This window comes from Mercenaria mercenaria, chromosome 13 (assembly GCF_021730395.1).
Source record: "Mercenaria mercenaria strain notata chromosome 13, MADL_Memer_1, whole genome shotgun sequence".
NCBI classification, from domain to species: Eukaryota; Metazoa; Mollusca; class Bivalvia; order Venerida; family Veneridae; genus Mercenaria; species Mercenaria mercenaria.
In genome coordinates, this window is record NC_069373.1 from 16,854,188 (window position 1) to 16,960,000 (window position 105,813).

Sequence of the window (105,813 nt, forward strand, 5' to 3'; positions counted from 1 at the left end):
GGTGTATTCAAATTTATTGAACAATAGCAATCCATTGTACTTCGTGTAATTAAATGTTTTAACTTTCTATTCAAGTTAATCTAAATAATAAAATCTATAAAAAGGTCCTTTGGAAGCATAAAATCCAACCAAGCAAAATAATAGCAGACTCGGTTTGATTGAGTCCTGTTCATGAGAGGTAATGAAATGTGCAACACCTCTCACATTCCCTAGCACCGGCTTAAGCGGAATTCTATTACATAGATATTGAATGGACTCCATGATTCCAAAGGACCAGAAAATATAACAACACTGAATCCAAGTACGGTTTAAACACATGACCAGCTTAAGTTATTTATATTGAAAGAAGATGGAAAATATCCATTTTAATTTCGGTTATACTCTTATCCATAGAAGTTAGACTGGCTTCAGTCGTTAGAGTCCTTAAATCAGAATCAGAAATAGCGCTTTCTAAAAATTATCAGTGTTATTACGAAGAAAGAAAAAAACTTTATTACAGATTACTTGATCTAAACAGACTTTGTAAGTCTACGTAGAAGTCAATGCAGTTGATAAAGATATTAATGTTCGCATAAGCTTTCTAACATAAGCTTAAATGTATATGTCGCAATGCCCGTGTCTCCCACCTATATACCCAATAAAATCAACCAACATTATCTATTTTCGTACATTCCTCCTTATATTTCAATATTAGTACATAAAAGCCACAAAATAGTAATGATCATTATTCAAAGAGGAAAACTCACCAAAAATATTTCGGCACATGATTACTGTTCAAAATTAGTTAAAATAAATAAAAAAAAAAACATGCTAAAAAACTCTTATGTTCATGATAAAGTCTATTGAGGTAGTTCTGCACGTTTCATAAACCGGGAGTAATGGCGTAACGTCATTTTTTCGGATAACGTAGATTAAAGCCTGGACTCTGTATACCGACATAAAACCGTTTTATGAAGTAATTGCAATCTGTAAGTAAATGGTTTAAAACGGCGATTTTACTATTTTTCTAACGACAAAATATGATATTTATACTTCATACTTTATACATGTACGAACACATTTTTATTTTGTCTTTCAGGACACATGCAGACGTGTTTTTTGTCCAAAACAGTTCTACCCCCTAAATGGATCGTGTATCCCGGAGTTCACGTACATGAACAATATCTGCTTCACAGTAATGTTAGAGGTCAGACGGAATCAGAAATTAGACCAAGCCGGCGAAACTGAATTCTATTGGGCGCTTTCTAAAAGTGTTGACCAAATTGCCGATGAAATATTCAAACAATTTACATACGGTCTGTGGAAAATGGCGAGTGACTACGACATTCTTGTAGTATCGTTTACAACTTGGCCAGATCAAAGTACGTACGTGGATATGCTAACATTATTGTCAGATTTTCTGAAGCAAACTGCAACTCTTCAAGTACAAACAAAGTTTCAGACAGTCGAAACAATAATCATGATAGCTAGAGGTACGACTCCTCGTTTCTTACACGGACAATTACGCAAACAAGGACAGAGCAGAGAGCCCGTGCCACCAGTTCGTACATATCTTGGTCTCGAAAAGTCATTGAAAGAGATGTACATTTCTAGCGCTCATTTCTGTTATCGGGTTGAAACAGGTCCACCTGAGGTAAAGAGAGACGCACGAGGAATCAGCTACATCAACAGTAAATCTGGAATTATGATAAATCATATTGATATAACCACAACATCAGACGGAAGAATTATTGTTTGTATAGATAATATTTACCAAAATCTGACAGATTTAAGTGCAAGTTACATGTTTGCAGGTGCAGGGACTAGTGCACGTGGTAACAAGCAATTTGTCAATATCAGACAAGAATTCATTTCCCCAATAATCTTGCCCGGAGAGGTCATAAGAAAATCCAACTCTGATGATATGACTATTGTAAATGATACAACAAAGAATGATTCGTCTTGTGCTCCAAAGATACTGTTTGCGGAAGCGATATACCTTTGTACATTGGTTGCGGCAATCGTGTGCATATAATTTCATGAAAGTTTGCGAGTAAACGAAATAACTACCCGCGTCATCTATGAAGCACAAGAAATAAAAGATTAAAGGCACATTTGAAATGCCAACATTATGACAATTTTAAAACTCATTTGATTTTAATTAAAACTCATTTAATTTTAATTAATGGTCTAGTAGATAAGTTCAAATAGTATCAGATAGGAACAAGATCGACTGCATACTTTTTAACCCGGTATAGTGGCGTACACAGCAAATTCTTCTAACTTAATTCTTATAGCGAGAGCTAATTGGAAATGTACTTGAAATGCTATTCTAGGATACATTATTGTTACACTATTTTTTTTGGATATATTTTTATATCATTTAGGCCTTTATCTTGTTCGAGCAACGTTTGGTTGATCTTAGTTAGTATCTACAGCATATGTATCAATTAATACAGTATACATGTACCTAAGTCAAATAAAACTAGGTTTCTAATCAGTTTGGTTTTAGTTTTCTTAACAGCCCCTGGACTGCGTCCCAGGGTCAAAAGTTTTAACTGGCTTGTATAGGGAAAGCCTGTAAAAATTCTCTGAAATCATAAGGCCTAGAGCTTAGATATTTGGTATGAGACATGCTCTGTTGGTTCTCTACCAAGATTGTTCAAATCATGACCCTGGGGTCAATATAGGCCACGCCCGGTAGGTCCCTTGTTTTACATCGACTTATTTGTGTTTAAATCATTGGCAACGAAATTTTGATCGACCACAAATGTAATGTTTGATACAGATTTCAATACTCATTTGAAAAGTCTTAATCGTGACCTACTGACCTACTTTTGTGTTTTGAAGTCACAATATAAAAATTTGGACCAAATGTATATTTTGATACAGATTTCAATATTCCTCCTGAATAGTCTTAATAACGACCTACTGACCTATTTCTTCTTTTTGAAGGTACAGCATAGAAATTTGGACGACGTTTATAGCTTTTGATACAGACTTCAATACTCATTTTAAATCATTTTACCCTGGCCAACTAACCTACTGTCTTGTTTTTGAAGTTTGGACAACCTGCATAATTATTTTGAACAGATTTCAGTATATCTTGAATTATCTATACCATGACTTACTCACCTAGTTTTCCGTTTTGAAGCTTTAGCAAAGAAATTTGTTCAAGCAAGCAACTAAACTCATGTGAGCGATATAGGGTCATCGTGGTCCTCTTGTTTTTTTTTGTGTTTTTTTTATTCAATTTTGTATTGTTTCCAGTTAATTTTACTTAGATTTTCTGTAAATTTGCTAAATCACTTGAGAGTCAAAATTTCTTTTATATGTTAGTCAGCTTTTTTAGTTTTTAAGAATATAATTAATGATATGTCTGTGTGCAGATCATAAAAAGTGTAACACATATGATATAACTAACGTCCATTCACAAAATGAATTATTTGAGACACATTAGATTTTACTAAAACTAACCACAGTAAAAATAGACTAACACATAATTTGTTTTTACAAGCATTCAAAGTTTTACAGACGTCAAACTTCTGAAATATAACTGTAAAGTAACAAGGTTAGTAACTACCCATTTCCCTGCTAAATTTCTATAATGAACTTGTCCATCTTTCAATTTGGGCAGTACCATTAACTGTTATAAGGGGTGCTTACCGAAAAGCTACTGACTGAATAACAAGCAGTGCACATTATGATCAGCCTGCACATCCGTGCAGTCTGACCATGACCTGCACTGGTCGATAAGGCAGAATCACTTGCCGCTAGCAGACTTAGGGTTAAGATATTTATCACTGAGAACAAAAATGCCATATCTGTAACCAAACTACGATTAAACAATACTATTTGATATATTATTAACTGAAGCTGGTTTGTTTCAGCAGTAAAGAGCTATTTCGTGATTGAACAGTGCCAACATGCACTCATTAAAATTCATATTGATATCCCTAGCTTTATCAAACTAAACAATACTAAGAGGTTGGTAAGTTAACGCATGAATTTCTGTTTCGACAGTAAGTTTACAAATTTAGAAATTTACAAACTGGAAAAATTCTGTCGTGAACAAAAAGATTTTAATATTTTTGCCATCTTAAGAAGGATGGAAGCTTGACAACATCTTAAGCTAGTGCTGCGAGTGAGCATCTAGAAAATGAACCTTATCTTAAGTTAGTTCAATCATATTTTTATTAAAAAAATCATGAAATATTTACAATATAACATTTCAAGAATGGGACAGAAAGCTATATTATATCTTAAGCTATAGTGCTACTTACATGACCGTTTCAGTAACATTACGCTGTTTAATTATCTTAAACCACAACTCAACTTTATCGTATCTTAGAGATTTTCATTCGTGCTGTGTTGTGTAATCAATAGCATATTTGATGACATATTTCACGAATGACTAGAAAATAATATTCTATAGAACGAAATGAACATACCATTTTCTTTTTCACGTAGAATCACACGTACATATCAAAATCAAATTGATATCAATATCTATATGACGACGCATGAGCTCCTTTATATCTTCATTTTTTATTATAGGCCTACAACACATGAGCAATATGAACAAGAATTAGGTGTTCTGGTCAATAGTCAATATATAAAAGTTGCATTAAACGTGTAACTATTTCAATGTGTACAAAACAGACAGAAGTTATATCGCTTGACACTGATGTCTCAGCATTCACATGACAAAATATTTACACCCGATGTATAATTTAGGCGCAGAGATTTCTTAGGATTTGTTTAACATGCAGTAAATGTTTCGGAACTCCCATCATTTGGCTTATGAAATTCATTGGTGATGGACTTATTTAATACTTAAGAAATGATTTATAGCAAAAGAGCGTTTAACACTATCTATGTACGATGGGCGGTTATATGTCGGGCGTAATAAATTATTTGTATGAGGTACCGCCCGAGTGTATAGTGTTAAAACACGGTTTTGCTATGAATTATTTCGATTCTAATATGTCCTGGATCTAAAACAGTAGATAAATATAGTAGCGCTCTTCCTTGGTCGCAACAAAAACTTTGACGTCACCGCATTAACATTTCATTCTTAGACTAGCGTAAGGGTGTTTCAACTGAGACAAGCATATTAGAATTTTCGTTTAATAACTATTTCATTGATATTAATATTGTAAGCATGATGTTTCTAACGTATGAAGACACACTTAAAAACTATTCTACTTTTTTTCAACGAGGAAACAAAACAGTTAATGACCACATATTTGGTTGTAAAATTCTGATTTGCTCTTTTATCTTTTGTAAAGTCTTTTCGTGGGTGTATTTTATTTTTGTTTAGCATGACGAAAAGTACTCGATATGCGTATGTGCATATATGATTTGAATCAAGTCTTGCACATATAAACAGCGCATAAGGTAAAAGACCCTTAATGACAATCAACATACTTAATTATTCTCCTTATGCGATTTCGCTACATTGTTAAAGCTGATCAAGATCTGCACTGTTCGCCATTCGGTCAGTATCTTTTTTGGTAAGCAATCCTTTTAACAGTCAATGCCACTGTCCAAATTGAAAGACAGACAAGTTTATTATATTTTAGCAGGGCATGGGTTAAAGTTATCACAGGATCCCACTTTGTGTGACTGACACATTCACGGACAGGCGGCTGACAAACCGTACGTCCTCCCGGTTTCACCGCTGTGGGACTGAATTTATATTGATTATTGCCATAATTTCACTTGCATATTTCGAGATGAAAATAATACCATAGAGAAATGAAAATCTTTCATCATTAAGTTATGTTTTTCCCTTATTTACAAAGTCAAAAGAAGAGGGTTTTTGAAACGGTCAGCCAAAGGTATATGTATCCTCAAAATTCATGTTTAAAGATGAATTGACGTCTACATTTACCGCCAATTATTTGGCGCTATGTGATTTTGTTTTTGTGTTTTTATTCAAGGGTTATAATACAGAATTTAGAATGTAGCAATGTTTAACTAGCGTTTATTATTAAGGACAAGTTTGAAACTAATCAATGGCAATATAGATTTTCTGAGTCTGGTTTAAGACATTGAAGCCACATTTGTGAAATTGAACCTCGGCTAATGAAAGCTAATATTTCATGAACATAAATATACAACAGCAGGTGTTGATTTCATTATAATGCGTCTGGTTATATCAATTTAATATGATTTAATGTTTAATAAATACAAAGTCCTTTACAAACAACTTTTGATATACTGCTTTTCAAAATGTCTTACCAGTAAAAAACACAAACGATTGTTTTTGTTGTTTTGTTGGGTTTTTTTTTTTTTTTTTTTTTTTTGAAAATTGAACACATTCCTGTTTAGATTATGTTTAATTGGTTTGCTACTGATTTGATATAGACAGTTTATACCCACATCTAAAAGGTTAGTTTGTTCAAATATATGTAAAAGAATTGCATTCTGAAGTGCCATGTAAACAAGGTTTTATCCTATGATTGTAGTGTGTTGTTGCTACATTAAAGAACATGTATGGTTCGGTTATGTTGACATCCTAAGAAAGTGAATTATTTATAAACACTCCGGCTAAAAAGGCAAATTGATATTATTGTTCTGTTTATTACTTTCCTCATGTACTATCACGATAAGCCCCATTATTAACACTCAAGAGATTTTCTCTGACTGCTTAATCAGCGGTTAACGAATACCATTCTGAATACAACCATAAAACTGAGTAAACACACGTTGTAAATATAGTACGAGTTGACTTCACATTGTAGCTTAAGAAAATAAAGTAGGATTTGCCTTACATTGTAGCGTTAGAAAATGAAATAAGATTTAGCTTCACATTGTAGCGTTAGAAAATGCAGAAGGATTTAGCTTCACATTGTAGCGTAAGAAAATAAAGTAGGATTTGCCTTCACATTGTAGCGTTAGAAAATGAAATAGGACTTAGCTTTACATTGTAGCTTTAGAAAATGCAGAAGGGTTTAGCTTCACATTGTAGCGTTTGAAAAAGCAGAAGGGTTTAGCTAAACATTGTAACGTTAAAAAATAAAGTAGGATTTGGCTTCACATTGTAATGTTAGAAAATGCAGAAGGATTTAGCTTCACATTGTAGTGTTAGAAAATAAAGTAGGATTTATTATTATTTTTATTATTATTATTATACCAGATTTATATAGCGCCCTTTTCATGATAAACACGTTCAAAGGCGCTTTATATATAGCAAACGCAGCCACACAGGGCGTGAAATTCATCCTCTACTAGTACAGACGCAGAGCGATCTGACCAGAGGGACAGAGTGAGATAAAGCCCCCAGAACAGACAAAGAGAACAGAGAGAGATACAAACCTGTCCGAATAACTTAGGCTAGCTCTTTGCGAATAGACAGTCTGGTTCTTTAACACCGGTACACGCGAAGCCGTCTTTCCTGGAAAGAACCAGTTCAGGCCTCTTAGTCAGGTGGGAGACACTCCAGAGCATCTCAGAAATTTCCAGTTCCTGGACCGGGATTTGAGCCCCGGACCTCTGGACTGGCAGTCAAGCGTGTTACCACTAGACCACCGGCCCACCTTCACATTGTATGGTTAGAAAATAAAGCAAGATTTAGCTTCACATTGTAGCGTAGAAAGTAAAGTAGGATTTAGCTTCACATTGTAGCGTTAGAAAATAAAGTAGGATGTAGCTTCACATTGTATGGTTAGAAAATAAAATAAGATTTAGCTTCACATTGTATGGTTAGAAAATAAAGCAGGATTTAGCTTCACATTGTAGCATAATAAAAAAAAGTAGGATTTAGCTTCACTTTGTAGCGTTTGAAAATAAAGTAGGATTTAGCTTCACATTGTGGCTTTAGAAAATAAAATAGGATTTAGCTTCACATTGTATGGTTAGAAAATAAAGCAGGATTTAGCTTCACATTGTAGCGTTAGAAAATAAACTAGGATTTAACTTCACATTGTAGCGTTAGAAAATAAACTAGGATTTAACTTCACATTGTAATGTTAGAAAAAAGTAGGATTTAGCTTCACGTTGTGCCGTTAGAAAATAAACTAGGATTCAGCTTCACATTGTAATGTTAGAAAATAAAGTAGGACTGGCTTCACATTGTATGGTTAGAAAATAAAGTTGGATTTAGCTTCACTTTGTAGAGTAAGAAAATAAAGTAGGACTGGCTTCACATTGTATGGTTAGAAAAAAAAGTTGGATTTAGCTTCACTTTGTAGCGTTAGAAAATAAATTAGGATTTGGCTTCACATTGTAACGTAATAAAATAAAGTAGGGTTTAGCTTCATATTGTAGCGTTAGAAAATGTAGAAAGATTTAGCTTCACATTGTAGCGTTAGAAAAAAAGTAGGATTTAGCTTCACATTGTAATGTTAGAAAATGCAGAAGGGTTTAGCTTCACATAGTAGCGTTAGAAAATGTAGAAAGATTTAGCTTCACATTGTAGCGTTAGAAAATAAAGTGGGATTTAACTTCACATTGCAGTGTTAGAAAATAAAGTAGGATTGTAGTGTTAGAAAATAAAGTAGGATTTAACTTCACATTGCAGTGTTAGAAAATAAAGTAGGATATAGCTTCACATTGCAGTGTTAGAAAATAAAGTAGGATATAGCTTCACATTGCAGTGTTAGAAAATAAAGCAGGAATACGCTTCACATTGCAGTGTTAGAAAATAAAGTAGGATATAACTTCACATTGCAGTGTTAGAAAATAAAGTAGGATATAGCTTCACATTGTAGTGTTAGAAAATAAAGTAGGATTTAACTTCACATTGCAGTGTTAGAAAATAAAGTAGGATTTAACTTTACATTGTATCGTTGAAAAATAAATAGGCTTTGGCTTCACATTGTTGCGTAGAAAATAAAGTAGGATTTAGCTTCACATTGTATCGTTTTGTTATTAATCGAAATTGTATTCATCTATAGATTTTCAATTCAGATAATAACACTTAAGCTGTAACCATTGAATTTGTTGAAATCGTCTTTTACACATTATTAACACATTAAAGGCTACATACAATGATGTATAGGACCTCTGAATCTCTAACACATTCCATATTTGGCAAGATAGCAATCATGATATCCGAGTTATGCCCTTTAATTAGACACATTTTGAATATTATAAAGAAACCTGAAGTAATCTTACATATAAAATATGTAGCCATATGAAATTACACGTCGAAATTTCTATTCTTTTGTATTTCCATGATGGTAATTATAAATCATTTGCATGAAGAAAATGAGAAATAATAAATATCTAGTTACAAATTGACAGTGACATATATTAGGCCAAGACAATGTATTTAATGTCTAAATATATTATCAAATTAATGTAGTAGAACTTGATGTCTTAAGGTGAGTTTAGGTCACACTTTGTTTCTACAGAATAAAATAGTTATTATTTTATGTTTTTAAAACTATTCTGAAAAGAGAATGACTGAATAAGATGGCAGATGAAGTTGTGAAAACACATTAATTCAGGGAAGGCCTAAGTAGTCCACCTTGTAGGTACGAAAGTTGCTGCAAGGTGCAGCAAAAGGAAACTCTGCGCCAAACAAAGCAGTGTACGTAGTACTAGTAGAACAGGAGATGATATAACGATACTGAAGGAGATGATATAACGATACTGATAGGCAAACAGACAGTCTGATTGGGTTTCATGAATGTTGGAGAAAAAACATTGCCTTTGTAGTGTGAGCAGGATTTTTATTGTTGTATTTAGTGACCTAATTATTGACTGATCATGACTCATATACGAAATTGACCTCGGTTTCGGTATATGGAATGCAATGTATTGCATACACAAGGTTGTGCATAAATAATTCAGACTTACGTAGTTGTTTATCCAAAATTACTGAGTTTCAAACTTAGCTCAGATGTTACAATGTATCAAGACCATTATTCTGATTAATGTCTAATCAAAAATGTGGGCTCTATATGGAACTTTAAATGATGAGGAAGGACTATACAATGAATGAAACACAACAAACATCATTTTATTCCACCTGGGGGCCTGAAACTCACAATTTAAAAGAAACAAGAAAGTTATAACCCAAGTGTTATATGTTGACGATTACGTTGGTGTATTTACTTAGAGGGTATTGTTGCTGTTTTCTTCCCCCCCCCCCCCCCCCCCCAACCCTAGGGGAACAGCTTATGAATACTCAGCAATAAATATTGACTAAACAGTACACTATTATGAACACCTTTACCACTATATACAGTCATATACTGATCAACTGGTATTTGGGAATGACGAACAGTCAATGCGATCAGCCACCTCTCAAGAAATACCATTGTTCTGATATTGCTAAAGGTCAGCCTGTAAGAAACCTACATTGAGATAATACAAATATAAGTACTTAACTTAAAAAATAAAACAATCAAAGTATAAAACTAAAAATATAAGACACTGTATATGGTTGTTTGTTCCATACGTACGTACTGTGTAATAAATCTGGTGTTGATTACTGAAAGAGGAATGGGCATACCCATGCCTACATTAAGATGACGGAGCCTTGTACCTTTAAGGAGTTGCAGAGTGAGTTACAAACTTAATACATAAAGACAACGACATATTAACAACACGATACACAACATACAACAATCCTTAACAAATGCTTATACAGAAGTATTAGTATAAAACTTACTTGTATACATACTAATAAAAGTAACACATTACAGTGGGTTTAAAAATCATCATAAATTAACTTTACATGCATGTACAAAGCAGTATCCGGAATTTCTGTTGGAACAAAAGGTCTATATCCCCTATTATATAACAATGCCTACAATATAATGAATAAATATTTAAAATAAAAGAAATATTACGCACGATAAAGGTAACCTTCTTTCTGGCGCATTCGTCTGAAAACGAAAGGAATTTTCCACGTGATATCCGACACAAATTGCTTTCCTTTCTGCCCTTTAATTTCTTTCCTGCTTCTTTTCTTCTAGTGAAACTTATTTTTTTCTCGTTTGTGTTGTTAAATCCGATGCCATTATTATGGGCTAGATAAGACATTAAAAATAAAAATTTGAAATTTTGCAGATCGAAAGGGAAAAAAGCCGTCATTTACGACATACACTGCACTCACAAAAAGCAGTCATAAATACTGCGCTTTACGTTCTGTTGACAAATTAAACATTTTCATTTTGGTGGGTGTTTGTCCTGATTAACGTACCGCCTCATTGCTTGTCTGCGTATGTTTTCAGATCAAATATAGTGGACGCAACTTGACCCCGATGGTTAACCTTTGCATTATAATACATAATGAGACACAACCTATTATTGAAAAGATGTGTACGTAAAATACGATCTGCACAAGAAAAAGGAAATATAGATTTGTGTAAATATAAATAAGTGTATTCGAAAATTTTAACTGATCAAATGAAAGTATATATACTTTGATACTGCACTGTTTACAAATTAATACCATATAAATATACAGGGATACCCTAAGCACCCTTGATTTCTACAATGAAATAGTCGATATGAATAATCAGCCTAAGGTCAACCATCGCGGTCAAGTTGCGACTACTATACTAGTTTGACAAGTTTTAATCCCACGGGTTTTTCATCGGCAAATTTAGTGTAGTGACACATGCATTCTTTATCTAAAATTCGCAGAGGACAGATCGATAACAAAAAAATTCCTCCCACCTTACTCTGGTTAACATTATTGTAACTATGTTTTTAACCGTCAAGTTTTATATATATTTCAGCGTCGAAATGTTGCACAATACCGCTGGACACTGGTACTGCACCAAACATGTCACGCCACTTAAAAAATCTACGGTATACAAAATTGATGATGTGAGAAACTTGTTAGAACTGTTCAGGAAAAAATTAATTCTTGATGAACTAAATTGTTTAATTCATAATATTAACTGACGTTAAACTACATATGCTTGAAACAGAATATTGAATATACGTAGTAGAGACTTACCCTAAGCCTTCTTTACACAAGGGAAGCAATCTGTTAATATAGTGAAATTTTTGAGTGAACACCGTTTCTTAATCCTAATCCTGCCCATGTTATATCAGTGCAAAGGAAAAGTAACCTATCTATGATAAATGCCATGTATGATTACACAGTTATGCATCTAACAGTCTCGAAATTGATTTCTTCGATTTTCTCATATTTCTAGATATTTTCCCCATACTTTGATTCATGCGTATGGGTAGTTGAGATTGTTCTCTTTCCAGCAGTAGCCTTTTCAACATATTTCACCTTGTGAAATTCTGTGGGTTTAGACTGTTTGTTGACAAATGTCACCACAAAAAATGTCCGACTTTCCCCAGGGCAATCAATTATTTGATCTTTACATAGTTTTGTATTCAGGTTGCTAATCCGTGTGGCAAGTATGCATGCTTTTTTCATGATTAGAGGTAAAAAGTGGGTAGTTTGCATGAGGTTCTAGGTCAATAGTCACCTAAGCCTATCATAAAGTCTTTGCGGAGTTGTCTCCATTTTTTCCAAATATTTCATCCGGGATCATTTTTTTCAGCTCAAATAACTCTTTTTCAGGAAATGATATTTTAATAACTTTTTCATTCCTTGTATTTTGATGCAGTTAACTTCACATACATCTAATTTAGATAGCTCATACTTGAAGTTTGTATTTTCAGTTACAATGCCAATACGTAGGCCATTTGTGAGCCAAATTAGTGATGTGTTTTCAACATTGTGAAAATCGTCTTAGTGAAAATTAAGTAAATGTATTAATAATCTACTGAACAGCTTTGTAGTCGTGACTTATTTTATGATAATTAACTTATAGGTAGAACGAAAGTCTTATTCTGTCTTGTTGGTTTTGTATATACATTGTCAGTATTATGTTAGCTAAACTTTTATAATGATCCACAGTCTATTTGATATGTCTTTGAAGGACTAGATGATACTACAGCAGTAGCTAAAAATACACACTTTTCTAGGATGGCCTTCTTATACCAGTATCCTCGTGCTCAGGTTGTCATCCTTATTATTGGTGTTATTAGGCGGTTATAGGGAGTCTTAACCAAGTGGTCGGCCGTTCAACAAGTCCAAGAATTGACAGTGTCTTATATAAACAGGACTGTTTTCAATTTATCGGCCATACGATTATTAATAATCAGTCGAATTTTGCATTTTATTATATGTACGTGTAAGTCCGTACATATTGTGGATCACTTTGTTTTAAGCCCTTCCCAAGCACCAGTGTCCGTTCTCGTGTTGTAATGCATATGCATGTACACGTATTATACATAAATGATAAAAAATGAAATCTTCATATACAAATCAACAAGAACTTGAGGGTCTTTCTTGGCTTGCTTCGAACTTAACTTTGTATTTGTCGTTTAGCAGGAATTCGTGCTATATTCACTTTACCGCGTCTATACAATCATATAAATGGTTATTATTTCATTTCCTAGGGATCTCTGAGAGCATCTTCGTCTCGTTTTTTGATAGTGAGAATAACTAGAACCTTCAGTTTCCTAATAGGTCTAGTATATTTTGCGATTATTATCATATTTTTCTGCATTTTCACGTTACTATGTTGCTTCCATGCATCTAAGTTAATATTTTTTCATCATCTGCTATATACTATGTTATATATTTACAATATGCCATAATTTTCATTTAAAAAATTATGACGGCTTCATCCCACATAATCTTCTTTGGTTATTTGTTATATTATTTTGAAGTTTAGTGCGTCATCAGAAGTGATAAAACTCCCTTATCCAGTTCCCAGTGCTAAAACATGTGTCAGACATCTGATATCAATAGAGCGTATGTGGCTCGTTCTCATTAACAATTACAGTCAAACTTGTGCTTTAGACAACCTCCCAATAAAGATCATAAAGCCTGCTTACAAAAGTCACTATTATCTCTTCATCTTTAACAAAAAAAATTTACTTTACATGTTGTCTTGAAAACCACCTGTTCACGAAGACCAACATTTTTATTTCCCATGGTAGGTCTTTGCAGACGCGTTTGACTGTATATATCAATTTCCCAGCACCCATAAATAAATTAAACACTAAAACGGCAAATAAATATTACTGTTTTCTTTATTACTAGATCACGCGAACTTACTGAATGTAAATAATACCTCTCAAGAGATATTCTCTCATGGCTGATTCATCGTTTTTTTTTGTTTCTCCCGTAAGGATACGGCTCCAAATAAAACCCTAACATTGTGTGAATATTCGTTTCATAGTCATTATAGTTTTCCATATTAGTACTCTTGGCAGCCTAAGAATATGTATTGACTCAGAGTGCATGATTTTTATAATAACCTTTTGAAATGTGATCTTTTTCATTCAATCAATGTAACTTTCGCCATGTTTTTTCTATTGGTATTCCAATATAATTGATTGTGTTTTGAGTTTTGTTTTATCTTCCGATGTAGTCTGCATTTCACACAATTTTCCTATCAATTTCTTTCTCTATGAACTTTTATCAACTTCTTTATATTTGTAATAAGTTACCCCTCCGCCACCTCCCATCCCAAAACACACACACACACACACACACACACACACACAACCACCCCCTTGTAGCTCTTTAAGTATACACACCGTTACAAGACGATCCCTCTGGTATGTTATTTCATTTGCATGGGTTGTTATGTATAGTAGAAATACATGCGTTTAGTGTTTGGCTAGTAACGGTTGTTCTGTGTTGTTCTGTGTCGATTTGCCTGTTCGGGTTCTGGATTAGGACATTTTATCTATCTGGATACTGCAAACCGCTCATGCGAGTGTTATAGGCAGGAAATAAGCCCAAGTCGGATTGTTAGTAAATAGGTGAGAGAGAATGAGAGCATGTCAGGATAAGTTAAACTGGAAAAGTGTTCTAGTCATGGTGAAAATGTTAATAAAGATAAAAAGTAAAAAACACCGGGAGTCAGACTAATACTGCATCTTTACAACCGACCGCTAGAAACGATCAAGGTCGGGCAGGGTGGCAATGTGACTTGGGAGTTTGTTCCAAAGTACAATGCTGTGAGGAAAGAAGGAGTACTTGTGGTAATCAGAGGAAACCTGTACTTGTCGTAGAGATAGAGGGTGCATGTGTCTTGTTAACATATGAGGGACTTGGATATAAGTCTTGAAATTAACTGCAACTAGATTATGGTATATTTTGTAAAACATGACGAGTCGGCAGCCTAGTCTGCGATGTTCAAGGGAACACCAGCCCAGGTCTTCCTGCATGGCTGTTACTCTCGAGAGAGGGGAGAAGTCCCTCTTTACCCACCATATTACACGTCTCTGATCCATTTCTACCTTGTGAATATTGAATTTAGTGTAGGGACTCCAAAGAGTTGACGCATATTCAACCTGTGGTCGGACTAGGGACGTGCGTGCTAGTTCTCTGACTTTTTTTATTTTTCTTTGTTACATTCTTTTTAATGAAACAATGAGATCTGTTTGCGTTGGAAGTTACTCTAGTTGTATGTGTTAAACTTAAGGTCAGCGGATAGATCCAGTCCGAGATATTTAGCATTAGATACTGATTCTAGAATTTGGCCATGGATCAGATATTGGTGTTTAATCACGGTTTTGTTTCTAGCGCTTTGAAGGATTGAACTACATGTCCCACTGCTTCTCCCATAGTACCATGTGGTTTAGATCATGTTGGAGTGGTGGAGGGTCTGAGGAAGAGGAGTTGATGGTAAGGTACACATCAGTGTCATCACCAAATAATCAAACTTGAGATTTTAACACAGAAGAAGGCAGCTGGTAAATGTAGAGAAGGAAACAAACGGGGCCTAGGACTGACCCCTGGGGCACCCCAGAGGTAACAGTCACTTTTAAAGAACAGTCACAATCCACAACTACTGTCTATCTACGGCCAATCAGAAAAGGCCGAATCCGGTCTAAGATTTGAGGACAAACACCATGTACTTGAAGAGTGTATAAGAGTTTCAGATGGTTTACTTTATTAAAAGCTTTATAAAATCTAGGAGTATAAGATCTGTTTGTTTACCAGAAGAGAGGCTGTTCACAAGGTAATCAGTTAAATCAATAAGCTGGGTCTCGCATGATCGTCTTTCTCTGAAGCGATGTTGAAGATCAAAGAGTATGTTTTGGGAGGTAAAGTGAAAAGACAGTTGAAAGGCAACTATGTGTACAAGGGTTTTACAGAGAATGCATGTAAGGGAAATTGGGCGATAGGTGGCCGGATTACTGGTATCTCCTTTTTTGTAAACAGAGCAGATATTTGTACTGGTCCAGTCATAAGGACTATTGTAGGTGGTCAGGGATTTTTGAAAGAGACCAGTGATGATATCAGCAAACTCCTTACTCAGCTCCTTCAGGACAATTGGTCTTACATTGCCAGGGCCGGTGTAATGAAGTATTTCGACCCCCATAGAAAAACGACCCCCCCCCCCCCCCCGGTCACTATTCTATAGAAAATGTGACTCCTTTCCTGTAAAATATTGACTCCCCTTATAAAAAACTGACTCCTTTTGAAAACTCTATAGAATAACGACCCCCCGGTCATTATTCTATAGAAAAACTGACCGCTCCAAGTAAAATACCGACTCCCTAAAGATGACTCCCTTCGAATCTCATAGAATAACGACCCCGGTTATTATTCTATAGAAAAAGTGACTCCTTCCATGTAAAATACTCACTGCCGAAATTACTACATTCGAACTCTCATACAATATCGATTCCCGGGCATTATTCTATTTAAAGAAGTTACTCTTTCCATGTAAAACACCGGCTCCTAAAAAGACTTTCGACGATAATATCTATTAAAAAGTGATCCCCACCAAACCTAACGGACAATTTTACTAGATCTACAACTCTAATACCCTCCATTGCCAATAGTTAACATTTTGATTGTACTACTACTACTGGTGACGCTACTTCTATTGCTGTTACTACATGTACTTCTTCTTCTTCTACTACTACTTCTACTACTACTACTACTACAACTGCTACTACTGATACTACTATACCTGCTTCCACTAATACGTTTTGTACATCTACCTCTTCTTCTCCTGCTGCTGATGTTGCTGTCACTTATTCCTCTGCTGCTGCTGCTGCTGCTGCTACTGCAACTGCCACTACCACTGCCACTACTACTACTACTACTACTACTACTACTACTACTACTGCTACTACTACTTTCTATTGTTGCCGCTACAGTACTTTACTGCCACTGCTAAGTTTTGCAACTTCTATTAATATTAAGTTCTATGCTAGCAGTTTCTTGTGCAGTTTTCTTCTGAAGAATTACTTCATACCGAAGTTTGCAGGGATTATTGACACTGGTGTGTTTTGTGAACGTATTGTGAATTGTTATTTTCCTGAAAAAAATGTATACACCAAGATACAGCGTCTAGAAATAGAATCCCTTTTCCCATTGCGGAATGCTCTGATTTCTGTGTCAAGTGATGGTATCTGGGGCTCATGGTCAAACGGAAGGACGGACGGACAAGGGCAAATCTATATGCCCCCTCCCCCGAGTGGGGGCATAAAATGAATGCAGCAATTAGGCCTTAGATACATGAGTTATCACTAAATTTGACCAAATAACCGGGGGTCGTTTTTTTTATGGGAGTCAATATTCTTCGTGAGGTTCAGTTTACTTCACGTGGGGGAGTCATAGTACTATGATCTGGAGGTCATAATACTATGACCGGGAGGTCACTTTTTCTATAGAATAATGACCGGGGGGTCATTATTCTATGGGGGTTAAAATACTTCATTACACCGGCAGCTTTGTTGGCACTGGGGTTGGCAAGGAGATTTACAGATTTTATTAACTATCACAGCAGCAATCTTTAAGTGCCATGTGGCGGCTGTAAAATGTCTCTCCGTACTTGGATTCAGTGTTGTCATATGTTCTGGTCCTTTGGGATCATGGAGTCCATCCAATATATGTGTAATATAGTTCCGTTTAAGCCGGTGCTAGAGGGCGTGGGAGGTGTTGCAAATTTTATTACCTCTCATGAATAGACTCAATCAAACCGAGTCTGCTATTATTCTTCTTGATTGCATTCTTTGCTTCCAAAGTATCTTATTACAGATTTTATTAATACATCGACTTTATTGATGATGATGTCACTCATTTGGGGGTATTTACAGTAATTTTAGGGGTACAGGAGCCTCAGTTGTTGTATGCATGTCTGTTTAAGTGAGAGTGGTGAAACTGGGGAAAAACGGACAGAAATTGTTCGTTAAGAATAATTGCTTTTTCAATGTTGTTACTTTTAACAGAGCCTGAGGTTTGATATTTTAGTGTGGATACCTTTTGTGAATCTTGTTTCGAGTTTTAATTAGGGTTTGGAGGCATATAGTTTTGTTTTTGAACCGTCTGTCAGTCTGTCGGTCTGTCTGTCCGCAATTTTCGTGTCCGGTCCATATCTTTGTCATCGATGGATGGATTTTCAAATAACTTGGCATGAATGTGTACCACAGTAAGACGACGTGTCGCGCGCAAGACCCAGGTCCGTAGCTCAAAGGTCAAGGTCACACTAAGACGTTAAAGGATAGTGCATTGATGGGCGTGTCCGGTCCATATCTTTGTCATCGATGGATATATTTTCAAATCACTTGGTACGAATGTGTACCACAGTAAGACGACGTGTCGCGCGCAAGACCCAGGTCCGTAGCTCAAAGGTCAAGGTCACACTTAGACGTTAAAGGATAGTGCATTGATTGGCGTGTCCGGTCCATATCTTTGTCATCCATGGATGGATTTTCAAATAAATTGGCATGAATGTGTACCACAGTAAGACGACGTGTCGCGCGCAAGACCCAGGTCCGTAGTACAAAGGTCAAGGTCACACTTAGACGTTAAAGGATAGTGCATTGATGGGCGAGTCCGGTCCATATCTTTGTAATCCATGGATGGATTTTCAAATAACTTGGCATGAATGTGTAGCACAGTAAGACGACGTGTCGCGCGCAAGACCCAGGTCCGTAGCTCAAAGGTCAAGGTCACACTTAGACGTTAAAGGTCATTTTTCATAATAGTGCATTGATAGGCGTGTCCGGTCCATATCTTTGTCATTCATGCATGGATTTTAAAATAACTACGCATGAATGTGTGGCACAGTAAGACGACGTGTCGCGCGCAAGACCCAGCTCCGTAGGTCAAAGGTCCTAAACTCTAACATCGGCCATAACTATTCATTCAAAGTGCCATCGGGGGCATGTGTCATCCTATGGAGACAGCTCTTGTTGGTACAGACTTGGCTTTATGTGTAAGTTCAATCATCACCTGCACGATTCAGAATGTTTTCTAAATAAGAATCATATGATTTTTTCATTTTAGCTTTTATTTGAAATTTAAGTTTGTTAAATTTTGCCCATTGTTCATGATCCGACTCGTTTTTTATCAGTGTTTTTTTACATATGCTGGACGCTTTTGTGGATTAGTTTTTAATGGATTTTATTATCCAAGACAGAGATTGTTTTGCTTTAATTCTTTTCGTAGGTATATGTTTTGATATACTATCCTTAAGTGTATGTTTGAACTGGGCCCAAAGGTCTTCAACATGGAGAGATATACGGCTTTTAGTAGTATTTCTGATGTAGAGATTTTAATGATTTTTTTTACTCAGTCCAGCTGGACTTTTTATACAATTGCCAAATACGGGGCTTTTGTTTATTTGAGTATAGTAGGCATGGAGCATATTTCTGTTGAGATGATGTCATGGTCTGATATGTTAGGTATGATCTTGACATTATTAACCATGGTGTGGTTTTAAATGAGAATTAAATCAAGAATATTGTCATTTCGTGTATTTTCGTTGACCATTTGGACAAGGTTATGTTCATAAATGATGTCTAGGAATTTGTCATAGACAGGACCTGTGCTTGGGAAGGTTAAATATATTTTATGTTTTGTTTCTTTTGAAACCTTTTTTCTTTCTATTCAATATAATATGGTTGGTACAGATGCTTCTTTGGCACCATTTGTTTTGAATTGCTAGAGTAACTTTTGAGAATCTGACACTGACGATTATGTTTTCTATAAAAAAGACTGGTGTGAACAACACTAATGATTTAATGACATTTAAATTTATTTCACACGTTCTTTAGCATACATACAAAGTACAAATTTACAATTGATCCAAGAGTATTAACAGTTTTTCTTGCATGTATGACTTTATATCACAAATTAAATGACAAAATAAATAGTGCACTAAATTGTACATAACATCAAGCAGACTAGCCTAATTGTTTTGAAAATTTAGTAAACCTTTTGCCTGCTGGCGGCAAGTGATTCTGCCTTTGCTGCCAGTACAGACCGAGATCAGCCTAAACTAACATGGTATGCACTGTTCGTTATTCAGTCAGTAAATGTTCATTGGACAACCCTTCGAATAATAAACGGTAATACCCAAACTAATTAATAGATCAGTCCATTTAAGAAATTTAGCAGTGTAAAGGATAAAAATAATCGTGTAAAGGATAAAAATAATCATTAGCTTCAGAAGATTAGGACAGAGGTGTCACCTTTGCTGATAGCAGTTACAGTGAGAAAGGAAGTGTCAGTAATACTATATTAAAGAAGCGAAAAATACTTGTACATGCTTCAGAAATGTGTTACCGTTTAGGTCGATTTACCTCTTTGACAGAAGGCCAACATTTGTTTGAGCCCAAATACATATTTGTGCTTACTGGGACTGTTCATTATATAATGCAATTGTACCTCTATGGCTTTTTTCTTGATCATCTAGCATGCATATAACGGTACAATACATCGTTTATTGGTATCAAACGTCTACAATTCCATTTCTTCAAACAGCTACATATTTACACTGCGTTTGAAGATGGAAGAGAAAAGAAATGGAATCAGTTTTCAAAAACGAGTTATATTAAAAAGCGGTTTGTGCAAGCACAAGATTTAAAGAGGTGTGAGATATCAACATGTATTCCAATTTGTGGTGTACCAAAGTCAAACGTTGGATAAAATGTTTCAAGTGATAAACAATCCCGCCAACTCGGAAGATCTGTGCAAGTGCTGTGAGGCCCAGAAAAAGTGAAAGATGAACCGTCAAGGATAGAAAGACCGGTCCTGGTCGTGTAGGTATTTCTGTTATGGCATCTTGTAAAATTTGCTTGATAATGTAACCCATATCATGACGACAACCTGAAACGTCTACATGTTTTGACATTCCGTCTATATCTAAGATAATGCATGCATTTTTGAAAAACAAAGTCTGAAATACTATCTTCTTGCATTTGGCAGCTGTGTGTCTTTTTACACGACAACACCCCTGTCCAGAAGTGAAACCAAGATGCCAGGTTATGTCAGGGGTACCTAAAGAATACTACGCCGAGGTAATAAAAAATTGATAAACGTTTGAAAATGTGCATTTGTTTTATATAGAAATGGTATGGGAATGTAAACTCCATTTAACAAATATCACCATCCGATCAGCAATTTCAGTAAATATTGCATTATATCATGAACAGTCCTCTTATATAAAACGGAATTGTTACACAGTATCAGTCGTTTAAAATCGAAATACCTGTATTACAAAAAAACGCGTTTCATGTAGACCAGGGCAGCGTCTCAAACTCATAAATTTGAGCCGCGCCATGAGAAAACCAACATAGTGGGTGTGCGACCAGCATGGATCCAGACCAGCCTGCGCATCCGCGCAGTCTGGTCAGGCTCCATGCTGTTCGCTTTTAAAGCCTACTGCAATTAGAGAAACCATTAGCGAACAGCATGGATCCTGACCAGACTGCGCGGATGCGCAGGCTGGTCTGGATCCATGCTGGTCGCAAAGCCACTATGTTGATTTTCTCATGGCACGGCTCATTTCTTGAAAAACAAGAACAGGAAAAGCGTTAGCTGAAAACCTATTGCATTTACGTATTAGTTATAAATTGAAATAAATTTCAGATACGGGATTTGTTGGTGGGGAAATGTTCGGGGGACGAAAGTTTACGTCCTAAAATCTAACGCTTTTCATGCTGGACACGATTAATTATGCCTTTGCGACCAGTGTAGATCATGATCAGTCTGCACATCCGTGCAGTATGATCAAGATCTGTACTATTCGCCATTCAGTCAGTATCTTTTTGTAAGCACCTCTTTGAACAGTTAATGGTACTATCAAAATTGAAAGATGGACAAGTTCATTATAGGAATTTAGCTGGGTAAGGGTTAAGAGTGATTGAGAAAGGACAGAATATCCTAAGAAGTCATCCTAGCACCATGACGATTCCTTTGTCGATAAATTGTATGGAAGTTATATAACTATGACACTTATCCGACCGTAGAATGTGTAGAAAAAATATTGTAAAAAGGTCATTTCAACATCTTACTTCAGGAGAAAGCATTAAAGTTTTCGATGGAAAATGAAATATCATGATACGATGTCCTTGGGTACTGTTTTTTGGTAAAATTAAATGTTTAATTTTTAAAGTATTTTAATTGCATCATTAAAAAAAGTATGGGTTTTTTTAAACTATTTTCTACATCTGTAGCAATCATCTACGCTTCCTCGGAATATTAATGAAGTATTGCACATAACTGCTCTACATACAAATCTAACAGATAATAACTGTTTATAGATGTTTTGCTTATAAAAATTCTAATGTTCTTCATAGGCTATTTAGTTTTCCGCGATATGATAACATGCCAATAATTTCTTAACATAACCGATTCCTATTAACAAAATGACGTCATCTAGAGCTGTAAAATGCAATTCACAAAAATTCTTTGACATCTGTTTAACAGAAATATTTATTAGAAATTAAGAGCCTATTACTACAATGTAAAGCATCTGCTAAAATGATATACCACACTCAATAGTATATCTCATTTCTTACAATCCACAGGAGAAAAAATGTCTTTATGCTGAAAGAGTTATTAGCATACAAAGATAATTGTTTCAAAATACCCCAACAAGTCGCAAATTTGCGATATGAGTAAATAATTAAAGATAATAGCCTATGGTTTGATTCATCCTTTACGCAAGAAGATTTTAGTCTTTGATTTCGCATTATATATAAGACAGTACCATTCATATAATGCAGCCCTGAAACCAACCTGCATGTAACAGGAACTTTTCAAATTTCAAAATACCCCACATACGGAATTCATCGTTAACTAGAGCTGTCGGAGGACAGAAATGCTGGACTATTCAACAGCTTTGTAAACTGAATGAATATAAATGTCCAAAAGGGGCACAATTTTTGTAAAAATGCAGAACAAGAGTTATGGAATCTGTAGAATGCATGTCAGCTCATCGCAGCGGACAAGTGTGTGAATTTTAGTCCATTCCTATTAGTGGGTACTTAGATACTAGCTTACATACAAAAAAAAAATAATAGAAAATTGCTAGGTCGAAAATGGGGCATACTTTTGTAAAAAAAGTAAAACATTTTTTTTTGTGTGCAATGTAAGTCAGTTCCTCACAGTGGGTAGGTCTGTTCGTTTCAATCCATTCCTACAAGTGATCTCTTAGATACCAGCGTACATATAAAAACACTTGACACTTCCAGAATACCTTAGTTATCAAATAAAACAAGTAGGTACTTTAAAAAATAAAAGATAATCGAAATGGTCACTGCCTCACTATTTTCACATTGGTTTACCTATGACATTTACAGTTTTGCCCATGAAAAAAAAAACGGTTCAATTTATCTTGATTACTCAAACACATTGTACTTTCATCCCTCTAGCCTTTTAAAGTAGATTTCTAAATATAAACTTTCATAAAGATCATCCAAAATAAAGCGCAGAAAATTGAAAAAGAAACAATGTTTTATACCAGGGCAGAAGTGATCATATTTGTAAAGTTTTCTCGCCAATTTCATGCAATTTTATACAAAAAAAAAATACTACTATGTGCAAGTCGGGCTATTTCGGAGGGCATTTAAACCATTTTAATGGCTAATTTTTGTCATTTATGTATATTTTAGGATTTAATTTAAGATCATGTAAAAACGTTTGTTTTAATCTGTTTTGAATTTCAACAAGATTCATTTGGTGCGGACCATTTTGGGCACAGTCACACATACACCCTTTTCATCAATTGAGATGGATTGTTTTTTTTCTAATAGAGAAATCTAGATATTAAAGAATCTTAAGATTTCTCCAAAAGCAGAGACAGAGGGGAAAAAGACAATTCAATGTCTGTACTTGCAATATGTGTAGTGATAAGTGTTTGATATCGTGGGAGTGATAAGTAAGTATTTAAAGACTGTACAGAGATATATAGGGTAAGAACAGTATAACTTATCCAAATATGCTTTCGATACATTTTGCACCATTTCAGCATTTGCTTTGAATATTTTGTACATTTTAATTAGAAACAGCACAGAAATGGTACTTAAAAAATGAAGCGCTGTTGACAAATTAATTAATGACTCTTGACATCAAAGATCTGAAAACCCATACAGGTTTACATTTCAGGAATAAAAGATAATACTTAATTCTACAAATGTGTAATATACAGTGGAAAAATGCAAGCTATAGACTTCTGAAATATAAAATAAAGATCCAGGTTTTGAATGTTTTATGTATAATTCCAAATGCATTATAGCAAATGGAACTAAAAATCCGTCCGTTGTTCTGCATCGTTCAGACGCACTATTGATGCATGTATTAATACAGTCATATATATACAATTTTTAAATAAAATTACCCGCGTTTCCATTTAAAATTAAACACCCTGTTATCCCGTAAAGTCACATCAATTTATCTTGTTCTTATGAGTACATTTTTTCGCAAATGCTTTCTGTTTCTTCTGACATCTTTTCCTGCGTTTTCGTCGTTTTTTCTTCTGTTTAACGCATCTAGCCGCTAATTTTTCTTGCCTCTTTTTACATTTTCTATACCGACTCACATTCTTCGATTTACATTTGCTTGACGTTCGTTCTTGTTTAGTTTTACATCGTTTGCTTTTAACACATATCTTTTTTATTTCTTGTGGAAGTCTATCACATGTTTCCTTTCTCCGTTTCTCCTTTATTAATTCTGCAAGTCTCTTAGGTCTTTTATCTTCTGCAAAGAAAGAAAACATTACAAATAGAGTCCCAGTCATTCAAATATAAATATAAACCCCTATCAAACATTTGAGCCGCACCATGAGAAAACCAACATAGTGGCTTAGCGACCAGCATGGATCCAGACCAGTCTGCGCATCCGCGCAGTCTGGTCAGGATCAGTGCTGTCCGCTTTCAAAGCCTATTGCAATCAGAGAAACTGCTAGCGAACAGCACGGATCCTGACCAGACTGCGCGGATGCGCAGGCTGGTTTAGATCCATGCTGGTCGCAAAGCCACTATGTTGGTTTTCTCATGGTGCGGCTCATTTTTCTGATCCTTCGTGACCGAGTGGTTAACGTCGCTTCTTTCTAATCACTTGTCCCTCACCAATGTGGGTTTGAGCCCCACTCAGGGCGTTGAATTCTTAATGTATGGAAGCAATCCAGCTGGCTTACGGAAATTCGGCTGAAAAAATGTTAGTAAGAGACATGAGAATGTTGACTTTGTCCATTATTCCAAAAGCGTTGCAACGGTTTACTCTCTTCTGTACAATATTTTGGTTATCTATTACGATACATTGCACAATGATTATGTCAGTAAGTTTGTTCCACTTGCCACTTTCACAGTACCCATATTTCACAGATATTAGCAAGAATTATTTTGTGAAAAAATAAATAAACGCGTCGCTTTAAAAGCGCCATATTATGATAACGCGTTTCAATATCACTGGTTCGATAACGACTCAGAAACTAATCCATGCTTGTGAAGCAAAATCTGAAAAGTCCATGAATGCCTGAATATTTCACAAATTACACGAGTTACTGAAAATTTCAGAGACGCTACCTGTCTGTATTTCAAATAACAAAAATAATACATCTAACGGCAGTTATTTAAACATTAATTTCGATCAGTTGTAAGCTTTACTTAGAAATACATTACTAAAATTGAAACATCTTGCAACATGTTACACGACTCGTTTAAAACACATTTGCGCTTGAACCCCACCCACAAAAACTAACGCTTCAGAGAGTTCCTAAATGAAATATGAGGATTAGATATTGCAATTACATAGGAACTATTTTCTGTCTATGTAAGAAGATAGTTCTAAGTTGTAATTATTTCTCTGAAACATATAGAGGATGTTATTAATTATGTAATTTATACGTCAAAATATGTAAAATGATCGATATGATTTTTTCGATGGAAGATCAAACTTTTTCATCAAGTAACATTTAAAAATATGACACATTGTGATTACAATAAAAACATAAAGTATTGGTCTTTCACAAGAAACGCATTTTCTTTTTTATATGCATTTAAATTGTGGTTAGTTCAAAATGAATGAATACGAAAAATAATGAAAGACTTCAAGCGGAAACTTAATTGTATGACGTAACATCAAGCATATTTGTTTGAAACTAAGCATATAAAGAAATTGCTGTAAACACTGAACTGAAAATCAAGAGATAATAATTCGGTAATGTTCAACAAAGAACTGCTAAAACAAAAACTGAATATTCATCAGTTTTGGAAAAGATCCGTTGAGTACATTATATTATGAAGCATTAGGAGTAATCTGTCTTAGCACTGCAGGCATTGTATACTTAACAAGAACTATCTTTAAAAATGATGGTCGGCGAATTGTAAGAAGTTTATGAGGTTTTCATATCATTTGTGTTATTCTATCATCTATCTAACATTTTGCAAATAGCAAAACTATACACGAAACTTTAACAATTTAAAGGGTTGTCTTTTGATTTTTCACAAAGGTTTCGTAGGGGTGCAATTTTGTTTCGTTTTTGCTACGACTGCGGTAGTCATTTCTCTACCGAGAAGTTTTAATCGATCGGCTAATCACACCCTCATTCATATGATACACAGACCGTATTCAGCTCTCTCTCTCTGTAAATTGAGATCTGTTGGTATTTGAACAGGTTTTTATTATATTTATCAAACTTACTTATCATTTTTAGATATATCAATATTCCTGCTAAATTACTGTTTAAAGGTGTAAAACGTCATTAAGGATAAACGTTTTGCCTGACATTTCACTCAGCGTTACACAATCAGCAGAGTTAAAAAAATAGACACTCTCGTCCAATCCAAGTGTTGCATAAATCTTTCGTTTTGATAAATTATCTATGATGCATTATCAAGTAATCTGATTTACAAACTTAGGTCACGTGGCATGCGTTAGTCCAGGTCACGAAGGCGTTCGCCGAAAAATATTTTCCTGCTTGAGTTACCGAAATTAAACCAATTAACAAGAACTATACTAATATGTATATGACCAATGATTCAATACCAAAAGCCAGTTTTGCAATATATCTTGTGACAATATATTTAGACTGCGACTTAAAACAGACCTGGAGCGCCTGTGATAAATTACAGACACAGGTATATACTGGATTCAAGCGCTTTGAATGAAAATTATCTTTAATGCATATATTTTGTAACCGTGGTAATCCTAACCCTAACCTTTAGTCAGTATATCAATCATATTATACACTAAATGCGTGCGGACATGCAATAATTTGCGTATTTTTGCCGTGCGCTCCTATTTACAATCACAGAAGACCGCTCCAGGTCTGTAATGATCAACTTCGATATATTTATGGTTTAGAAATAGCTTTTTCATCAACTTGCCGAGAAGATAATTATATGACAATTTTAACTTGAATGGAACATGAAACGTTTGATCAAAGTTAAGAAGAAGAAGTATAACAATTTTAACTGGCATGGAATATGAAACGTTTGATAAAAGTTAAGAAGAAATATAACAATTTTATCTGGCATGGAACATGAAACGTTTGATAAAAGTTAAAAAGAAATATAGCAATTTTAACTGGCATGGAACATGAAACGTTTGATAAAAGTTAAGAAGAAATATAACAACTTTAACTGGCATGGAACATGAAACGTTTGATCAGTTAAGAAGAAATATAACAACTTTAACTGGCATGGAACATGAAACGTTTTATCACAGATGAGAATAAATGTAATAATTTAAATTTCAACGAACATGAAACGTTTGATCAAAGTGAGACTATTTGTAATATACTTTTCCTATTCTCTTTACATCACTTGATAATGACGTTCATTTGTTATAAGAATATCTCTACCTTGTGCAACAACATCAATCTTTGTTTCTGTATCGGAATGTACTATATATATTGTTTAAAATTGAATTAAGTGAAGTCATTGTTAACAATTTAAAAATACCTACTGTTTTCACAATGCTTTCCACTGAAGCCGGATTTACAGTTACATTTATTTGTACCAATACACAATCCACCATGTTGGCATGGTTCCACACAATAGCCTAAAATAAACATCAACTTTCTTAACATGTTATTGGACCAAAACCTTATCCGTCACGCTAAAACTCTACATCACATTTTTACAGCAAACCACAAGCCAACATGTCGACGTAACACCTCACACAATGCTAAAATAAACATTGGAATTAGTGTCATATCTTTTTAACGATGCATTATCCGCCATACCAACAAGGTTCCACATAAATATTAGAATAAACCTCATGTCTTTGCACCAAAGCATTCTGCGAACGAGGCTGAAATGAACGTTAAAATCAGTCACATGTCTTTGAAACAATGTATAAAGCGCTATGCTGACGCTGTTCTGCAAAATCTGAAAACAAACAGTACAATTATGAAATAAGTCTTGTATTTAAAAACACACCGCATTATAGCGGGATTTTAGGCATCATCTTTGTTATTTGTGTTATAAAGCATTATGCTTAGATGTTTTAATTCAAGTTTGTACAAATATTCTTTCAACTAACCCCATTTGGATCCGGAGAAAGGTCTTAATAGTAGACATTACAAAATGGTACATCTTTTAACCCTTAGCCTGCTGCAGGCAAATTTAACAGCCTTTGCAAACAGCTTGGATCCAGACAACGCCGATTAAATCGGCGTCTGATCAGGTTCCAAGCTGTTTGCTACTCTGAAAATTCTTTCGCAATTTTGGAGCAAACTTTGGAATGAATCTACAGTTTTAGCGACGACATTTCCAGCAGACGAACAATTTACCAGCTGCTAAGGTTAAATGATAAAGAAACCAAACGTCTGATACGGTGTGATAAACAACGTTAAAATAAATAATTCAGATGATTCCCTATAGCTTCATCTTTTTCAAATAAAACAGAAATGCACCAATGAGCAGATATACGCTGTTAGAAAATGCTATAAATTGTCTATGCCATTATGTTAGTGGCGTTTTCCGTCTCACAATCGAAATGGTTATTTGCCTTTTCCTCATTGTGTCATTTCTAATATGAGGAGATGGTCATGCTATCGGACAATCGGGAGCGACTATTTATTTTAGATTCACGAAATCAGTCTGCTAGACAGAACTGAAATTTACACAAGTTATTGTTAATCACAGCAAAATTGATGTACTGCTGTAAGTTGACAACCTGACTATATAAACCTTAATAAATTTACAACAACACAACAAATATGATTTTATAACGGCAGCTACAGAATACAGAATTTCAAAAAAAAGGTTCACCAATAGCTGTATGAAGTAAACTGTATGGTGTTGTTACGTTAAAAGTATGGGTCTCTGCTTTCTTTGAAAATTTCAGTATTTTACGGATATTATACATACAGGATATGCTAGACACAGGTAGTTAGGGTTATCCAAAACTCACACGGTAGGTTATATCTGGGACAAAAACACGCATCCACACATAAACAGATTACATATAAATCACATCTCTTTTGGCACGGCGAATTTCAAAGAAAGACACTCGACAGTTGAGGGAAATTTTTGGAAACTGTTAGGATAGTATGAAAATGGTATGATACTTCTGTTTATAATACTAGTTTACTTTCAGTTAATAAAGGCGATATAATATCAAGATAATATATCTAGAGCCATTAACTACTCACTGAATTCAAAAGTTTTGCCATAGAAACAATTAAAACACCAACATGGACCATCAATATTAATACAAGATTTAATGAGAGTCGTTTATTACTCACTAAATTCACAAGCTTCGCCATAGAAACCGTTGGTACACCAACAGACACCAGACTTTTGGGCTTCCGAGGGCACGCAGCGGCCTCCATTCTGGCATGGCTTATTACACAATGCTGAAAAATCACATTTCTTGGCATTTACAGAGCGTTACATGATGATAAATAGAATATCATATACGTTCCTTCATATTTTGTAAGGAGAATATAGATAAAAATAGAATTAATGTAACAGATCATAAGCTCCAATTGACCAATTAAATTTTCTTTATAATTAATTATAATTTCAGAAGTGAATATGGACGTTACCAAGACGGCTGGGAATAAAACTCTTAATCAATCTAGAACAATTTCTGATTCCGTATTTCACATAAGTCTCTTAATCAATCTAGAACAATTTCTGATTCCGTATTTCACATAAGCCTCTTAATCAATCTAGAACAATTTCTGATTCCGTATTTCACATAATTCTGTTTCGTTGAGCTTTAAGTCAATTCGATACTAATATACTAGTAATTTTGGCCATAGGGCGACTTTTTCAATAAGACCCTACGTGCCCCTTAACACATTGTTTCAGGCAGGTACAGGCGGCTTGACCGAGCCACTGATCTACCGTAGACTATATATCAGTTAAAACATATCTGGGTGTCGAGCCAACAGAAGAAATTGGTTAGTTAATCTAACCAACAGGCCATGGAAGACCTATCTCCACAATGGTATATTTTATAGTGCCGTTATAAATTTCTAAGAGCCATCATATTACACATCTGACGTTACACAGAGAGTTTATTAACTTGCAGACCTGCTACATGCATATGTTTCGAAACAGTTCATCGAAAAATTAAAATGGATTTTATTTGACGAACCACCGACTTCCATAGTGTTCCATCTCTAATAATAAATTAAAAACTTCGAATTGCATTGTGGAGAAAACCTCAATAATATACACTTCTATAGCACAGCGCAACAGACAGTGTTGGATTACAAAGGCTACATGGAGAAAGGCATGGATTAGGAATTTCTCTTTCGGATTTTCAGTTTTCTATCGTCCATACTTTTTATTATTTATGTTTTACAAGATATATGTACATAATGAATGACGCACGTTAGGAAACAGGATTATCAAAAAGCCCAATTTCACGGAAATACTTAAGTTTGTTGATTGCCTTAAGTATGTTAATTTTCTGGAGAAAAATGAAAACTACTTAAGTCATTCAGTATTTTCGTGAAACTGGGACTAGGGCTTACAGGAATAGCATGACTTTTTCTATGTTACAGCACAATAATAGAAGCATTTTGTTAAATAAATCACAGAAAAGCCGATTTACCTTCTTCTTACATCATAAAGCAGTAAGGAAGGTTAAAAAGTATGTATAATGAATGTTCTGCAACGCCCAGAGCATCGTTGTACAACAAAAATGCTTTGTAATTGAAATAACATACATTTTTTGAAAAGATTAATTAACTCGATTGCAATACAGTAGCATGTACCAGATAAAATCAAAGTTAAATTATTGCCTAGTTGAAATGTTTGGAATTCAAAGAATAGTTTAGTTTACATGGGTTTAAAGATTTGAAAGCAACGTGTTTCTTAAGACATAAAACCGTATAGGCCTTTATCAACTAAAAAGTTATTCCTGGAAAAGGCTGTATGTTTTAGTGCTCAGATAAACATATTTAAAACATGCAGAAAAAAAAGATATACATGCAAGGTATTACTGATCCATAATTTTAACATAGAAAGTAACGTTGTAATTAACTTTTCAGAAATCTGCTAATTCTTTCCAATTACTTAATAACAAATCGGCTTTATGAAAATATACTGTTGAAACTTGGTATCTCAAATTTCAAAGGATCGAGCGTATTTGTTCAAGATAACCGAAGGTCGACTTAAAACTGGAGCTGCTTTTGAGAAAAGCGCATGTCTTCCACAACTGCCTAATCATCTAAATAGTTAGTCAGTCTTTATATACTGTTTAATCACTACAAATATACCTTTTCAGAGTAAAAAGGCTGATTTTGGGTAATTCAAGGGCCATAATTCTGAAGTGCCTCGGGCGATTTGGCTAGTTAATGAACTTGGCCGAGGAGTAATGGTCAAAAACATTTGGTTCAAATTTTGTGAAGATCGGATGAAACTGTTCGACTGCGAACGCGGACAAGAGTAAAAAAGCCGATTTTCGGTCATTCAAGGAACACAATTCTGAAGTGCCTAGGATGATTTGGATAGTTATCAAACTTGGCCGAGGACTTATGGTTAAACACATTTTGTTCAAGTTAGGTGAAGACTGGACTTAGAGTGCTGACAAGTGATTATTAGTAGAATAGGGGTCCTTTTGGGGTGATTTATGTGCCTAAGACCTGAGCGTTTTTCGGTAATTCAAGGGCGATAATTCCAAAAGTTCCTGGGCCGATTTGGCTAGTTATCGAACTTGGCCGAGGACTTATTGGCAAACACATTTTGTTCAAGTTTGGTGAAGATCGGATGAGAAATGTTCGACTTAGAGTGCGGACAAGCTTTGTGACAGACAGACAGACAGACAGACAGACTCACAGAATGTCTCCCACACCATTGTGTGGCGGGGGACATAATGATATTTTGTAAAATGTGTTTTCAGGACAGAACTTTAGAGATATTTTAGATGAGCAAGCTGGAGATATCGAGTTTCAACTGTGTTTGCAATATGATTAATATTTGAATGTTTCAGCCACTTATGATTTTGTCTTTTTCAAAATAATTCTTCCATCTTTAACAATGGGTTCATAATAAAATGCCGATTTTCATCAACCAAGATAAGTATAATTTCCATGTTAAAACATGAATATGTAAAACGCATCTGTGTTAACTAATTACAGATGTTTAATATATTCTGATCGTCATAATTGTGCAGTATACATATAATCTGATGATGATTTCTAAAGAGACAAATCTATATATCAAACTATGTCTGCAGATAAGAAATTTCGGCCTCTTACAATGGCTGCTCAAGTTAAAATTCACTTGTTGTAATTTCTTATTAACTTTTTGCCTGCTGGCGGGAAGTGTCTGCCTTTGCGACCAATGAAGACCAAGATCAGCCTACAGGCTGATCGTGGTCTGCTCTGTTCGCTATTCAGTCTTTACATTTTCAGTGAACACCCCTTCGAATGATAAATGATATTGCCCAAACTGAATGATGGACCAGTCCATTTTAGAAATTTAGGAGGGTAAAGGTTAAAAGCAGAAACTGCAGTATTGTAATAGTATCACATATGTTTATATTTGAAATAAAAGTGTGTGACTAAAGAAACTGTTGAAGTCAACACAATATCTTCATATAAATTATTTCATAAAGTAATTTATCAGTTTGTGGCAAGCATAGAAAAATCGTTGTCATAATTGAAGGGTCATGGTTAACATTGTGAATAAATTGTACCAAATCATGAGCATTGAGGATTTCAATGCATGAATACAAATGGTGCTGTTTAGGCCAAGCCGCCAACACGAAATTTGTCGTATTTTAGACACTCACTGAACATGTCTTGCTGTTGGCGACACGGCAGTATGACAATGCAAAGGCAGGAAATGACAGACAACAGCCATTATACGTAAGAAAACATATTCAATTTTCTTATGTCGTTAGCAATAAAATATTAACTGAATACAAAAAAATTCAATATGGCGTTTTCCTTTTTTTTAAGTAACTTAAGTAATCCAATCCACAAATACGTAAAATTTCGATGTCTGGTGACCCCATGTTTTTTTTTTGCATCATCTCAAAGAGTTGTTTCTGCTAAGAAAATAAGTGAGCCGCGCCATGAGAAAACCAACATAATGGCTTTGTGACCAGCATGGATCCAGACCAGCCTGCACTTCCGCGCAGTCTGGTCAGGATTCATGCTGTTCGCTTTCAAAGCCTGTTGCAATTAGAGAAACCGTTAGCGAACAGCATGGATCCTGACCAGACTGCGCGGATGCGCAGGCTGGTCTCGATCCATGCTGGTCGCAAAGCCACTATGTTGGTTTTCTCATTGCACGGCTCAAGTAAATAAGATGATCATAAATAACAAATAAGGATCGTTACAGTTAAATGTTTTTGACAGCAAAATGATAAGTCTTACACTGTGAATACTGGATTTTTGTTGAAGTATCATTGAAGACTTTAAAGTAAAAATATAAAAATTCTATAACATATTTTTGTCATGTAATTTATATTTTCTTTTTCCTTTAGACAATACACTTTCAAAAAATACCAAAATTATATGCGCTTACCAGGCATCAATATTTGATATATTTTAATCGCACTGTTATATAGAACTTGCTTATTTTTTGATCGGATATCTTAATTATTATAGATGATTTTATGCTAAACGTCATATTTCTTGTATTTATGCGACACTAAAAATGATTACAGAAACTTTCCATTTAAACACAAAAAAAAACTAAAACTCAGTTTCCTTGTTGACTTTTCTTCAATAATGATTAGCCTAGCTAGGAATATCTACATAAAACAACACAAACATTATTTTTATAGCAAACCTGTGTCAGGCATATGCTGTACATGCATGCATTTGTGTAATCTGTTACCTTTCTCGCAACGCTTGCCGTAAAACCCATCCAAACAAAGACACATATCAGGTGATATACAAGTGCCGTTGTTTTCACATTTTGGATTGCACATATCTGTAAAACATGTGAGTTGATACGTTGAAGATATTTTTGGTAGTTAGATTTCTAAAATTTAAACGATTTATTCAATATAAAATGAAAAAATTGCAATACTATCATAATGTTTAGCTCTCTCGCTTAGTTCGACAGGGAAAACGCAGATCTACGGACTGAAGTTTCGTAAGTTCGATCCCCGGGCGAGGCGTATGTTCTTCGTGACGACTTGATAAAAGACATTGTGTCCTGCACCTCCGATTCATGTGGAGAAGTTGGAAGTTACTTTCGAAGAACAGTGTGGTACTGGTACAGAATTCAGGAACACTGGTAAGGTTAACTGCCCGCAGTTACGTAACTAAAATACTGTTGGCGGAAAATCTAACGCTGACATTATAACAAACATTATGTATATTTGACTGTGAGTACGATTAGACCACGAGAAGCCCATTTTAATCAAATATCGAATAATCACAACATTATACCAATATTTCTACATATACATTCGTCTGGTCGACCTTCTTCTTAAGAGTTATTCTGCGTGTTGACACTGTGGATTAGCGCAAAGTAGCTCCAGACGAAACATAAAGAGCGGAATGCATTTACTGTTTGTTTGTCATTTACAAGTGAGTTCAAGCGGAATACAGGCATTCCGGAGAGGATCAAGAATGAGAAAATCGACAAATTACCGCTTTATGACCATAAGAGACCGTTGAAATTGTACGACAAACAGACTGTTCCAGTAAAAATAGTACAAGTAACACTACTGTATGCACGAATATTTCATGACGTTACATTATTCATCACGACGTTCGATTTAAAATAATATAATGTATAAAAAATAATGCCAATGATTCTGGTATGCAAATTTAAAATAATCAGCATATCTATTACTGATTAAACTAACCAATGACCACATATTATTGTGACACACTTCGTATGCAAATTGGTAACATGAAATATCACTCAAAAATCTTCCAGTTAGTAAATAAAATCTGTAAAAAGATCCTTCCGAAGCATAGAATACAAGCAAGCATAATAGCAAACTCGGTTTGACTGTGTCTGTTCATGAGAGGTTATGGAAAATTGAAACACTCTCAACTGCGGAACTCTATTACACAGGTACTGAATTGACTCCATTATCCCGAAGGAACAAAAATATTCAAGTACGGAGAGTAGATTTGACCTAAGTGGAAAACGCACGACAATTCTGAGTTCGGAAGCCGAGTAAACACCATCCCTGGATACATGTTCTTGTCGCCTGGAACAAAGATATTACCTATTTCACAGTACTGTCCATGATAGCCCTGTGGGCACTCGCACTCGCCAATCTGATTACAACGTCCATTATTCTGGCATGGCATTTTACACAAGTTTGTAGTCTCTGAAAATGTGACGCAACGTTGTTTATAGATGTAAGTAGATATATTTCAGCATCACAAAGGTTGATATACAAGAAAGAGACACGTTGCAATGTTTTGCCGCCTTCAAGATTTTATCATTTTCATTAATTATAAGGTGATACCTTATATTTCTGGGGCAGGTCAAAATATTTTCATTTTGTTTTTAGCAAAAACAAGTGGTCGATAACACAAATCAATTATTGGATTTATAAGTAACCCTTTACAGTAATACGTGGATCAGTATAATAAATGTGGAGACTCGGCTAACACCTTGCCCCCTCGCCCCCATTGATCATACTGATCCCATGTATTTACGTAGCGGGTCACTAACCAACCTAGTGATTGATAGTATAATATAGAGATTTCGAAAATATCTTGTGTAATGGCGCGCATTGACCTTTATCATACTCTTTCATGATTTTCGTCAAAGTAACAGAAATTTAAACACTACCAGAAAGGAACATTTGGTCAAAGACTCAAATAAAGTCAAAACAAATTTTGCTTTAAGCTTAATCATAGAAAAGTTCATTAAAACTGGTTCCAGACCACCTCCAACCTTATCTTTAATTACAAACAGAAGAAAAAACAAAACACACAACTGAGTTGACAATTTTTGTACGGGAATGATACATAAGAGACTTACCAAATTCATGACATCGCTTCCTTAATCTAAGTTTTATTGGAGATCCGTTGATTGGCCTATTATTCTGGTCCATTATTCTCAAGCCCAGCACAAGATGTGCCACACCTTCCTCTTTTCCCGTACAAGGAATAGACATCTGGAATACTGTAAATATAGTTAAATACCGTCATCTTTTTGTTATCACCACTGTCGTCAACAACATTATCATCATAATCATCATTATTACATTCGTCGGCATTACAACCATCAGCAACAGCAACAACAGTAGCAGCCGCAGCATGATCACAACCACCACTACAACATCCACAACCACCACCATAATCATCGTTATTTTCTAACGATCATCACAATTATAAACACCACCATAAGAGTCGTGTTCATCACCACCTTCATCAGCTGAGCAGCAGCATAATCACCATCATCATCGTAATAAATATTTTTCTACTGCTGCTGAGGCTGCTCCTACTAATGCTGCAACTGCTGCTTCTTCTAATGCTGCTGTTATTGCTACTGCTGCTGTTACTTATGCTACTGCTAGTACTGCTACAACTTCTGCTACTACTACTACTGCTACTCTGCTGCTACTGCTACTGCTAATTCTGCTGTTGCTACTACTACTACTGCAGATACTGCTACTGCTACTACTGCTGCTACTACTTCTACTACTGCTGCTGTTACTGCAACTACTGCTTCTTCTGCTACTTCTACTGCTGCTACTACTACTGCTGTTACAGTTCCTTCTTACAGTTCCTTCTTCTGCTATTACTGCCGCTACTGCTCCTGCTACTGCTACTGCTACTACTGCTCCTACTATTGTTGCTCCTACAACTCCTACTTTTGCTACTACTTGCTGCTAGCACTACTATTACGACAACGACGACGACGATGATGATGATGATGATCACAAATATGTTCAAAACTGATCATGTAAGCTATATACGTTAAGACGACAGACCTATCTGATATCCAACGTATAATCTCCGAGGCTCATTTGCTACCCAAATTACGTTCCCTGAGATTCCCCCGAGCCGGTAACACACTAGTATGTATGATCTAACTTGTACATACAGCTGACATAAGCTGTATTCGTTGTCAACCACCGAATATAACTTATGCGCGGGCTATATACGGTGCAAGCTCTACACGGCGTAACAGTTGGGTGTACTTTCGTTTTTTCTATTGTTATATGTTATAATTGCTTATGAAATCACAGTATGAAACACAACAAAACTATGTGAGCCGTGCCATGGGAAAACCAACGTAGTGGCTTTGCGACCAGCATGGATCCAGACCAGCATGCGCATCCGCGCAGTCTGGTCAGGATCCATGCTGTTCGCTAACGGTTTATCTAATTGCAGTAGGCTTTAAAAACGAACAGCATGGATCCTGATCAGACTGCGTGGATGCGCAGGCACGTCTGGATCCATGCTGGTCGCAAACCCACTATGTTGGTTTTCTCATGGTGCGGCTCATGTAATGTTTGTTCTTTTTTTTCCACAACAGAGTCCAGTTTTGAAGGTGGAAATATAACAAGAAGGGTGATAAGTCCTTACGTTGATATTTCATAAACTTGAAATACAGTCAAATCTGTATAAAGCAGCCAGCAAAAGGAGCGATACAAAAGTGCTGCTTAAGACAGGTAACTGTTTGAGACATGCTGAAATCTAAATAAAAGTCTCAATTTGGGAAATTAGCTAGGTGGCTGCTTAAGGTAAATGGCAGTTCAATACAGGTGGTCACTATATAAGGCAGGTTTAACATGAAAATACAGAGTTTCTTCTTTTTTTTTCCACACAGTTCGTGGCGTTTCTGCGTATGTAACAGATTTATAAGTGTTTTTATTTACTTGTTACCTAATTCTTTTCGACTGACTTTTCTAAAATTACAAACAAAAACAAATGTACCAGCTAGATTTTGAAAAGTCTGGAGGGGTACTCTTTTGACGAAGTTTGTTTATTGTCTTCAGACTTGAATTGCATTTTTATGTCAATAAATTGCGCAAGTATTATACTTATAACTTTATTATGACTTATTCATTATCCTGATATAATATATAACTTGATTTATTCTTAACACATTTAGAGGGCTTTCGATTTACATCATATAAATATACCACTTAGAATTTAAATTAAGATTTATTGAGCTAACATTTTCTCGGTAATGCTTCATACCGCTCAAAAGTTATAACACTTATGTTTCATTGCCTGAATACCTGGTGTATTGGTTTATATCTGCGACTTCATAATGTAATAGTATTCAGATATTTCAAAACAGGTGTACGGATACACTATAAGTATATCCATTTGTGAAAATGTGCAATTATGTTCAATTGAATATTATTTGTTTCAAATTAGTTTTATATTTACATATACATCAACTACATTATAGAGAAAACAAACTCCTTTCCAAGGTCAGCTTAATACATTTTTATATATATTTTGACTTCATTATCGTAAATAATTAATTAGTGCATCATAGGTTTGTTAAAGTCGTTGAAAGTTATATGTAAGTTTATACTGATACGGTACGGTAGTGGACCCACGATGTCAATCGGTAATTTCCGCACCATAACGTACACTCGTAGGCTGAACACCACTAAAACTGCCAGCTCTATTTCCACTCACTTCTTAACGTTTTTTACCGATACTTTCTAGCATATAAGATTTTCAGAGTCTTATTCTACTATAAAGAACTGTAGAACAAGAAAAAGAGGTGTTAACTTTTGTATAAGAAAACTACAGTGCATTAAATACAACCCGATCAATGTACTCCTTCTCGTTTCATTCAATGTCTCTTTTCAAAGAATAAAATTCTAACGTCGCCATTTTACCTACATGTAGCATGCGATAGTTCGATAGAATGCTACATACATACTGAAACGGGATAGTGTAAAAGAAAACACTATGTTATAGAAAAAGGCCACGAGAAAAGGAAGAAAGATTAGCACTATTCAACTTTGTACAATGATTTGTATGACGAGTACCAGTGGCCTCGAAGCTCAAAATATATGGAGAACGTTGTGACATTAGGGTGTCTAACTTCATATGAATATGGTTGTGGCCAGAGCAAGACATATATTGTGTTAAGCATTAGTTAATATAGTTCAAGGTTACAGGACCACGATCACTGCAAACTTTGGGCTTAAACCGGTTTCCGATCAGAAAACTTAGACCAATGGCAGTAAAACTTATCGCGGTGATTCTTTTTCGTCAACAGATGAATTTCATCATTTCGGGGTCAGAGAATCAAAGGTTAAGGTTATTGAGAGCTTGCATGAGTTTTCCGGCATTCGTTGACATTTAAATTACCGTATTATATTTATCATTTGATCATTTCTCCAAATTATTTCTGTCTTGACTTACTCTTGACGAAATGTTGGCAAGATCATCAGACTATGATAGATTTACACTTGAACAGTTTCAAGTATTTGCCAATACACATCTCTTGATTATTTCTTAGCTCGTCTAGACCTGTTGTTTACAATTAACTCGTGCTTATAATCACTATTTCTGGCGACTGGAGGCAGAAGGTCGAATGTATATCTTAATTTATTGCGTTCTTACATCAATCTGGCTTCCGTCAAGAGTTTTGTTGTTATCGAGAGATTCAAAGCAGACAGTTGTAAGTCTATTATAATTTATCAACATTTACATTTTTTCTGTCGTCTGCAACTAGTAATTTTCTTGTTCTGTCTGGGTATTAGTTCGTTTGTTGTTTTGTTTTATAGTCTGTGCAAATGATAAGATAAACTTATAACAGATACTTTTGTTCAAAGGCTAAATGAAAAAGCCATTGTTTTGTTACAGGCATTCGACCTGTTCATCTTGTTTCATCGACTCGTTTTAACCCTTACCTTGATAATTTTCTATAATGAACGTGTCTGTCTTTCAATTTGGACAGTGCCATTAACTGCTAAAAGGGGTGCTTACCAAAAATGATACTGACTGAATGGCGGACAGTGCAGATCTTTAGACTGGACGGATCTGCAGGTTGAACATGATATACACTGGTCGCAAAGGCAGAATCAATCGTGTCCAGCATCATAAGGGTTAAGGAACTTGTTACACAATGAAAACTGAATCGTTTTAGGTAATCTTGAAACTGTATTAAAGAGTATACAAACTCTTAAGTCTTTTTATATCTTTTCAATAGGTTTTCTAAGACAAATAATGGACTTGACTTTCTGAACTGGCAGTAATTTTGTATTAACTGCACTGACATTAAAAGATAACGAAAGACCATGCACTACATACAGAACAAAAATACCCCCTCATTTTTTAAAACTCTAACATTACCGAATATCAAAAACCTATACATTAATTAATCGAACTTTAAAGTGTATGTTCTTTACATGTGATACAACTTGAGGCATTTTAAAAATTAAAACCACCCATTTTAAATATGCACCAATCAAGGGTTATTGAGTGCAACTTAAAAGTAGAGAATTTACAAGACGATTAAAATCTCGTTCACGTTCTAAGACATTCGATTTATAAAGGGTTCCGTTTTAAGATGTAAATAAGCCGAACTTAGTCAAATAATTTAATTTAGTCCAAATAATTTCGTTCTTTGTTCAAGAGTAGATTTACAAATATTTTAATACCATCTGGATTGCATTTATCATGAAATGTTGCTTTGCGACATTTATTCACCTTTTTTCTCATGATATTTTATTGTAAGGGAGGATTATATGGATAAGTACGCCTTTCAATTCGCCGCCCCTTTGATGTTAGAAAATAAAGCCGGCGATTAGATTGATCATCATGGTTTATTGCATTTTTATTAAACATTAATTTCTCTAAAAAATCTTCATGGTAATGAAAGTGATATTCAACAGTAAATTACGATATAATTGATAAGTAAATAAATCAACATCGTTTTCACATAAATAGATTCAAAACAGAGTACCGCTGCAAAGATGCCAAAATGTATAAAAAATATCTGATCACTTTTCCCAATGCTTCAATTGTCACTTATGCTTTAAGAGATGCATTGATTATTTTTTCAAAGAAAGATATCGTCTTAAACCCACGAGACATACGTGCAGGTTCTTACATAGCACTCCCAAATATATTTCACGTGATGACGAAAGAATCAATATACCATTATTGAATAGCTTGTTGGTTAATAGTCAAAACTGTTGTTCGAGGTCAAGTGAATTATATAAGGTGTCATGTGATATCATACGTTTGCGCAACTAAAGTGTAATCTTGAAACAAATCTATGAAATAATCTGATGTCATGTAATAAAACATTTATTGAATGATTTGGTAGTCAATAAGCTCATTCTATATTTCAAAATATCGCAAAGGCTTAAGGAGCATTGTATTTAATGTATTGTGTTGCTATAAATATGTGTAACATGTTTAATGCAATAAATATATTGAATTATAAAGTTGGGTTTATATTTTTTGTTGTGTTATATTACAAATTACACAGTTCTATCACTTTTGCAACTATATTTTTTTCTTCGGTGGGTCTTGATCTCTTATACATTCGTGACTGCATGTAAACAGTACTGCTTTTACTTTTCTTTCATATATTTAACTATGCTTTCCATAGTTCCATGTTTTGTAATAATTATCTCCCTTGACAGAACCGGCAGCCACTTTCCGGTAGAACAAGTATTGATAGGTTAGAAATTCAGCAAAAAAGGATTATTTTTATTATAATAAAACGTGAAAGATACCTGTCATATTTAAACATAAATGTGAATATTATATTATGTTATATTTTCACTTATCTATAACAGAATGACTTCAGAATGGCGACCAGGGGAGACAATCAGTTAGATATGAAAATAAGTCCAGAAACAGGCGTCCGCATTGGTTTAATGTAAAAAGTTTAGTTTAAACAACGAATGACATAAGGAATATTCTGTCGGAGACTTCGGAAACACGCATATTAAAATCGTCTTGTTAATACGATACGAACGCAGAAATGTAGACTGCTTTTGTTCTTATACTGCTTGCACAATGCATATCAAAAGTCACAGATTAGCAGTTTATGACACCAGAGGAATGTTGATTTAACTTCAAAATGGTGGGTGGGGATCAAAGCACACGTGTCATTCGTAGAAAAAATACTGATTATCTCCTAAACCTTTGTTTGACACTTACATACCTGTTGCGTTGCAGGAATAGCTTTCCGTTTTACTGTGAGAATTTTACTGCTACGTGTAAGGTCTAGCTTTCAAAACTGATAATCTTTAAACTTTGTTTTTACCCCATTCCCTTTCAGCATGTATCGTTTTGAGAAAATAGTTTAGTCTATGCCCTTATTATCTCGGTTATCTTGTTTCTTTACGCTTTCAGAAACTGAGAAACAGTTGAAAAGAAAATACCGTAAAATTATGACAGGTATTCATAAAATGTACCACTATAGAGCGTAAAAAAATCTTTTTACAAAATAGATGTTCCAAGAAATTTCCCGTGGTAACATTTTCCCAAGGAAACGATTTATTTGACATGATATTTTCAAGAGTAGACACTACATGTTAAATCAAGTGTTTGAGATTGTAGAATGAATTGATAATACATGATTGTATAGATCTGGCAGTAAGTGTTGGAAAAAAACGAACCATAGAAAGATAAACCTTCTTTAGAATAACTTCCCCTGAAAAGTATGATCATGTCGTCTGCGGTAATAGCTATTTTCAGACTGTAAGTTTTTGAGACGTTTGATCTGATAACAATTGTAGAGACGCTGATCTCCTGTACGAAAAAGGGCATGTGTCCCCTCTCCCCTGAAAGTAAAACCCTATCTAGTCTGCTAACAGTCCCTACTGTAAATGTTGAAGCCACTCTAGTATAATTCTATGTAACATTTCGAAAGTGATCTCACTAGCAGGGTGGTAATATTTGTGAATTTTACTAGATGATTTTTTTTGTGCTTTTTATAAAGAACAAAAAGTTTCGTCCTTATAAAAATGGTCTTATGGCGGTGTGGTCTTAATTACAAGGTGGTTGTAAGGGCGGTTTTCACTGAACTGATCTGAAAAACGATGGTGATAGAGTTGTTTTTTTTCCCAGGAATTAGTTAGTATCTTTAATTAAGGTCTGAAACCGAATTACTCAGAAGTATGAAAACTCGCGACAGAAATTAAAATAATAGCACAGCAGACATTACGAAACCCAACTAAAATAAATGAAGACAATTATAAATATTTTTTTTTATGATTTGCATAGTTGAAAGAAAGTTCCGTCGAATTAATTTGTGTTTTTGCACAAACTTTGAACTTTAACATTCGTTCAAAAGTAAACACTTATTGAACGGCTTGCAGGATAATAGTTAAAACTATTACACACGGTCCTCATGGCCGTTGACCGGCAAGCCATTCAATAAATGTTTTATTACATGACATCAGAAATGATTTTTCGTATTTTTTTCTTCAAGTTTTGACCTTAGCTCAGCAAGATTTAGTCTTTAACTAGAGACCGGGTAATAGCACAAACTATGGACAGGTACTTTATATGAGGAGTCATGTAGTAACAGTTGGTATTTATGTTTAAATGTTTAAAGTTGAAAATGATAGCCAAACGAAAAGGAAATAAAGGAGTCCACATCATGTTTAATTTGAAAATTCCTTCAGTTGAATCAGAGAGTTGTTATGTACAGTAATATAAGAATCTTACAAGCAGTGGCCATAGGTTTGTTTGTTGGCGGTGTTGGTTACGAATCCCAGGTTCGGTTTTAACTGAATGATTTTTTTTTCTAAATTTCAGATGTCGACATTACGCAGATTAGATATTAACAATATCAAATTAGACGTCCTTTTCAAATGATCATTAAGGTGCACGTTTGAATCGAAATTTTTTCTACAATGTAGAATTTGATTAACTTAAACTCTGATTTTTCAAAACTTCAGACTATACCTAGAAAATTGAGCAAATAAAAAAGATAGGGTCGTATGCTTGATTTCTTGTTAGACCGATTTGAAAAGTTTGGACCTAACGCAATATTTCATAATGGGAGTCTATGGGAAAATCATTACTTTCATAACATCTTCGCGGATAGAAATTTTTCTACAATGTAGCTTTTGATGAAACGTCTCGCAGTTGTAAATAAACACATGGCCTATAATTTGGTGAAATAAAATGTATAGGTCCATGTGCTTATTTTTGAGATATCTGACCATGATTAATGTGAACCGGACATTTCATGCTAATTTTGAGACATTATTTTGATTATTTGAACGTGTCATATGTTTCCATATCATATTTTGACATTAGAAATAAAGCAACAGTGCCATTGTAATAAATTTACTCAAAGGTTTCAATTAATTTATCTCAAGGTTATACACAGTGACCAAGACCAGCGGAGTTGAAAGCTTCTTGCATTATTCAGAATGCATAGATGTTCATTTGTTTTCAAATAAATACAGCAAAAGACTTTCTATAACAAACTATTTTCTATTTACAACGCTTTTACATGTCAGTGCTACAGCAATTTAAAGACGCAGGTGCAAATCAAAAGTAAAAGAAAACCGGGACTGATTTATGGATTACTCGGCAGTATTAATTTCAAGAAATATTCCTGTAGTATGTACTAAATCATTATCAACGTTAAAATAAGGAAGTAATACTTGATTAAAAATAGAAATAATACAGCTGGACTTTGTATGCCATTCAATTTTCATGTATATGTAAAACAACTCTTTCTTTCTATGATTTGGTGTTGTTTGATTTTCTATTCAAAATATGGACTCTAACCGTTTTGCGTTCTTTACATTAAATAATTCTTTTTGCTCTGACATTGTAAATTAAGTACTTATTGTGATGAAACTTTGCAAGAATGTACATTACGCTACATACATCTCAGAATAATATCGTCAGTATAAATTTTCAATAACAAAAAAATATATTTGCTGGTCTTAAGTTGAAGACGGACCTACGAGGCGTGCTGGTTTAACCCTTATCGTGCTGGACACGACTGATTCTGCCTTTGCGACCAGTGTAGATCTTGATCAGCCTGCACATCCGTGCAGTGTGATCAAGATCTGCACTGTTCACCATTCGGTCAGTATCGTTTTTTTATAAGCACCCCTTTTAACAGTCAATGGTACTGTCGAAACTGAAAGATAGACAAGTTCATTGTAGAAAATTAGCAGGGTAAGAGTAAAGGCAGGATCGAACTTACCTTTTGGTCCTTTTGGTATGATGCCTGATGCCGGAATGCTAAGTAGTGGGTTATATAGTATTGTCTTGTTTTTCGACTTGAGATTATCAAACCAATAGGTATACTGAAATAAAAATAAACTTTTCATAAACTATACACGTCTGCATTTCCAATATTTCAAATTTAAAAAATACAAGTGAAATGAAAGACAAATTCAATCTAAAATTATTTTCATATTCCACGTACGAAATCACTCCCTAAAACTTTATAGATCTACCAATTTTTCTTTTTGTATCGCATACAATGTATTGACTTTCTTAAAGGGTAAGGAAAGCCTGAAAATAAGTTAATTTCATATGAAAGATATCATCAAGCCTTTCATTACGCTGAAAGGATTTTTAAAATCGGACAACTATTGTAAAAGATATGGCAGTTTGAAATTTAAGAAAATGGCTGATAATGGAGGCAGCCATTTTAGTGCGTTTATGACGTCATTTACACACTGCTGAATAATTTATTTATCAAATAAACTTTTAAAAAACTAATTGTCATATGTTTCTTAAGTGTAAGGTGTAAAACATGATAATTTCTTTCATTATAGCTGGAAAACGTAGAGAATTTATTTTAGAGTAATAAGTAAATACAGTTCAAATGTGTATCTTAGAATTTAATAAATCCGCCATTTTGTTTTTTGTTGCCATGGAAACAAAATGGCCGCCAATTTGACCAACTATTTAAATGCTCATAACTTTCATTTTTACTCCGATTTTGAAAATTCTTTCACTTCTTTAAATGATTTAAGAAATCCCAGCTGACAAAATTAACATTAGATAGAGATAGTACCTAAGTTTTTCAAATCATAGGTTTGAAGTTAAAAAGCTTTGAAATGAAGAGAAATGTCCATATATTTCTCAAAAACAGAAATATAGACAATATTTTAACCAGAAGTGCGAAGTTATGAGCATTTAATATTTTCATGATAACGAAAATTTTGTGATCAAGGAAATGTAACTCTTCTTGAACATGGAGAGCATAAACATCAAAGGGACTTAATATAGTCAATATTTTCTAATTGGGTGCATTTGATTTAACATTCAACTTTGATCTGGATTGCTAAATACTGATCCATGATACTGTGTGCTAAAAATTTAGAACATCTGGAACAGTCTATTAACAGTAAAACTATGCTTTAGCAGAATCTAAATAGAGTTAAGCTCTAACTGGGACTCGAACCCAGGACCTCTCACCCTAAGGCAGACACTCTACCACTTCCCTATAACAGCAGTAGCTAATAGCTATGCAGTTTAATTGCTGGATTACATTGCGTGAACTGGAACAATAATCGGTGAACTCCGGATTATCGGCGTATTCGCTTTGTTACCTAACGGCAATTTTTGTGTAAAGAAAAAATATAATCTAATGCTGCCAACGTCATAATTGGTCAAATGTGCCCAAATTTCTCTGACGTGTTGTTCAGAGTATGAACTTACTAACTGGCAGTACCAGTGAAATATTACTTACACTGAATCTTTTATATTTGCCCTTTTTGCAGCTGCCGAACGGCAAAGACGATGAGATTTGTCCAAATATAAGTAATTATTTTACCAGTTTTGAGAGGATTTCAATTGATGGGAAATTACAGTTACAAACTAAATACCTTTCTGCAACACATGGAGTCATTAGCATTCACTGTCAATCAGTATTATGACTGAGATCGACTGTCATTCATTCATTTCAAAGTTTCATAGACAGAGTCCGTTGTTTACATTTTTATCGTAACCGGTGCACTTGTAAAACTCACTTTAGTTTGAAAAATCGAAGTATGCGAAGAGCTATGGTACGGTCTCTACATTAGAACAACGTTGCCTTTCCCTTTAATGTCTGCTGACAAAAACGATTGAAAAAAAAAATGTTTTGTTTCATTATCAAAACCCGACATTAGATCTACCACTTAAATATTTTAGAATACTGTTCAGTATTAAGAAAGTATGGATATTTTAAAAAAGCGTGTTGCATAATTTGTAAGAGAATTACAAAAACTGTAACATTTTAAATTGGCTTAACACAGATATATACGGATATATATAGAAAAAAAAACCTTGATAAATAATAAAGTTCAATGCAAATGATTTTGTATCTGTTATGAGATGATATGAAAATACAGCTTTTAAAAACTGGAACAATTTCTTGTGGGAAAATATTAGAAATATTTCGAGCAAAACCACCAACATTGAAGAATTAATCATAAAATCCCAATATCTACATTTCAGATGAACATATTTTTTTATATCTAAGAAAAGAAAGAATGAAGCTGTAATCTATGAACTAACCGGACTATAGATGGAAGTAGAATGGCAACTGCTTTAGTTCTTGAAACGCCTTGTAATGGAAAGGCATTAGGTATGCGGACTCTTTTCTGCTGGACCTTTGACCGCCAGTTCCCTCCCTTTTTCAAGGCAAAACTAAATTAAGTAGGCCAATTTCGTTCGATATTTAAAATATTCTGTTTTTAGAATAAATTTTAGCCTGTCTAATTTCTCAAATGGACTGGTCCACCATTCAATTTGGGCAATATCATATATTATTCAAAAAGAGTGTTCACTGAAAATTCACTGGCTGAATAGCGAGCAGCGCAAACCATGATCAGCCTCTTGGTCTGCACTGGTCGCAGAGGTAGAATCACTTGCCGCCAGCAAGCTAAAAGTTATCTGTATAAATGTACTAATGCGACAACGCCATCATTGCTGAAACCAATGGACTTAATCTTTTTTTTAAAAAAAAACGGGGATGGGTTGGAGGAAAAAGTCTTTATTCCATCCTGACATTGACTGTGGCAAACGAATAGTTCTGTATTTGTCTAGTTCATTTATTCGTTTTTGTTTTTTTTTTTTCATTTTTATAGCATACCCTGCTACTACTGCTGATGATGATGATGTTGATGATAATGATGACGATAACTGACGATGATGACAATAAGATCGATAATTATAATAATAATAATTATTATTATAATAATAATAATGACGATGATAATAAGAACTGATGATAATGATGGTGATGACTAATTGTAAAGGGTGTAATGAAGTAAGGTAATATTTTCAAAGCTTATTTCCAAACATTTTATCCCTGCTACCAGTTACACTCATTTTAGAAAATATGTAGATAATTTGTAGGATTGATTGATTTCTCAACCTATATGTTATAAAGACAATAAAAATAAATTAACTGCATCAGTTACTAACAATTCGCAGCCGTTTCATTACAATAATAAATAACAGTTTAAATATTAAATGTAGTATTACACAGTCTATGAATGATGGATCGGGCTCGTTGCCTTTTCATCATGAAAAGAGCGCCTTTAATAATTACGCTAATAAATAAAACAATAAAACCAAGGACTAGCAATTTACAGGTTGTTTAAAGTCACGAAGAAATTGTAGAAAAATTAGCCTCTGACTTCACTTTTTACTAGAAGTAAGTGTAGATTTTTTTTTTTTTGCTAGTTAAAGACAGATATATCGATGTAAAATACTCATATGAAACAGTTCTGTTTTAAAAGAAAATAAAAAATGAGAGGCGTAGAAATCCTTCTTCCTTGATTTACAAATAGTTCAATAAGTAAATAATAAAACAAGAAAAAATATACGAAAAGAAGACAAATATACGAAAAGAGAACAAATATACGAAAAGAAGACAAATATACGAAAAGATGACAAATGTACGAAAAGAGTGTGACATTACAAGAAAGGAGCCGCCTTAAAGAAAAATTCTAGAGCCGTGTTGAGCCGTGAAAACAGCAGTTTACGCATGGCTGTCACACGATCACGTGTCAGATAAAGACATAATGAAACAAACTGACAACAAATACATAAAGAAACACACTGGGACACCGCATAGAATGGGTCAAATGCAAAAAAGGGCAAATGCAAAAAAAAAAACAAAAAACAAATCCTCCACTTCAGGCCGGTTGATTGTGCCCAGAACCTAACATGTTCATAAGTTACAGACAGCGTAAACAAAAAGTTACCCCGTTTGACTAATATCACACATAAATAATGGTAACAAAAGGAACAGCATCAAAACGACAGAAATTCTCAAGACAGAAACGACAGAAATTCTCAAGACAGAAACGACAGAAATTCTCGTACAGGACTGATCTTGTGAGTCAATATAATAGTTGTAGCGCTTTTAACCTACTTGCAAATAAAGTAAGTAATGCTTATCATTCCACGACCTATTGTGTTGGTGCTTTCTTTTAAAACAAACAAACCATTCATTAGTGGCATTTTTTTTACTTGAAACAGATCTCTTGGTTAATGCTTACATGGAAAATAATCAGGACTGTGGAAGCCTAATTCATATCAGCTTTGGTAATTCTGTGGTTATCCTAATTACAAAGACAAAGGGTTAAGAAGCACTCGGTGATAATATACAATGATTCATCTTCCAGATTGTTTTGTTTTTATTGCTCATTTTATTGCCAATCCAGTTATTGAGGCAAATTATGAGAGGATTATTATGTGTCTCTGGATTTCTACCGAAGAGTCTGTCCATCGCCTCTAGTTTTTTATATAGAAATTTCATAAATATCTATATTGCACATGCGCATGATTCGAATTTCGGTCATTCCATGAAAGTGTGGGAGTGAGTAAGCTGGTATGTTTGTAACTTATTCCGACCAGGGTTAACGCAGATGAACTCATAATATTAAGTAAATATAGAAGAAAGTTTTAATTAGATATACTTCACTTATTCCTAAGAATTTAGCTTACACGAGATTTCAGATGTTTTTGTAAAGGAAAACTCCATCATTATACGGACTTTTCGTAAATTTCATTATCGCACATGCGCAAAACTTGAATTTTAGTCATTCCATTTGCTGAGTTGTTTAAATGGGTATTTTTGTATCGTAATTCGTCTACAATCTCAAATCCTTATACATGTATATTCTTTAAATATAACTTATATTTCAAAAACTAAAAGAAGAGTAAAGCTTTAATTAAATCTTTATATGTGCCGCGCTATGAGAAAACCAACATAGTGGCTTTGCGACCAGCATGGATCTAGACCAGCCTGCGCATACGCGCAGTCTGGTCAGGATCTATGCTGTTCGCTTTCAAAGCCTATTGCAATTAGAGAAACTGTTAGCGAACAGCATGGATCCTGACCAGACTGCGCGGATGCGCAGGCTGGTCTGGATCCATGCTGGTCGCAAAGCCACTATGTTGGTTTTCTCATGGCACGGCTCATATATTCCTAGTTCAATGTTCCGGATGTTTGGTCTATTAACAAACCTGATTTTAGACGCTATTGTAGAAAATAACAATTTTCAGTTTTATATAAATCGTTACTTTAAACTTTTAACAAGTTTTACCATGTTTGAACTGATAAATGAATCAACTCTCTGGTAACCTAGCTACAGACAAACAATGTGTAAAACACCAACGATAATACAAAAAAAACAAGTTCATTCTTTCAACCCTTATCATGCTGGACACCACTGATTCTGCCTTTGCGACCAGTGTAGATCATGATCATCCTCCGCATCCGTGCAGTCTGATTATGATATACAATGTTCGCCATTCAGTCAGTATCCTTTGGTAAGAACCCCATTTAACAGTTAATGGTACTTTCCAAATTGAAAGACGGATAAGCTCATTATAGAAATTCAGCAAGGTAAGGGTTAAAGAAATACACATATTTTTTAAAATGGAAAATCAAACATAAAGCCATACGTTTTTGTTAGGCATTCACAGAACCCTTTCTGAAATGGAACATTAGTTTGACACAAGTAAGATATTGACGTGAAATCTCCATGCCCAATTCCTAGAAACCTGTGTGATGTTTTAGCCAAACGTCAGTTACAAAACGATTCGTTATTCAAATTCACTTTAAAGTACTTTAAAACTTTAGTTGACGGAATAGGGACTTAAATTTTCCGTGTTAGTTTCCCACTTATCTCCGGATTTTATTGATTCGACCTTAATTATCTCAGTTTTACCATGTGCAAGTCAAGCGTTGTGTTAGAGATTCACTTGGCGGGGATAACTTTTATTTACATTGTCTCATGATTTCGTGGGCCCTCTGTGTAATGCTCGTGTGCACGTCTGTGTGCTGTGGGTTGCGGTTTGTGGAGGCTGTCTTTTTGGAATGTGGCTTTCCCTGTTGAATAGTCATCCGTTTTTTTATTTGGTCCAAATTGTAGTTGAAAATTAAAAATATGAGTACAAGTCTTCTTCTTTTCTGGTATGGCGAAATACTGTCAGATGATGTATTTATAGATAACTAAATGACGTAAACAATTCGTTCAAGACATTACTTATTTGATTCGGAAATGGCTGAAAGACAATGCTATTTGAGAAATTTTGGCAAGCGTGTTTATAGCTTGGTCAGTGAGTCAGGTAATTATCCAGACTCTGTTAATATAAATAACATCTGACATGACATATAATTTCCGCAGAGGAAACACGAAATAACAACAGATATAGGTCTAGGACAGATATAGCCGAGCTAGTAATAATGTGGAAATGATAAGGCCACGGTATTTTGATTGTATGAGTTCCTGGTCATTAATTATCAGTCCATATTTACTTTCCTTAGGACAAAAAATTACTTTTATTCCAATATGCATTCCTTGTTGTTTCCTCCTTCAAGTCATATAGGTAAATTTGAAAAGCTAGGAATAATACAAAGTAGAGGTATACTCCATATCATCAATAAAATCTGTAAAAAGATCCTTTGGAAGCAAAAAACTAATTACAAATTGGCATATATTGATTATACCATTTTCTGTGATTAATTTAAAAATATTACCTTCAATTTCTTTCATTGAGTTTTAACTTACTACAGTTTCCGAATGGCTTACCTATTCCATCAAAGAAGAGTAAAAATAATGATGGCACCAGGCATGTAACTCTGAACGCATTTCGCATCTGACTTATTTATTCAAGTTTATATCAAAGTTATGGACAGTGTTCTTAATATGTGACTTCGACAAATTAGGTTTAACATTTATTAATTAGCCACTTTTAAACTTTAGAATAGCTTTTGAATTTTCAACTTTTTTCTCCAGTACAAATAACAAGAATCAATATCATTGTCAATTCTACTTCTTTCATTTCATCATATTTTCAACAAATATTTCATTATCGAAACGTACAATAATAACCTTTGTTTCTGGCAAACGACATGTCTGCCAGGAAAACTAAAATTAGCACCTTACATCCTTGTATCCTTACATACTACAACTCTACAACTACCGTTCCAAAATAAATGGAACGATAAAAAGAGAAAAATAAAACAGATTAATTTGCTATTCTGGTTTCAACGCAGACCTATTGAAGTGGAAGCAAAACAGTGAAAATAGTAATTAATCATTTATAAGCATGCAATAGCATTCCAAAACGTTTATAAGTTTGTGCTTATCTCATTTTTCTTTTTTTTTCTTTATATTTTGATGATAGTCAGGTATATTTGGCCTTTTCTTACTAATTATCATATTTCTATTATGTCAGTCATAAACTGAAAATGTCGTGATACTGAACTTACTACACACCATCTATAGTTCCGTTCAAATTATCTCCTCTGTTTTCGCTTCGTTATTTTTTTTTTTCAATTTTCTTCAAAGCTTAGCATTGATGATGATGATGATAATGATGATAAAACTGATGAAAACATAAGACGTTTAAATGATAATTTCCTGCTGTTGACAAAGCTGTCCAACTGCTGATGGGTACTTGGTGTGGTCAATACCAGACACACTTCCCCATCCCCCCATCTCCACTCTCCGCCCTCCCACCTTTATTTTATATTATGTTTCTTTTCACCGTCGCTTGTAAAAACCGACTACATTATAATAATGTTATTGGACACCGGACGTCTTCTACATTTTTACACTGCAGGATCCATTTGTTGGTGTCTCTTGTCTTCTTTTTTTTTTTTTTTTTTGGTATTCAATGTTTCTAGGGACTCTACTTTCATTTGATTTTAATTGCTATATTGTGCTACCACCGATGTTATTATGACAATATTGCTACTGATGGTATGATGGTGTTGTTGACTTTTTCACGCTGTTACTACTTTGGAAAAACAAACCTGAAGCTGACTATAGTGAATTGCTGCTCATTATAATATTGTGCTGTTGCTTATGTTACTTTTATTTTGAGCGTTGTCGATACATATACTGCTGATATTAACTGCAACTGACGGCGGGCGCTACAATACTCTATATGATGATATGCTGCTAAGATGTAGTTACACTACTCTTGATGTTGATATACTCGCTAAGGATGGTACTACACTACTCTTGATGTTGATATAAAGCTAAGGATGTACTACACTACTTTTGATGTTGATATAGCGCTAAGGATGGTACTACACTATTCTTGATGTTGATATACTGCCAATTATATTACTACACAACTCTTTATGTTGATAAACTGTTAATGAATGTACTATATTACCCTTAAGTTGATGTGCTGCTAATGATGGTACTACACTGCTCTTTATGCTGATATACTGCTAATGATGGTACTACACTACTCTTTATGTTGATATCATGCTTATGATGGTACTACACTACTCTTTATGTTGATATAATGCTAAGGATGTTACTACACTATTCTTGATGTTGATATACTGTTAATGAATGTACTACATTACCCTTAAGTTGATATGCTGATAATGATGGTACTTCACTGTTCTTGATGCTGATATAATGGTACCGACAGCAATACACTACACTTGATGTTGATATGCTGCTAATGAATGTACTACAATAAATACTGTTGATTGCTGCTAATGACGGTATTAAACTACCCTTCATGTTGATATGCTGCAAATGATGTTGGTATTCTAATGTTATTAGAACGTATTGATGAGGATAACTGTTTTGAGCTGATTATGATAGTGCTCTAGTAACTATACTGATTTTTTAATGATGGCACTGTTTTTCGGATAACTGAAATGCGTTACTGGTGAAAAAAAAATGTACTAGCGATGTTTCTTTGCTGCAGATGATGTTGTGCTGGTCTGGTAATATGCTGCATCCGGTAATGTACTGCTGCTCGTAAAATACTACGCTTGGTACTGTGCTGCTAATAGTACTGCTGCTTGTACCGTTTAACTGATGGTACTATGCTGCTATGTTACTGTGCTACTGATGGTACAGTGTAGCATCTGGTAATGTACTGCTTTGGTGAAGTGTTGTTGCTTGTACTTTGCCAATGATGGTGTGATATATTTGATTTGCTAACGACGACGCTAATATGACGCTATAGGCATTGGGAAGCTGATGACTGAACTACTTTGAAGGCGGTACGTTGTTACATACGATGATTCTGAAGATAATACGATACTGAAGCTGGTATGTGTTGCTGGAGATGGTAATGTGTACCTGATAGTTCTGCACTTGTTCTGTTTTGCTGATGATTGCACTTTGCTAATAGTATTGCTCGCTACTGACGATGTGCAGCTGAAGTTATATTGTGCTGAAGCTATCACTGTGGTATTGCAGATTATACTGTATTGGTGGTGTTTGAAATATGTTACAGATGATGGTACTGTACTGGCAATGATAATACAATGCTTGTTATGTTCTGTTGCCGATTACACTTATATGCTATTGGACGTAGATGATACAGTGTCACTAATGGTACTATTTCATTACTTGTACAATGCTGCTGATTGTACTGTGCTGATGACGTATTGTGCTGAGGTTCCTATGTTCATGTGCAACTCCGTTGGTCCTGTTACTGACGGCAACTTGGTAATATGCTGGTAATTCGCCAAACAACTGGTTCTGTTCTGATAATGGCAATATTCTGCCAATTGAATACGCTGATGACTGCATACTGATTAATTGCCCTGTGCTAGATATCATGCTCGCTTATGGTGACAATTTGCTGCTGATAACAGATCTGCTGCTGCTGCTGATGATGATGATGATGCTTATAATAATGATGATAATAATAATAATAGTAGTAGTAGTAGTAATGTAATGATGATGATAATAATGATGATAATAATAATAATGATGATACTAATAATAGGTGCTACCGGCGGCTCTTTGTCGTTATTGCTGCTTGTGCAGCTGATAAGAATACTACGCTGAATATCGCATTATTGTACCGAGGATAGTCAATTGCCGACGACGTTTCTGTGCTGCTAGCAAGGTAATGTTCCGCTTATGATTGAAATGTTCTGCTGGCGACAATACTGTGCTAACAATAGTGATTATTTGTTCATCGCGGTACTGTACAGATAACAGTTTATGTTGCAGATAGTTCGATTTGATAAAGATGGTACAGAAATATGCTAGTTGTGCTGTGCTGATCATGCCAGTATCGTATTGATGATGACAGCACTGATGCGTTGATGTTGACAGTACTCGGGTGTTGATGGTTGTACTTTGCAATACTTTGCTGTTGATAGTGGTACTATGCTGATGTTGACAGTATCGTGCCGATGATGACTGTATTGTTTTCGAAATTATGGTACTGTGCTAATAACTGCACTGTGCTGCTGCTGATAATACTTTTTGTTCATATCGGTATTGTGTAAATAATGGTTGCACTCTACTTATACAGACAATACGCAGCTGATGAATACTGTACTGTACCGATAATGTTGGTACTATATCGATAATGATGGTACTGTATCGATAATGATGGTATTGTATTGATAGTTATGGTACTGTATCGATAATGATAGTACTGTATAGATAATGATGGTACTTTATCGATAATTATGGTACTGTATCGATAATGATGGTACTGTATCGAAAATGATGGTACCGTACCGATAATGATGGTGCTGTATCGATAATGATGGTATGTACCCATAATGATGGTATTGTATCGATAATGATGATACTGTATCGATAATGATGGTACTGCATCGGCGATGATGGTTCTATGATGATGAAATGGCCATGTGTTTATATTTGTTGTGTACTACCGATATCAGTACATGTTTATGTAGGTATTGTCCTGTTGACGACACCAATGTGCTGTTTTTGATAATACTGGTTTACTGTGGTGGTGTTATTCACAAGTAAGGTATTCTCGGATTTACAAGAACTGAACAGTGGCCACAGAGTTATGCAATTAGAAAAGAAAATAGACCAATGTATCAAATGAGCCCATATTTTCTGTTTCATAAGACATCAAAAGCATGGCTTGTGGTATTTAAAACATGATGTATTTGTCAAGTGCTTCTGGGAAAACCATCATATTGAGATAAATATCAGAAAGCAAGCAGCATCGGAACGAGCAATTTAGCTCACATGTCTCAATAAATGCCACAATTTATCATCCGCAACAACCAGAAATCAAAAGAAATCACCTAATACCTTTCTCTCGTGAAAATAACCAACCGTGACGAATTGCTACGCGTCGACGCCAAAGACAACAAATAAATAGAAGTCTGTGAGAGTTTCGACAGAAGCAATAATTATAGACGTCAATCACAGGAAGAAGGCACAATCACTATATGAAATCCAATTTCTCGTGCTACTGTTTTAACATTACAACCCATAGACAATAATTCTGGTAATTTTCTTCGTAAAATTAATTCTAAATTGTTGAGAAGATTGCTTCAGATTGAGGAAATAGATTCCTATTGTTTTTGTCCTGCAAAGAAAAATACTTTAATTGAAGTTTGTGAAGTATACAACGAAAAATGACATATGACTTGCATTGTTTCCAAATACATCAAACGTCCGCTTGCTTTTCATGTATCAAAGGCTTTCAATATCTCGATTCAAGTTCAAGTGTTGATCATAGAACTGAATATCTAACTGTGGTGGCTAAACATTTACAATAAAGCTAAACAGGACAAAATATGTTCAGTGCTGGTAAATAACTCTGAATCCAGAGAACGTGTGCGTTAAAGTGATTATGCCAGTCACTTAAACATTAACTATTAAAACGGAAAATCGTGGAAGAATTCCGATAAAAAGCTTAAAATGAAGGACTCATGACTGAAAACAGACGATACACCTCTAACCCTTGCAGCTTCAGTATGTGCTCTTTCCTTACCAAGATAAGTACAGCCTGGATTTGGCCTAAAAGTATTAGGAAACTGATAAAGAGAAAATTGGTTTATTTTGAGTTGAGTAAGCTGTTGTTGAAACTATGCAGTGCAATTATATTCACTAATTTGAAAAACAACGGAAATGCAGGCTTAGTGGCTAGATGAACGCTTTGAACCCGGCCGCTATTCAAATCCTGGCATCATCAAATCAAAATTGTTTTGTGTGTCTGGTGTATGCAGTTGGCAGTTAAAGGAATTCCATTGATGTAATACAAGAGCGGTATCAGAAACAATTATCTCTACCTACAATTGAAAATGATATTGTCTGTAACAAATGTTTTCTGCAGACTGCGTTTGTTGCTTCTTCAAGTAGTTTATGTTAGCTTTATCGATATTACAGGCAATCAAGTGGTTCAACATTATTAGTTATTGTTTGATCCACTAAATCCGTAACAGGGTTTCTCGTGAATGACGGCTTTTTATCCAAGATCAAGATATCAGTTATATACATTGTAGTTATTAAAAAGGTCATTTGGAAGTATTAACTGGATATTTTGACAATATCTTTAATAAATGGCCGTCAATTTTAATTTGCCACGCCAGTATGTGCTCAAAATCAACAAGTACTTCCGTACATGCTATCTAAAAAAAATCCAAAACAAAAGAAAGTTACTTTCAGTCCTCATGCACGCCATACTTTTTAATTTGATTTAATGCCACTAACAAAGCAGCAATCAAGATAGAAAACTTAACTTTCCCATGGGAAATGCCATTTTCCCATATGAGTGCGGTCTTTTCCCATAGGAAAATAACTTTCTCCATGGGAAAATGGCTTTCCCATGGGAAAGTGAATTTCCCACTGGAATTTCTTAAAATGATAAATCATTATTTTATTGACTTATTCTACACCAGACAGAGGACAACATTATAATTTTAATGGTATGTCCAAAACTGGAAATTGATCAATAATGCCTGTCGTTCGATCATCTAAGTCCGAAAACATTTTGTTTCGTTTATTATGCACGATCCGGGAATAATAGTCAATCCTTCTGAACGTCTTCAGGAGGGAAAACAGGAACATTTTGAGTTTAATAGATATCTTTACTAATGTTAATGTTAAAGCTATTATTCAACGTGAAAAAATCTTGCAATAGAAAATTGGACAATTTACAACGAAAGGCTATGTTGTTGTTAAGTAAGATATCGTGAAAAGAAACATCAACAAATAAAATGAGCCGTGCCATGAGAAAACCAACATAGTAGCTTTGCGATCAACATGGATCCAGACCAGCATGCACATGATCTTCGCTAATGGTTTCTCTAATTGCAATAGGCTTTGAAAGTGAACAGCATGGATCCTGACCAGACCGCGCGGATGGTCTGGATCCATGCTGGTCTCAAAGCCACTATGTTGGTTTTCTCATGGCGCGGCTCAAATATTAGATAAAAAATTCAAGCGTTTTGCTTTCAAAAATTGCTGGAATTAACAACAAAAACAATCTGTTTTTAAATTCAAAACAAATCAAGATGTTTTGAAAACTTAAGACGTTACTATTACTAAATAAGAATGTTTTTAAAATTGTGTAAAATGTATATAATATTGTCTTATATTTGAAGAGAAATCAATATAAAAGCGGATCAAACAGTAGATACTTGTAACCGTTAAATCCAATAAATCAAATAAAGGTCCAGATTGTAAGAAATATACAACATTGCATTTTTTAAATCAAAGGAAGGTCCAGATTATAAGAAATATACAACATTACAATTTTTAAATCAAATGAAGGTCCAGATTGTAAGAACTATACAACATTACATTTTTAAATCAAATGAAGGTCCAGATTGGAAGAAATATACAACATTGCAATTTTTATATCAAATGAAGGTCCAGATTGTAAGAAATATACAACATTACATTTTTAAATCAAATGAAGGTCCAGATTGGAAGAAATATACAACATTACAATTTTTAAATCAAATGAAGGTCCAGATTGGAAGAAATATACAAAATTACTTTTTTTAAATCAAATGAAGGTAGGTCCAGATTGTAAGAAATATACATTACATTTCTTAAATCAAATGAAGGTCCAGATTGGAAGAAATATACAAAATTACAATTTTTAAATCAAATGAAGGTCCAGATTGTAAGAAATATACAACATTACATTTTTAAAATCAAATGAAGGTCCAGATTGGAAGAAATATACAAAATTACATTTTTTTCACAATGTAAAGGTTCCAAATAAGGTTCAAACCATGGCACTTTTTTCTAAAATGAATTTTTCGTTGCTCAAAAAAAATTATCATGTCATATTCTTTGTTCATTAATGTATGTGCCCTATATCCTTCAATAAAGGCTTCAAATCGCATAACGACCAAATATGGCGATGTAACCAAAAACAAAACAAACTGAAAAATTCGTGATCACTGAAGTCCTCCGGTTGATTAGTCTAGATAGAAACAAAAAACAGATGTCATAAAACAAGAATGTCAAGAAAACCACAGGAGTAAAAATAATATTCTTCATACTGAAGGTAAACAATGAATTCAATATAACAAATTTATCAAAATAGAATACTTCGTATTCAAGAGAAACAAACTATTCAAAAACACAAATGTCAATGTAATAGACTTAAAATTGAATGGAAACAAAAATTTCACACAGTTGTATAAAATGAGAAAAATTGATATTAAATGTAAACCACAAGTGTGCAAAAATAATATACATGTTCATATATTCCATGTTAAAAAAGGATCTCAAAAACATATGAGTACCAAAAAATACTAGAAACACATATTGAATGCATTGAACAGTTTTTGAAGACTCGGTGTATCAAAATCATATACATGTATACTTTGTTTTGGACAAAGAATTTTTAAAATGTACGGTTATAGAAATAAAATACATGTAGTGAATGTACGGATTTCAAAACACTTGGTGTAACAAAATGTAATACAGAGTATTGAGTGCAACAAAACAATATGATATTATACTAGTAGTTTACACCAAAATTCAGATGCAAAACTGCATAACCAAATTTCAGTCTAAATCCTCTCCAATTGTTTCGCAAAATTTCAAATATGTAAAAGAGGAAAAAGCAAATGCACAGACGATATTTTTTTTTGTTTTGGCGAAAAATGAAAGTAATATTTCAATAAATCATTGAAAGTCATGTAATGCTACACGCTTCTTCTAGCTTGCACTACAGTAATGCTGCATGCTTCTACTAGCTTGCACTACAGTAATGCTGCATGCTTCTTCTAGCTTGCACTACAGTAATGCTACACGCTTCTTCTAGCTTTCACTACAGTAATGCTGCATGCTTCTGCTAGCTTTCACTACAGTAATGCTGCATGCCTCTGCTAGCTTGCACTACAGTGATGGTGCATGCTTCTTCTAGCTTGCACTACAGTAATGGTGCATGCTTCTTCTAGTTTGCACTACAGTAATGCTACATGCTTCTTCTAGCTTTCACTACAGTAATGCTGCATGCTTCTGCTAGCTTTCACTACAGTAATGCTGCATGCCTCTGCTAGCTTGCACTACAGTGATGGTGCATGCTTCTTCTAGCTTGCACTACAGTAATGGTGCATGCTTCTTCTAGCTTGCACTACAGTAATGCTACACGCTTCTTCTAGCTTTCACTACAGTAATGCTGCATGCTTCTGCTAGCTTGCACTACAGTAATGGCGCATGCTTCTTCTAGCTTGCACTACAGTAATGCTACACGCTTCTTCTGGCTTTCACTACAGTAATGCTGCATGCTTCTGCTAGCTTTCACTACAGTAATGGTGCATGCTTCTGCTAGCTTGCACTACAGTAATGGTGCATGCTTCTAGCTTGCACTACAGTAATGGTGCATGCTTCTGCTAGCTTGCACTACAGTAATGGTGCATGCTTCTTCTAGCTTTCACTACAGTAATGGTGCATGCTTCTAGCTTGCACTACAGTAATGGTGGATGCTTCTGCTAGCTTGCACTACAGTAATGGTGCATGCTTCTGCTAGCTTTCACTACAGTAATGGTGCATGCTTCTAGCTTGCACTACAGTATGGTGATGCTTCTGCTAGCTTGCACTACAGTAATGGTGCATGCTTCTCAGCTTGCACTACAGTATGGTGCATGCTTCTGCTAGCTTGCACTACAGTAATGGTGCATGCTTCTAGCTTGCACTACAGTAATGGTGCATGCTTCTGCTAGCTTGCACTACAGTAATGGTGCATGCTTCTAGCTTGCACTACAGTAATGGTGCATGCTTCTTCTAGCTTGCACTACAGTAATGGTGCATGCTTCTAGCTTGCACTACAGTAATGGTTGATGCTTCTGCTAGCTTGCACTACAGTAATGGTGCATGCTTCTTCTAGCTTTCACTACAGTAATGGTGCATGCTTCTTCTAGCTTTTACTAAAGTAATGCTGCATGCTTCCTCTAGCTTGCACTACAGTGATGGTGCATGCTTCTTCTAGCTTGCACTACAGTAATGGTGGATGCTTCTGCTAGCTTGCACTACAGTAATGCTGCATGCCTCTGCTAGCTTGTACTACAGTAATGCTGCATGCCTCTGCTAGGTTGCACTACAGTAATGGTGCATGCTTCTGCTAGCTTGCACTACAGTAATGCTGCATGCTTCTGCTAGCTTGCACTACAGTAATGCTGCATGTTCCTGCTAGCTTGCACTACAGTAATGGTACATGCTTCGTATTTCCTGCACTGGAGTAAAGATGCAAACCACTTTAAAACCAGACAGAAACATCTATTAGTCTTAGTTTTACCTACGCTGATATTCTTTGAGTAATATTTGAAGCTAACTTTCTTATTACCTAAACAAATAGTGTAAGTAATGCGGTGGAGAGCTCTATATAAATGTCTTTATAAAAATGTGTTCCCTTAGCTTACCGAATAAGTTTGATTTTGCACTAAAAAACAACAACATTTATTTCTCACCGGCAAAAATAACTTATAGAAACTATGTAAAGTTAGAGGCGTGTGTAATTACGAATATATACCATGTGTATTGCCTGAACCAAAGACACATCCAATGTGTTGTAAAACTAAATGGGGGTGTCCCCCGACCCCTATTATACCCATGACAAAGTGAATTAATGTAATCATCCTATAAGAAATCCTGAGAAAACGTTAAATGTGGTAAACGGCTATGAACAGTACTATGTTTGTATTTTGTTTTCAATAGCAGTTAACCGTTATTAACTTGAAGTTGTATTTATGTGTTTGTTACGTATCTCTTATATTTCTTTCGCGCCTCCTACATTAGTACCTTTAATTAGCAGTTTTGGCTCAGCAGGCCTAATAATTATTTTCAAATGGTAATTTCAGAAGAAAAAAAAACACTTTGAAATTCAACGTAATGTCGCAAGCAAAGAAATAAAGCTATAATTAAAACGTGAGCTACTTTGCCGATCTGTTATTTAACAGGTGTCTTAGATCTTTGATCATGTTTCATACTCGCTGAGTTTTTGTTTTTCCTCAAATATAATGCTGAGTTCTTACAAACAATCTGTTTTAGATTTATCCTCTTTTTTACCTAACATCGTAATATCGTAAAGGGCTCTAACGTACTCTTTGTTTCCTTCGGATAGCTGTATAACATCACAATGGCGGTTAATTTGAATAGTTTTTGTGTGTGTAATTGCTGTGCAGAACATTTATCCGTGCTTTCATGTAATGGTGATTTCTCGCTGAGTTCTCATGATTTTAACTATTTTAACAGAATGTTGTACATTTTGATATTTTCCACTGTGAAATTATCAGATACATTTCACTTTATCATTTCAAAAAATAGAATGTTAAATTATTTACTTTAAAACGTGCAACTTAAATATACCATTGTAAAATCCAAAACATTACAGGATATATCTAAATTCAGACACGTCTATGCAATTTTGTAAAATATGTACAATGTAGCTTTTTATGAAACTTTCAATAAAATAATGCAAGAACTAATGTAAGAGAATGCTACAGGTACTCTCGATTACTTAAAATGTTCTGCTAATCCGCCACAAATAGCGCAAGTGGTTTGTTACTTTATTATTGGCTCTACGATGTTGCATGTTGGCGTCCTTAAAATTTCTTTCCGCATAGGCATTGTTTTAATATTTGAACAACATAATATTATCATTCATATCACCAGTTAGGAAGTCAGCACCATGTCAGATACGAAGAAGTGGCGTATATTTTTTCGTCGATTCATCGTATATTCCGTTTTTCCCGTGCATTTAAATAATCCGCAAAGGTACTCGTGAGAAATTCGCGGGAAAGTCAAATTACAGTATACTGCCGTAACCTATGTTTAAGTAATGCATTGTACCACTGTAACGGCCTCAGTGTAGCGTAACCTTTTTCCCGAAACAGACGTGGCCGTGATCTTTTTTATCAACAGTATTTATTTCATACAAACGTATATACTAACACCACTGTGTGTAACCTACCCTACTTCCTAAAACTGACTTTGTACGTGTAAAAAATATTTTATAAAGAGTTCAATCGATTTTAATACTTAGTATAGTAGTAATGATAATTAAAGACTATTGCATTCGGTATTACAACTAGACACTAACCAGGCAATATTCTGCAAAACGTACATTCAGAGTTTTTTTTTACTTTTTCCAGATGAAATATTTTGAACAGGTTTCATAGAGCATCGGTAAGGAAAGTTCCAAGGTGCAAACAGATTTTTGTTATTACATTAGTGCCAAATATTCGGTTTAATTTTAATTCGTTTATTTACAATAATTCGTTTTCTGAATTTGTGAACAACAGCTAAAGTGCTTCCCAACAATATGCCATGAATGCAGATGTACACTTTAGAGAACAAACACAAAGATATAAATATAAATTGTGCAGCCTTTTAGTCATAGAGACCACTGTGAAGGAAGTGGTTTGTGAATTAAACCTAAGATAGTTTCAATGCATTTGCCAATAATGCTACAGATATACCCAATGCGCACAGACAAGAACAAACGAATAAATATAATTGCCAATTTACCGCGTTTTAACATAAAAATATCCTGTACTAATGTTCAGATCCTGCTGTGAAGGCAAGGAACGGGAAAATATCAGCACATAGGAAGCTTAGATCAAGAAATAAGATAGACACGTGATGCAGACGTGAGAAGAATATTAGGTATTTAACAAAATTGAAGTACAAACGACTCTGCTGCAATGAACGAGGCAATTTTACGTTTGATAAAAGCAAATGAGGTGTCGATATGGTGTTAGAAATTGTGTAAATAAATTAAGACCATCAAATCACCCTTTAACTCAGTGCACTGTTCATAATAAACAACCAGACAAAACGTCGATTGCATAATTATGCAATTAGTTGAAAGGTTGTTTATTTTTCAACTTGTTCCGATCTGATAGAGGTATCTGGTTAGTTTGGCACCAAGGTAGCAATATATCAATTGAGCTCAGCAATGCTTAATTAATACTCAATTAACTAAATAATTCACCTTATAAGTGATAGTCTTCACATTAGTGTCAGTATAACATGATCGGAACTAAATTTGCAAGGGGCAAGTAAATGTGTCTTGCGTATGCTAATTTATGTTAGCTTGCCTTTGCGAGGTGCATACGTGAAGTCTAAACTCTACTTTTAACTAAATCCAAAACTTTCAACCAGCAACGTGGAGTTTGAAAACATTTTTGAGGGGTACCTGTGCACTCTATCTCTATGTCGCCAAATTTCTAAGTATTTCTATTTTCCACTTATCGCTGTTAAAAATTAGTTTAAAGCAACAAAACAATATAAAGTCTTTGGAAAAATAAAATGATAAAAAAATATCAAAACTGAAGGTAGGCTGGAACTGAAGCAAAATAAGCTTGAAAGAACATAATGTATTTCAGATCAACTTCAAGATTAAATATCTACCTATTCCAAGTTACCTGGTCAGAAATACAATAAATGGATATTTGCTATTCTATCTATGATTCAAACAATTGCTGAGAGTAACTCGTTAAAGATTGAATTAATAATTCTAAGCACTATATGGTTAAGAATAGTACATGAAAAACAAGGAATTTAATCTTCCAATTTACAAAAAAAAATGACAGTTTAACGATTTTACAAATACATACTGTCTCGCTTTATAATTTGCAGCATACGTAAGGTATCAGTCCAGCAATATAATGTACATATTTCCAGATCAGATCAGGTTACCATAGGCTTTGTTAGTAATGGTTGAGTCAAATTTGGAATAAAATGTAAAAGAACGTCCTTTGGGAGAATGGAGCGCTATCATATCAAAATGATAGCAGATTTGGCTTAATCAGGTTTAATAATGAATAGGCATTTCCCCTAGCAGAGTTAAGTGGAACTCTATTCTATATGAACATTGAAAGGATGCAATTAATGACCTTAAAGAATCAGACATAATAACAATACGGTGTCCAAATAAGGAAAAGCAGTTTATGTCTTAAAGGCTACATGAGTGGTAGTTAATACAAGTTGTAATATATAAACACTACAAGTAGATCCTTTGGGTGCACAGAAAGAAACCAAGCAAACGAATATCACACTTTTACAGAGTTTGTTCACGCACCCTACCACTGGCTTAAGCATCACTGTATTACAAATAAGCATTAATTGCATTCCATTATTTGGAAGGGCCAGAGGTAAACAGCAATATTTGATTGATTGAGAAGAAGCTTGTTTGGAATATACTCAATTCAATTCCAAATAATTACCGAAGAAAACAGCGCATTCAAGAAAATTTTAATATTGCATAAATCTACCTGTACTTAATTACATTAGAAGTTTCATGTCGGGAAATTCAAGAGAGTCTAGACCGTTTGAAATTCACATAAATAAATCAACATCATTAGGTAAGATGCGTCGAGTTATCGCGTCAATATAGGACATTTATTGGCATCTCATTCAACGCCTTTGCGTCTCCTCCTTGCCGCCAAAATAAACATTGAACTGTAAAAATAAACAACGTAACATCTAAGCAAAGATATATTACAGAAAAAGCAAAGCAAATTGCTAACCGAAGACTCAATTAGCGGGAGAAAACAATCCCAGGGATTATTGACGAGTTAGGTTACGGAAGACCTTAAATCCGCCCTAGACGTTAAGGAGAGAATTTTGTATCGCCGAGTCCGCTTTAATACGTATGAAATGAGTTTTTGTCCTTAAATTTAATTCAGACATCTCTGACCTAAAATCCTTTTAGAAATAATAACGGAGGTTAGCTTCTCTTTTCAAAATACAACTGAAATTTAGTTTTAGGAATGAAAGTGAATTCTTATTTTTTACGCCAAGTCCGTTATTCATTTTACTGTACTAGAACCGTTCGTGTCCTCCTTCAAAATTTGAATCAGCCTCGTCAAATGTTTATACACCATATGTATGATGTAATTTTAAAGGTTAAGCATACCTTTATATTTATGTAACACTGTTCGGGTCACAGACATCCGGCACATTTGTGTGGTCACTAATGATGCTATATATGATAAAAACATCTATAGACAGTCCAGGACACAAAAATAAATCCAGCATCTATTTACTATAAATTAATTAAATAAAGGTATTCAATTCGGCAATGCTGCCTTTCACGACGCACTTCGTTTCACGTTCTGTCATTCTTCAACAAAAAAAGATATGACCAAATTCCCGTATGCCAACAACACTCATGGGATATATCGTTCAGTTCCAGGGTAGATCATTTATATGTCATTGTTCATTTCTGAAAAATAAGTTTTTAAACATTGACAAGTCCGTCATGCAGAAACGATCGTGGCGATGCGATAAAACTAAGTTTCCAGACAAAGGCTTCTGCAAATAAAATACGACCGCATGATTGTGGGTTCTAACAAATACTTTTGAATTATTAACCTATGCTTACCTTAACTTTAATTTGCTTCAAATCTTGTTCAACTTCGTTTTGCCTATCACTATTTCATTAGAGCTACTCTCCTTATGTTTTTGAACCAAAACAACAAAACGTTCCGATCGTAACAAAATAAAGCAAAATGAACAAGAAGATCAAATTACGGTCGCAAGGCACGTGTCAGGTAAAAAATGCTTTTGTAAATTATAAGTTTTTTTATAATTTACACGCACGTGGTTATATTATATTTGTAGAAGCTTTTGAATATATGTTTAGTCGTGACACCGCAACGAACGTTTCTGAATGACGCAGTTGTCAAATTTTGTCAATGTTTAATAAACTGATTTTTCAGAAAGGAACAAAGATATGTAAATGTTCTTCCCTAGAACTGAAAGATATATGCAATGGGTGTTGTTGGCATGCGGGTATTTGGCCATATATTTTTGGTTGAAAAATGACAGAGCGTGACACGAAGGGCGTCGTGAAATGCAGCACTGCCGATTTGAATAACTTTATTTAATTAATATATCGGGAGGGAATGCGAAAGAGACTAAGTGCATATAAATAAAGAAGATATTTCTATTTTGTGCTCTATCAGTCCCTAGCAGGAGCCAAGTGTCCAAATTTGAACAAATAAAATGATGCTGCAAACCAGCTTAAATGAAGATGCATTAAGCCGTTCATGAGATGAAAACATTTAAATGTTTTTCCGTCTTTAGCTCTAGCAGCCCCTAAAAGAAGCGAATAAGAATACTGATGGTTCCGTTAATGTTCTCCATCTTTGTATGCAGTCTGAATAAGTTCTATTCAGTACTTAAAGATGGAAGTCCCGAACATATATATTTAATAAAACGAGATGAGAACTGTTCAAAACGTAAGCAAGGCAGAGCTATAGTTCTTGTATACTGCACCTTTAAAAAAAAGAAATTTCAGTCATTGTGTGATTCGTTAAAAGTGCTGGAGTTTCGCTCTGGGTAAGAAAGTTAAGAGTAAATCAATTAAGGGGAGAAAAAAAGCAAGGTAGAGTTATAGTTCTTACACAATGAACATTCTCTTAATATCCTCGGTTTAACAAAAACCCTGCGTATATTTTTGAACACGCTGGACAGATGAGTTGTGAGTAAATCAGATAACGACAGATAACTCTGAAGGTTGAGTTACAGTTGTTGTACACTGCTCCGCTTTCATTGTGTGATGTTTTAAAGAAGTCCTTGTTACGATCGAATGGACGTACGCACGCACGTAGGCCATTTTGCGTTAGGGATGATAAACACTGGATTGTGAAAATACAGCATGTACATGTATAATAAGAATAGCAAAGTTAATGCTTATACATGGAAAGATATAACCAATATATGTTTCTTTTTATAAAGTCGTTAATGGTTAAAAGGTAATCAAATGAATACAAATAGAAATCAAAACTGTTAAACTATACAATGATATATACATGTATAATAGCAACGTTAAGGATTACGAGTATCGCAGCCTTCAATTAAAGGGGGATTGGGCAAATATTCATCAAATAGCACCAACAAAAGCTAATCTAGGCCAATGTAAGAATTAAACGAAAATAAGCATTAAATTATAGAATAAAAATACATTATGCAACGCAGGACAATGGATATGGTGTTTACGTTGTTAATACCCATGTGTCAGTGGCATTTATATGCAAATGACATTTAACCAGTTATTATTGGGCAAGAGGAAAAGCTTCGTGTTATCCAGATAATTATCTTTACAAGGCAAAACTGTTCGTATTGTGCTCACTGCCGCCACTATACAAGATAATTTTCTACTTAACACATATCTTGTCTTCTGGTGTCTTCAAAATAATCTATTCTAGCTTATTGGTTTATCGGTATCAATAAAACAGGCCATATTTTTGGGTAGTAGCGGACACAAACAGAATGTAATAATTGTCTTGAACAACTCGAAATTGTACCACGTGCTAGATGGCTGTAATTAAATTTTGTAACTTGTCATATGGTTATGTGACATTTTAAGGAAATTTGTTTTTCGACAGGTTTTCCACACTGTTAACAGGAAAAATAAACCTTGTCTTATATCACACGTATTTCAACTATCCATGCAACTTCTTCAAAAGATATTTTACGCCAATATTGTTTTTATTACGTGAAATAGATCGTACTGATTTAAGTACCTTGGGTAATGAAAAAATGATTAACTTGTATCTTCTTTTAAATACGGATGTAATTTCGAACTTTGATAGTTCTAATTTCACGTTCATTTTGCAGTGTTTGCATTTTCTCAATGCGCATGGTTTTGCAACATTTACCACCTTGTAGAAATATGTTAGACACACAATAATCATAGTTTGACATCTTCTACGAAATAGATAATGGACATTAGAAGTACAAGTTATTAAGAGGCAGATATGTCTTTTCAAAAGGAATGACCTGTGTTGAAAGTTCTTTGTACTTCGTGTGAACAATTCAACATACATTTTTGTGAATATATATTATTAATAGTAATTTTTATGAAGTATAAATTTCAAAATTAAAATTCAGTTGATTGGTGAGATCACAGACCTTAGTTAGAACCTATTAAAGATGCATATAGTTTGGTAAAAAGGGATACATAGACCTAAATGCAATACTTTTGTGTTATTGACCAAAATTAAGAACGCATGTAGTTTGGCAGAAAGGTATCCATGGGCCTGAACCCAAAATTTTTATTTTATTGACCAAAGTGGACGCAAAAGTAGATTTATAGCTTTTCTGTTAAACATCATTCATTTGATATTTACCTATAATTGCATTGTCAATGAGGGATAAACAGAAAGTGTTTACTCAATAGTTTGAGGGCACATAAAATGTATTGGAACGGTACATTGTAAACATAGTAAAATTATTATAAGCTATTTGTTATATTTACTGCAGCAATTTTAGTCATGCAATGAGTATTTGAACCGAACACAAGACAATTTTATCTTGAACAAATTACAAGAACTCTTAGATGACAACGAGTTAAACAGTAGGTAGACAGAGAGCAAGCTTTAATAACAAAGAGAATGTCATGGAAAACATCAGTTAGCTTTTACTGATATCAGAAGAACGCTCTAGTAGATAACTTTGCAAAATACATTGTTATATGAGAAGTTTTACAACATTTCATTTTATATAATTTTAACCTTTACCCTGCTAAATTTCTATAATGAACTTGTCCATCTTTCAATTTGGACAGTACCATTAACTGTTAAAAGCCGTGATTACCAAAAAGATACTGACTGAATGGCGAACAGTGCAGATCATGATCAGACTGCACGGATGTGCAGGCTGATCATATTCTACACTGGTCACAAAGGCAGAATTGATCGTGTCCAGCATGAAAAGGGTTAACGTACTGCTTTCAGATAAAGATTAACAGCTTTTTTTTCTCTTATCTTGTTTTTAACAATGCGTTAAAAATATTGATACCCGTTTATTGCTAATAATATTTTGATAATTTATTCGTGAAAATGTATTCGTCCGCGCTTAATACGTCAGACTCTAACGTCACAGTTACGAAACTGAGACCTATGTTTGGTCAATAACTTCATGTGGCTGCCAAGTTTCCTGTGATGTTTGCCTTCGTATTGTACGTTTGGGTGCTAAATAAGCATCCATTTAGTTAATCAGTTTTTATTTTTGATACATAAGATGTGCATACGAAAGATGCAAAGATTAATGGATTTACTCATTAAGTCACGATTACCGGCCTGCATCTACTTTCAAAGAAATATCATTACATGTTTTCAAAAGCCTACTGTTACACCACATGCAAAGTCATATTTCCGGAGGAAGGAAAATCAAGGCGGGAAGGACTTGCAAGATAATTAGTATCTAAAAGCAATATACCTCCAACATGTACAAGATCTTTGCTGTTGGTCTGTTCTGCACAACTTCCTATCGTTAATTCCCCGTTTATTGTTACTACATGGTATAACTTTTAATAATAATAACCCATTTTTGCAACTGTAGGATTGTAAAAGTCAAATACGTTATTGAATATGTGTTTTTGTTGTAATGTGTTTGAATAATGAATGTGATCAACATTTTTATTAATACATATTATTATGTCACATCCTTTTCTAAGTTTATCAGTCGATACTTGAAGTTTCCTGGTGCTAATATGATAATTTGCGGCATGTAACGAAATTAGGACACTCAGGCAACTTTTTGTTTTTGTTGGGTTTAACGCCGCATCAACACAATTATAGGTCATATGGTGACTTTCAAGCTTTGATTGTGGAAGAAAATTTATCAAGAATAGTTACCTGGGTAGAACCACCGGCCTTCCGTAAGCCAACTGGAAGGCTTCCTCACATGAAGAATTCATTCAACGCCCCGAGTGAGGCTCGAACCTAAGGACAGGTTGTAATTCAACAATGCTTTTGAACTAAAACACCTTTTCGGAAATAACTAAGATTTAAAAAATGCACACAGATTACTAATGAGATATGAAACGTCAATGATGTTTGTTATGGATTCTTATCTGCATAAGATACAATGTTGTTCTGCACGTTTGTTACACCGGAGTTCATGCTTAACGGCATTTATCCGGAGAACCTAGAACAAGTGCTCCGCCAAGCTGGGCAATATACGCCCGAAGGGTTACATCAGAGGATGGAAGCAAAATTTCAAGAACTTGACTGTTGAAGCCCAAAGGACAGGAAGAAATTCCCAAAAATATAAGTCCAAAAAAAAAGAATCCTAACAAGGTACAGGTATGTTAGAGGTACCATCCATGTTGTACCAAAACAAAGTGGCCTCAGTTTTTCCCTACAGCCAATAATAAAAAAGTTTCAAAATAAGCTATTTATAGTAATATAAAAGGAAAGTAATTCAAAATTTTTTATTGTAAGTAAACAGAAATGGGATATGCCAAATAAAAACAAAAGCACTGCAATACAGAGCAATATACACAAAGCAAAGTCATATATGACCTTTGACCCCTAAGTGTGACCTTGACCTTGAAGAGAATCATCCGAAACATGCGCTCTGTACGTCGTTTCGGTGTGGTGAACATATGTTTCAAGTTTCTTTGAAATCCTTCAAGCAGTTCAAGAGTTACAGAGCGGACACGAAACAATCTCATAAGACCTTTGACCCCTAAGTGTGACCTTGATCGTGAAGCGAGACATCAAAAACATGCGTTCTGCACGTCGTCTCGGTGTGGTGAACATTTATGTCAAGTTTCTTTGAAATCCTTTTAGGGGTTCAAGAGTTACAGAACGACACGAAATTGCTAACGGACGGACGGACAGACGGACACCGGGGGTATAACATAATACGTCCCTTCGGGCGTATAATAAAACCTGTCACGAACAGTGAAAATTCTTGTACTAACTGATAACTCCAACACTTGTACTTTCTTCTTGAAGAAATATATATATAGTAACAGAAGTGTGTGTACATGATTTTTCCCAAATGATACCGCTAAGTCAAGATAAAACTTTTGACTACTCTTAATTCCTGGGCAATATCCCAAACGTGAATACACGGATCTATACATTTCATTAAAAAAGGTTCACAAAATGTGCATTAAAATCTACATTGTAGGATTCTTAACATGAAAATGTCATCAAAAAAGTGGCCTTTAGTATGAAAACTTGCTTTATGCGTTTTATCAAAATAGTAAAGCACACTCACCATTCATTTTTATCTAAATTTCTATGTAAGACATAATGTATAAAAAATCAGGGTTACATCCAGTTTTTGACTGATCCGAATGTAAGTGAAAATCAGTTGCATCTGCAGTATTGGTTAGACTCTAAAAGCAGCAACTATTACTTTTCTATCAAACAAGAGCTGTCGGAGGACAGCAACGCTCGACTATTTAACAGCCTTGTCGCTTGAATGAATAAGAAAGTCAAAAAAGGGGCATAATTTAGTAAAAAAGTAAAATAGGGTTATGGAACCTGCATAGTGCTCATGACAGTGGACAAGTGTATGAAATTTCAATCCATTCCCATTAGTGGGTACTGATACCAGCTTACATATAAGAATTTAACCCAAAAACTCCTAAGTTGAAAAAGGGGCATAATTTTGTAAAATGCAAAGTTGAGTTATTGACCCTTTGCACTGCATGTCATATCATGACAGTGAACTAGTGTGTGAAGTTTCAATCCTTTCCCATTAGTGGATACTGAGATACCAGCTTACATACAAAAACTTAACCAAAAATTTCTATGTTGAAAAAGGGGCATAATTTTGTGAAAAGGCAAAATAGAGTTATGGAACCTGTGCAGTGTAAGTCAGATTATCACAGTAAATAAGTGTGTGAAGTTTCAATCCATTCCCACAAGTGGTTACTGAGATACCAGCTTACATACAAAACCTTAACCAAAAATTTCTAAGTCAAAAAAGGGGCATAATTTTGTAAAAAAGCAAAACAGAGTTATGGAACCTGTGCAATGTAAGTCAGTTTATCACAGTGAATAAATGTGTGAAGTTTCAATCCATTCCCACAAGTGGTTGCTGAGATACCAGCTTACATACAAAAACTTAACCAAATCGGGACGCGGACGCGGACGCGGACGCCGACGCGGACGCGGACGCCGACGCATGGGCGAGTCCAATAGCTCTACTATTCTATGAATTGTCGAGCTAAAAATATTTAAGCAGGTCATTTAACACAATCAAGCAAAATAATAGCAGAATCTGGTTGATTCAGTCTGTTTGTGATTGGGTTATGAAAAGTGCGACACACGTCAAGCCAGCTTAAGCGGAATTTTATTGAGGTAGCTCTGTGAAACAAAGATGTTCGCAGACCTACGTTTGGGATCTTTTGATAGAATATTAAATATTCCTATCTCTTACAGAATAATGAAATGGTGGCTTAACTCTATTAGGCAAACTTCAAAAGACTGTCATTTGTTGGCAAAGATTCATGGCAAACTTATTGATGTCTACTTCGTTGTTAATGTCTACGTCATTACGCACATTTTCTTTCTAGAAAACGGCAATGTGACAAGATTTCAACAAGGTTATACACTGTAAGAACCCCGACGACTGATGACTGGCTGATCACGTGGTTGTTACTGAGTTAGCAATAATAACATTTCTTCGACTGCAAAACTCTACTCTTTAAGAATTCTTCTTGCTTACAGATTTATAATTACTCGATTCTTTTTCTTAAATCATATTTTTCCCGATATGACATTTTATGCAATAATAAAAACATGAATAAATCATCTAACGCTGAACGCTTCTAATCTATCCAAACAGATCAACTATTTTTGTCTATCAATAGAAATTGTGGGCAATCTGTGTGCTACTGTAAATCTCGTAATTAACACGTTCGTGTGATTATTACAATATGAAGCTCTGACGATTGACGGCTATCCTAGACAAACCTATATTTCATGCTGCTTAAGTATCAGACACTTGGAAGATGCATTTCATTTTCCTGAGGAAAAGATATAAAATAAATAGATAATTCGTGATTAATTTACTGTATACAATTCCGATTTTAATGCCATGAATTTATGGGAAAAGATGCAAAAACAATATTGTTCATATCTTTTCTCTGCAGTATCCCAAGAATATGAATCTTGGCAAGGAATCACTAAATGTTCTCATTTAAGCTTTGGGATGCATTTTTATATGCATCAAAATGAATAGGAAGCTATTCCCTGGTATCCTTTAACCTTAAGGTGACGACTTATCTATTTATAGGACGTAAAGGATATAGCTGTCGGAAGCTGTTATTTTTGTACATACCTTTTGACTTTGCCAATCGGGTTCGTTGCGATATTTTGTTAAGTCGTCAAAATCAAACGAAGAAATTGCATAATGAAACAAAAATCATGCATTGATCATTCACGTGTAGGATGTCGTCGCAAATGACGTCAATAAATTAACTTAATTGTAAATCGTCATCTATTTATTGTAAGGCAAAAATGTTAACTAAATACAAATTATTACTGAGGTTAGTTAAATTGGTTTATTTTCTTGCGGAAGATAATCATTTTAGAAGACTAATAAACTAGATAACTGATCAAATTTGTTTATCCTACTTAAGCATTAGAATTATTACATAAGATATGACGGGTTAGTGATATTTAAAATTAAAGTTAAAACCGGCAATAAATAATCCTTTCAAACTTTTATTATCCTAGTGTATAACTTTTTGAAGAACCGAATGATTAACTGTAAAATAATTGTGTAAAGGTATAAATCGTGGTTTTGTAATGATGACTTTTGGGCGTGTTTAAAAAGTATGGAGGACCAATCAAACGCTTTAACCTCGTAACGTATCCGCCTTGGGGTCAATGTGATTTATCGGGAATTACTATGGGACATACATTTCCACTGTAAACAAACAATCGCTGATGTGCAAACCTTAAGACATAGACTCATGAGATGGTACCTCCACTTTTCAATTTTCTTTCACAATAAGTTTTAAAAAAGTATAAAGTTGGCACGAAAACACATTTGATGCTAAGTACTTGTTACGATTGGGAAAAACTGAAAAAAATATAGTTGAAATTAATACGGCTTGCCACAAATGTAGTTCAAATCTGATAGAATTTGAATAATAATATGAAGACACACGGATAAAATATCCCAGCACAGCTTTCTTGGTCAAATGATTAAAATTCGGTTATTTGCAGACGGAAAATAGAAAACCATTCATTTATATTTACACTTAACGTAATTGTTATTGGCTGTCATCATATGTTTTGTTAATGCAGTTTGTCTACCTCTCTTTTGTTAAATGCATATGTTATCTCAAAATTGTAAATGAAATGTTGATGTTGTTGTTGTTGTTGTTGTGTTGTTCCTTGGCAAAAAACCCTCACTAGCAAAGTCGAAAATGTCCAAAGGTCAGCTGCTAGGTACGTCATGTATGACTACAGTTACACCAGTAGTGTTACACAAATGCTGAAAACCTTAGAATGGAATACACTCCAATATAGAAGGTTACACAATTCATTAGTAATGTTTTATAAAATAAGGACCCAGACAGTTGCAGTCGACCAATCTCACCTTATTCCAACTAGAAACCTAAATTACTTAATCCCCATGTCTCACACTCAGTACTTTTCTAACTCCTACTTCCCTAGGACCATCCGACTCTGGAACTCCCTACCAACTCATGTTAAATCTAGCCCCAGTCTCAGTATCTTTAGAGAGAGGCTGGCGGTGGTCAGTATGTAATTCTGTTGCCTCTGTCCCATTTTAACTGTAGCATACTGTCTTTTTTAGCTTTTATTCTTTTAACATTGTAACATATCAGTTCTTTAACAACTGTTTCTCTGACAGCGCCGCCCAGTGATAGTCGGAAATCGACGGTTGGGTGAAAGATGTAGATGTAGATGTTGTTATATAATTTTCCAAATGTTAAATACAATTATAGAATAGAAAAAGTGGAAACTCCACAGGTCGCCAAACACGACGAAAACGAAAAATGTTGCAGGCTCGGTATGGTAAAGCATTTATATCTTTTCTTATATCTTCGTGTCTAGAACATTTTTTTACAACATATCATGGTATATCATGTAGGTTTATTTTCTTTGCGGAAGCTGATTATTGTGAGACGACTAATCAAAAACTTTTCAGTCTACTTCAGTATCAGAATTGCTGAATATTATTTACGAATAAATGATCTATAAAATAAAATAATAAAACCGGCAATAAATAATCCTTTTAAACTTTTATTACCAGATAACAATTTTTGAACGAGTGCATAATAAAATGTACAAACCCGTGCAAATGTATTAATAGCGCTTTTGAATTACACTGGACGTGTTTAAAGTGTATGGAGGGCCAATCGAGTGTTTTATCGTCTTTGGGTCAATGTAAGCCATCTAAAATAGATTTAATGGGCACAGAGTTCGATAGCGAATATGGAAGCGCAACCTTAAAATATAGAATAATGAGATGACATGTAAATTCGAAAATGAACTAAGTGGTCATTGAAATGATATTTAATGCGAACTACATATTATCCATGAAAAACAAGTCAAAGCATTGGTATATTGTAATAATACATTGTTTGCCAGGAATGTAGTTCAAAATTGATAGAAATTAATAGCATTATTCAATGATTCGAAAATACAGTGGTAAAATATTTAACACTACTCTCCTTGCCAAAATGGCTAAAATCAGTAATTTGTCGACAGGAAATAGCAAACTATTAAATGATAAATATATATTAATTTCTAAAGGAATGAGTCACTTTTAAGAACGTCATTGTTTTTAAATTGTCATTATTACTTAATTTTTGTAAATACGGTATGTAAACTGCTCTTCAACCAAAGACATATGTTATCTCAAGTTCGCTGAAGTTGCGCTGTTCATGATGTTTTGTAGTACAACTGTGCAAATGTTAACATACGTAATAGAGTTATTTATTTGTTTTACGTTATTGCCATAATGCTATAGACATTTTTATTGACGTATCTTAATTGATAGAATTATTGAAAGATGTGAGAAGGTTCCCACTTACGCCTTGGAATCAACGTTTAGGACTAATGGGGACAAACTGCAAGAGATGATTACATCATGTACGTATTGGAGACCGCTTGCTTTAGGAGACTGTAGGTCAAGGACAAGGTAATAGTGACCTTGAACCTGGAGACCTTTACCGATCAATATTTGCAGAAATGTTCATGAGATGATCACTGTGGTCTGTAACTAAATCTATATGTGTATGTCATATGTCCATAACCACAGATATCTTAAAACTAAAACAGTTTCCAATCAATAGCCGGATAATGTAAAGGCACCTGGCAGTGAATGTTCATATGCTATTTGGGTGAGGTTAATAGATGCTTCTAATGTTTCCTCTTATCATTTGGTCAGGCGGTCTGGGGACTGAATACTGGATACCTTTTCACTTGTATGCATGCTTTGGCATGAGGATCTTATTGACTACTAACTAGTTGTAACAACTCCATGAATGGTATATTTCTGTGATGACAAAGATGCAGGATGACACATGAATATTTATAATTATACTATTAAAGATTAATGATCAATCCCTTCTGTAAGAGTAATAATTATTCCCTTCGTACACATTTATAAGTAATCATTCAATTCTTTTTTCTTTAACTACTTTTTTGTATAATTCTAAAATGTATAACCACATACACTAAAATTCGAAGATGAGTAAATCTTTTAACGCCGAGCGCTTCTAATCTACCCAAACAGATGAACTATTTTTTGTCTATTACCAGGAAATGTGGGCAATCTTTGTAAGTGTTTCTGTAAATCTCGTAATTAACACGTTCGTGCGATGATTGAAATGTGATGCTCTGACGATTGACGGTTATCCTAGACAAACCTATATTTCATGCTGCTTAAGTATCAGACACTTGGAAGATGCATTTCATTTTCTTGGGAGAAAAGATATAGAATAAATATAAGATTCATGATTAATTTGCTGAATAAATTAAATTTCTAATGCCACGAATCAATGGAAAAAGGATGCAAAAACAATAATGTTCATATCTTCTCTATGGAATACCGCAAGCATATCAACATTGGCAAGGAATTACTGAATTTTGTAAAACAATTATTTTCAGATGTGTTTTGATTTTAATAGTTTGGGTATTATCTAATCACCCGTAGGCTATGTCGCCTGCTTTTGAATCTTTTGGTAGTTTCTGTAATATGCAGGCTCCATAGCCTCAAATCCCCTCTGTTAAGTTTTGCCTATTGTTTTCTCGTTTAGGACAAACCCGTTATTTCAATGAGTGACCATACGCTGCTTTTCATGGAACTGCACTGTGTATCCATGTACACCGACGTACGAATACTCCTGCTCGTGTCTCTTCTCTACTTATAACATGTGTTAATGTTGAGTTCTGCTCAACCCGGTGCTAGAGGGCGTGGACGATAGCTTGCATTTCCACTACCGTCCATGAACAGGCTCAGCCAAACCGAGCCTGCAACATTTTCATTTATGTCGTATTGGGCGACCTGTGGTTTTCCAATTTTACTTTTCGTATGTTTCGGAATGAATAGGAAATTATTCCCTATTTTCCCCTTTTTTTCAAGGTGATACGTATTATGTCTTTCTAGAAGGTTTAAGGGCATAGCTGTGGGATGCTATTGTTGTTCTATCTATCTTAGAATCTTATAAGTCAAGATATCTAAGATATTTTGATAATTCATTTCCTAGCAAAATAAAATGAAAAACATTTTTAACTTTATATTTCAACTATCTGTGGACTTTTTTGTAAGTCTGCAGGTTGTTTAAATGCAAAAATGAACGCGAAAATATCGTCATTTTTATTTTTAACACATATTCTTGAACATAACATTTTGTATTTACATGTTCTAGTTAAGAAATAAAAAAACACGTGCCTCCATTTTGGCAGTGAATAGAATATAGACAGCAGATCGGTAACGTTATAATTAAATCACTTATTGCGGAGTAATTTCTCTTGTCATGAATTTATATTTTAAATTACTATTTTATACTTTATTTTTTGTATACCACTTCAACGACTTTCTATCAATTTCATCAAAAACATTTTGCTGACGTAAAAAAAGTATAAAAAAATACGGAACAAACTGATTTACACAACATTTATTCTAGTGTAGGATGAAGTCACTAGTGACGTCAAAAATTTTGTTTTTGTTTTATCTGCGACAGTTATCGTAAAGCAAAAATGTTTAATATAATTAAGACTATTATTGAATTGAATTCTGTTAAACACTTAAATCTTAATGTCTCGTTATGCTGTTTTTACAACATAACCATTGACTATCATGAAGAAATATTCTTTCGACTTATTTTTTTTTTTTTTTTTTGGCAGAAGATGATCACTGAAGATGACTTAACGACGTGTTTTTTTTTTCCTACTTAAGATTCGACGGATAAAATTAAAGAATAAAACTAGTAATAAACAATGTTTTTAAACTTTTATTACCATGTATCATTTACGAGTACATGATCAATTGTATAATGCCGATAATCGAGGTTTTGTATCTACTTTTACCGGCGCCGAGGATCAGTCGAGCGCTTTAACCTTGTGAAGTCTCTGCCTTGTGTCAGCGAGACTCATCGGAAGTTAAAATGCAATCTATATATAAAGGTAAATATAAAAGAATTACATATCCACTGTAAATATTTATCTTTCAAAGTTTCTTTAAAATTTATGTTTTAGGAGAATAGACACTATGCAGTACAAAAAGCTGTTTGATGTGAACAATTTGTCATGAAAGAAATTTAAAAGGCATTCTTTTAGTAAAGATGTCAAAAGTGGGGAATATGTCTTTTTTAATTATTTCATAATGCTATAGAGTTGTGTCACAAATACAGTTGCTGTGTCACCAGAATGAGGGTAACAACAAATTATCGGCAAATAATGCTATACGTTCCTGTTGATACCTCCATTACAACAGATCATTCCTTACCTTTCGCCTGCTGGCGGCAAGCGATTTTGCCTTTGTGACTAGTGCAGACCAAGATCAGCCTGCACATCCGTCATAGCTGATCATGGTCTGCACTGTTCACCATTCAGTCAGTAAATGTTAAGTGAACACTCCTTCGAACAATAAATGGTACTGCCTGAACTGAATGATAAACCAGTCCATTTTAGAAATTTTACAGGGTTAAGGTTAAAGAAGAGGAAATCACCGGTCTTGATGAAGATACAAGTAACAGTCTACAAAGAGACTGAGCTATTTTATTCTAAAACTGGAGACTGCTTTTGGAAAAGCACAGTCAAGTCTTCCCATGCCGTATCATTTAAACAGAAAAGTGGATTGATATGTCGAAACAAACATATGCAAAACTAGCCTTAGTACTTCATCTTCTTGGGATGATTGGTTGGTCATGGGCCACAATACAACTACCTAATCAAAACTGACAAATTAACAGTGAAAAAAAGATGTTTCCTTTGTGAAAAACGCACTAACAAATGTATTTAGAAAATCAAACTATACTTGATAACTTATACAGAAAGGTAAGTAACCTTCATCTTATACAGACTTTCCTTCTTTTTATTATTTCTTTATTCTTAATGCATAAATCGACAACCTGACTCATAACTCACTTATCTAGTTATGGATAACCAACACTTATCCTAATGTTTTGTAACTATTTTACCTCATTTTATCAAATTATATCATGCAATTAACCTAAAACGTAAACATGATTATCAATGTAAAAGTAGCAGTACAATGTAGAACAACGGGCTTTTAAGTGGCATAACTTTATCAAAATACGTTTCAACGCAAAAGTGCCAAAGGCGTGCAAAACTAGCTATAGTATTGATGACCTCTACACAGTTTGGTTGAAATCCCACCATTAGTTTCAGAGGAGAAGAAACGTCTGTTACAGATGGACAGACAGACTGAAAGATTGACTGACAAGACAAAATCATTCTATCTGTCCCCATATGGAAAGTAGGCACTGCAAGACGCTAGAATAAGAGGATACAGTTTCAAAACGTTCAAGCACGGTTTTAAACAGGCGTCTGAGCCCCCCCCCCCCCCCCCACCCCCACTAAAAAAAATGTTGCAGTGTTAACAGATTCATTCTAAAGTTAATATAAAAAAGAAGAACAAACAAGATTCTTACCTGCTCGTCTCCAGCCTCCCATGTGAGATTCACAGTATCTATATCAGATTCTAAGATAGGTAGGTTTCCAATGATATCGACATTATTCATGTAGTATTTCAAAGTTCCTTCATGTATGATGTATAAATGCAGCGGAAGTCCTGAAATGTATCAAAACAATGTTATCATTTCAATAAAATCATTGTTTGTCCGATCACGAGATAACATAAGCAACGAAACTACAGTTTGTTTTCTTTGAAGTTATTTGTCTGAAGCTTACTATTGATGTCTTGGGCATTATTTCTTTGGGCATTAAAATAACGTGGGCGAGTACGTGGATCTTCCTCAGACCCTCTTCAAATTGTTGAAATAACACATTCCGAACTGTTATGGCACTCGAACCTAAAGCTTTGAGGAACAAGTAATTCAAAATCCATGATCAGAACGTTAAGCAACGGAGCACAACCACCTCTGCTGCCTGGTCCCAACCGGCTCAGAAGGTGATGAAAGAATTTAGAGGTTACGCAATTACGGTATGATTTCAGTCATTTTGCAGAGTACGTCTGTCATGAAAAGGTTCAAATATTGCTTAACATAACACTACCAGAGAAGCAGATCTGAAGGTACTAAAATAAATCAGTAAGCATGCTCTTCTTAGGGTAACAATTTGAGCTGTGTGACTTTCAAACGCGTGTGGAAATAAGGTCAGTAATTTGGTCAATATATGTTTCCTTCGTGTAGTAGAATTGTCTAATTGTTTGCGCATTTTCATGTTGAAGAGGGCTACTTTTGTTTTACTGCTAGAATGTATTTTGCAAGAAATTACTAAAGACAATTTTTATGTGTATATTTCAATGATGAAAACCTTTGAAATAATCCTGCTAACGAGGAATGTTTTTCGCGATTTTTTTATCTTGACACCGTGCTATCAAGGCAGACATAAGCATCTTGTTCGTGATTCTATTTCATGTGTTTGACATATCAGCAATTTAACAAAACATTCATATTTTAATAATTATTGTACAAAAAGAAATTTTAGCAACAACCAATCAAGAACAGAAAAAACAAAGGTTAAAAAGATAGCAGATATCAATCGTGTTTCGTGGTTGATGTAAAAATTGAGTTTTCAGATACCTCAAACATTGTTACATAGCATCATGTTCATTTTATATACAGTTTTTTCTATGACAAGATGAACAGCTATGATAGAATGCTAGGCCCGTGTCATACAATGTTGAGTCCATATAAAGTTCTAGAAATTGTATGCCGATAGATCTACTTTTAAATGTTTATTTCGTGGCGTAAGAGCAAAACTGGTCTAAGTGCAAACAGATAAAGAAACACTTAAAACAAAGTGATATTCACCGCAAAAAGTGATATTCTTGTAAACAAACTTGAACGAGCAACCATTTCTCAAAACATACTCTCGCGCTATACTAAATATAGATCTGTCAAACACCAGCCAATCCTACCAGGTTTCCATAAAAGCGTAATCCAATCAGCAGCCTCGTTACACTTCGATAAAATTGTGTATTGATTGTAAGGCTTAAAAACAATTTGTTTGTTCTTATGGCCTTCAAGAATTTTTTTTTCAACTTTTTAACAAAAAGTTGCAAAACTGCACTTTTCATGCTTAAAACATGGTAAGTAATGTTAGATATCAACAACTGATGCTCTAAAGGCATAACCCCCTTATTTGTATTAGTTTTTTGACATAAAAATAATTTCCGAAAAGTCTCACTTAATAAAACAAGAGCTGTCGGAGGACAGCAACGCTCGACTATTCAACAGCCTTGTCAATTGAATGAATACAAAAGTTGAAAAAGGGGCATAATTTTGTAAAATGCAAAGTAGAGGTATTGAACCTCTGTACTGTATGTCATATCATGACAGTGAACAAGTGTGTGAAGTTTCAATCCTTTCCAATTTGTGGATACTGAGATACCAGCTTACATACAAAAACTTAACAAAAAACTGCTAAGTCAAAGGGGCATAATTTTGTAAAAATGCCAAGTAGAGTTATGGGACCTTCACAGTGCATGTTAGATCATGACAGTGAACAAGTGTGTGAAGTTTCAATCCATTCCAATTAGTGGATACTGAGATATCAGATTACATACAAAAATTTAACCAAAAACTGCTAAGTCGAAAAAGGGGCATACTTTTGAAAAAAAAGAGAGTAGAGTTATGGGACTTGCTTAGTGCATGTCAGATCATGATAGTGAACAAGTATGTGAAGTTTCAATCCATTCCCATTAGTAAGTACTGAGATACCAGCTTACATACAAAACCTTAACCAAAAATTTCTAAGTCGAAAAAGGGGCATAATTTTGTAAAAAAGCAAAATAGAGTTATGGAACCTGTGCAATGTAGATCAGTTCATCACAGTGAATAGGTGTGTGAAGTTTCAATCCATTCCCACAAGTGGTTACTGAGTTACCAGCTTACATACAAAACCTTAACCAAAAATTTCTAAGTCGAAAAAGGGGCATAATTTTGTAAAAAAGCAAAATAGAGTTATGGAACCTGTGCAATGTAAGTCAGTTCATCACAGTGAATAAGTGTGTGAAGTTTCAATCCATTCCAACAAGTGGTTACTGAGATACCAGCTTACATACAAAACCTTAACCAAAATCGGGACGCGGACGCCGACGCCGACGTCGACGCGGACGCCGACGCATGGGCGAGTGCAATAGCTCACTATTCTATGAATAGTCGAGCTAAAAATCCAAAAAAAAAAAAAAATCCGACCTACCTACCCTAATTTTTTTTAGCATGTTACCGGAAATAAAGAATTTTTTCAGGCCTAATGATCAATCTAACGGAGATATTATTTATAGATCTACTGCTCTTTCGTAAGTGTAGTCATTAAATGAAACACTTACTGTATGGTATTATTGGTGAATATTTAAGTCTAAGGACCTCACCAATCGGACTGTCAACCAGGGTGAATATCACCATGGTCAGGTCCATATTCATCTCATCATCAGACAATAACTGAGTCTAGATTTTAGATGGATATTCCACAATACTGACATTTTGCTTCCATATACAAGTACATAAAGTTATGTATTGTGTTAGTTGTGCATATTTAGGGCTGTAAAGCTAAAGGGACACGTCTCCAGGTTATTTGGTTGAAGGGCATATCCCTTTAAAGTATAGATTGCAGACACAGAATGCTGAATCAGATGCTTTCTAATATAATCAACTTCACTTTGATGCTGATTTCAGTATTTTGCCAATGGGTCAATATCCTTGCCCAATGGAAATATATCTATACAATAAATGTCACTATGGCAATATTACAGTTGTCACACAGTCCTGTCACCGCCAATACACAGTACTCTACAGGGAGAAATGTCTGTCTCTTAAACCAAAAACTGCACATAACGGATTCCCGTTTCTCAGACAAAATCAATTTAAGGCCATCGTAAGTTTCTAGTTAAATGGTCCGAAGTACACGATACAAAGAAATCAAATAATTTTCAAACTCTTTAAACAAAACTCTCGCAGATGTGCATATACTTTATTATTTCTTAATCACTGCCATCTTTATAAAAGGTCAAAACACGACTACTTCCCGCACACTTCTGCTTTATTAAGAATTAAATTTAATTTTGATATGAATTGTAAAGCAGTTCTTTTTCTGCATGTTTTTCACACAGACTCGTTATTAGGGCCACTAACAAACCCTATAATTCTGATTTGTTTCATCAACCACTTATTTTTAGCTTCGAACGACATGAAAATATACTGACCCTCTACAGAAATATCGGGAGTCACCACGTAATCACCTTTATCCAATGAAAAAATGATAGAATCTTATGAGAGGTTGATAAGAAAAAACCCCAAAAAACAATGGATCACTTTCGTCTAGCCTAGAACAACCTAGACATAATATCAGTCTTATCTCCATCTGGATTCCATTGCTAAAAGAACGTAAAGTCAATGAATTTATTATGCTTATATTAGCTATTGATCTTTTGGTCGTTTTCATTTACCAAGGTCATGCCGTGACCTCATCAGATGGAAATTGTTACAAAGGAGTCGGTTTTTCTGAATAACTTAATTCTTATAGATGCTAGCTATAGATTAACTTTAATTATTATGCAGTAAGTGTTAGATTGGCTTACTAAGATAACCTTTATTCTTATCTATGGGTAAGTGTTAGGTTGACTTACTAAAATAAGCTTTATTCTTATAGGGTAAGTGTTAGGTTGACTTTCTAAGAGAACATTTATTCTTATAGGGTAAATGTTACGTTGAGTTACTATGACAACCTTGATTGTTAGGTTGGCTTGCTAAAGAAACAGTTTCCTTTGAATAAATTACTGACCGTTCCAAGGCAGTGCCCCTTTTTTCAACTTGTTTTCTGTCCGTCTCGTACTTTGTGTTTTGTATGTTGTCTTGTTTGTTGTTAGCGTTTCCTTCCTCTTTCTCCTCACTACCCCTATTACCCCCATCGCCCCATTCCATCCCTTTCCATTGCATTTACGCTTCCTTGCATTTTGCTTCCCCCCTGCTGCCTCTCTCCTTTAACCATGAGTATGTTATCGTGTCCACCATAATTTTTTCCGCCAGTCGCCCTTAGGCGGTGCCCGACTGTTGTTTTTCCTCTGTGCGCGCGCGTGTTAGTGTGTATGTGTGTGTGTGGGGGGGGGGGGGGGAGGTGTTCGTCATGGGCGGTGCCCAACAGTGTTGTTTTTTTCTTACTTGTCTGTTTATCTGTGTATGTTAGTTGTGTGTGTGTGTGTGTGTTTGTCTTTTGTACGTGCGTGTCTGCGATGTTGTAGGAATACTGTGTTAAAGGAACGCGACATTCCCTGTTGAATATTCATCCTTGCTCCACCTTCCCCCTACACCCGACCCTTTTATCTCCCCCTTATCCCCCCCCCCCATCGCGCCCCCTCCAACGCCCCCACCAATTTTTTCTGTATTTTGCATGTATTTATAATGTACTTGTTGGATTTTTGAAGCAACCCGTCTACAATATTTTTCCGTTACAGCTTCTTTTTTGTTGTGGGCCTACTTTGCAATGCATGGCTGTGTTTTGGGTGGTTACTAAAATAACATTCGTTCTTATAGGGTTAGTGTTAGTTGGCTTACTAAAATAACCTTCATTCTTATAGGGTAAGTGTTAGGTTGACTTACTAAAATAACCTTTACTCTTATAGATGTTAAGTTGGCTTCCTAATAACCCTAAAGTCAGGTTGGCTTACCATGAAATAAACCATTCTCAAAATTCATCCGTTTGCCGTAACCGGTCCCTTCTATGTCGCCTGCTTTAAGACCCTCATCACCTTTTGAAGAAGAGAAAGTGTATCTGTTTGCTTATGTCTGTCAAGACATCTGTCCGTCCTCACGTACACTTATTAAACTTTATAGTGTGGTTGTGTGTTGCAACAAGATGACCCTTATCTTTTTATATCAGTACGTCAATGGTCAAGGTGACAGTGACCTTGCAAATAAAAATGCTTTTTGATCAATAAATAGAGAATGGTACTGCCTATGGCCATTAAACTTGATAATCATATTGGTTAGGTGTAGGCTCAAAAATCAAGGGCACGAAATACTTGATACTGAAAATAACACACCCGACAGGCCATTGTTAGGACATGTATGTTTTTCAAATAGCTCTTTTTGGTATTGTATTCCCTTTTAAACGTACCTTTTCTGTCCAGAATACTACGTCTCCAAGACCTTGTTTAAATGACTCAGACAGGGTGTGTTGCGATAAGTTGTGTGTTATTTTTTTCTTGGGTTCAGTAAAACTTAAGGAAAGTGTAACCTATTCAGATATTAGTGTTTTTTTTTTACATTTGATCTTCATCTCTGTCGATATCAGTAGAAACAAGTCAAATTCGATTATTTATCATGAAAAAGTTATTGGTCAACCAATGAAAATGCTAGAATCTTATGAGAGGTTGATAAAAAAAACCCCAAAAAACAATGGATCACTTTCGTCTAGCCTAGATCAACCTAGACATAATATCAGTCTTATCTCCATCTGGATCCCATTGTTAAAAGAACGTAAAGTCAATGAATTTATTATGCTTATATTACCTATTGATCTTTTGGTCGTTTTAATTTGCTAAGGTCATGCCGTGACCTCATCAGATGGAAACTGTTACAAAGGCCGGTATTTCTGAATGACTTAATTCTTATAGATGCTAGCTATAAGTTAACTTTAATTATTATGGAGTAAGAGTTAGATTGGCTTACTAAAATAGCCTTTATTCTTTTAGGGTAAGTGTTAGGTTGACTTACTAAAATAACCTTTATTCATATAGGGTAAGTGTAAGGTTGACTTTCTAAAATAATCTTTATTCATATAGGGTAAGTGTTAGGTTGACTTACTAAAATAACCTTTATTCTTATATGGTAAGTGTTAGGTTGACTTTCTAAAAGAACGTTGCTTTTTATAGAGTAAATGTTAGGTTGACTTACTAAAATAACCTTTATTCTTACGGATATTAGGTTGGCTTACTAAAATAACCTTTATTCTTATAGGGTAAATACTAGGTTTGCTTATCGTAAGATAAACCATTCTGAAAACTCATCTTTATGCGGTTACCGATCTCTTAAAGGCGGTTGCGTTAATTCTATGTCGCCTTCTTTAAGACCCTCATCACCTTTCGAAGAAGAAAGGGTATATTTGTTTGCTTATTTCTGTCAAGACATCTTTCCATCCTCACGTACACTTATTAAACTTTATAGTGCGGCTGTGTGTAGCAACTAGATGAACCTTATTTGTTTTTATATCAGTACAATGGTCAAGGTGGCAGTGGATGATCAATAACTAGAGAATGCTAATGCCTATAGCTCTTTCTGGTATTGTATTCCCCTTCAAACGTACCTTTTCTGTTCAGAATACTACGCATATAAGACCTTGTTTACATGACTCAGTCAGGGTGTGTTGCGATAAGCTGTGTGTTATTTTTTTCTTGGGTTCTGTAAAACTTGAGGAAAGTGTAACCTATTCAGATATCAGTGTTTTTTGACATTTGATCTTCATCTCTGTCGATATCAGTAGAAACAAGTCAACTTCGATTATTTATCACGAAAAAGTTATTGATCTTTACTTTTCTGTAAAAATAAATGCCGTGAATTTTATATATAATCAGCTAGAGTACTGTCTGTATTTCCTGATCAGACGACAAGCTGACTACATGTGGTTCAGTTCCAGTCATATTAGCGGCATTTCTGATTGCATCTTCTGACCTATGAAACCGCAAGTTTGTAACGCTATTCTGAGTCATACCAGTATATAATTTCCTACCATAAATATGCTTTTATCCGACTCAAATTTTGACAGTGCCCTGTATGGACAGGAGCCATATTTTCAACTTCATCTAACATCGAATAATGTTAAATACAATAAAACATATACACTAGATTCTACTTCACTGGTAAATATTTCCTTCAAGGGGTTTACGGTCAGCAAAGGGGCCTCAGTGGCCGAGTTGTGTAAGGTCACTGGCTTTAAATCACTACCCCTAACCAGTATGTATCCTAACTTCGCGGACTTACCACGCAGAAATTGTAAAATGCCACAAATTAAGCGGCATAACTCCAGGGAAAGTCAATGAACTATAACATTCCAAACATGATATACATGTACAACTAGGCTTGGAAGTGGTAACTCCTGTGAAGTTTGGTGGAATTCCAACAAGTGGAATCAGACATGTAGCACAGATCACTTTTGATAAATTAAGGGTCATGACTCCGCTAATATAATCAGAACCATGCACAACTACGCTTCACACTAACCATTTGTCCGGTTTGCTGAAATTCAGCTTTATTGTTTAAAGCAAGAAGTGCAAACACTGCAAAATATGACAAATCAAGTGCCATAACTCTGCTGAAAATCACTGAACCAGAACATGCTGTTGATATACATAACTAGGCTTAGCACTGAAAACTCTTGTTAGGTATGGTAGAAATATGCCAAATGGTGTAAGAAAAATTGCAAATATATTGTAAATTTTGATAAATAAAGGGCCATAACTCCGCTGAAAATCACTGAACCGGAAAATGCCGATTATATAATTATATAAAACGACCTGGCACTTATCACTCCTGAAAGGTTTGGTAAAAAATGCCTTATTATATTAGAGAAGTGTAATAAAATTTGACAAATCAAGAGACAGAACTCTGCTGAAAACCACCTAACTGGAAAATGTCCATAATTTGCAGAACTAGGTTTTGCAGTGTTCACTTTTGTAAAGTTTGGTGTATTTCCTCCTAGTTGTATCGGAGCAGTTGCCCGGACAAGGTAAAATAAATCAAATCAAGATCCATAACTCCACTGAAAATCACAGAACCGAATTATGTCGACAACATGAAGAATGAGACTTGGCACTAATTACTCATTTAAGGTTTGGTTGATATCTATCCAATAGTATATGAGAAGTGGCCGAAGCATAATAAAATTTGATGAATTTAAGGACCATAACTTAGCTGAAATTCACTGAACCGGATAATGCGGATAATATGTATAATGAGGCTTGACACTGATAACTCTGTAATGTTTGGTGGATGAATCGAGGGCCATAACTCCGCTGACACTGCAAATCACCAAACAGGAAATACCGATGATATGCTCAACTAGAATTGGCAATGTTCACTCTTGTGAAATTTGATGTAAATCCGTCCAGTGGTACTGAAGGAGTTGCGTGGACAAATTGTGTGAGAAACAGACAGACTGACGAACAGCACAATCAATATGTCTTTCACATATGTGGGAGACATAATAATAAACTAATAAACACCTTGTTTAACTCACTTTATTTGGAAATAATTCATAGGTTACCAAACATACTGCCTCTATTGTGTCCAGTATAAGTGACGGCTTTTATCACCCTATTACATCGCATAATGCAATAAAATAGAAAACATAACAAATAAATAAAAATACATTTTAGTATACCCTGCTCAGACAATTACAAAAACTCGGTTCCTGTGCTTCAAATGCGGGTCAGGCAGTAAGGGAAAGGCTATAGCGCTTTCAATGCATGACTCTAGGTTAGCCAGTGTCATTAAAAACAATTGAATGAAGTATTGCCATGCAATACAAAGTCTCCTACTGGAAGGGATAAACAATATTGTACTATATATACGATATGTTATAACACAACGCTTGGATCAAAATTTGCGTGTACAAAATCTACAGTTGTTGATTGTTTAATAACATCTATAAATATAAAAAAAGAAATATTTAATTTCAATTTTGATAACATTTCATTTTGAAACTGGAATAATCATATTGAAGAAATATATTGAAGAAAATACTCCAACATTTATTTTAATTGGGTCCATATGACAGAGGAGCTTTTATTTAAAAGACTGGACAGGAAAAGATCAATGTTGACTTTTGACCTTCAGGTGCGACCTTGACCTTTGCACTAAGGTTTTGGGTATTGCACATGACACATTATCTCATTACGGGGAACATTTGTTTCAAGTAATATTAAAATCCCTTCATTGATGACAGAGCTGTGGACCAGAAAGGAAAACTAGATGCCCACGAGCAACAAGTCTAACCCGCCCTTTGACCCCTAACTGTGACCTTGACCTTTGAGAGAGAGTCCGTCTGATTGAGTTAAACATTCATGCCAATATAAACAAGATTCCTCAATGCATGTCAAAGTTATGGGCCGGACAAGATCTGACATGACCTTTGACCTCCAACTGTGACCTTAACCTTTAAGATAGGAACCTGGGGTTTGTGCAGGACATTCCGTCTCACTGAGGTTAACATTCATGCCAAATATAAACAAGATTCCTTAATGCATGTCAAATTATGGTCCGGACGGACGCACGCACACATGGACACACGGATGCACGCACATACACCGAACAGCCATTTGGACAACTATGTCTTCGTTTCCGAAAGCGGGCTCGACAAAAATCCTTTGACCTTTGACAGTAACCTTGACCTTTGAGTTTGGGATATGAGGTTGCATAAGACAAGAAATCTCACCATGGAAAACATTTGTGCTAAGTAGTATTAAAATCCCTTCATGGATGACAGAGTTATTGATCATACAGGGGAAAAAACTATAAATCGGTGACCTCCAACTGTGACATTGACCTTTGAGATAGGGGTCTGGGTCTTGCGCATGACACGTCATCTCATCATGGGGTACATTTGTGCCAAGTAATATCAAAATATTAAAATCCCTTTAAGGATCGTTGAGTTTCAGACTGGACAGGAAAAACGTCTGTTAGTCTTTGACTTCCAAGTGTGACATTGCCTTTAAGCTAAGGGTCCGGGTTTTGCGCATGACACGTTGTCTCATCAAGGGGAATATTTGTGTCAACTGATTTTTAAATCCTATTTTGCATGACAAAGTTATGGACCGGACAGAAAATGAACCCTATTGACCTTCGATCTCCAAGTGTGACCTTGACCTTTAAGCTAGGGTTCTGAGTGTTGTGCATGACATGTCGTCTGATTATGGGGAGCATTTCAATCCGACTAAAGTACTTGATCTTCTAAACGAAGATCTGAAAACGACCCATTCACATTCGTCTTCTGTTTATTTTGGATTTCCAAGATCGCTATTTTCATTTTCGCAAACCTATTTTTGTTTGAACCAATCAGAAAATTTGTTCGAATGTCAAAGAGTAAGAAAAATTTGCAGTTAATCCAGGGCTCGAACCAAGGACCTCTCGCTTACAGAGCAGGTGCGCTACCGACTGAGCTAATCGGCTATCTGACATTTTTTACATAAAAATTGTTAATATCAAATACCAAGGCTTTTCAAAGCTTGCAGAATGTTGTAAGTTAACTTTTGATTGGCTAGCGGAAGGGTTGTCAGAACGAGGCCATCAATAGCTCGTTGTCAGATCCTATGCGTAGCGTAATAGGATATGTACTTTAGTCAGATTGGGGAGCATTTATGCCAAGTGATATTGTAATCCCTTGATGGATGATAAGAGTTCTGGACCGGACATGAAGCAGACCCTATTCCTGCCATGTTAAAATTTTACTGCCAAGTGTGACCTTGACCTTTGAGCTAGGTGTCTGAAAGTTGTGCATGACATATTGTCTTATTATGGGGTACATTTGTGCCAAGTAATATTTAAATCCCTTCATGGATAACAGAGTTATGGACCGGACAGGAAAAAAAAACCCTATTGACCTTTGATCTCCAATTGTGATCTTGACCTTTAAGCTAAGGGTCCGGGTTCTGCGCATGACACGTCGTCTCATCATGGGGTACATTTGTGCTAAGTAATATTAAAATCCCTTGATGAATGACAAAGTTATGGACCGGACACGAAGTTGCGGACGGACAGACGGACGGACGGAATTACAGGCGGACGGAAAAACGCAATCTTATAGTCTCCGAAACTAGTTTTCAACCAGTAGGGAACTAATTACATTCAAATGTGTTTCTAAATAAAGCTGTATCCTGTTCATCAAATGCATTCTACAGCACAATTTCATAGTGGTAAGCAACCTCACATGCATCATCATGATACATTCGATCGACTATCCCGGAAGTTCCCTAAACAAAACTGACAGGTTCACGAATCACAACCGCCCAACCGCTAGGATGAACACTCAGAAACGAAACAAAAAAAAACAACAACAAAAAAGCAAGAAAACAAATAAACACTTTGGTTTACCCTGCTGCATCCGTAAACTATTCATCAGGCATAAAAACTGGCTTTTCTTGCAGATTACAGATATCAACAGTTTACTACGGTTGAAACGAACATTGTGGAATAGAGATACCTCTAGCGTACTTTGATACTACATCGTGTTTCGAATGATAAATTACTGATAAACCTTGTATTTAGGTAAATTATGGCACACTCTTTTATTTACAGTAGTAAAGATAATTTACGAGTTTTTCTATTCATCTTAACTATTTTCAAGGAAGTTATTAAAACTACATTTTGTTAAATGAGATGTAGACAAAAAAAGAGAGATATTTTCAAAAATATTTTTGTCCGAAAATTAAAATAGATTGATGTTTCATAAAGTTGTCGGGAAAGATAATTTTCACTCTGTTTATTGTAGCATCATTAAGTCTTAACAAATAAAAACAACTATAAACATGAAATAATTGACGCATATGGTTATTAACGTCTAAAAATGTTGAGGTATTTTAGTGAGTGTATTGGCGAAGTTTTTAATTAAAACAGGTAATCAATTTTACAAAAAATGAACATACATATGCAAATTATACACCATTAAAGGACACACAATATATGAGCCGCGCCATGAGAAAACCAACATAGTGGCTTTGCGACCAGCATGCATCCAGACCAGCCTGCGCATCCGCGCAGTGTGGTCAGGATCCATGCTGTTCGCTAACGGTTTCTCAAATTGCGATAGGCTTTGAAAGCGAACAGCATGGTTCCTGACCAGACTGCACGGATGCGCAGGCTGGTCTGGTTCCATGCTGGTCGCAAAGCCACTTTGTTGGTTTTCTCATGGCACGGCTCATATACATTTAAGACAACATAAAAATGAAAATCGCCATTCAATTTAGAATTATTGAAGTTGACGATTATGCAGAAGGAAAATACTTATATATATTTATCATAATAAATAAAAAAAAACTTGATTTTTTTCTTTATTCTGTATTTCGTTCATATAATTATATAAATATCAAGTTATCTAAAATGTTAAATAAACTTTACCAAGAATTAAAACTAAACCAACAGTAAAAATCTTTGGACGAAGCTCAAATTTTATAGTTAAGTAGATTTAGTTATTATCCCCAAGTTAAATTGTTCAAATTTATCTCAAATCACTTTATCAAGATGAAAATTATTGGAACTGCACATTCTTAACTTAATTAAGGAATGAATCACCGTTTTCAGATTTTCAATACGTTGGAATTGATTAAAGTACGTGGAATTCTTAAACACAACCTATCGCTCTAAAATCCGTGTAGAACTGGGCGAGGCTAGATACACATGTCTGCAGAAAACATCTGATTCAAAGTTCATTAAAATGTATGTGCGCTACACTCTAGTAGCACCACTTAATCATACCATTATCAACCCACGGAGGCCAAGCCTCGTCTCCAACCCTTTAACGATAGTTACGGTACCGCCAGTGGTTAAAAACAACCTACCTTTTGAGTGCACATGCCAAAGTAAAAACTTTCAACAATTACATCATTCTATTTGAGCGGGAGAGGTATTTAAGACATACGTTTCCGCAGATTGAAACTTTATTGACTAGGCCATAATATTTATTAAAATATAGTCTAATTTCGGTTCTAGGCCGTCGTTTCTTACATTCATCCTGAATTTCTACCAATAAGGTCGATATTTTCTAGCGTCCTTGTGTGGTTTCCAACCATAGTTTTTCACAACTTTCACTCAGGCTTAGATAGTTATTTTAATGTTGACGAAAAAAAAAACTTCGGTTACATTGGAACATTTTTAATGAGTGCTGGATAACGTTAAATGGTAAAATAATATTTTTATGGATGCCAATTAAACTTACTAGTGTTGCATAGTAACCAATTTAACTCTCTTCTTTTAGAAGGGAGATAAAATTCAAAACAGTGCTATACTGGTACCATTTTATCCAGCTAATTAAAAGAATAAACAAAGATGTCGTTTAGTTGAACAAACTCGACATGAGACAATATATTAATTTTTAAGAATAAAACAAAAGATCGCTGACGAATATCATTTAGGAGTCAACATAATTACTTAAATGTTTAGCAGAGAAATTTATTTTTCGTCTTGTATTCACAATGCATCTCCCATTAAAACAACATATATAACATTCGATTTTATCTCCATATCAAATTTCGTCTAGAACATTAAATTTTTTATTCTTTCTGTTATCATGTAATTATAAATCTGCGAAGGACTCGTATGTTCGCTATTATTTCAGATAAGCTCGGTTTATTTATAGGCTCTAAGCACATTCGATAATGAAAATATACACACTTTTGTTATTTTCATAATATATTTTATCACAGCACGTTCATATCGTGATAAAGAAGTGTTACGCTTGTTTATGGGCATAATTTTAAACATACAGTAGACGGTTTCAATTTTAAACGCTTTCAATTTAAAATGCACAGTCTGAAAATAGCTTGTCTAAAAAGTGTTGTTGTTTTTTTTTATCTTTTAGAAGGTTTAAGATGTCACACTTGTACGAATACGTGTACGTGAAGAAAAAAAACATTCATTACTTCAATAAACGTTTTTGGGTTTAATGCGTTCAAAATTCAGACCCTTACAATTTTGACTAAAGTTAAAAGCAAAATGACACCTGCAAAAGCTAAATCTGAAGTTTAAAACATGTAGATCAACGATTAACGTGTAGCAAACAGCTCAATTACATTTTTGGATATATTGATTTCCTTCAAATAGGCATACACGTACACGTTTTGGAATCTCTACCTCTTCAATGATGACTTATTTTTAGACATTTCCAATATTTTAAAATATCTTAACATTATACAATCGTGTGATTATACACGAGTACCTTACAAATGTTGAGAAATACTCATTTCAAACTGTATAGATGAGTGCCTGACAAGACACAAAGATAAATATTTAAGCCTTATCATATTTTGGCACTGTTATTCACAGCAGATTAGTTTCCATTTTTTCATCTATTTTTAACATAGAGAAACTTAAATTATATCCATAAATATAATACATTGGTGTACTCGCGAACACTCATGCCGGCAGATGAAAAACATGTTTACATGCATACTGAAACTTGATGAGCTTACAGTTTTAAACGATTTTCGATAAAATACAATTGAATATTATCAGTATGTGTATTTGTTCAAGTAGATAAACTGTACGAAAAACAATTGTTTAAAACAAAAAATGAGCATTACTTAAGATAACAATTGTATTATGGTTCCGTATATTGTTTTAGCAATGAATAGTGTTATCTTACTGATTTACTTTCATTTACACAGATAATACTTTCATAATCTATGTTTTTACTTGAGTTTATTTGTGCTTTGAGGGAAGATAGCTCTCCATATTAATACCTTTGCATAAAACTTGGATATATGTTTTGAACATGACAGTGGATTAGGTGTTAGATTAAACTGTTTTTGAAAGAACCTTCGTAAGTACTCGCGAAACAAACGTTTCTTTTTTCTTAGTAACACTGAATAACACCTTTTTAGGGATTCAAACCATAGATGTTACCTTTAAACTTTTTAGACGTTACAGGTCATAAGGGTTGTACGAGTTTATATCTAAGTATCTATAGAACAAAAGCAAAGGATCGTCTAAAATGGTTATTTAGAATTACATTCTTTATAAAATATATATAATTTAGTTTAAAGAAGTGTGAAAATAATGATTTTTTTTCAAAAAGAATTTAGTTTTTGTTGCTGTTACAATTTTGTATTAAAATTGACGAGTTATAAATATCACACGTGTGCTTCAAAATGTTCATGCCTGCCTAAAATAATTACAGTGCTGTTTCAAGTTATTATTATTATGATATCATTGCTGCTTTTTCTTTCATTCACAAATTTATCCTAAATACAAATAATGGTATGAATTGACCAAATTTACTATAAAACACTACATTTTTCATGTATCAGTTTTAAAAAGTAAAATTTAATATAGAAGTAGATGGTCCCTTTTGACGTGACGCTTCACAATTTTCAAAATAAACCCGAAGATCCTTACCTCCACCACTCCCGGCTACATTTTTGGTAATTGTTTGCACTTGTCCCTCATCTATCCACAACGACAGTTTACTTCTTGCATTACATTTGGTCATCATCAACACTATAACTAGTAATAAACAGCCCATTAATGAAACCTCATTCATTTTCTCAGATAACCTCTTGTAAGTTACTTCGACCATACGCTTAAGTTTGATCAAGTACCATGATGTCACTAAAATAATTCCAACTCTCAACGAATATCGTTAATCCAGCACTATCCATCATGTGTTCGATAACGTTATGATTTTGGTGATTTCCTAAATATATATTCACTCCTACTCTACTGAGGCTGTTTCGTATTTGAACGTTAATCCATGCTCCATCTCTCCGTGTATACTGTAGTAATTCTTACCGGTTCCTTTCTGCATATTTTCCGATCACATCTTTATACGCTTTCATTTAATTATAAATTGATCAGATTATGTAATACTGACATTTAGTTAAGTCATCGCATGAACTAAAATTAATCAAAATTTTAATCGAACACGTGTACAAACGACATAGCATTTAACGTACACCCAAAATTCAAAATTTATCTTTTTCTCATCTTATCTGTATCGGAGAGGCTTAACCTTCACTGAATCGAAAATTATCTGTAATTGTGAAATATTCGCTCCGTCGAACTACTACAATTAAAATTGATAAAGTAAGAGTTTAACTTCTAACCCTTAAAAATCGCCATTAATCCAGTCAATTGTCAAAAGAAAGATGTGAAAATATGTTAACAGCTCCCATCAAGGATCCTAATTCTAAAATATATTCAATTTGTGCCCCTGTATACACTTCTTTTATATTTCAACATGTTAACCATCGTTTCACTCATACTAAAGACCGTTTTCGTCTCAAATCATGCCGTCAAATGCATCACTAACTAAAGTTACCGTAGAATTTATTTACAATAAGCGAACAGGTAAACAGACTTTGTTCAAACAGATTTAAGGTACTAAGACAACCTTAGCGGAAATTGCAGACAAAAATGTCTACTACAGATACACGAATGATAATCTGGCATTTAACAGCACCTGGATATTGTCCATCAACAGGTACATCTAGCGCGATAATTGGATAATGATACCTTTAAGGACCTGTAATAGGCCTATTTACAGTCAAGTGAATTATACACCTGTTCCACCTTTTTCTGTTTATGTAAGTATTATTTTGTTATGTACATAAATGTTAAATTATCATTCTAGATCTATACCAGGTGTTTTGTATTATATTTTATATTACAGTAACTAAACACATATGCAAACACCGTTTTAACATAATATTTGATTGATTAACACGTGTGGACAATAAACAAAAATCAGTGAAAACATGTTTACTTCGGTTAAATTGTTATCTATAATTTAAAAAAAAATGTTAAGGGCAAAGTTAACCTTTATAACACGACCAAAGTAACATTAAATTTATATAACAAAATCTAAAATGTGGCAGTGTGATTAATTTTAATAGAGTAAGACAGTGGCTAATTTTAAGATATTGAAGAGTTAGATACATATGATTTTAATCAAGAGATGTTCACAGATATATAAAAAAACGATATTGGTAGCTTAGCATTCTTCATTTGATTAAAGTCGAGTAATATATTTCCTAAACGGCGTGAACTTTTATAAGACAAAACATACCAGAGAGAGAGAGAGAGAGAGAGAGAGAGAGAGAGAGATACACACACAGAGGGAGAGAGAGAGAGAGCTTTTAGACTGACTATACATGACGTAGATGATAATTACGTCACACTCTACTTTTAGATTAACTACCTGTCATAAATTATGATCAGTGTGTCATTTTCTATTTTTAGACTGAAAATAAGTCATTTTCTACTTTTAGACTTACTATACCTAGCACAGCTGACCAATACGTCATCTGCTACTTTTAAACTGACTATAACTTACAAAGATGACCAATACGTCATTATCTACTTTTAGACTGACTATACTTGATATATGAGTATGTCATTTTTACTTTTAAACATAGATAATGATAACTTCATTTTCAAATTTCATTTTGTCTTTTACATTAATGTTTGTAGTTAAATATCTCTGACGCACGGTAAAATGAACGGATTTCATACGACGGGCTGACGTCATGAATGACCCGCCTATACGTCACGTTAAGCAAGAATTATTAGAAGTTGTGAGCATAAGGGCCATATAGGCTTACCGTTGCGGGAGAAGCATTTTGTAAATATACGAGTATTAAATGTTACCGCTAAACGTACCACCAACGTTTTCGTCATATCAACTTCTGATAAAACAACTGTGGCGCAAGTTACAGATAGATATTTGCATGCATTTATCCGCAAACAGTTTGTAATTATAAATGAACAGTAGATCTAAGAACAAATCGGTGCGGATAAATCTGCTTAACGTTACGCAACCAAAAACGTCATTTTTGAAATGTTCCGCAATTTTATATCAAAGCATAGAAAGTAGGCTTACTATGTTCGGAGAAACCGCAGCGTTTCTACTATCACTTTCCATGTTTTTGTTGTTGCGGGGCTGCTTTGCGAAGCATGGCTCTCTGGCTGTGTTTTGTGTGCTCTGTGCTTCCGGGAAAGTTACCCTGACCTTTTATTTTTTAATATGAAATACATGTATTCAAAACTTTTTACAGGTAGGGATGAACCTTAAGTCTGATCTCCCAGACTCTATCAGCGTAATTAGAAGCAGGTACTAAAATTGCCGGTCGACAAGTTACTCGTGAAATTGAGCTAATTTTTCTCTATCTGCGTTCAGCCACACTGCTATGATTTGGTAACCCTGCCATTCCCTCTACTGGGAAGATTCTACATTAAACATAGATTTTCATGTAGAAACATACCGCTCTTTTTACGTTTTTCTGCATGTCCTACATTTTTTCACGATTTATCAGATTGTTTCTCATTTTCTGCCCGGAAAGCTTCATAGAGATGTGTGACTTTTATGTTCATTTAATCCCTGCGCTAGCCAGGATGATGTTCAGCCATAGCAGTATATCAACACTTTTACATATCGTCGCGGAACTAATAAAAATCATTGATTAAACAACAACAACAACAGCAAGAAGTATAGTTTTGCGCTTATCTTTTCTTAATATGATTCCTCAAGGGCTTTTGAATAAAGGCAAAAAATGGTGTTACAGTTCCATAACTCAGGGGGCAGGGTGTGTGTGTGTGTGTGTGTGTGTGTGTGTGCGCGTGCGTGCGTGCGTGCGTGCGTGTGTGTGTGTGGCGGGGTAGGGAGATCACTTATAACAAGCTTTCAGATGTTTTAGTTCTCAAGTATGTTTCTTTTTTTTCAATGTAATGTTTATAACAAAACCTCTGACAAAACAAATATGTATAATTCTCAAAATAAACCCATATTCCCCTTGCTGTTTGTTGTAAGTTTTTTTTTCTTCTTTTGTTTAAAGAACATAACTATTTATGGCCATTGTCGTTAAATTAATAATCTACCCACAATATGTAATGACTGAATCATTCAATGACTGTGCAAATGCTAGATAAAATGCTAATTCAAACGCCCAAGGTCAGAGATCACTCTCAATCTGCAACCGTGTCATTGGTTGATATCAAAATGTGATCAGAAATAACTAATCGGTTCTCTGAGTTTTCATGTTAGTCTATATACACATTTTTTGATACTGGCTTTGACGTTATACGAAGTCTAAGTGTATCTGAAAAAGATTCCTAATCACGCGGTCTAACATGATGTCTATCAGATATAATGACTGTATTTGCTTGGAATATTATACTTAACAACACGCGCTGTTTGTGGGTTGCGCCACGTCAATCAGAAATAGCAGTTTCAATTACGTGTGCTATGACGTAATTATCAACATTACAGTAATTATTACGCTGCGACCGAAGTCTTTGAAGTTCAATTAAATCACCTTATCGTCTATGTAACACAAAATGCGCTCGTATACTTGAATCATTTTCCTTAAACGGCAATTAAATGTTTGTTCCTATTTAGGAAGAACTAGAAATAGCCGCAAAACATTAAAAGCACCAGTAGAGTGATTTCAACTCCAGCAGTCATAAAATTGTAAAAAATTAGAGAACAAGTCTATGCTTGTCATTGAACAAGTGTTAAAGAGAAAATAAAATATTTTTCATTGTATAAATGTCCCTCATTCATGGGAAAATTTTGATTGATAATTCTGGTTTGCATTAAAGTTTAAAACTAATGATAGCACGCCTACTTCATGTCATTTACAAGGTTTATTGTTTTATGCGGGATTTCAACTTTTTGCCGTATCATTACAAGTATGCTCAAATATTGTTAAATAATGTAGGAAATTTGAATAGTCATTGTTAAGGCTCTGTTGAAAAGGAATTATCATGTCTGCGCGAAATATATAAATTATGTTATTTTTAAGGGCTTGGGCAAATCGTTTTGTAGGAATGTTTATCAATTACTCATGATTTCGCATTGAAATCAAGGAGGTTACATAATTCTTGTTTAAAGTTGAATTAAGTTGTAGCAATAAAATATAATTAATAGAGAATCATTTACAGAAAAGGTCAGGTCATAACAAATGTTTTTTTCCCCAAGGGATGATCAAAAATGACAAAATGTTATTCATTTAAAAGGGAGAAAGAAAGCCGATAGAGAAGTACAAGTGCATTACTAGTATACAACCATAGCAGCAAGCCACAAGATATCACTTGAATTTACTGCCACTGACAATGTTTTTATCAGTTTTAATTACTAGAAGACAACGGCTCTTTCGATGAAGAAAGGTGGATCGGTTTCTAAAGAAAATGTGTTTACTTGCTATTCGCTATAGGTAATATTGTTAGGGCTGTTATCAAAGATTTACATGTAAATTGAAGTTAATAATGCGACAGATATGGTAGAATCTCCAGTACATCAATTTTTACAAAGTATTTCGCAGATGTTTTAAATGTACATGAGCCGTTCCATGAGAAAACCAACATAGTGGGTTTGCGACCAGCATGGATCCAGACCAGCCTGCGCATCCGCGCAGTGTGGTCAGGATCCATGCTGTTCGCTAACAGTTTCTCCAATTGCAATAGGCTTTAAAAGCGAACAGCATGGAGCCTGACCAGACTGCGCGGATGCGCAGGCTGGTCTGGATCCATGCTGGTCGCAAAGCCACTATGTTGGTTTTCTCATGGCACGGCTCAGTCATTCCTTCTTTCCAGCCTAACATTGTTATCGTCTTTGTAATAGTGTAACTTTATAACACATATATTATGTGTATTTAACAATTTTTAATGTGAAAGCATAAATATTAACATAACTGTTTAAAACTGTTAATAAACAGTGTTCAGCCTTAGGAAAAGAAACTGTCCCCATTTCCAGCAAACATGCTCTCAATTGAATTCCCGGTCAAGCAGCGAGAAAAAAGTTCTGTTATTGTTTTCCAGAGCAGGTAGTACGAACGTCTGGTAACTGTGGAAAACCTTGATTAATATCTCAAGCCAGAGAATGTTTTCGTTATCAATACAGGTGTAACAGACTAGAGTCTAGAAGAGGCGGGATAAATCAGGATTGCTGCTACGAAAGTCGAAGCATTGACAACTACTTGTTTTCTTAATTAATGGAAGGTAACACGTCTTTTAGAAAAAAGGGTATGATGAAAGGCAGAAGGAAAATATCTTCGTTTGCTATTTTATAATTGGTTAGAATGTTTTGGCTGATATTTAATGTGAATTGAGTTAGATAAAGACGTAGAGAATGTTTCTTATGGTTAATCTATTTTCTTACTATGAAAAGAAAGTTCTTATTTTGAAAATAATATAAAAGATGATGAAAAAGCTCGTTGATAATGTAATATAAATGATTTTCACTTCTCAAAACTTCAACTAAGATAATATATCTGGAAATAATATATACATTGTAGCAATAAATAATTTAAAAACGCGTGGAAATAGTATTAAAGAAAGAAGATTTGTTTAGATATACTGTTAAGCTATGTTATCTTTTGCAATCTTACTTGATTTTGCGATGAACGGGTGACAAAAATGTTCTTTAGTTGTTTTCTATAACAATGTCTGATAACTATATGGAAAATCTGATTGATATCGCGAGTTGCACTAGTCCTTGAGTCCAGATTCGTCAGCGTTCCAAGTATGAAATTTAGTCTTGGCCTGTCGATCCTAAACATTTTAGTTGCAATTACTTCTTTTGCTATGAATATATACTGATGAAAGTTTGAAGACCTATTTTTATGAAATCCTGCAGTACTGTTTTGAAAGTTGAAGCACTGACAACTACTTCTTGTCTTTATTGTAGGAGACTTTACCTGGCTTCATAAATTTGGATCTGATGTTTATGTAATGGACGTGTATTGACAATCGGCAAAAGCGTATTTTGGCATTCTTCGGCCATAACAGAAAAAGCTCTTTTTCAGAACAACCGGAAAATGTCGAAACCGCATTCGGAGGGTACGCAAACGAACGGAAAAGGCCGATTATCCGCACGGGTCCACTAACTTCAGTGAAATCGTCTTCTGAATGAAGATGTGATTGCTGTTCAGAATATTTTGACTGTTTAAATTGATTAGGTTTTAGTTTTACGTTTATTTAGTTTGCTAAAATGTAAAGAAGATTCTTTTTTCCCCAAGTACTGCTGCATCGTTTTATATTTGGAATTTGCTAATAGTCTTGCATATTTCGAACGGATGTGACTTTTAAAGTATGTGTTTCATACATACCTCCATCTAAATTTTAACTTCACACCTAATCAATGCATGCAGCTTCGAAAATGGAAATGACAAATGTAATTTGAACATCATCAAAAAAGCCAAAACATTGTACAACACATTTTAGACACTAGGAGGAATGAAGTTCCTGGTCACATGCTTAACTGAATTCCTGGTCCGAGTAAAGACTTTTTGGATGGGTTCCATGACGCGTAGACTTAATATGAACGTTTGGTATCTGATTCATTTCAAATTTAGCGAACTCTTTTTCGTTATCAGTACAGCTGTATCAAATAAGGCGGTGCAATGTCCAGTAGGACCAGCCGCATTCTAAGAACGCAGTACGTCTTTAAAATCAAACCGACAATGGTATACATTATGTTTGGATGTATTCGTAACTGATATATTAACAAAATAACATAACAAATTAAACATGTACTCTACAGGGACAATAACAAGTAAATGAACATAGTGGTGTATGAAAATAAAAATAGTGAAAACATAACTGGAGTGTTTAAAATAGAAAAAAGTGGAAACTCCACAGATCGCTCAACACGACAAAAACGAAAATGTTGCAGGCTCGGTTCGATTGAGGACGGTAGTGAGAATACATGCTAAGCCTCAGTTGTGCACAAAATCTCACCTTTAATCTCATTTAAGTTACACAGTTACAAGGCAATGTATGCAATTTACCACCACCAGATGAATCCCTGCCACATGCTATGGTAACAACAGGCATAATAATGATCATAGATATAAAAAGATAATCGAACTTTAAGTCACGATTGTTGTTACAAATGTCGAGGCATTGACAACTAGATGTTTTCTTAATTAATGGAACAGATCCTCAAATGATTAAGATGAAAGGTAGAAACACTTTTATAATGGAAGTAGATCCATATGCTACTTTTCAGAATAGGTTCAGTCATTTAAATTATTTGGGTACGTGTTGTGTAAATTAAATATAAATGATATTGTAACATTCTGTTAAACGTCTAAACAATTTTATCAGCACAAATGGTAATAATTTTTTATTGGATTATGTCTGAATATGGCCTTCGTTTGCTCCCACTAATGCAAAGAAATGAAATTACAAAATAAAGAAATAAATAGAATAAAACAAGCTTACAGAATTTAAATTAAGTTTTATATTCAGATGTTTTAAATGGCACACTTTAGCCTTGCACAACGTTTTAATTTCTCACAAAATGTCTCGTATAACCTCTAATTTGACTCTTTCTAGTCGACATAATGTTAAAGAAAACCAAGAGTGTTCGATACTCTTCTGATTCATTTTTCATTTCTTCTTATAAATGTACAATATATTTAAGAGG

The 105,813-nt window shown here is 34.7% G+C and overlaps 1 protein-coding gene across 2 annotated transcripts; it reads right to left on the bottom strand.

Moving 5' to 3' along the window:
- Positions 1 to 21,706: 21,706 nt before the first annotated feature.
- Positions 21,707 to 98,742, bottom strand: LOC123529596 (protein shifted-like). 2 transcript variants are annotated; one of them, XM_045309983.2, is made up of 9 exons: positions 97,785 to 98,740; positions 82,152 to 82,291; positions 45,751 to 45,853; positions 36,613 to 36,756; positions 35,846 to 35,950; positions 34,492 to 34,587; positions 29,931 to 30,041; positions 28,145 to 28,240; positions 21,707 to 24,934 (listed from the first exon to the last, which is right to left on the bottom strand). In XM_045309983.2, exons 1-9 carry the CDS (start codon positions 97,963 to 97,965, stop codon positions 24,624 to 24,626), a joined length of 1,287 nt encoding a protein of 428 aa, XP_045165918.2. In that variant the 5' UTR covers positions 97,966 to 98,740; the 3' UTR covers positions 21,707 to 24,623. The 2 variants fall into 2 exon arrangements, with proteins under 2 accessions (XP_045165918.2, XP_045165919.2); XM_045309984.2 differs by lacking the exon at positions 29,931 to 30,041 and having other exon boundaries at positions 97,785 to 98,742.
- Positions 98,743 to 105,813: the final 7,071 nt, after the last annotated feature.

Coding starts and splice junctions, on each gene's coding strand:
- LOC123529596 (XM_045309983.2), bottom strand. CDS start 97,965: ATGGTCGAAGTAACTTACAAGAGGTTATCTGAGAAAATGAATGAGGTT. Junction 45,854..82,151: donor GGGAGGCTGGAGACGAGCAG/GTAAGAATCTTG, acceptor TTTTTATTTCAG/TATACCTATTGGTTTGATAA. Junction 35,951..36,612: donor GAAGCGATGTCATGAATTTG/GTAAGTCTCTTA, acceptor TCACATTTTCAG/AGACTACAAACTTGTGTAAA.